At 42.8% G+C, this 144,179-nt stretch overlaps 5 protein-coding genes across 6 annotated transcripts in view; 3 read left to right on the top strand and 2 right to left on the bottom strand.

Annotated features, from left to right (window-relative positions):
• Positions 1 to 2,296, top strand: part of UBR2 (ubiquitin protein ligase E3 component n-recognin 2) — a 105,036-nt gene extending 102,740 nt beyond the window's left edge. The window contains 1 exon segment of the mRNA XM_081042326.1: positions 3 to 2,296. Coding sequence (XP_080898452.1) covers positions 3 to 144 — 142 coding nt within the window. The 3' untranslated portion in view covers positions 145 to 2,296.
• A 3,966-nt stretch (positions 2,297 to 6,262) lies between these two features.
• On the bottom strand, positions 6,263 to 20,502 carry PRPH2 (peripherin 2; the record flags this gene model as incomplete). The annotated part of the gene is made up of 3 exons (XM_081044408.1): positions 6,263 to 6,475; positions 9,317 to 9,563; positions 19,922 to 20,502. The coding sequence occupies 3 exons, from the start codon at positions 20,500 to 20,502 to the stop codon at positions 6,263 to 6,265; spliced, it is 1,041 nt and encodes a 346-aa protein (XP_080900534.1).
• Positions 20,503 to 33,767: 13,265 nt separating this feature from the next.
• TBCC (tubulin folding cofactor C) lies at positions 33,768 to 36,565 on the bottom strand. Its single transcript, XM_081039141.1, has one exon. The coding sequence runs from the start codon at positions 36,524 to 36,526 to the stop codon at positions 35,489 to 35,491; it is 1,038 nt and encodes a 345-aa protein (XP_080895267.1). The 5' UTR covers positions 36,527 to 36,565; the 3' UTR covers positions 33,768 to 35,488.
• Positions 36,566 to 59,399: 22,834 nt separating this feature from the next.
• BICRAL (BICRA like chromatin remodeling complex associated protein) lies at positions 59,400 to 130,693 on the top strand. The gene is made up of 12 exons (XM_081045189.1): positions 59,400 to 59,542; positions 96,048 to 96,093; positions 96,548 to 96,596; positions 96,685 to 96,753; positions 98,636 to 100,315; positions 116,639 to 116,744; positions 117,445 to 117,545; positions 118,614 to 118,675; positions 119,282 to 119,427; positions 120,729 to 120,823; positions 122,877 to 122,979; positions 126,834 to 130,693. The coding sequence occupies exons 2-12, from the start codon at positions 96,053 to 96,055 to the stop codon at positions 127,619 to 127,621; spliced, it is 3,240 nt and encodes a 1,079-aa protein (XP_080901315.1). The 5' UTR covers positions 59,400 to 59,542; positions 96,048 to 96,052; the 3' UTR covers positions 127,622 to 130,693.
• Positions 130,694 to 136,336: 5,643 nt separating this feature from the next.
• RPL7L1 (ribosomal protein L7 like 1) lies at positions 136,337 to 141,419 on the top strand. Of its 2 annotated transcripts, none has more exons than XM_081036199.1 (7): positions 136,337 to 136,665; positions 137,301 to 137,409; positions 138,072 to 138,232; positions 139,241 to 139,378; positions 140,055 to 140,164; positions 140,346 to 140,560; positions 140,990 to 141,419. In XM_081036199.1, exons 1-6 carry the CDS (start codon positions 136,625 to 136,627, stop codon positions 140,552 to 140,554), a joined length of 768 nt encoding a protein of 255 aa, XP_080892325.1. In that variant the 5' UTR covers positions 136,337 to 136,624; the 3' UTR covers positions 140,555 to 140,560; positions 140,990 to 141,419. The 2 variants fall into 2 exon arrangements, with proteins under 2 accessions (XP_080892325.1, XP_080892326.1); XM_081036200.1 differs by having other exon boundaries at positions 140,938 to 141,419.
• The last annotated feature ends 2,760 nt before the right edge of the window (positions 141,420 to 144,179 follow it).

Here is a 144,179-nt window from a genome sequence, read left to right as displayed (position 1 = left end):
AGACGGGGAAATCCTTTACATTTGTGCAAAGAGCGATTTAAGAAGATTCAGAAGCTCTGGCACCAGCACAGTATCACGGAGGAAATTGGACACGCACAGGAAGCAAATCAGACACTGGTCGGCATTGACTGGCAGCATTTATAATCACTTCGCTACCAAAACCATAAACTTGGATTTTTGTAACCCAGTGGTTTTTCAAGAAAGAGACATAGGAAATAAGTTCTCCTGGATTTGGAAATAATTCTTCATTTAAGCTTTTCTTCCCAGTTTTATTTTTATAGTTTCTGGCTCTAGAGACTGATAAAATCATCCCCCATCAGCAGATTTTCGTGCACCATTGGCTGTGTCCTTCAAACATAACTTCTTACGAGGAGCTTCTCTTCCTTGACTGGACTCAGCCCATCTGTGGTCACCCGACTGGTTCGGCTGTTCCCAGTGGTCTGAGCCACGTGACATGACCAATCACAGGGCACTCCAGGCCTGAAGCCGCTTCAACAGCAACAGGAAACAGTCTCTGTGGTCTGTTGAGGTCCCACTTCTAGGTCCCTGTCAGGGACTCTCAACACTGGGATTGGGTCTGTGTCCCCTCTGCTGACGGGCCCCTACTTCTAAGAGCAAAGCAGTGGATTTAGAAAGTGGCGTTTCCTTGTCGCCATCAGCTGTGAGAGCGTGGGGGCATTCGTGCACAAGGAGCCCCTTGGACGGAGGGAGGGAGAAGATTGTGTCTTCATATGCTGGGTGGTTTCAGGGCTGTGGAAGGTTGGGTTATTTTCTTCTTCTTTTGGGCAAGACTTTCGACTTTGAGAGAAAAAAACTCATTTTAAAGGGCTTTTTAAAAAACTTACAGAGTATCCTAATTTTTCAGACGATATATTCTCTTATTTCTAAGATTAAATTGAGAACATGCATCTAGAATCAAACACTAGCAAAAAATATGAGAACTCAGTGTTTTTGAGGTTCTCCCACCCCGTCCCTACTAGCATTTCCTGGAATAGATGATTGCTGTTTACCTGCTGGCTCACTTAGTACAGTCCTGGGACGACCGGTGTGCCCAGGCTTTTTATGACTTGTAATTGTAAACATTGTTTTTACTGAGAGGTGCCTTCCTAGAATGATAGCCGCTTAGTAAAATGGCTTTATAACTATCACATACCACGCAGTCCCTCATTTGGTACACGTGCTGAGAGCTCGAATGCACTTGGGGAGTGATGGCACATCTAGTGGAGGGATAAATTCGGAGCCTCCCTAAGGTGGGGCTCAGGGACAAATGAATAATGAAAGGCTTTGGGGGTTTTTTAGCCAATGCAAGTAACCCTTTTATTCAGTTCTGTTTGAACTGCATCTGAAAGTCCTGGTCCACTCAGCTTGGCACACTTCCGTCTACCTAGAAGGAAGGTCAGAAATCTAGACTTCAGGCGAAACTGAGTGGGGACGCAGAAGCTGTATTCACTGCTTCCTCCAGGGTGGTCTTCTGAAAGGATGGCCTTGGCTCTTCTTGCTTGGGGCTGGCTCACCCAGCTAAGAGGAGGTGTTTCTCACCCAACAGGAAGAAAGTCCAAATTCAAACCCAGTGCTCTCCCCCTTTTGCTGGCCTTTCTTCCATTCCTGATATCTGCTGGTTTGAGTTGTTTGGGTGGCATCATGATTTTAATTTCAGCCTTGGTCACATCCCTTCCCCCCCTCCCCCATTCCTTTAGCTCTTAGATCCAGCTTCTTTTGACTTTTCTCAATAATGTTCACCAAGATTAGATTTTTAATGACAAAGATCAGGTTTCTCTCGTAAATGGATTCCAGACTTTTTCACCAAGTCTTAACAAGACTCCAGCTTTCAGGACTGACTTCCCAGAAGGCTGTTGTTCGCAGAGTGTCCCTGGATTCCACTCTCTGAGAATGGCAGGGAGTCTGAGAGGAGATGAATTTACATGGACGCTTTATCTTCTGGTATTTGCATCATTAGACTAATTGTCTTCCCTACCTAATGAATCATCTTAGTTTTATGATTTGTTCCACATGTATTATGTTTATTGTGGAAATTTTTATGTAACATGCTTTTCATATCAGGGAAAATTCTATCTGTAATAAATTGGCTATAACTTTAATATCTGTGGAAAACTTGTAAAATTTGGAATGTATCATATGTAAAAAGTTTAAAGATATCCAAATAAATGCTTTAGGTGTTAACATTACTTTGGGTATGCCTACATTTTCTTTCTATTTTGTTTCACACACTGACATGCTGTGGAAGTGTTCCCCGTGTCACCTTGCTATAAATAAATTGGGGCATCTGTGTTAGCTTGAAATTTAAGATGCTTATATTATTAGTGTCAATTATGGCCATGAGCCAAATGCTCTTGACCTTCCCAGAGAAAGCTTGATCATCATTTCAGCTGATTAAGTTTCACGTTCATTGGCTACAACCGCTTGTGACCTTTCTGAACCATTATGGCCCTCAAATCACTGGGAAAACAGGGCACTTGACGTCTCTCCAAGACCTGTCTCCAGATTTAAACTCTTCTTGCCCATCTTTACCTAGTGATCTTCAGGTCTGTGTTGTTACACACACCCCAGACACTTCCTGTTACACACACCCCAGACACTTCCTGTGTATGAGAGATACATGTAGGAAGGGAACTGCATTCTGTGTTTGCAGGGGAGGCATTACCTACGAGAGCTCTGCTGTGCTTTTCAAAGGGCTCTTAGAAGGAAAGCATCAAGCAAACGGCAAGGTTTCCATTGTGCTTTCCCTGTCCCCTGGCCGTTAATGCTGCTTCCAGCGTCCTCCTTTCCCTGTTCCTAATGTCATCAGTTCCGGGACTCATTAAGCCCTCTGATACACTCCTACCACTGTCTCTACTCTTAAATTTTTTTTTTTTTGTTTGTTTTTGTTGAGAGCCCACTGGCCCATGTGGGAATCGAACCCGCAGCCTCCGGAGTTAGGAGCATGGAGCTCTAACCGCCTGCGCCACCGGGCCGGCCAACTCTTAATTTTTTTAAGTTAGGTTTTCTGAGGTTTATTTTACAATAACCCCTTCCTCCTTGCACCCCAATTCCTGGATAAAATATTCCCTTTTTAGTGGACAGTTTCCTACATTTTGACAAATGCATAAGGTTGTTTAACAACCACCACAATCAAGAAACAGAATATTCCATCACCCCAAGAGGTTCTCTCACCCCTTTGTGTCACCTTCCCCATCCTGACCCCTAGCACCCACTAATCTTTTTTCTGTCCTTGTTTGCCTTTTCCAAAATGTTCCATAAATTACCAGATATGTAGCCTTTTGAGTCTGGCTTCTCTCACTGAGAAGCCATTTGAGAGTCATCCTTTTGGTTGCTGAGCCCTAGTCCATCGTGCACATACAGCAGATGAATTTATGTGAAATAGCCACACACGCTCATCTATGTTGTGTTTGCATCAGCAGGTAACACTTAGGCAGTCATCAGGTAAAGGACATTTGAGCAACTTTTGACGGTTATGAATAAAGCCACGATAAACATTCATGTGCAGGATTTTTTGTGTGGACCTGTGTTTTCATTTCCCTTGGGTAAATATGATAGCTAAGAGTTTTCCTGTGTATACTCGTCCTCTGGAGGTCAAGGTACAATGCCATCAGGAGTTAAGGACCAATGTATCCTCCCTTCAAGCCAATCTCAAGTCCCCTGAGGACTGGGAAGACGTCCTCTCTCTCCCTGGATTTCCATAGTATCCCCCACATTCCTGTTACTAACACGGCGCTGACTGGCTGCGGTGTTGTCAGGAGCCATCTTTATTCAGTAGCAGGTCAGAGGCTCTAATTATCTTGATCACACACCCCCATCCCAACCCCTCAATTCCTGGCTGAGCTGCAAACCTGCTGGCCTAGCATTACAGGTTCCCAGACAAGGAGGCACAGGGCCGTGTGCACAGCCAGCCCCTAATCTTACTGACCCGTATTGAAGTTACTTGGGGGTTTATTTGTCAGTGGCTCAGTCCCAGTCTTGAAAGTTGCAAGCTACAGCTATGGGTTCATGAGCTGACGCCACAAATTCTAGGACACCCGTCTCCCTTAATGTTCGGAATAAAACACTTCCTCCTCCACTGTGGAGTTTTAAAACTACAAGTCCTGAAGAACAGCCTTTACCTCTCACCCTAACGCAGGGCGAGGCTGGCAGGACTTTGGAAACTGGCTAAGTACCTTGAGTGAAGTGACATGCACTGGTCCAAGGAAAGACAGGTTAGACACAAGGAAGAGCCTGGCGCCAGCCTTACTGGGCACTGGCAGATGGCCAGGAGAGATGGGCCAGCTTTCTCTGATGACTGCCTGGCTCCCTGAGAAGACCTATTAAAATAGCAGCTCACCAAGGTGGCTCTGAACCAACTGGTGACATTTATCAGAGGGTCAGTTTGCCTTTGGTCCTCCCACCAACTCAGATTCTGAGGTTGCTTACATCTGCTCTATAAGCTGGCCCCATAGAGACTCGTTTTCCTCTTTAGGGAAATAATACATTTTGACCAGAGCAGAAAAAAAAAAATGGTTTGGAATTTTTGCTTAAATTACTAAATTAAGATTCCATGTATTAAAATGTTAGATAAATTCAGCCCTGGCCCAAACGGGAGCAAATGTTGAGATTACTTGGTCACTGATCTTAAAGATGAGAGAGCGAGAGTGGGAGAGGTGATTCCCATGCTGTTGAAACACAGCTACCCTGATCATTTACAGTGCTTCCTTTTACGGTCGGGTTTTGTTTTGTTAGAAACTATTAGCTAGAATTAGGGGTCCTATGATACATACTGTTGAATAGGCTAAGACAGCATTTTCATGCAATACACAAAAGTCATTTTCATACAATATAAATTTAATGTCTATTGTACAGCTGTTGACATCTGGGCCCAGAGCAGCCTTTTCACCATGGTTCTCGGCACTCCTGAGAGGGACAAAGGTTCTAGGACCCTCGGCAGAGACGGCAGACTCCTTCAATGTGGATCCTTCCTTGGTTTCAAGGAGACTCAGAAGTCAAATCTGGGACCAAAGTCTCTCAGTGTCCAAACATCTTTAATCTGGTCTTAAGCGTGAGAGAATTAGAGACCCAGAACATACCCCAGGCAGCACCAGAAGTATTTTCTCCACTGAAAACGCAGGACGACAATGAAATCATTCTCTCCTTCAACAGAAAAAGCTTCCTTTCTCTTTTTCCTGAAGGAACTGAAAACTTCTCTTGCAGTTGCTAGCTCAGGAAGATGGTCTGTCTCAAAGGATCTTCCTTAATGCAGAGGCATTCCAGAAATATTGCTTGGAAGGATGGATACCTGGGGAAAGAAACAGAAGGAAGCTCCCAGAGGCCCCCGCCCTCCACTGTAGACAATTGGTGCTGCCCATGGGGGCCATCACGGCCACCTGTGTGGTCACCCCACCAGCAGGTGAGGCCTGGTCTCCAAAGGGTGGACTCCTGTCTGATTGTTGCTGTCTTCCAAAGAAGGGCAGCCATCTAACGCAGTGCTTCCACAGACATGCCAAAGGAGGTCACCCAGCCCTTTCTGGGTGGGTGTTGCTGAAACATGCCAACAACTTGACGTCCTCGGTCCATGGCTCACTCCTGGCTAAGTGAGGACATGTGACACAAAAGCAGGCCTTTAACTGCATTTTTGCTGAGGGGAAATAATCCTCTGCCTGAGTTCTCTTGCCCCATAATTGAAGAACTTTTTTGAGCCCTCAGTGCTTTGGAGAGTTCATTACTCTGAGAAGAGTATAACTGTCCCCCACCTTCCGCCACTGAACAAATAAAATGGCTAACCTGTCCATCTTGGCATTTAAAAAAGAAAAGTAACAGCATGACCAGTACATTTTTTTTCAGATTCCCATGCTTTTTATGCATCTAGTGGCGCTGTAGATATAGGATGAAGCGACTTGGAGCTCATAACGGCAAACACATCAAAGGGGAGCAGCCCTCAGGCGTGGCCAGTAGCCTCAGGGTGGAACCGAATTCAGGTGCCCTGAAGAGACGGGTTGTGGGCAGAATCATCCCTGAGAGAACTCCTGAGTCCACCATGAGCGTATACCCTAGGACAATGGGTCTGTGGGGACTCCTTCCCTCACACTTTGAGTCAGTCATTCAAGAAATGTTTGCCAAATGCTTTTAGGGACCCGAAACTTGCAGTCCCACCATCAAGAAGAGTCTCTGTAGACGGCCACCCTCCTTGGGAGATTCGGATTGAATGAGGGGGTATCCACCTCTCTTAGAGTCCACTACTTCTCAGTGTTCATGAGGGGAGGGGACCCCGGGGCCATCAGCCAGCCTCTGGGGCCTGGCCGGCGTCTGCGCCCTCTGCTTCCACCTGGTTACTCTTGCCCAGCTTTTTCAAGCTCTCCAGAAAGGCCTTCCAGGTCTCCGGCACACTCTTTTCCAGCAGCCAGCCCTCACTTTCGCACTCAGGGTCTTCGGGGTTGGACACACCTTCCAGTGCCGTGTGCAGGTAGCGCAGCCCAGTCGTGATGGTCACCTGGCCAGTGGGCGAGAGGAGACTTAGAGGAGATCTGGGAGAAGTAGCTGGGGGGTGGGGCTGTGAGGAAACCATGGGAGCCACCGGCCTATTCATCGCGAGGGTCCTTCAAATGAAGTGGGCTCTGGTGAGTGTGGGTTGGTGAGAGCCTGCCCACCCCAGCCAGTGCTGGGCACTAAGGATACCTGCCTCCACTCAGCCTCATCTCCCACCCATTCTCCTCCCTTTCCAGCCTCCCTGGGCTGCTTTGGATCCCACCCGCACTCCAGCCTTTCTCTTCCGGTCTTTACCATTTGCTGTTTTCTCTGCCTAGAAAATTGTTCCCCTCCGCTTTTCACCTGTTAATTCAGCTTCAGCCCTCACTGAGCCTCTATTCCTCATTCTCCCTCCCCGTTTCCTCTCAGGTCTCTCCTATCCTGGGCTCCTTCTCCCTGTGCCCTCTCTCTCCCCTCACCCCCCCCAGTTCCTAGCATGTTGCTTGACACATATTGGGTGTTCAGTCACTATTTGCTGGACAGAATTTAAAAGTAACCTCCTTTTCTGCAAACTATGCTATGTGGTTTCCTCTCCTTTATCTTGAGTAGTGTGGGGATGAGTGGGTGACGCTTAGATGTGTGCATTAGCAGTCACTGGGGCAGACTCTGGTGCCAGACTGCCTGGGTTCCAATCCTAGCCCTGGCCCTCAGCGAGCCCCATGACAGGAAAACCTTAGTTTACTCATCTGGCTTGCAGATTTTCAGGTGAAGTGTCGCCTGCTTCATGTGCGTGCTGTGACACTTCAGTATGTGTAGAACGTGTCACCTGGTACACAGTAAGGATGAACAGAAGTGTCAGCTGGAATCAGTTATTAGCGTAGTAAGTATTGTTTTTGCTTTTCTAATACTGTATCGTGTTAGCCCCTTGTTTCTACACAAGGGCCTGGTTTGCCCTCTTATACTTTTCCTTTTGTGGTAGAGCAAATTCTGTGAGAGGACCAGGCCTGCTAATGGAGAACATCCGCCCCCTGAGGGCAGGGTTGACCCTGATCCATCTTGTTTACCCCATATCCCAGCCCCTAGAACAGCACTGGGTGGTTGTAGGGCCTCAGTAAACCTCTGTAGATTGGATGCTCTGGGGGCATTTTATAATTATGGTAGTAGATGATAGCAGTAACTACTAAGAGTTTTAGGTTTTTGTTATTATCAATTGAAAGTTTAAGACTTTTACAGTGGAAAAACTCACCTCCTCCTGGAAGTCCCCCTGATGTGCGCGCACACACTATGATCCGCTCCTGCTGCTCTATGAGTGTTGCACTTGGTCCTCCCTTAGGCTCATGAGTTAGGTGTCATCTCCTAAGTGCATTGTAAAGCCCAGGAGGGCAAGGTCCAGTGCTGAATCCTATCTCAGCCACCCTAATGTCCATCACAGAGCTCTGCCCACGAAGGGCCTCGAGTACAACTCAGAGGCATTCAAGCTCCCTGTTCACGGTGAGCTGGTTCTCGTCTTATGCGGTACCTACATTCCTAGAAAGATGGGTAAACTGAGAGGCAGCCAGTGGAACTCCATCTCCCCACGGACTTCTGTTCCCCTTCTGGGCACACACCCTTCTAGCCTCCTCGCAGTAACCTTGTTTCCTGATTCTACCCACTCATTCCCAAGATTGCCTCAAGGAGTCAGTGACAAATAAATGTCCATGAATGTGCTTGTGTTTGCCTCAACATTAAAAGAAGCCCTCCCACCCCGCCTCACCTCCAGGAAGTACAGTCCCTCTAGTGAGATGTGGTGAGTTAGAAGTGGTGTATCTCAGCTGAGGGCACAGCTGCGTGAGAATTTCTATGGCATTCACTTCAAGGAACCTTTCAGTCAATCTTTTCTGTTGGAAAAAGTTTCCCCACCTAACCTTTCTGATTTTGTACATCTGGATTTTAGAGTCTGGATCTTCCGCTGTCAGCTCAAAGCAGGAGCCAGAGTCACCCCCTGTGCGACCTTGGTCTACCACTCACTCACATGCTCTCCTGTTCAGCACCCAGGACAGCGCCCAGTACAAGGTAGGTTTGCCAGCTCTCTTCCATAAATGAATGAATTCAGCGCATTCACTGAGGGCTTGCTGCATCATCCAAGCTCTGTAGGTACAGAGAGGAATTCAGCCTTACAGCTGAGGTAAGATGAAGCCACAAATAACTGGAATAATGGGCAAATAAATGGTGACCGACCTCTTGAGAGAAGCACAGATCCTAACAGCTCACAGTTACTGAGCACCCATACCTATGATCTCCTCTTGCCTCCCAACGGTCCCAGAGTGAAGTGTTGTGAGCCCTACGTAACAGAGAGAGGTTAAATAATTTACTAAGCCCTCAGACTCAAAAAGGGGGGACACAGGATGAAACTCCAAAACATGAAAAGTGAAAGAAGCCAGACATAAAAGGTCACCTATGATACGATTCCATTTATAGGAAATTGGCAGAATAGATAAATCCACAAGGACAGACCTAGATTGGAGGCTGCCAGGGCCCGGGGGAGGAGAGGGGTGGGGAGTGACTGCTCAATGGGTAGGCGGTTTTCTTTGGGGGTGATGGAAGTGTTTGGGAACTAGACAGAGGGGCTGGTTGTACACTATTGTGAACGTAAAATGGTGAATTTTATGTTCTGTGAATTTCACCTCAATAAATGATTTTTTAAGTGCTAAAACAGAAACAAACAAACAAAAGTGGAGGTGCTGAGGTTCAAGTCCAGGCTCGCCTGACCCACAGCTAGGCAGAGGGCTGCGTCCGAGAAGGGAGCCATGTGCTCCGGGCTCGGCTCCACCCCATTCAATCCAAATGCAGCGCGTGGCTCCCCTCCATCCCAGGGCCTGGGGCCTACCTCACAGAGCCAGACGAGGAGCGTGGTGGCGCCCATGGAGTTCATGAGGCTGCTGTAATAGCTCAGCAGGGCCGCCCTGCAGCCGCGCAGCCACAGGTTGAGCTCCTCCGTCTGGTGGTCGTAGCTGTAGTGCGCAGAGTTGTTGGTGAGCTGGTGCTGGATGCAGGGCCGCGGCGAGCTGGGGTTGCAGCAGCTGAAGGGGACGCTGTCCACCAGGTACCGCCCGTCCACGTTGCTCTTGATGCGACTGGGGAGAAATGGACAGCTTGCGAGGGGCTTCGCGGCCTTCCCACCTGGCGCCAGTTCCCCCATCCCCCACCTTTGAAAAGCTAGAATATTCATCCATTCATTCGTTGGCCCGCTCAGTAGATCCTTGCTGTGCACTCACTATGTGCAGGCCCCTGTTCTGGGTGGGCGCTGAAGAAGCATCGCTGACCCTAGAGAGCCAGTGCCTCTACCTTCCTGGACTTACGTTCTAGAGAGTTGAGATAGATGATAAACCAAGAAGCAAGTAAATAGGGCATCTAGAGGTGATCCAACTTCTCCGTGTGCTGTGACGATTTCTCAGAACCATGGCAGGCTGGTAGGAAGAGCCACAGGACAGGCAGTGACCATGGACAACGCTCTGCCTTGCATTCACGACCAACAGCCTTTAGCCCCCAGGTCCCTCTCCATCCTCACCTCTCCCTTTCAGGTCACTGGGGACCAAGACCCCCTCTGGCCAAATCAGTTCTGCTCAATCCATGTTTCCAGAAGGCCTGCTGTGGCCCCGGGCCTGGGCAGGAGCAGGGCATGAGACAGGCACTTGGCTTGCTCACTATCCATCCTGAACTCTGCCCCCAGCCAGGTGGGAGCTCCTTACTCACCTGAAGGATGCAGCCCTCGGAACTTTTGCATCTTTCCGTTAATGTGTATGGTTGGTTAGAGCACACCATACGTTCGTGTGGGTTCAGAATTCAAAAGGGGCAGACATCTTCACGGCAAAAGTTCTCCCCTCCCCAGCAGGCAGGCTGAGGATGTTCTACCTGACCCGAGCTAGGTTACCCAGGGTCTTTATGTGTCAGAATCCATAGAGCAGCACGCTTACAACTTGCACACTTGACTGTAGGCATGTTATCTTGAGTAAAAAGGTGTTTTTTTTAAGTGGCTCACGAACAGTGCAATCCGTAAACTATCAGCAGACTTTTACAACACAAGAATAGAAAGCCTGTAATTGTTTAAAATACAAATTGTTTTCAACAATGTTGAAATGATAATTATACTCTTTAAAAAGTTGTCCATGTTTAGCGTCTAAATAAAACCCCCTTAAGACAAAAAAAGTCTCCCACTCATTCTTGTCCGTGGGCTGCCAAGTCCCCCACTGTGGCCGTGGGGGCCTTCCAGGGAGCCTTCGTGCCTGGACAAACGTGCACAAACTCTACAAATGTTCTTCTTCCTGGGTTTCTTTTGGCCTTTTTTTAGCCATTCTTTTTTTCCCTTAGCAATATCTTAGAGATTTGTTTTATATCTGTCAATGGGGAATGTTCTCAGGCTTTCAATGAGCTGCATGGTATCCCCACGTGGGGTGCAGATGGCCCGTGGGGTGCTATCCACTTCCGCATGATGGACCTTTGGGGTTTCCCAGGCTCCTGTTAATACAAACACGGATGCGGGTCATGTTGCATGTTGTGGATCTATCTAGAAGGGTACATTCCTAGGAGAATGTACAAGCACACCCCACGAGCCACATGTGAGAGAGCCTGGCCCCCACAGCTACACCCACACAGGTTTGATAGATGATAGACAGATGAAACCTGGTAGATGAAAAACAGTATCTCGGGGTTGTTTGAATTTCCATTTTTCTCATTATGAGTGATGTTGAACATCTTTCAATATGTTTAAGAGCCATCTGTGGTGCTCGCTTCAGCAGCACATATACTAAAATTGGAATAATGCAGAGAAGATCGGCATGGCCCCTGCGCAAGGATAACATGCAAATTCATGAAACATTCCATTTTTTTTACTTAATAAAATTTGAGACTATAAAAAAAAAAGAAACAGATCCATTTTGGTTCCTTTTCAGTGAACTGTCCTTTGCTGTCCAGTGTGATTAAAACTTCCGCAAGGCTCTGCACAATGCAGCCTCCTTGGTTCCCGAACTATCCTTGCCTGGGTTGTGGTGACCATATTTCCATATGCACTGCAGTTCCTGAGTGCTACTTCATGGACAAGACCCACTGCTCAAGGAACAGGTGGCCCTGGGTGCACAGCAGTCCAGGTGTAAGAGCAGGACTGCCAGGGTTTACTCCCAGCTCACCCCTCTGGACAAGTTCCCTAACCTCTGTGGGCCTCAGCTTCCTCATCTGTAAAGTGGAGCTGACATGAGGAGCAGATGAAGGAGGACATTTGAAAAGGCTTAGAAGAGCACCTGGTGTCTGGTAAGCGCTCCATGGGCCAGCGCGGGGCGGGTGCCGAGCCAGAGGCTTCGTGCGCTCTGTGTGCTCTCAGGGAGCAGCTGTGACAGTAGGACACACCACACCACATTGCTGGGGAATAGTCACTTGCATGTGGCTGGCATGGGCTCTTCCAACTGTGGAGAAGAAGCTGTGAGCGCCTTGTGTGAGAAAAGGGCTCACCACAAGCCCTCAGTGGGGACAGTGAGACGTCTGCCCACGGACAGAATCGGCTGCTACTGAAGCTTTTGCTCAAGCCCTGCTGACTGCGCCGTAAGCGCAAACCACCCCCTTCTTGAGCGACCAGAGGCCCCAGCATGCCCGCGCAGGCAGCAGCCTCCCTCCCCAAGACCAACCCCAACATGTCCTCCTCAAGCCTGGGGGTTTCCCAACTCAAATGCTGTTTGTCCCTTTTCCTGACAGGCAGTGTCCCACCTGGGCCATCCCCAATCTCCCTGTGGAAAGAGAGTCCCAAATCTGCATTTGTGAGCAGATTCACATCTGTGATGTGCACTTGATGCAGCTCTCTGAACCCAGGTGAGGTGGGGTTAACCACATCCCCCTCGGGCAGGGGGGGGGGTTAAAGGAGACAATGCCAGGCATGCACTTGGCCCAGGCCCTCAGAGGAGGTTGGCTGCTCCCCTGAGGGCGATCTGGGTGGGACCTTGCAAACCACCAGATTGTTCTGCCGAGGAGGAAGTGGGGCCCAGAGCAGGGCAAGGCCTCTCCCAAAGCCACACAGGAAGTGGCTCATAGCAGTTGGCCTCTCCTCCTTTCAGAGTCTCCTCAGTGTCTCTCAGAACCTTTCTGCCTGCTGGCTCTTTCAGTTAAACTCTCTGGGAAAGTGTGAGTTCACTCCTTTTTCCTGTCCCAGCACCAGCTCTGTCCTATCCACCGTTGTCCCTCCTTACGCACTCTCCAGATGTCCCTAAGCTGGGCAAAGCCTGCAGACCTGCTCACACATACTACGTGTGTCTCTAAAGTGGAGGCCAGGCCTGCAGGTGTGTGAGCTGAAGCCAGCAGAGGCTCTGAGCTGCCTTTAATTTGCAGGCTGGCCTCTGGGCAGCCTCCATCTCCCCACCTCACCTCTGACACTTCCCCCCCACACACTGGGGGTCCCTGAGGGCAGGGCTGTGTCCCTCAGACTAGGAACTCCCTCAGGACAGGGCCCAGGTCAGCCTGCGGGTGGCAGGCCTGGAGGTTGTGGCTTTCCAGGGCCCCCAACCTGGGACCTCTTGGGGTCACACTTCTGGAACTCATCTTCTCCTCTGCCCCCAGAAGCATCATCTGGTTTACCCAGTGCTTGCCCTGATTCCAACCACAGATTAAGGCCCTACTCACCCTCTTAAGACAAAGCCAGGCAGAGGGGAGCTCCTTAGGTGGTGAGCTGCCTATTTATATCAGAGTATTTCCCAGGCTGCAAACCTCGCTCAGCTCAGGGCTCGCCAGGGCTTGTAAGGGCCTTCATTAACATAAGGCCTGTGCTCTAGCCCACTCTCCCATGGCCAAGCCACATATGACTCAGGAAGATCATCACATCAGAGTTTTCCTGGAAAAACCAACATAATTTAGTCAGTGAATCAATAAATTATTAAAGAAAGCCATATGAAAATGAGCTGGCCCGGGGAGGGAGGCAGGAGTATAACTGAGGAGTCAACCCTCAGCTGCGTGACCCCCGTGGAACCTTAGCAACTTGATTAACCTCTGTGAGCCTCAGTTTTCTTATCTGAGAAGTGACAGTATAAGTACCTGACAGGGCTATGGTGGACATTAAATGGGGTAAAACACACAGAGCGCCTGGTATACAGCAAGGGCAGTGCTGGTATTTCTTTCAAGATTTTTTTTTGAGTAGTCACTGGATATGAAGTTCTATAGATGGTGAGGGAGGACTTAAGAAGAGGGAGACACAGCCCTGCCTCAGAGAACTTTAGCCAATGTCTAGACTTCTTGAGATGTCTATAAATTGTTCAGGAAGAGTGAACAGGTGCCTATAGTCTATGGGTTCCCTGGAAGGATGGTAAAGTGAGACAGTTTGGTGCCAACTTCTCCCTCAGTCTGAAGGCCCCAGGCTAGGCCTTCCTGGCTGACAGTTCCTGGTGCTGAGGCATCTGAGCTCCTTCAGGTTCTGCCTGTTACCCCAAGACACTGAAGCTCTGCTTATCCTGAAACAGGAAAACATTGAAGGAGTTGTTATTGACAGGCTGAAGACCTCATGTCCCTCCTGGTGTGATGCCGTGAGATGCCCAGAGCAGCACACTTGGAGGTGTTCTTGCCAAAACCAAACCAGAATCCACTCACACCCTAGCCCTAACTATTGACTTGCAGGGAATACAAGGGACAGAAAAACAAGTTAGATAACACCACATGCCACAACTCCAGAATGAAGGGAATTCGGCAGGACAAAATGGCTCAGTTTCTCCAAGACACACATGGCATGAAAAAGGCAACTGTTACAGAGGAAGAGATTGAGGAGACCAAGCAAACAAGTGCAAAGCGTGGCCTCAGTTTGGATCCTGATTTGAACAAACCAACTAGGAAAGACATTTTGAGACAATTAGAGACAACTGAACATAGATGGGGTATTAGATGATAGATGGGGTATTAGATGATATTAATGTTAATTTTGCAGTATTCAATTCCTAGAATATTGTGCGCATATTAAAAACAAAACAGCAAAATAACAAACTGTCCTTATCTGTTAGAAATACCTCCTAAAGTATTTACAAGTCAAGGGATACAATACCCAAGATTTGCTTTGATGAAACAAGAGAAGCAAAATGTTTGTATTTGTTGAAGCTGGGTATATGAAGCTGAACATGGGAATCTCTTTACTTTGATGAACGCTTGAAATTTTCTGTAATCAAAGTTGAAAATGCAAAGAATAAAAGCACTGGTTGAGAACTACAAATCTATCTCCAGACACCTTGCTGTGAAGACTGAGTCACTGGGGATTCCTGGACTCGTCTCCTCCCACTGAAGGCCTCCACCAGTTATAACAGAATGACCTCCACTAACCTCGCCCCAGGACCATCAGGCTAGGGAGGGAGGGAGAAGGTAAACACAGATATGAAAGGTTGCCACAGGCCACAGGGGGCCTGCTCCTGGGTTTTGTGGGGCCCCCTCGTGAATATGTTGTGAATATATGAGACCCTGTCCCAGAAGTGCTGGAATCCAGTCAAAATCCACAGATGTTTTTTGAGCCTGCATCATCTCTGCCCACACCTACTGTCCCTCTGGAGGAGGAAGTGAAGAAGAGACAGAGAAGGACAGGAAGAGGGGGAAGGATGAGACACTGCCCTCACCCTGCCTCCCAGAGAGTCTGGAGAATTTCAGGTTTCAGTCTGTCAACAAAGATTTGTTTCCCGCCCCCCCACCCCCCCATGAATCGGTGCAGGGAGAAGGTAAACATCACTGTAAATAACATCACTGGGAAGCAGACGCAGCAGAGTGGAAGGAGCAGAATTAACACCTGGCACTCCATACATTAGGATGCTATTCAGACCTAAACAGGAACGAAGTTCTGACCCAGGCTGCAACTCGGATGAACTCTGAAAACATTATGCTGAGTGAAAGAAGCCAGACACGAAAGGACAAATATTCTGTGATTCCACTCAAGTGAGACATCCAGAACAGAGAAGGCTATAGAGACAGAAAGTAGACTGGTCATGGGAAGCTGGGGAGTGAGAGCTGAAGGCCGCAGGGTTTGTCTGCGAAGTGATGAAAATGTTCTAAGTCGACGGCGGTGTTGGTTGCACAGCTCTGCGAAGATAACCAGAAACTATTGAATCGCCCCCTTTAAATGGGTGAGTTGTATGGTATGTGAATTATATCTCAATAAAGCTGGTTTTTAAAAAATCTACCTCTTCTACCTGCTGTGAGGTCTTAAGCACGTCCCTTCACCTCGCTGAGGCTCAGATTTCTCATCTAAACCATAAAGATAATAGCACCTAAAAAACTACAACCCCTCCAGGAAGGGTTTTGTGCAGAATAAATGAGGGCTTTTTTCCCTCCAAAATCACCTGGCAACATAGTGATGTGCAGGCTGGAGGTGAAATGCTGCCACAAAGCTATTAGGTTGGTGGGTGCAAAAGTAATTGCGGTTTAAAAGGTTAAAAATAATTACAAAAACAACAATTACTTTTGCACCAACCTAATACTCATTTGGGACAGGGGGACCAAAAAGCTTGTAAATTCTTGTAAAAACCTTGAATTGTTCCCACCTGATCTCATTGTTTAGATCAGGAACCTTTAGGAAACAGTCCTTGATCTGAAAGAGTCCCCTGAGTAATGTCCCAAAACCAGCCACCCCGTCCCCTTCCTTCCCCTCACCCCCATGCTTGCTGAGGCCATGAACTTGGGATGGGGTCGGGGAGGGGTAGTACGGGCAGGGACGACCTCCTCTTCTCAGGAGCTGCACTGGAAATGCTGGCGGCTGATCACCTCAGCTGTCTCTAGCCCAGTCCAGCGAAGTGTACTTTGCCCAGAATGGAAAGAGGTGCTCTAGGGGAAGAGCCTACAGAAATGACCAGAAGTCATGGGCACCAGTACTGCTGACGCCCAGTACCAGCAACCATGGAGGATTCGGGTGCATTTCCTTCCAGATGTCCCACCCTCTGACCAGCTCACTGCTCCTGGGATTGCCTCCCAGAGGCCTCAGGGTCAAGGCTTTCTGCTGGCTCATCCAAATTTGTAGGGAGAGGAAAAAAGAGAATTCGTTTTAAAAACTTCTTGGTAAAAGATAACACTGCTCCCCGGCCCTGCCCTCCTGTTGGGCCGCACCCCTGCTTCTTTGCCTCTGTGGCTTCAGAATCCTAGCCCAGAGGGGGCTGCTGAGAAAAGACAGAAAAAGGTAAACACTTACCACTTCTCAGTGCTTTAGCATCTCAATACATACATACATACATACGTACATACATACATACATACATACATACATACATACATACACTTTCTATTTTTCAGGGGAGGATTTTGGGGAGCCAGTTCTGTCAGGTAAACTTAATAATCCTTCTAAGTGTAACAGACAGGTTGTGAACAGGAAAAATTTTAGCATCCTTGGAGAAAAGAGGGAAAATGCCGTTCCACTCCCTCTCATTCATTCCTTTGTTCCTTCTTTCCACCTACAGAGAAGCGCTGCCCCTCAGGCAAATCCAGCCCCAGGTAGCTTTCTGGACACAGCCCCAGGGAGCCTCCCTTCGCTGGCACGTATTATCCACTGATCATAATTTAAACGTTTGTGGGAAATGATGATGCGGTCCTCTCTCAGTGGGTGACCCTCTCAGACTGTGCCCATGGCCGCACAGGGTGTGACGTCACCGGAGGCTTCAGAAAGGAGAAAGGCACTTAAGTTCTACAATTCTCAATTCTAACATTCCAGTTCTGGAAATTCAGCCTAAGGGAAGTAGGAGAGAGAGACAGAGACATATAGAGCAGGAAAAGCCCCAAAGATGCCCACTCCAGTCTTACTTATAACAGAAGTAAATAAGAATAACCTAAATGCCTGCTTAAGTGTGGCCATTTGTTCTGTGGAATGTTATGCAACCGTTAAACATGATTGTTTTTAGCCAAATACTGCTTCACTTATATTTGGAATCTTAAAAAGCCAAATGCATAGAAACAGAGACTAGAATTGTGGTTGCCAGGGGCTGGGGGGAAAGGGAAAATGTAGATCGAAGGGTACAAACTTCCACTTATAAGACGAGTAAGTTCTGGGGATCTAAAAGTACAGCATGGTGACTGTAGTGAACAGTCCCGTCTCATATACTTCAAGTTGCTAAGAGACTAGATCTTAAATGTTCTCACTACAAAAAAGCCATGGTAATTATGTGCTATAATGCAGGTGTTTGCTAGTGCCGTGGTGGTAGTCATTTTGCAATATACAGAGGGTGCCAAAGAAATGTAGGCACATTTTAAGAGAGGAAAAAACTACTAAAATTGTAATACTCAATATATGCTGAAAACAAAAGATGAATACAAATTATAATATAATGTAATATAATAATATAATATATACCTGGTCTTATATTAATTTTTGCTCCAAAAGACGCATTAGAGCTGATGGTCTGGCTAGGTCTTATTTTCGGGGAAACACTGTACAAAGTGCTCAAAGTGGTTCCCATCAGCGTCCAGACACTTCTGATTAGTAAGAACTCCTGCTTCAGCAATGTTGAACAAAGTGTCCACTTGTATACATTTCTTTGGCACCCCCCGTGAATGTGTGAAACAAGCACAATGTAAACCTTAAACTTACACGATGTTATTTGTGAATGATATCTCAATAATGCTGGGGGTAAAAAATGATCCTTTAAAATGTTTCGTTTTGTTTTGAACATTTATGCCAGTGTTGTACTATTAAATTACAAAATGAGGCACTTGATTGCATTTATACCGTGGTTACACTATGTTATTATGTAAATGATCACAAGACTAGACTTTCACTGAAATGTGAAAAAAAAAGCCACTGATTAATTAGTTGTGGATGAGAATCTGACTTGAATTTCTTTTCCTGGTTTTGTTTCCCTTAATGTTGTCACCATATTTTTTGTGGGTAACTGAGACACTCTTTTCTAAGTCAGTGGAGTTAGGATAGTGTCATACCAACAAGTTGGTATGGAACATTGAGGCACTTTTGACCAAGCTTAATGTTTGCCTGATAATTTGGATACGCCAACCATTGGGAGTGGAGCAACCTGGAGAATTTCTCTGCTCTGGGACAAAAGGGTATTTAGGGATTACAGAGAGATTTTAAGGTCTCTCCAAGGGCTGAGCCTGGGCAGAAAACAACCAAGGAAAATGACAGGAAAAAATGAAAAGCCCCTCTCTTCTGCTCACAAAGGCTGGTTGGACCATCAGTATCCTTCCTCCCCGGCCCCCATGCCCAAGAACTCTGCTTGTCCCTCTGGCTTCACACCCTCCTGGGGTAGCGTGCGTAAACCAAGCCATCTTGTGCTGTCGCTGCACACCTGTCGCCTAGGAAGGGCAGAGCGGTTTACAAGCCTCTCCTTGACTAGCAGTAATCCCCACTCAGAGAGCAAATAAAATGCAGCAGTGACCTTCAATGACATCCCTTCCATCTGAGGTACAGCCTTCTGGGCTTCATTAGTGTTGTCTGGGCTTCAGCCATGCCCTACCACCGAGGTGCCCAATACCCTGTGTGCAAGTCCCCTTGGCCTCGCCAGCTTTCCTCAGAGGGAAACCCACCTGGATGAGCAGCTGAAGCCCTTGCTCAGCCAGGGAATGGGTTAGAGATGGACAGAAAGAAGAGGTGCAGGAGAGCCCTGGCTCAGGGCAGGCTGCCCTTTCCCAAACGACTCGAGACCCTTGATGGTGGGTCTTGGGAGAGCGGCGTGCTAGAGTCCGCACACGTGCGGTATCGCTGGCTCAAAGGGTGAGATTCTCTTTCTTACCAACACCTCCCTGCACCCCACTTCAGGTATATTTACACATACCAGGAGTACTTTAGAAACACTGTATCGTATTGCTCTATCAGGATTTAAGAAGTAAACACCAGTAGGCATTTAATGAGCACCTGCTGTATGCCAGAGCTCGGAAGTGACCTTCAAGATGATCTATTCGAGTGTCTTTATTTAAAAGATGGGCAAGCACGGCCCTGGAGTGCAAGTGACTTACCAAGGTCACCAGCTAATTAACAAGTCAAACCCATGGCCTGGCCTTTCTGCCCACCCTGTCCTCGGCTCCGTACACGAAGACAAACACCTTGACAGTAGCTGCTCAGGGTCCAAAGGTTGGAAAACAAAGGAACTAACAGGGAGATTTAAGCCTCTGGGACCCAATCCATGCATGTACTTTTGAGTGAATGAGACAAGTAGGCAAATAACATCTTACTATATGTCATCTACGAATGCCCCATTTCTACTGCTTGAAGCAGACCAAATGCCTGGCTGGCGCTTCCTCCCTGGGGACTTCCATCCAAACAGCTCATGTAACTTGAGACCTTCCTTCCGCCTTAGCCAAATATTAGGTTGAACCATACGAAGTTGCTCTATTTATAGGTCAAAAAACGTTAGAAAATTGGCAATTCCGTACGATCCAACCGAATACAGCCTCACATGCCCCCTAATAAGTTATGCACAGAGAGCACCCAGAGGGGAGGAAAAGGCCCCGGGCTTCCATGTCCCCATGAGCTCTGCCCCCGGGACTGGTGGCCACTCACTCTTTGACTTCTTTGGAGGAGAAGTCCAGGTAGCGATTGCTGATCCACTGGACCTCAAACCAGTCCCGGAAGCCGTTGTTGCCGCAGCATTTGAACTCGATCTGCAGCATGTCGATGGTCTTCTTCATGAAACACCTGCCAGGGGTATCTGTGTCCCGGTAGTACTTCATGCCATTCTTGAGCCCGTGGGCCAGGGTGCTCTCCAGCGAGCCCCGCAGGAGGAAGCAGCAGAGGGTCACCAGGAAGAGGACAGTGCTGAAGAGGACGCAGACGGCCAGGTATGGCTTCAGCCAGGGCTTCCACTTGGCGTACTTGGCAGGGTCCACGGCGTCATAGCAGATCTTGCCAGCCAGAAAGTGGAAGACACAGGCCAGCAACCCCATCCCTATCAGGGAGTTGGGCACCAAATGGCTCTCTGCATTGTTCATCACGTCGCTCCTCTTCCTGAGTTCAATCTTCAGGAAGAGCCCTAGGCTGAAGATGACGATGCCAGCCAACACGGAGAGCCAGTTCAGGAGCCAGAGCCCTTGGGCCAACTTGACCCGCTTCTTCTGGTCAAACTTGACTTGCAGCAGCGCCATGCTTGCAGGGTGCGGTCCAGGCAGCCCCCCACAGCACAGCTCCCACTCCTGACCGTAGTGAGCCCTCAGCCTGAAGACTCAGGGCCGTGGGAAGGGTGCGGACAGTCCAAGCTGCAGGGAGCTGCTCTGGGGGCTGCCCATGTTCAGCCCCCTAGCCTGGGACCCCCGTTAACTCAATAGTGGCAGCAGGGGTCTCAGTGTCGCAGCTCATGAAGGGGCCAGTTCCCCGCGTTGTTTCCGCAGCTCCCTTCCCAGCTGAGAAGGGACAGCCTAAAGGCTGCAGATTAAACGTGGGATCCACGAGACATCTTGCTAATCTCTTTAACCAGGTTCATCCCATTAGATAAAGCTGTGCCAGTTTCAAAACGTGCCCCAAAGGAGCCCCCGTGGACACACTGGCGCTGAGAGCTCTGGGTTCAGCTTGGAGAATCGGGAGCAGAAAGGATAAGGCTGGCCGGGGGAATGGGCTTTATCTGAGGTCTGGCTCAGCTCACGCGTTTCCCCAGAAGTAAGGTTCCAGGCCAAACTCTTTCAACATTTAAAACTTTCTATAAACAACAGATATTATTATCCAAGTTGAAAAACAAATGACAGATTGTGAGAAAACATTTGCGTGTAAAAAAAGAATTAATGTGCAAATAATTTTTAAACTCCCACTACTCCACGATCAAAAGATTAACAATCAACTGGAAAAACAGGCAAAGGACAAGAATAGATTATTTATAATAATAGAACTTGAAAAATCCAACAATCTGGAAACGGTGTTCAGTCGGAATAGAATGCAGGGAAATGCAAATTAAAACAATAATGAAAGACCAAACTTGCTCCATTAGATTGAACATCTGTCAAAATTCTGTCACCAGTTAGTGTAAACAAAAACAGCAGAAAGGGAGATATATACTCTTGATGAGTCTGTAATTTAAAAAAATTTTTTAATTAGTAAGCTTGATTTCTTAAAACAGTTTTAAGTTTACGATAAAACCGAACAGAAAGTACAGAGAATTCCCATATACTCCTTTCCCCCAACCAGGTTTTCCCTATAATTACCATCTTGCATTGGTGTGGTACATTGGTTAAACTGATGAACCAATATTGATGCATCATTATTAATATTAACTAAAGCCCACAGTTTATATTAGGACTAACACTTTGTGCGGTATGGTTCTGTGGGTTTTACTAAATGCCTAATGTCATGTATCCATCATTATGTCATACAGTATCGTGTGGAAAAGTTTCACTGATCCAATAATAATAATCCCTGTGTCCGACCTACTCATTCCTCCTCTTCTCCCTGCCTAACCCCAGGCACCCACTGGCTCTATAATTTTGCCTTTTCCAGAATGTCCGATAGTTGGAATCATACAATATGGACTTTCCAGTCTGGTTTCTTTCCTGTAGCAATATGCACTTCATGGTCCTCCGTGTCTTTTTTTGGCTTGATGGCTCATTTCTATTTATTGCTGAATAATATTCCATTATATGGATGTGCCACTGTTTGTTTGCCTATCACTTCACCTATTAAAAGGCATCTTGTTTGCTTCCAGTTTTTGGCAATTATAAATAAAGTTGCTATAAACATCATATGCAGGTTTTTGTGTGAACATAAGTTTTCAACTCATTTGGGTAAATACCCAAGAACAGAATTGCTGGATTTGTGGTAAGACTATGTTTAGCTTTGTAAGAAACTGTCACATTGTCTTCCAAAGTGGCTGCACCATTTTGCAGTCCTACCAGCAGGGTATGAGAGTTCCTGTTGCTCCACACCCTTTGTCAGCATTTGATGGTGTCAGTGTTCTAATAGCCATTCTAATAGGTGTGTAATGGAATCTCGTTTTAATTTGCATTTCTCTAATGACATACGATGTGGAGCATCTTTTCATATGCTTATTTGCCATCTGTACGTCTTCTTTGGTGAGGTGTCTGTCTAGCATTTTTGCCTACTTTTTAATTCTGTTGTTTATTTTCTTTAGACTAAATTTTTATAGCCTTTTGGGAGAATAATTTATCTATATTAAAATTTAAAATGTGCATTCCTAATGATTCAGCAATTCTGCTTTTTAGAACAGCCTATGCATAAGCCCAAGGAGTTTTCATAAAACACCAACCTTGTCCTCAAATTCTTGTCCATCTAATCCAAAGAATGCTTCATGATTAGAATAAGAATCCCATGAGCTCAAGGTAGTAAGTGGGTCAAATTTCCAACCTGGAATTTCCTTTCTTCCCTTATGTGCATTGGTTGCACTAGATTCAACACCTGCACAATCCTCTTTAAGACCTGCAAATTATTAAGTAAAATCAAAGGAGTATTTCTCCACAGATAGAGGTGTGAGAACAAAGCAATGAGACGTGAGTTTTTTCCCCTCCGGTGTAGTTACCTTAGAAAACAAAACACTTATTCCATTGCTCAATCCTAGTTTGGACTCCAATTTGGGAGTGATTTCCCAAGGTCGGGTTCTGAACCACATGGGGAAATCAGTCTTGTTATTTTATTGTCACACCACATTTTGGATCCAAAACAATATTATCCCAGGTAACCACTCTTCTTATAGACAAGACTTGGCTTCTTATAGACAAGCTTTGGATCTTCAAAGGATTTCTTCAACTCTTCACCATTGAAGACATTGAAAAGAATGTGCTACAGTTTCTGGAGCTTTTTTCCCCCAAGAGAAGATGTTCAGAAGTATAACCAGACTCCTGTCTCAAATGTACAAAATCTGAACTGCCCTGAACTTTTGAAAAGAGATATGAACGACTGAGAAGTTATCTCAGAGAACCTCTTAGGAACGTGCATTCGGACAAGAGAAAATCAGAGGGAAAAAGATGTGAAATAGAAACTAGAAACAAAAATGTAAAAATAACCCAATTAGCCAAGGACCTCATTGTTCTCAAATGGCCAGAAGGGGCCGCGCTGAGCCCTTGGGAGCCCTTGGATACCGCCTGGTGGCCAGAAATAGAATGGCTTCAGTGGAGGGAAAAGGGCACCTCTCAGGCTAGAATCCCTGAGGATGTTAAATTATCTAGAAAGGTAAAAGAGAAAGAAGAGACAGATCAGAAATGCCCCTGGCCAAACCTTTCATGTATGAAGCAAGGCAAGATAGGGCGAGAAAGAAGCAGAGAAAAGTGGACCGGTGGAGAATGGGGAAAACTGGCTCCCTCCCCCACTGGACCCATGGATGTGAGTCTAGATGCTATAAATCTATTATAAAGATAAAAGAATAGGTTAATGGAATGAGTGGTGATTCCTTGTTATTTAGCTATTCCTTTAATGCTAATATAATAATGGGATGAAAATAATGAAATTATACGATTTTAGAAAATAAAGGAACCCAAAAGATAATCCCTCTGGATCGACCACCCAAGGAAGAATGAGGCACGGGTTGGCTCTTTGAATAATTAACTGACTTTTATTTCCTTAACCTGTCTCCCTTAATTGTCATCCTGAATTCTCTTTACCCTTTACTCTTTTTCTTTCCTTCCTTCCTTCCTCCTGTCCTTCCTTTCCTCCCTTCCTCTTTCTTTTTCTTTCCTTGTTTCCTTTCCTTCCTCCCTTCTTTCCTTCCTCTCTTCTTTCCTTCCTCCCTTCTTTCCTTCCTTCCTTCCTTCCTTCCTTCCTTCCTTCCTTCCTTCCTTCCTTCCTTCCTTCCTTTCTTCTTTCTTTCTTTCTTTCTTTCATTTTCCTGATAAATACATCATACATAAAGAGAGTAAAGAATAATGCTCAAATGAAGATCTATATTTCCTCCCCTATCATAAGAAATAGAATATCACCAGTATCTGTGAAGCAACCTGGTGTCCCTCCAGGCGGGAAACGTGAATTTGGTATTTATTCTTCTCTTGAGTTTCTTTAGTGTTACCACCTATGTGTGTATGCTTAAATAACATATTGTTTAGTTTTGCATGATTTTGAACTTGTCATAAATACAATAATATAAGTATTCCTTTTGCTCTTGCTGTTTTCCCCAAAACATTACTTTTAAAACTTTCATACATATAGAAAAGCCCACAAATCATAAAGGTACACAAATGTACATAAATGATCATCAACGTATACAGCTATAGTTTATTAATTTTTTATTTTCAAATATAATTTTTATACAAAGAATACACATAACAAATATTTCTTTTTTAATTACATTTCTTTTTTATTTTTATTAGTTTCAGGTGTACAAAACAATGTAATAGACATTTATCATTTATATCCCTCACACAGTGATAACCCCCCTCCCTCCATCTCCTACCCGTCTGACATCACATTCCGCCATTACATTTCCACTGTGTCTATTCCTAATGCTGTACTCCGCTTCTTGTAACTATATATATGTAAACTTGTAGTCAACATTCATTATTGTTCAGCTTTAGGTGTATAGTGCACTGATCAGGCATCTACATCATCCCTGAGGTGGTCTCCCTAATGAGACAAGTGCCCATCGGATACCCTACAAAATCTTTACAACATTATTGATTACATTCCCCAAATTGTCATAACCCCGTGGCGATCTTGTGGTTACTAATCCCCTGTTTTCTAATCCCCTCACCTTCCCCCTTATCCCCACCACCCTCCCATCTAGCAACCCTCAGTTTTTCCTCTGTATCTCTGAGACTGTTTCTGATTAGTTCATTCATTTATTCTTTTCTTTAGATTCCACATATAAGTGAGATCATATGGTATTTGTCTGTCTCTGTCTGACTTATTTCACTTAGCATAATGTTCTCTAGGTCCATCCATATTGTTGCAAATGGTAAGATTTCATTCTTCTTTATGGCTGTATAATACTCCGTTGTATAAATGTACCACAGTTTCTTAATCTGGTCGTCTACCGATGGGCATTTTGGTTGTTTCTATGTCTTGACTATTGTGTATAGTGCTGCAATAAACATAGGAGTGCATAAAGATTTTTGAGTTAGAGTTTTGGATTTCTCTGGATAGATACCTAGGAGTAGAATTGCTGGATCATAAGGTAGTTCCATTTTCCGATTTTTGAGATACCTCCATACTGTTTTCCATCATGGCTGCACCAATCTGCAATCCCACCAACAGTGCACGAGGGTTCCCTTTTCTCCACGTCCTCTCCAGCACTTGTTTGTTGATTTATTGATGATGTCCATTCAGACTGGGGTGAGGTGGTATCTACTTGTGGTTTTTATTTGCATTTCTCTAATGATGAGTGAGGTTGAGCATTTTTTCATATGTCTGTTTGCCATCTGTACGTCCTCTTTAGAAAAATTTCTCTTCATGTCCTCTGCCCATTTTTTAATTGAGTTGTTTGTTTTTTGGAGTTGAGTGAGTTTTTTTATAAATTTTGGATATTAACCCCTTATCAGATATATCATTGGCAAATATGTTCTTCCATTCAGTAGGATCCCTTTTTGTTTTATTGATGGTTTCCTTTGCTGTGAAAAAAAAAAAACTTTTTAGTTTGATGTAATCCCACATGTTTATTTTTTCTCTTACTTCCCTTGCCCGAGGGGATATATCAGTAAAAATCTTACTCAGGGTAATGTCTGTAAAGTTTCTTCAAAGAATTCTTCTATACAAAGAATTCTTCTATACAAAGAATACACATATGTTATAAGTCATCATAATAAATCAAATACTCATCACCCAACTCGAATATCACAAGTAATTTGCATTTACATGTATGATTCTTCCCATCACATTCCTCTCAGCTACAGATTGTGTCCCTGTCCAATTTATATGTGGAAGCCCTAACCCCCAAAGTGACTGTATTTGTTACCTATACAGCGGTAATTAAGGTTAAATAAAGTCCTAGGGGTGGGTAGGGGTGGGGCTCTAATCTGAGAGGACTGGGCATCCTTATAAGAAGAGAAAAAGCAAAAAAAAAAAAAAAAAAAAGGAAAACAAAAAAGAAAAGACGAGGAAGAGACCAGGGGTTTCTCCCCTCAAGCACGCACTAAAGAAAGACCAGGTGAGGTCATAGCCGGAAGGCAGGAAGAGAGCTTTCATCAGGACCCAAATCAGCAGGCACCTTGCCCTTGGGCTTCCAGCTGCTAGAACTGTGCCACCCAGTCTGTTGTATTTTGTTATAAGATGTAGCCATTATTCTGAACCTTAGCTTTTCTTTTCATATGAAAAGCATGTAGTATTTCCCTACACATAGATCTGGGCTTGTTTCTGATATTTACAAAATGGTATTATACCATATATAATCTCCAAGGTCTTCTTTCTTTTCACTCAGCATTATGTTTTAAGATTGATACATGCTACTGCACACAGCTACAGTTCATTTTCATCCATACATCATACCACATGGGATGTATTCTCGTGTTGGTGGATATATGGGTGATTTCTAGTGTGTTTTCTAAATGATTTCTAGAGTTGCTTCTGTGAACACAGCTGTTCTCAACGTTTTGTACATGTCTCCTGTTGAGCAGCAGTTTCTCTGGGTTATAACCCTAAGAGGAGAACTGCTAAGAAGTAGGGTATGGAAAGCTTCTCCTTTATGGGGTAATGCCAAAAACTTTTCTCAAGTGTTCAGACCAATTTATACTCCCACCAGAAATAAATATATGATCCACAGCCTCTCCGACTCTTACTATTGAGCCAGATTTGTTAATATTTGTTTCCCTGGTTTTAATTGTGGCCTTAATTTGCATTCCCCTGGTTATTAATGAATCTGTGTACCTTTTCATAAATTTATTTGCCATTTGTGCTCTATAAAATGTACTTGTCTTTTGCCCATTTTTCCCTTGGGTTATTGGTGTTTTTCTGATTGATTTGTGGAACTGTCTTATATTTTCCATATAATATTTCCTTGGCATTATATGTGTTACAATTATTTTTTCCCAATTTGTGACTTGACTTTTCACTTTCTTTATGGCATCTCTTGAAGATCATACGTTCTTTAGAGTAGAACTTGATATAAGTTCCTAACTGTAGAACTTTCCAGTCTTTTCTTCGTGGTTAATGCTTGTTTAAGAAATTATTCCTTGCCCCATGGAAAGATATTGTCCTCCATTGCCTTCTAAAAGATTTATAGTTTTTCTCTCATTAAGGTTTTAATGTTTCCAGAATAGATTTTTGTGTGTGATATGATGAAGGGATATGATTTCATTTTGTTCCGTATGAAAAATGCCAGCATACCATTTATTGAATCATCTCTCCTTTTCCCCATAGTCTGCACTGCTCAGTCATAAATCAGTTTTCCAAACATGCTTGGATCTATTTGTGAGTTCTTTATTCTGTCCCATTAGTCATTTTATTTATTCCTATCATACTATGCTATCCACATACTGTGTTAATTAAATATCTTCATATCTGATAAAGGGCAACACACACACCTTTTTCTTTTTCATCAAGAATATCTTGGCTGTTTATAACTGATATATAAAAACATAATGCTCTTCTTACCACTAATGATTTCTTTCTAGATTATTTTGGAGGTTTTAGGCTATGATCATACAGTCCACAAATAGTAACTTTTGTTACATCACTTTAAAATTCTTATCACTTTAAAATTACTTTTAAGTCTTACTGTAAGTCAACAGCTAAGACCCTCCGAACAATTTGAATATAGATGATGATAACAGGGATCCTTGTTTTGATCTTGAGCTTCACTTCTAAATGATTCACCAGCAGCTTTCATGGTTGCTGTAGGTTTTAACGGATGCCCTTAACAAGAAAAAGAAGTTCCTTTCTATTTCTAATTTGCCAAAAGAGTGTTCTCATGAATAGAAGTTAATTTTATAGAAGGCTTATTCTACCTCTATGAAGATAATCATATGCATTTTTCCCTTAATCTCTTAATGTGATCAATTAAATCAGTCATTTTCCCTAAAGTCAGACTAGTTTGGTCTTTCTAGAATAAACTCTGGTATATTGTCTTTTTATATACTTTTGGACTTTGTCTATTAATGTAAGTTTAGGATCTTCACATATACATTTGTGTTCGATTGCCCTGTCATTTTCCTTTCTCAGAAGGTCCATGGGTATCAATGTTATGCTAACCGCATGCATGATTTGGTGTAAATTCCTTCTTTTTCTATATTCTGGATTTCTTCTGTACACATTTGATAGAATTTACTGTCAAAACCATTTGGGGCTGATGTTTTCTTTGTGGGAAAGTTTCAATTATTTAATAGTTATAGAATTTTCAGTTTTTCTATTGATTTTGTAGTAAATATCATGCTTCATTTTCAGAGACACTGAAGGAAATCCCAGAAGACTTCCCATAGGAGGTGACATGTGGCATGTGCAAAATTTTGAGTAGGGCACATGGACTCCAACTATGTGGGAACTGCTTGAAAAAAAGGCCAGGAAGTATGGCAGAAGGTGTTTGTACTGAATATCTTCTATGTGCTCCTCTAAAATCAGTCTTTATTTTTCTCCACCCTACTTTGTAGCCTGGGAGCTGACCCATAAAAACTGCACCAATAGACTTCCCTGCCCTAAAATTCCCAACTGGGTTCAGCCAATGAAAGTCACCATCAGAAGAGAGTGGTGTCTTTAAAATCCCATGGCTCTTCCCCTGCCAAGTCACAGGGGATTGCTTGCATCCTCTCAAGTACTGTCCTCTGTCTTTCTGAGTTCAGGTGACACTTTTGTCTCTTCTACCCCAGGAGTGATAACAGATATTGCTCCATCTCTGATTGCTGTCCCTAAACTCTGCCCACAGCTTTTTAAATAGCTCCTGTATTAAGCTCTTCTCAAATTATCCCCTTTGAGTGTGCCATCTGTTTCCTGCCAGCTCCCTGACTGATACAATGTGTTTGATTAATGGGTATTAGTTCAGACTAGTTGGAGCATGAAGTGTGTGTGATGAAACAGTAAAACGTGGTGTAGGGACAGTAGGCCGAAAGCAGATGGTGGAGGAGCTTGTCTTCCAGGCCAGGGAGTCCAGCAGGTTTTAGATCTCAGGTTTTAGACCAGGAGTGACATGCTTTAAGAAAACTAATTTGGCAGCTGCATGCAGAATGGTTTAGAAAGTGGAGATGGGGAGATGAGTTAGGAGATGATTGTAATTACTGTTATAGAAAGCTAACATTTTGTAACTATCAGATTGGCAAAGATCCAAAAATTTGGTAGCATAGTATGTCAAGAAGGATATGGAGAAATAGCACTCTCAGATATTGCTAAAGAGTGTGTGGTTTGGAAGGCAATTTGATAAGATCTATGAACATTAAAAATGTTCATCACCTATTGACCCAGCAATTCCACTTCTAGGTAAGGTACTTAGCCTACAGATAATATTGCACAATGCCAAATTATTATGTACAAGGATACTCATTGTAGCACTTTCCTAATGGTTAAAGATGGAGAGCAACCTACATGGTCACCACAGACTGGCTGAATAAGTGTGGCGCATTCCATGTAACAGAATACTCTGCAGCAGTTAAGAGAATGAGAGGATTCTAAGTACTATATGTGGGAAGGTCTCCAGTACACAGCAGGTCCTCGAATAACGCCATTTCGTTCAATGTCCTTTCATTGTAATGTTGATGAGATTCCATAGGAACTTAAACTCTTTTTTATATCAATTAGCCTATGGTAAAATAGGTTTTGTTAGATGTCATTTTTGTTTAAAGTCCCAGAACCTACGGATGACATTAAGTGAGGACTTACTGTAATGTGAATGACAAAGAAAAGGTGCCTAATAGTATATATAGTATGCTTCTATTTGACTGGAATGATAAAAAGATATATTGCATATAAGTTTGTAAATGCATAGACCAGAAGACTACAAAGGAAACAGGTAAAGGATGATTGTTCTCTGAAGAGAATTGAACAGCTGGGATCAAAGGAAGGAGGGAGATTTACCTTTTTTTTTTCTTTTTTTCTTTTTTAAGATTTTAATGGGGAAGGAGAACAGGACTTTATTGGGAAACAGTGTGTACTTCCAGGACTTTTTTCCAAGTCAAGTTGTTGTCCTTTCAATCTTAGTTGTGGAGGGTGCCGTTCAGCTTCAAATTGCTGTCCTTCCAGTCTTAGTTGTGGAGGGCGCAGCTCAGCTCCAGGTCCAGTTGCCTTTTCTAGTTGCAGGGGCCACAGCCCACCATCCCTTGCGGGAGTCGAACCAGCAACCTTGTGAATGAGAGCCCACTGGCCCATGTGGGAATCCAACCGGCAGCCTTCGGAGTTAGGAGCATGGAGCTCTAACCGCCTGAGCCACCTGGTCGGCCCTTTTTCCCCCTTTTTTTAATGTTATTGGGGAATATTGGGGAACAGTGTGTTTCTCCAGGACCCATCAGCTCCAAGTCATTGTCCTTCAATCTAGTATGGAGGGCGCAGCTCATCTCCTAGTCCAGTCGCCGTTTTCAATCTTTAGTTGCAGGGGGCGCAGCCCACTATCCCATGGGGGAACCAGCAACCTCTTGTTGAGAGCTCGCTCCTTAACCAACTGAGCCATCCAGCTGCCCCGAGATTTACTTTTTTTCTAATCTTTTTGTACTTGTGTGTGTTATCTATGTTTTTTTAAAAAGTCCATTGCAACTGTCTTCTTAGAATCAAACCTCTACGTTGATTATCAGTTATAAAAATTAGATTATGGATAGATTTCTTGGTGAAATAAACACAACTGAAAGATATTAAACTAAAAGAAAAAAATCTTTATAATCAAGTATTTGAATGGCTGAACACAATGTTGAGCTTTGTTACCAGGTGAGTAAATGGCCTTGAATTGTCTTGCTTGGTGGTGTCAGTTCTTAAAGTTCAGGGTAAATACAATATCGGAAAAGTTGGAATGCAGGCCTTTGAATAGTAACTACTTCCTTCTGTAATGCTGCTACTCTGAATAGATAGTGGGCAGGGATGTCATCCAAGGAATTCAGACGCTGGGTTGGTGGTTGATATAAATGCTTTTCTTAAGGTCCCTTCTAACCTGAAGAGGTTATAATAGAGCACTACCCTATCAGAGTTCTCAGAATTTCTCTATCGTGATTGTTTCTTTCATTCACCTGAACTTCAACCAAACGGTAACTTCCAGAAAGGAAGAGTACCAGCTTACTTTGTTTACCATTGTGTTCTTAGCAATCAGCATTAAAACAGGTGCATAATAAATGCTCAATTATTTGTCCAGGTGAATGGAGCGTGGCTTCCTGTGTCATATTGTTCTTGCCCTTTGTTTTTTTTAATTTTTATTGGGGAACAGTGTGTTTTTCCAGGACCCATCAGCTCCAAGTCAAGTCGTTTTCAATCTAGTTGGCGGGGGGAAGGGTGGGCGCAGCTCAGTGGCCCATGTGGGAATCGAACCGGCAACCTTGGTGTTATGAGCACTGTGTTCTAACCAACTGAGCCAACTGGCCGCCCTGTCCTTGCCCTTCTTGAAACTTAAAGCTGGGTAAATAAGCGACCCTCATCTTAATTGTAATGACCAACTTATTTTCTTTGTAAGAAAATAGTCAAATAGTGTGACTAAGTTTTTGAGTTGGTGATGAGACTTTTGAATGAAATGCAACTTAGTTGTCCAGTTTCTCTGGTACTAGGGTAATTGCCATGATGTTTATAAACCATTGTATTATCGTGTAACATTAGCCATAGAGTGTTGAATCTTTACATCTTGCTGTTTTTGTTCATTTCTGCTTAGTTAAGAAAATTAAAACTAATTTTTTTCCCCCAGTAATGACTCTTGCATTGTCATAAAAACTTCAGCACTGAGACTTATAAGGGAATTAGCCATTTCTCTTCTTATGGGATTGAGACTCTGGAGTGATACTTCATAATTATACAATACTTATATACTACTGTACACTACATTTAATATAGCTTTTCTTAAATGAAGTTTAATAAACTGTTTGACTGTTATTTTATTGCTTGAGTTAATTTTAATGAAAACTGTGGTCACTACACTTATTAGTACAATAAGCCCTCATTATAAAGACCGTTATTATTAGATTTGCATAATAAAAACTAAAATTACTTTAATTCATGATTTTAATTCAGGGGTGTGACTTTAACATAGGTTTAGTTTTGTTCTGGCATTTTTGGGGTTAAAACAACTCCACTGCAGTTTATGTTTAGGGCAAACATAATAAGGTCTACCTTTCTGAAGTGGCAGAAAGATTTGAAGGACAGGATGAGTGGGCAAGGCCCGCTGAGCAGAGATCCGACATGATTTGGACGTCTGATGTGACAAATTGGCCAGCTCAGGGACCAGATGTAGACTGCAGAAAAGTTTTGCTTGGCTTGTACAATGTTTTGAAAATGCTTGAATTTGTCTGCCAAGTCATCTGGTCCCCTACTTCCTACTGACTTATTTCCAGCAGCCTTACTCACTACCTGCTCAGCCCTGGTAAGCATTATGTGCCTAGAGAACAGATACATCATTAGATGAAACGTGGACCTTGGAAGGAAAAGAGGTGAAAATGGAGATTGTAAGGATATATGGAATTTGGAAGGCAGTGGAGCCCAGAGGGTAGAGGCTGGGATACACACAGGTCTGTGCAGACAGGTTGAAATTGGAGGTTCTGGAGAGACCAAACGCAGGAAGCTAAAGGCCAAACTTTGGGTATCACTTGTATTTAACGGTTATAAGTCATCGGAATCCCAATGAAAGGAAAGAAGCTGTCGTAAGAGAAACAGGGTAGAGAAAGGCTATGGATGGAGGTCAAGGAAAGAGAACGTCGAGGGTAAGGTAGTAAACTGCACCTGGAGTGAAAGGGTAAAGATGGTGGAGGGGAAGAAACTATTAGATTTGGTAATACCATTAAAGAGCTGGTTCAGCAGAGATAAAGAGGTGAAATTATAAAGACTTAAAGAGAGGGTTAGGTGTAGATGTAGGGGGACACAGCTACTCTAAGATGGCCGACAGCAGAGGGAAGGAGCTGGGGCGTCCTTCAGTGGTTTGTAGGGTAGTGGCTCTCAAGATCTGGTGTTTGGAGAGGAAGAAAAAGGCCATTGGCAGGGAGCAAGATCCATAGGAGGTAGGAAGGGATGGGCACAAGTGGAAGAGGTAGGTCCAGGCAGGAGTTATACCTCTAATACACCAGGGGTGGCGGGTTAGCTCAGTGGTTAGACTGTGGTGCTAATAACACCAAGGTTGCTGGTTCGATCCCTGCATGGGCCACTGTGAGCTGCGCCCTCTTTAAAAAAAAAACAAAACACCAGGGATGGCAAGTTTTTCAAATATTGAGGTATTGTCTTATAATGTGTTAGGTGAGGTCGGCAGTCAGTCATGAAATTGTGAGCTTTGGGAAAGTAGGAAAAGGTCTGGGATAGGTGGTATGTGTACCGTGGAGTGGGCCTTTCAGGAATGCAGGACAGGCCAGCTCAGTGGAAATTTGCAAGTAAACGTTATGTTTCAAATTGTCATGATTTTGTGATTTTATTATCTATTACAAAATGCAGGTTTGCAAAAGATTCAAGGGCTTTTTTTTTTCAGATGTAGTTACCTTTCCAGTAAAACTTGTCATTCTACACATATGGATTGCAAGTTCATTAGTGCCACAACCATGGTTTTTCCTGGGGTGTACTTAAACTATCAGTCATCGGGGGCATAGCCTTAGGACACTGGTCATAGTTTCTAATTTGAAGATATGGTTGAGAATTTCATTATGTTTTTTCTTTTTATTATCAGGATTATTTATCCCAAGCGATTTTCTCCCCTCTTCTTTGTGAATGTTGCAAATTGTGAAACTGATTAGGATCCTTTTTCAAGTCAGCTAATAGTTGAGGGGGGAAAAATTCTGGATTCACCTCCTGGTAAGGAAGAACTCTCAGTGAGTTACACTTTTTATTGGCAATATTTTTGCCTCCAATTTGTGACTCCTTGTTCCTCCTTCTCATTTGTTTTTGTTATCTTGTTACATTTCACATATCTTAGGAACCATTTTAAATCCTTTTTTGGGGAACAAGATAGAATATATAAGTATTAAACATAAATATTTAAAGTACTTCAAGCATGTTAATATTTATGGCAATTATTAAATAAAAAGCGTATCTGTAGTTACAAGGCCAATAGACCTAACTTTTTCAAATTCTTACAACTCTCCATTTAAGAATATTGGATGATAGTGTACAAAGCAGAAAGCCAAATTTGTAACTGGAGAGAATCATAGCAAAATGAGTGGAAAAATTAAGACTCAGCTAAATGTTTGCCTCAATTTTTCTTGTATGAGGACATGTAGCATAATTATGCCTGAGAATTTAGAAAGGCAATTTGCACTCTTTATTTTGGATGCTTTCTTTTCAACTCAATTAATGCTATTCAAAATCACCCTCTTGTAGTGGTTAAGAAGGTAGGCTCTGGAACCAGCTTACGTGGTTTCAAATCCCAGTCCACCTGTGTGTGTGACCTTGGGCAACATAATTATGTTTCCTCACTTGAAAAATAGAGCTAACAGAACCTACCTCGTATGATTTTGAGGACTTAGTAAGTGTATGTAACGTGCTTAGAACAGTGTGTATACATAGTTTAAGTGCAGAAAAAATTGGCAGCTATAATTATTTTAGCTTTACAGTTGGGAAAACTCAGGAAACTCTTGGGGTCTAAGCCAAAATGTTGAACCCCAACAAGTTGATGACTAGCTTGATTCCAGAAGCCCAAGCTAAGGTGTAGCTGAAGACGAAGGAGAAGCCATTCCAGCACCCTGCTGAGAAATACCTGAAGAAGTTAAACCTTCAATTCAAGAAAGCTCAGTTAATGGTACTTTGCACAGGTTTGATACCGTAATTCCACATTAATTGGCTCCTACCAGAGCCCTGCTGAATTCGTTTATTCAACAAATATTTATTGAAGGCCTGCTTTATCATGCAATACATTGTAAATGTCACAAATCAAAAAAACCCACACCGTTTCCCTCCATGGCTTCAAACAATCAAATACTACTTTCCAGGCATTACCAAAATAGCAAAAATGCTTTCAAGTGTTAGACCTGTCATGAATTTAATGGAAATCCCAAACAGGAGCCTATCACAATTTCAAGTCTTACACTGAAAACATACAGTGTGACAATAAATTTTGGGGTCCCATTAGTTGAAGTCAGTCTCACATGGGAAGAATTTGGTAGAAGTGAAGAAAAGAGAAATAACTGCTTAGTCCCACTGAATCATTCGCTCTCCTTCAGGAAGAATACTCCAGTTTGGGGAGGCCACACCCCGGGCCAGCCAGTTGAAATCGTCAACGTCGTTCCAGTTATTTTTGCTCCTATCTAAACCAGAGCCTTCGAAGTCTTTGTCGATCCCCGGGTAGCTCCAGGTGTAAGGGGCGAACTGGATCCCGTTGCAGTCCTCCACGATGGCCCTGCTGGTCACCTGCAGGAAGATGCGGGTGTCTCTCGTACTGTGTACGCGGAGCTGTTGGCAGACCACGGCCAGCACGCACTCACTGCAGTCCTCCAGGAACACAGAGGTGGACACCGGGCCGCAGAGTACCGTGCAGCTGCGGGCCTTGGTCAGCCGCAGGGTGTTCGGATTGCCATACAATCTGATCTTGCAGTTGCTCAGTTCGGTCAAAAGGACGTCTTGCTGGTGCAGCTCCTCCGCTCTTTTCTCCAAGACTTGGGACTTGAGGTTGGAGAAACCGCAGACCCAGCTGGAGCCGAAGCCTCCCTCCTCCTTCACGAGCGGCGAGGCCTGGACGCCTTCCGCCGCAGGGGCGCCAGGAGCCGCACAATCTACTTTGGTGGCCGAAGCTGCGTCTTTCCTTCGGGTCTTGAAAGCGAAACGCTTCTTGGGCTGCAGTTGCTGGCGCCGGTCCGCCAGGGCCGCCTGTAGCCGCGCCATCGTCTCCTGTCCCTGCCGCAGCTCGTAGGAGGCCAGGAACAAAACTGAGTCGTTGAGAAGTTTCTGCAGCCCCTGGAGCCGAGCGGCCGCCTCCTCCAGCTGCTCGGCGGACTCCCCGCCCTCCAGAAGCTCTTCCACGGCTGCTCGCTCCCGAGCAAAGGCAGCGGCGAAAAAGTCGCTCTTCTCCTCCTCTACCTCCTGGTTCTGCCGCTTTTGCTTCCGCCTTTCCACCTCCAGTTGCCTCTCTTGTTCTCGTCTCTGAAGCCGCTCAGGCACCAGGCTCCGGTCCCTCTGGGACCCCACGTTCCCGTTCCCCGCCGCAGCAGCGGAGCAACTAGCAGTCTCCATCTTAACTGCAAGCTTCCTTTCTCCTGCCTTCCTTCCTTCGGGCGCGCCCTCCGTGAGGCCTCCCACCAACGCGTCCTGTGATTGGTCGGCCACGTTGACGTCAAAACCCCGGCCCATTTTCTTCGCCCATTGGTTCCTCCTCTTCGGAGGGGCGGGAATATGGGGCGGGGCCAACTGACAAAGGGGGTGGAGAGACAAAGGTCCTTGTGGATGGGTGGGGTGGGAGGCAGGCGGGGGAAATTTTTTTTCCTCTTAAAGGGGCAGGATTTATATCCGGGATTGTGGGGTGAGTTGCAGCAGCGGCAGCTGCACATGTGGGTTTGTTTATAAGAACAAGGTTAGAAACTCGCAGGCCTCCCCCTCCCCCCCAGCTCCTCCCTACTACCCCCTTACAGGCCAGAGATCTGCTGCTGGTGGGGGGAATGTGTGCGTGTGGTGGGTGGGGGGACAGGTAGTGGTGCGAAAGATGGAGGGGGGGGAATATTGCACCGCCCGGCCCGCGCCGGAGGAAGCGGCAGCTGGAACAGCTGGCTAGGGAGCCGCTTGCATGCCTCTGGTTTTTTCTTTTCTCTTCCACCACCCCTTCCCCCAACCTATTCCTGCCGCCCCTAAACCCTTATCCTGCCCGCCCCCTCCCCCTCTGCCGCTGCAGTTCGGCGTGGCCTGGGGCGCCTAGATCCCCGCAGGCAGTTACGAGGGCGGGAGGAGGCACGGGGCCCTGGGATGGAAGAGATTGGGTTCCTCGCTGCAACGGGGTACGGGGGGCTCTGGGGGAGCCTAAAACCGGATTACTATTTTTTTGGCCAATTGCTGCAGTCGGCGGGGTGGGGGTGGGGGTGAGATTCCACACCCCCTTCCTCTTCCTCCCACGCCCTGCCCCCCTTCGCTGTCACTCCCTTCGCAGCTGGGCGCCGCTGGCCGCGCCGCGGTGCGACCCCAGCCCCGGGCTCTGGCTCTCCGTGGGGCCACGGGTCTTTAGGACAGCGACGGGGGAAATGCCACATTATTTCTAGAGGTGGTGGGAGGGATTTGTCCCCGGAAGTAAATGAGCCTTGCTTCAAGTCGGGACCAGCCCGAAGTGTGAGTGGGCAGCCGAGACGGCGCAGTCCTTAGCAAAACCCGGGGCAGTGCGGACGGCCGAGGACCCAGACGCGCCGGCGCGCGGCGACCTCGTGTGCTCGCTGCAGCCCGCGGAGCGTCGGGGCCTCGCTGACCCGCCCGCCCTTCCAGTCCCGTGTTTCATCCTATCTCCACCCCCGTTCCCGGCCTCCATCGTTTTTAATTGGGATATTTAACTGTCCAAGAAATTGTCACTTGACATTTCACGGATATGCGTGCATTTCATGCAGAGAAAGATGGGAGGAAAGGAAAGAATTAAGACTCATCTCCCAATTCTTCACGCCCCACCTCCTCCTTTCCTTCCCATTTAAAACAAAACAAAACAAAAAGATATAAATCCCCGTATTTCTCCATATTTCTCCACTGAAAAGTCAGCACAGGTCACACCGTTGGGCAAATTCCGCGCGGGGTTTGGGGCAGGGGGTCTTGTGTGTTTGTATGTGTTCGTGCGCCCGATGGAAATGGGGGGTGCTGGAAAATTCCTGTGCTGACGATTGTGGTATATACTTAGTTTTCGTTTGCTTTGTTTCATGGACAAGCTAGATGAGGCTTTTTGTTTTTTTGTGAGGTATAGTTCTGATGCTGGTGAATGAAATTTATAGCTGGTTATCTTGTCTAAGTCATACGGAGGAATGCAATAGCTGCTTTATTTTATGAAGAATTGATTTAACCAAGGAAGGTCTAAAGATTTATTTTGCTGGGGGGGGGGGGACTCTTGACCTGCCTCCCTTAAGTTTTCTAGTAATTGAATCTGTCTCGCAAAAATTAAGAAAGTTTGTAGGCAGACAAGGTTTATTGGACTTGGGAGTTACAGCTGAGGTCAGGCAACATTTTTGTATTAGCCACAGTGAATCTCTGAGTGGTTGTTAAGTGTTGTCTGTATCAGAAATGCCATAGAATTCGTTAAACCTTTTCAAGAATTTCATTTCTGCCTAACAATAAGTTTGGAAGTTTCTGAATATTTTAGGTTGGCCAGTTCAAATTTTTTATGAGAAGAAGTCGTAAAGGGCAAAAGTGAACAGGCCACCTGGTTGACCCAGTGCTTTGGAGGCAGTTTCAAAAACCGATGTGAAGCCTGAGTGGGAATGGGTGTGGTCAGTGGTGTGGTCATCATGAAGCATCAGTTTGATGGTTTCTTATGCCCCCAGGACAACTGCTAAGTGAGGTGGGTGGTTAAGACATAAATATAAAGCTATATTTCTGAGTTCGAAAGCAGTAGGTAGGCTGGGAAACCTCTGGCATTCCCAGACTGCATTTCCATCTTTCTGACATTTGAGGGCAATTGATTCAGTGTGCATCTTTGAAATGGATCCCAGCTCCTCAGAGGTAAGTGCCTGTTGTGATGGAAGTAAAGGGGTGATGTGTTACAACAGAAATGGGACAAAAGGCAAGCAGCCATGAGTTCAGAATCCTACTTTCAGATACCTTAAAAGGCTTGTAAATCAAAGTATTGCTCTCTTTTAGACATCTTAAAAAGTGAAGGAATTCTAAGGTTTTACAGATTTTAAAAATTACCAAAAATTTAGATACTTTGTGGTTCTATTAGTTAGACTTACTTTTTTTCACTTTTTGAAAATTTCAAACATACTGGAAAGAAGCGGGTTACCTGTACCCATCACCCAGCTTCAGCAATTACCAACTGACAGTCTTGTTTCTTCTAAAAGGCTAGTCACTTTTCACCCCACCTCATTCGGATTATTTTCCAGCAAATCCCAGGCACTATATTATTTTATATTTTATAATCTAGAAATATTTCAATATCTATCTCAAAAAGATTAGGACTAACCTTTTATAACATACCCACAATATTATCACCACACTCCAAAAAATGTGGTGATATTTCCTTAATATCATCAGAGTTCCAGTCTATATTCATATTTCTCTAATTATCCTATAATTTCCTTTTTAAAGTTATTTTATTTGAATAAGGATCAAAACAAGTTCCATACAATTGTCTACTTAATGTCCCTTTAAAAATCAGTCTTAAAACCTCTCTCTTTTTCTCTCTCAAATGTTTTCTCGAAGAAACCTGATCATTTGTTCAGTAGAGTTTCAGACAGTCTGGATTTTGCTGGTTGTATCTCCATGCAGTGTTTGTTAGATTTGAAATATTTGTCATATGTATTTGATCTTCTAATGTTATAAAGTGAATGTTTATGTATTGGTATGCCACATGAAATCAATAACCATATAGTGAAAGTGTTTAAGCACAAATAAAACAGTCTTTGGGTACGGTTAGACAGCAGCAAGCGAGTAAGTTCTTTGGGTGGGGTACGGATTTTGCCAGAGACCCTGTACGGTGGGAGATGCCAACCACATGTAGGTAAATAAAACAGATCCAGGCTCTGTATTCTTGTAGCTCGATACCAGAAGGTGTCACCTATTCATTTTTCAGCAAACATTGAATGTATAGTAGATATAAAGCATTTATTTATTAAAGAGCTCTATATGTCAAGTATCAAATGGTAGGCAAACACTCCTACCTTGATCCCTGACTTTTCTGACACAAAGATGAGAAAGATGACAGCCATGGGGGTACCTGCTGTTCTTGAAAAGGCTCTAGAGGGCGGCCAGTTAGCTCAGTTGGTTAGAGCCGGATGCTCTTAACAACAAGGTTGCCGCATCGTAACAACAAGGTTGCCGCATCGTAACAACAAGGTTGCCGCATCGTAACAACAAAGTTGCTGGTTCAATCCCCACAAGGGCCACTGTGAGCTGCGCCCTCCACAACTAGATTGAAACACTTGACTTGGAGCTGATGGGTCCTGGAGAAACACACTTAAATAAATAAAAGTTTAAAAAAGAAAGAAGAGGCTCCACATTGGTGTGGGAAGCAGGACAGGAGCAGCCCTTTCCTTCCACCTTTGCCCCCGGGCTCTCCTCCCCCCAACACCTTTCACTTTCTGGAACTTTTCTCATCATTGTACATCTAATGCCTACCATAGAGACTTGTACTGGTTTTTTTTAATCTAACATCAGTTTATTAAGCACTTATTGTGCCCAGCACTGAGCCAGGGAGACCCTCAGGCTGCCAACGTGACTGAAAACAGACATAGTCCCTGTTCTCCTTCAAGAGGCGTAATTTGGGCAAGTAATCACAGGAACATGTAAAATTGTAATAGTGAGAACTGTTGCAAAGGAAAGAGGAACAGAGAGTGCTACTAGTGGGAGGTTTGACCTCGTTGGGGAGGTCAGTGAAAGCTTCCCCGAGGGGTTGAGCTGGGGCTGGAAGGATGAGAAGGAATTCACAGGGAGGAGTGAGTGAACACTGAAAAGTGTCTTATAGATGTACAGGCCCCTGGGGTCACTGGTGACTTGATGGAGAGCTGTGTCGGGAGTGCAGTTGGCAGTTGGCAGGCTGCAGGGGTAAGAGGAGGGGTGGGAGTGGGGGGGGGAGCTAATGACACACGTAACTCTTTGGAGAAGTTTGACTGAAGGAGAAGGGGGAGTAAAACGGGGATGGACAGAGGCCAGTGAGGTGTTTTTGGTTTTTTAGAGACGGAGAAGACTTACGATACATTATATAAGGTTCCTGAAAAGGCTTGCGGGGGAGGGTAACCCAAAGCACAGGTGCAAGGGTTAGTTGTCCATAGGAGAATGGACACCTTCTCTATTGCAGTGTTGTTTTAACTTTTTATTATGAGTTTTCTAACACAAAAAAAAACTTTTTGACCTCAGCCCATAGTAACAGATGCATCATAATTGAAATAGAAATGAAATCTATCATTAAGAAGTGGTAGATACTCATAACTATGTGCAATAGATACCATTTTCTATTCTATTGATTGCATTTAAAAATACTGATCAAGACCCCTTAAATTAATCCGTAGTTTAAAAAATGCTGTATCAGCCAGAGAGGGTGCAGCTCTAGGTAAATGTGAATGTTTCGTCATTGGCAGATGAGTCTGAATTGATGGCTTTTGTGTTCTCTATAAAAGAGGCAGTGAGATCCTCTACTGGGTATCAGAGGAAGGGATTGAGGATGTCTGAAAAGTACTGGGAAGGTGTGAAAGCCCTGTGGGACAAGGGGGAAACTATGTTGCCCTAAGAAATGGGGCTGGGTGGTGTGGATGTTCAGCAAACACTTGGAGAATGAATGAGGGAACAAAGGAGAACCTCCCAGGACTGCAGTCTAGGTTGGAGACCAGCTCCGGGGAAGGAGATGGGATATGGGGCAGGCCAGAGGACAGAAGCTGGTGCGGAGGGCCTGACCTTCAGAAGCAGGGAATCCCTATAAGGCAGCTTCTCTAGAAGAGTCTGGAGGCTTGACTCCTGGAGCTCCTCATACATTCCTACAAAGCTCTTCAGAAACTTCTGTCACTCTTCTCAAGACCCGTCACTCTTCCCAAGACCCACACTGCCTGTCAACAGATGACGTTACCTACTCTTCACAGAGAAAAAAGGCCACCAGATGTGAAGCTCACCTTGCCTCCCATCTCACTTATAACTTATCCATGAAGTTCCACCTTCTTGTTTCTTTCCCTCTCATCCATCCAAAGCATCCATCCATGTCCCTTCCCTCCCATTTCGGAGGACCTCCAGGCCTCCTCTGTTTCTTCGGGATTTTTAATCTCTGTCTTCGTTGGCATTTTCTTTGGCACCTCTCCGCAAGCAAGTTGCCTGAACTTGAAACAATTTTCCTTTTGTCCTATCATCCACCCAAATGAATGCTCTATGTTTTTTCCTTAACAATAGACTTTTTATTCTTTTTTTTTTAATCTTGGGGGGAGGTAATTAGTTTATTTCCCCCTTTCTTTATTGAGATATATTTGATATAAGTCACTGTGTGAGTTTAAAATGTACAATGTGATGATTTGATACTTGTATAGATTGAGAAATGATTACCACAATCAGGTTCGTAAACATAGCCATCACCTCACAACGTTACTTTGTTTTTCATTTATGTGGCGAGATCTTTTCAGACCTACTCTCTTTGCAACTTTCAAGTGTGCAATATAGTATCCTTAACTACCGGTCACCATGCTGTACATTACATCCCCAGAACTTAATCCTTTTATAACTGAAAGTTGGTACCCTTTGACCCACTTCATCACGTCCCACACCTCCTAGCTCCCGGCAACCACTATTCTACTCTCTGTTTCTATGAGTTCCATTTTCACAAGAGACTTAAAAACAGTAATGTACATTTGCTGTGTCCAATTTCTCAATTTCATTCCCTCCTTAGGCCCTGGTCATCCAACTTCCGCCTCGGCCACTTTATTTGAAACTGAAATCCTTGCTATTCCCTCCTAACGTTCAAATCCATTGCTCTTTGTAGCTGTAAGCTGTCAAGTACCCCTTCTCAAAGCACAGCTCCCTGGTTCTGTCTTAGTTCTCTGTCCGTCCTTGATCACTGCTTCTTGTCTCCTCCTTCACAGACTTCTTTCTATTCATCCTTTAAATGGCTATGTGGCCAGAATTCTATCTCGGAACCTCTTGTTCCTCCCACCTCCTTTGGCAAGCTTACCTTCTCCCAGGGCACCAAGTCCTGTCCATATATTGACTAACTCTTGATCCCTGTCTCCTCCCTCCACCTCTCTCCTGAGCCCAAACCTGAACTTCCCACACCAACACCTTTCTAGATATTTCCATGTAATTATCTACTATCCAAAATTCCTCATATTTAAGATGGCCTAAAATGAAGTCCTTATTGCCCGAATGATGTCCTTGTATACAACGGTTATGGTTATTTATTGCCGTGTAACAAACCAACGCTAACTTATCGGCTTAAAACAGCAATAATTTGTTATTTCTCATAATTCTGTGGACTCAGCTGAGATCATAGCCTCCAAGAGAGACTCACTGGCGTGTCTGGGGCCTTGGTACGGGCTGTCAGCTGGCGTCCCTCGCTCCCCCCCAGTGTAGCCTCTCTCGCACTCTTGGTCTCTTAGTATTTAGTAGTCAAGCTCAAGCGTCTCCACCTGATGGCTTGCTTCCACAAGGGCAAAAGCGGACCCCCCCCACCCCCAGGCCTCTTAAGGCTTTGGCTGGAATTGGGACAATGTCACAGTGTCACCTTTAGTGCATTCATTCTGTCAAAGCAGATCACAAAGCCAGCCCAGGTTGACGAGGGAGAGAAGCAAACTCCACCTCTTGATGGGTGGTGCAGCAGGCATTTAAAGGGGTGGAAGGAATGGCAGCCATCTTTGCAGAGAATCCACCATGCTATGTGCTGGCAACGCCTGAGCATATACGTGTATTACCTCACTCAGTCTTCACAGCATCCCTGTGAGGTAGGTACTGCTTGTGTCCCCATTTACCACATGAAGAACTGAGGAGGTGAAGGCGACTTCCTTAGGACTGAGAGCTCGTAAGTGAAGGAGCTAAGATTTGAATGAGGCGACCTGGTTCCAGAGTCCAAGCTTTTGACACCACCGTGTGATCATGATACCACATCTGATCATGCTGCCGATAACCACATCCGTAGTTTTCCAAGCAGGAAATCAGAGTCATCCACAGAGCCTCATTCCCTCACTGGTCCACCCAGGCTGCACGTGCTTTCTCTCTCTGGCTCAGGCCCAGTCCCTCTCTTCATGCTTTGTTCCTCTCGTCATCTCTGCATACCCATCTGGTCCCCTACCTCTGTGCTTCCCGAATTCCCCCAGTAAGTGGCTGGGGCCACTTATTCAAGCCGATCGTGTCACTTTACTTAAAACTTCTGTTGGCTCCCTCTTGTCTAATACTGTTCAGACTCCTTAGTGTGGATGCCAGACCCATCACAGCCTGTCCCCAGATGCCTCTCCGGCCACATCTCCCATCATTGCCTTTACTCCGGCCACACCAGACTCATGCACTTCCTTCCACTGGTTAAGCTGTTACTTAATCAGCATCGACTGTATGCCTGGCACTTTTCTGGGTGATGGAGGTACATTGATCCACACACAGACAGGGCTCCCTCACAGCTGACAGGCTAAATGAGGGCTGCAATTACAGGGTGCTGTGAGATACACTATTCGGTTGGTGCAAAAGTAAATGCAGACTTTGCAATTTTTAATCTTTTAAACCGTAATTACTTTTGCGCCAACCTAATAAAATTGGAGAGATCTTCGGTGCTGTGATCACAAGGTTACTTAACCCAGACCGGGGAAATCAGGGGTGAGGTCAGAGGTGGTGGGGTGGTGGGTGTCTTTTAGGAAATCTAAGCTGGATCCTAAAGAATGAGTGAGATCTAACTTGATGAGGGGAGAAAGCAGAGTCATTCATTTCTTTTATACAAATATTCATAGAACACCAACTACATTCCAGGCACTGTTCTAGGTCTAGGTGCTGGAAATACAGCAGTGAACAAGACAGACAAAAAGTCCCTGGCTTCATGGCCAGGAAGCTGGGACAGCTCCAGTGACTGTAGCAGTAGAGACAGGACATGTGCAGCAAACGTGGACATGAGAAAAAGACGTGTTAGACTAGAGCAATGGCCTCACCTCTGGCTGCACGAGTATCGCGTGGGGGGCTATTGAAGCACCCTGATGGCTGGGCCTTGCCTAGTAGTTCAGTCAGACTCTCTGGGAGTGGGACTTTGGCATTGGTATTTTTTATTCATTATCCAATGACAGGATCAAATTATCTCCCCCGCCCTTTTTTTTTTCCTTTAACAAAGGATCAACCTGGATGCTGTGTGTGGAATGGATTCACATGGTGCAAAAGTAACCTGATGGCAGTTTGGAGGCTGTTGCAGGAGCCAAGGAAACAGCGGTGTTGGGCTATGGCAATGAGAGTGAGGATAGAGAAGGAAGGGGGAATGTCTGAGAAATTAAGGAGACTAGACAAGACACAGTGATTAATCAGAAGTCAAGGATCCAGGAGGGCCAAACGTTGTAGGAGTTTCTGGCTTGAGGAGCTGGTGCCCTGTGATCACGGTGCCTGAGAGAGTGAGCGAGGTGAAGCAAGTTTGGAGAGAGAGCTAGTGGGACCATCTGGGCCCTGCTGCTTGCTCCCTTGTTTTCCTGCCTGTCATCCTGTGCTTTATCTTCTCTACATCACTCACCTCCTACAAGACCTGTTTTACATGTCTCCTCTTCCGGGAAGCCTATCTGGATTCTTCCCTCTGTTGGCTCTGGGTGAGTGTTTATCAGCCTGTGAGGTCAGGATCCATTTACAGATCTGCTCTGCAGCTTGGGCTCCTCCAAGGAAGGATGTTTTACTACAAGCTGTATGCTTGGCACGGTACCCAGTACACTGGAGGTGCATAGTAAATGCTCGTGAAATAGATGTGTTAATGGACAAAGACTTGGGCCAGACCTCTCCTAGGACTGTGATTGTTCTTGTCACAGGGGCTTGTTCTTGTTTCCAGAGTACGGGACAGGAGTCCAGGGGCGAAGATGAGGGTATTTGCTGAGCTGATCAGGAAAGGTGCCTCGTAGTTAGAGGTGCCTAAGCTGTTGACTCCAAGATAGAGATACATAGTCAGCCATCTACCTTGTCTTGAATTTTGTTTCAAATTCCTTTCATGTCAAAAGGCATATAAATCTCTTAAAACTGTTCTGCATCTGTTCTTTCTCTTGTGTCTCTTGCGGTCAGCTGGTAATAAGTGGACAGATAGGAGTTTAAATTTTGATTGCTAGCTGTGTGACATTGGGTCTGATATTTAACCTCTCTGTCAAGTAGGGAGAAAGAAAGATATACCAGGGGTGCCAAAAACATGTCTACAAGTGGACACTTTGGTCAGCGTTGCTCAAGCAGTCATTCGCCATCATCGAAAGTGTCTGGACGCTGATAGTAACCACTTTGAGCACCTCTTGTAATTGCAGAAGTCAAACTTCTTGTAATTGCAGAAGTCAAATATGACTTGTAGTCATCTTTTGTTATCCGTATATATCGAGCATTACAATTTTAATATAGTTTTTCCTTTCTTAAAATGTGTATGCTTTTTTTTTTTTTTTGGCACCCTCTGTATTTCTCCTGGGATTGTTGTGATTTTAAGTAATGCGTGGAAAAGTACCAAATATTGGGCCAGACCTGTAGTAGACCCTCAAGAGTTGCCAGGTTTTTCTGCCTTCCTATCACTGGACTTTTGTTCCTTGGCACTTCCCAGCCCTCAAATTTACTGGCGGAGCCAGAATTTGCTGTGTGCACTCTGACCTCCAAAAGGGCGATTCTTCTATGAACAGTTCTCCGGCCTTTCTGCAATTCTGGGGATAATTGGGCAGAACTGACATGTAAATCGTGCTGCAAAAGAAAACCAGAGAATCCTGGAAAGACTGAGCTGGACAATTCCTGAAGGATCCTTTAATATCAGGACAAAAACAGGCTTATACTAAAAGGGAAAATAAGGATATGTAATGAATGTTTTTTCATGACACTTGATTCATTCAATTTAAAGAACTGTATTGTGAGATCGTATCCTTTTACTTTTTCTTTCTTTTTTTTAAAGTATTTCTTTTAGCAAAGCATTTATTGTCTAAAAAAAAAAAAAAAAGCATTCACATGTCTATCTGTGAAATCTTCCATTTTGGGAACCATGAATCTAATCATACATCACTTTACAGTAAGGGAGGATAAAGTAGTCATATGTAATAGTCATGGAATGTGCAGTATTTTTACATACTCTGAGCTCTTATTTGACTGTAGGCTCCGTGAGTGCTGTGGTTGTTTCTGCTATTTTTTATACCCCATAATCCCAGCATACAGCATCATGCCTGGCAGGGAAGGCTCACTGTCATTATCTGTTGGAGGAATAAATAAAATATTGTAGAATCCTAGTTTGTAACGATATTTATTGTGTATCGATGGAGCCAGGAAACTGGTTGAAGGACCCTCTGTTCTCTGTTGCCCAGCAGGGCAGGTATTAGTGAGGGAACGCGCCCTCAGGTCACACGGAGATAAGGCTTGTCCAGGAGAAGATAATCCAAGAACCTGAATGATAATAGCATGAGCTACGGGGCACCTGCCAGGCACTTAAATTATCTCATTCAATCTTCACGGCAACCAGCTTGCCGGGAGGGTTATAGTTTGAAGCAACAGCAATTTTAAGAATCTTTAAAAGACACAGCCAAATTTTAATCCCAAACAGATGTGTTTTTAACATATATGGGGGTAACTTTTCTGCCTCAGTTTCCTTGTTCTTCAGTGTAAGGGAAATAATGATGCACAAGGTTCTGAGATAATTTAAAGGCTTTTGTAGACATGCTCATTCGTTGAGATCAGTGCTTTTAAAGCATCCTGGCAGTTGAAAGTTAAATAAGCAAAGATAATTATCCTTTTCAACTCTTTTGCCTAGTTTTAAGATTTCTTCTTTAGATAGGATTTTGTTATTTGCTATGAGTTGCCACTTTTCTGTGAAATACTGTCCATCACAGGTTTTCAAAACTCAGATTCCAACCCATAAGGTCATGAAATCCATTTAGTGGGTGGTAGTCTGCATTTAAGAAAAAACGATTAAAGAAATAGAATATGTCAGAGTGCATTGTATTGCATAAATAAGTTTATATTATACGTGTATGTTTCAAATATACACATACCTGACCTATGAGATAAAATGTATTTCTTTTTATAGGTTATGGTCAAAACAGTTTGAAGAAAAGGGTTTTGTGAGTGATCCTTGCCCATTATGGTACACAAGTGTTCATGGACGTGGGTCATGGCATGACAACAAGGAAATACAGATGCTGAGCCAATTCTTGCCCAATGTCAAGTGGGAACCTATTTGTGCTACAGATACTTCCTCCTTCTTTTGTTTGTTAGAATAATGAAAGTTTGCTTATAAAATGTGAAAGGTGCCAGCTTGGACGAGAGAACAATGGCACATACCGTTTAGAAATGGGGATGTATATAGGCCTACACTCTAAGGCATTGGTGGTTCTCGTAGTTGTGAGTTCTCCTTTCCAGGAGGGATCCAGTGGTCCGTGACATGTAGTAATTTGAAATTTGCTGAGGCACAAGTCTGAGTCAGTGCATCCTAGGAGGCCAGCCGGGCCTGTGGGTGCGGACAGATCGTCATTTAGCTCCTGAGTGAGCTACACCCTCTGCCTTCCATCTGCATTACAACACGGCATGCCATGTTTTCCATTCTTTGTCTTAGGAGGCATAACTCCCTTACAGTGATCCAAAGCTTGTTTCTGTCTGAAGGATGACCCTGAAATGAAAGGTGAAGCTTCAGTGAACCTTGTGGTGTGAGGATATACCAGGGAGGGTAGGCTCTTGACAAAGGTGTGATTCTCCAGGAAGCTGAAGTCTCTGGATGTGCCTGTGTTCTACAAGTTGGCGATTCCTGGAGCTCTCTGCAGGTGGCTTTAGAGGCTGTCAGGGGTCTGTGTGATACACTTTGCTGCGTTTTTACAACCTGGGGGTGAGCGTTGGCTTGAGGCAGTATTCACCTATTGTAAACCTCTGGAAGATAGAAATTTAGTGGGGAAATCTTCGCATTTGTTTAAAAAGAGGAGACAATGTGTGTATGTGTTTTGCATGTTCATTCCAATACTTCTTGGTCGATGGCTTTACGAATGACTGTGTCAAGTCCTGGTATTACCCGCGGGGTTACGCTTTTTAGGGTTCCGTATTGTCGGTCTTGGGTTTGTCTCGAGCCGAAGTCTTCCCACAACCCTGGAAGGGAGAGGAGTTGGGGACATGACAGGGACAGTGGACAGATCAGAGTTTGTCTCGAGCCGAAGCCTTCCCACAACCCTGGAAGGGAGAGGAGTTGGGGACAGGACAGGGACAGTGGACAAATCAGGATCAGATTCTGCTTCTGCCTTTACATAATGGATACTAACTCTTTTGAAAGAGCTACAGTAAAGTCACTTGTGGGTTGACCCACGTGCCCTCCTTCTGAAACATATACATTAGGTAACTGAGTGGCGTGGGTTTCACCCCCATCCCATTCTCCAATTGCTTTTGACCCAAAGCTGGCATTCTGCAATGTGAGTCACAATTACAACTATAGAAAGCGGGAGAAAGAGAAGAAAAGGGGAGAGGCATGTTAGTTTATCAGGATATGAGAAAGTATGCCTCACTTTTTATTTAAAAAGAAAAAAAGAGACTGAGAGTCCTTCATTCATCGCTACACCATGATGTCACCAAGAGTCTGACTCTGCTCTCTCAGCTCTGTATCTGGAGACATTGGGTCTAGGGAAAACGTGTCCTTGCCACCCCAGCTGACTGTCATCGGTTCAGTGGCCATTTGAGTGTCTACTACCTCAAACACAAGCCAGGTGTCCTGATACAGTAAATGCTCAATAAATGTTCGTTTAACTTATCCAAGCAAGATGCTGTAGCAGCCTTGGGGAGAGGGGAAGTATAAAATTGAACAAAGCATAGTCCTGTCTCCTTGAGGTTCATGATCCAGAGATAGACATGGAGACAACTAACTGTAAGTCAAGCCGACTGCAGTGTGTTGCAGAGAAGGGAGGGAATTCTGTGGAAGTACGAAGGACACAGGGAAGTGGGGCAGGCAAGGGAGATACCAGAGGAAAGCAATGCCACGCAATGGGAAGAACAGGAGCGGAGCTGGGAAGGCACCAATTAGTTATATTTGAGGACCTTGGAGTAACGCTGGGTGGCAAGAGTGGAGAGTAGTCAGAAGGAGCTGTTGGGTGGGTGGAAGATGGGGCTGGAGCCTCCAGTTATTGCGAAGGCACTGGGGACCCATCCAAGGGTTTCAAGCAGGAAACGGGGCACTGAATTTGTGTTTTAGGAGGAGAAGTTGAACTGAATGGATTGGAGCAGGGGAAGTGCTGTCAGAAGACTATTGCAATGGTTCGTTGGATAAATGACAGGGCTTCACCGAGGGCAGGGGAAATGAAATGGAGGTTATGCGAGAATGATTTGTACTCGAAAGTCAATCTGTGAATTTATAATGGGCATGAACCTACCCAAACACTGGGATGATTAGGTCCGCTGGCCAGAACACACTTTTTAAATTGAAGTACATTAATAATCAAAGGATTAGTCAGTGAGAATGGAGTTAAGGCAAAAGGAGCTGGATGGTCTGCAAGGACCTTTTACTCAATCCTAGCAGTTTTTGCATAGCAGTAATAAGAAAGCTTAGTCTCTGGTAGGTTGTTATTCTTCTCTGGAGAGATAGTTGGCCTGCCACAGCAGGGGGAACTGCTTCCTTGGCCGGGAACCGAGCTAGCTGGCATATTAGTGTATTCGAGGATCTTTTGGTTGCAAGAAAGGGAACTCACTCATAGAAGAGCAAGTAAAATGGGGAATAATTATAAGGAAGAGGAGCCTTCCAAACCGAGCACTAGAAAGGCAGCCATGCCTCATGGGGCTTAGAATATCAGGTATTTTCTCCTCCCGTCCTCTCCCTCTACACCCAGTGAGCTCTTCTTCTCTCTGACATGCTGGCCTGTTTGTTCCCATCCATTTGCATGGTCCCGTTATAACTGCTCCAAAATGGTGGCTTTGACCCCTAGTCTATCCAGCCTTATAGTCTGCTCCCCACAGCTGACCCGTTTTCCCAAGTACTAATATAATACCAGCAGGGAGAATCTGACAGGTCTAGGCTGGGTCTTTCTTTAATCTAGTCAGGCTGAAGATGTAATATGACGGACTCTTCAAGAAAACAACATGGTAGTAACTCTAGCACATTGGTATGATTGTTCAACTCTTCTAGACTTCATAGATAGCTCAGTGTATTAGTTATGTATAACGAAGTACCCCAAAAGTTAGCAGCTTTAAAACAACAAATATCTATTACATTCTGTGAGTCAGGAACCCAGGAATAGTTTAGCTGGGTGTTTCTGCGTCAGGGTCTCTCATGAGGTAATCAGGCCTGTCCCCTGGGGCTGCAGTCATCTGAAGGGTGGGCTGGGGGACAATCTGATTCCAGGACCGGCAGAGAGCATTGGTTCTTTACTGACTATTGGCTGGAGACCTGTTTGTCACGTGGGTCTCTCCATAGACTGAGTATTCTTAGGACATGGCAGCAGGATTTCCCCAGAGTGAATGTTTCAGAGAAAGCTCCTAAGACAGAAGCCGCAGTCTTTTATAAGCTAACCTCAGAAGTGGCAGTCATTTCTGCCTTATTCCATTGGTCACACAAACCAACCCTGGTGCAATGTGGGAGGGGACATACAAAGGTGAGAATACCAAGAGGTGAGGCCCATTGGGAGTCATCTTGAAGATTAGTTACCATAATGAGTCAACAAACATTTATTTAGTGTCTACTCTGTGCCAGGTGCCAGAAATTGAGAGCAATGTGACACAGGGTTTCTGTCCCTGAGGAGCTCACTGTCTAGTGTGGGGAAGCCTCACAACGCGTACCCTAAGTCCCCTGAGCCCGCACCTCTGTCCACTCCTCTTTCACACGGCCACCACCTTTCCCCTCATGAAATTCAAATCTGCTCATGGTATTCTCATGTTTAACTGTCCTCATTTGGGTCCCCTTGGCCTAGATGGTATTTTAATGTTTTTAAATCATCCTCACAGTAAGAAATACATTTTATATCACAAGCCAGTATGTACATACATACACACATTTATAACAGAAACAAATTTCAGAAGAATTTACACTGTCACTATCATGCAGCCTGATGTTTTCTATGCTGGGCTATTTCATTTTTTTATGAAAGCTGGTCACAGTCGCATGAATTTCACAACCTATTGCATTGTGATCTGCAGTGTGGAAAGCAGCCCCAAGAATCATCCAGACTCCCTGCCATGAGCTACAAAGCCCCTCACCACCTATCTGTCTGTAGTTCCCCCTCATTTTTATTTAATGATTCCCCACACACACCCAGAAAGTTCCTCTATTTGGATAACTCTCCTCTCTTTCTCCACACGATTTGGAGAACTCTTACCCATCCTTTAAAACCTAGCTTTAAAGTGTTTCCTCTTCCCCTCTCTCCTTGGACAAAAATGCCTGCTTCCGTCAGTGTCACACTCGGTGACTGTCTGGCCTCCACTTCCAGCCTGCCCTGGGGCCAGCTCCCCCAAGCCCACAGTGTATTTTCATTGAATCTCTGCAAGTACGTTAATGAGGACATTGAGCAAATTAGCATCCCACAAATGACGATGTTGCAAATGAGCGGTGTGCAGAGTTGGGGGTGTCGCTGGCAGGTTTCCTGTCAAGGGAGCCACGTGCTGCAGAAAAAGGCTCCCTCCTCCCCCTGCGGGCCCGCTGTGTCGCCCCCGCATCCATCACAGGTACCATTCGCACCGGAACTCGCCGCCCCGGTTCATTACCGCGGTTCATGTTAGCTGCTGTGGCTGCTTTTCGTTTTTTTTTCCTACTTTTTTTCATTTGTGTTGATGGGGACAGCCTAGTGAGAAATGGTGCATAAGGCTACGCAGATAGAGAGGCCTCTAGAGCTGTACCCGCCCTGCGGGAGGGGGTTTCCTTTCTGAAGTGGTACGGAAGGGGGGTTTTGAGGTTTTTGAATATTCGCTTCTAAGGAAGAGATTTGTTTGCCCACGTTTGCTCTCTCTCGGCAAGCGAGCAACCCGACAGATATTTTCTGGTTGGTTTTTGCCTGTAGGTGGTTTTTATTTTTGAGGGGAAGAAGAATTGACACCTTGGTTTTGAATTGTACGGAAATACATGGGTGTTTCTAAAAATTGCTGGTAAGGGTTGAAGCTAGTATGATTCCCAGGCCCAGCCTCTTGGGAGTAGTTGATAGATTTACGCTGTGGACCATAACCGGAAAAGAAAAGAAAAAAATTAGAACACGAGCAAAAAAGCACTTAAATGATTCCTTCTCCAGTATTCTCATTTCTGCATTTGTCAATGGCTGTGTAGCTGCCCCAAAATAGGCTGACTTGGTTGTGGCGGGTGCATATTTGAGGGAGGGAGGTGAAGACAGACTGTAAATAATTACCGTAGAGTGTGTAAGAGGTGTGTGTCATGTGACTAGAGAGGGGAGTCATTCGCCTGATGCCGTATTTTTCAAATGAGGGTCGCCCCCATTAGTGGATCATGAAATCCGTTTACAAGGCCACCAACAGCATTTTGGAAAATGAGATAGAACAGAATGAAATATATCAGGTTGCATCCTCGATAGTAAGTTTAGATAGTGTTTTCCCAAACTGTTGTGTGTTATCTATTTATCGTATTGTAATGTGAAATCTATTTCTTGGGAGTGAGTCTCAGGCAACGATGTTTGAAAGCCACAGCTATAGGGGATGGGAGAAGGCTTCCCAGAGGAAGTGGCATTTGAGCTGGGCTTTGGAGAATGGTGGATCTGCCCCCGAGAAAAAGGGCATTCCAGGCAGAGGGCAAAGGATATGCCCAAACCCGCAGGAGTTTGTTCCGAGGCGGGATGTCCTCCGTGATTGGACCTCAGGTACCATTGGACCTCAGGTACCAGGAGAAGAGCGGCTGCAGATGTGCTTAGGGAGGCAGGCGGAGCTAATTAATGAACCACTTGAAAGTACTTATGTGGGGGCCTCAGCTCTCCCCAGAAATTCCATTTCTCTGGTGATGGTTTGGCCTTGGGAATCCGTATTTCTAATAAGCTTCCCTGGCAGTGAGGCGCTGACGGAGGTGTGACACAACCAGCTCTTGGTTTTAAAAAGGTACTTTAGACAGAAGATCGGTTGGAGGAAAGTAAAATTAGGAGGCCAGCAAGAGATGAGGACCTGAATTTAAGTGAAGGCCATTGGTGGAGAAGAGGGGCTTGATTTGAGGGAGGTTTTGGAAGTGGTTTGCATGGTTTAAGGAGGATGAGAGAATGAGAAGGAAGCATAGACAATCCTAAACTGTCTAGGAGGTGGGTCTATGAACAGAGACCAGAGAGATCAGATTTAGAAGGGGAGACGACTACTGGAGTTTTGGTGTGTGCCCCTGGTGGGGCAGGAAGAATTCATGGAGTTTTCATTATGCCCCATGTGAACTGTACCTCAAGATTGCCCATTTCTCAACAACCTCCTGATTATCTTAGACCTGACTCATGTTAACCTAACTCACAAGGGACTGATAAATACACCCAACTGCTAGTTGACTGGTATGAGTTACAGTGAGGGAGATGTATAAACCCTTTTGGGTATAAGAGTAAAGAGTCCTTGTACTTTTGCTCAGGGTGTCACCTTTAACTAACTGTAAAGGTATCGGAGTACCTGGGAAATGGAACAAGTAAATAGAAGATTTAGGAAAGAGAATTATATGGTCTGAGGGCTATTTCGTGCGGACTCTTAAAATGCCTGGCTAACTTTCCTGTGCTCAAATAAGAATGTGGCTCTTTAGTGATCAAAATACTTGTGGAGGTTATATTCCCTCAGTTGTTTTTCTTCAGTGTTAAAGGTATATCTTCGTGCCTGCTTAGTACCTACATATGTCTTTGTCATCAACTTGTATTTACAAGTCATTTTTTAGGGGTGGTTCCTTCTTCAGATGTCTTACTCTTGGTAGTTTCATTCTCAGAAAGGACACTGACATTTATTGAGCAAACCCCTTTACATGGGTACCCCTTAGAGGCTGACTTTCTCACCAAATTCTGAGGGTGCTTTATAATAGCAGACGACAGCCTACAAGACCTCTCTTCTACTGCCTCTGCAATCCACCATGCTCTGGCCATGGTGGAGTGGAAAGGAATGCTCTGTTTTGGAGCAGTTAGGAGTTCTGGCAGAGCACCACCGAGGCCTGGGAGCTGATGTGTGACGCCTCCCAGCCAGCCTCCCAGCGGCATGTGGTACCCTCCTAACCTGGAGGCTGTCCTCCCCCACACATACTCTGTGGGGAAACAGGCTAGATGTGTAAGACAGCAAGGCCGGTGGGAGTGCTGAATGCCTTTAAAAAAGAGCCAAAAACAGTTCTTCGTGTACTCCTTATCCTTGTACTAAAAGCCTGTAGGAGTTCAGATTTTTTTTTCTTAAGTCTGTCAAGGAAAATAACCAGCTTGAAATATGTCATGACTAGAATAGCCTTAGTCTCTACAAAGATGATTTGAAGTGTTTATGTTCATGTATCAAATAAAATAATAACGTAGGCAGGGTATTGAAAACATTTGTAATTGCTCCAGATAAATTTCCTGTTTACCATTGCTTTGAAAACGATTCCACATTACTTCTAATAATAGTATTAACCACAATAATGACAACTATATTGAATATTTACTATATACCAGGCATTAAAGCCAGGGGTTTGTGTACCTAATATCATTTCTCTCTCCCCCTCCCAACCTGAGATATACCAATAGGTATAGTTACTTTTATTTTACAGAGGAGGAAACTGATGTAAGCAAATTTTAAAAAAGTAGCCTAAGATCACATGGCTAAAAAGTGACAATGAGAAAGCTCTAACAGATATGGGGGAGTAGGGAACCTTAAACCATAAGGCTATGTACTGCCTGTGATCAATTGGGCAATGTTTTATGTGGTTCAGGGAAGACTTACTGTACTCCTTTAATATATAGGTCTCTAGGTTGAGATACACTCATTTCTCTTATTCTTACACATCTCGTGGACAGGGCTATTTCCTTTTATCATGCAAGTATTGATTGTGAGCTAATTGTGTCCAAAGTACTCTGCTAGGCCCTTGGAGAATGGAAATCCCTTGAGGAGCTCCCTATCCAGGAGGAGACATGAGAGAGATATGTGAGGTTGAATTATATGAGATTGCCCCCTGGGGAGTGTCCACGGGAAGATTTTACATGGTTCAACCTGACACACAACCAAAACAAGGCGCCACGCTAAACATTTTACATGCGTTAGTTCCTGAATCCTTAAAATAACTTTCAGACACGAGTACTATAATTATCCCCATTTTATAGATGCGGAAGTTGAGGCACTGAGGGGTGAAGAGACTTGCCCATAGCCACATACCTCGTGCCTGAGAAAGGTGGAATTGGAGCCCAGGTCAGTCTGAATACAGAGCCAGTGCACTTAAGCCCCAGAATGTAAGTTCCTCTAAAGGTACACATAAAGGTATGCACCTTATTTATACACATTGAGAATTCTTACATTTTCATTTCACAAACACTACATAGAGGGCTTACTAATTCATCTGGTGTATTTTGGTATTTCTGTGACCTGGACACATCTGGTCATGCAAATCACCACCTCAGCTCCGGCATTTGCATATTCCCCTCTGAGAGTGGCTAACATTTGGAAGAATACAAAAAACAGAAGCATTTTCACTTTTAATTGTTATGTGGACGTTGGGCCTGTTAATTGGAAGGCCCAAACACATGCTAGAACATTTCAACTATAATTACATCCTCTTTTTTTTTTCCTGTGTCCAGTTGCCCTTCTTTCTAGGTCACCTACACAGAGGGGAATCATAGGAATGACCATTTAAGTGTACATAATTAAATTATAGGTAATACAATTCAAGTTATTTGCATATAGTCAAGCCATTTTAAGAACCTTTCTCTTAAAAAGTTTCCCAATCTTACATTCAGATACCAAAATTCTGTCTCTATATACCATAATTTAAATTTGACATACCCAGGCATATCCCTTATTTAAAATGTTTTTTAATCACGTGGGGAAAATTAAGAAGTTGTTTTTGTTTTGTTCTCGTAAATGATTTCAATTTTGGGGGTGCCTCGTAAATCTGAAATTCTCCCCTATTTTGCTGTCCCAATATTTTGTAACTCTCCCAAATTTAAAATTACACAACTGACATTCTCCAAGTAGGTCTTTATTAAGCAGAGGGTCGTCCCCTCTGCCTATGACAGCACTGAATCCTGTTTGTATTGAAACAGCAAGATCCTTTTCAGGCCTTGAAGAGAGGGTAAGTTTTAGAATCTATCTGACCTGAGTTTCTCCCACCAGTCCTTATTAGGCTGATGACTTCAGGCAAATTACTGAAATTGTTGGGAACCTCATCTGCAAAATCAATATAACTAAGCCTTATTGTACAGGTTTTCATGAAGGTTCATCCAATAACGTATATAAGTATCTAGGTGGCATTTAATGGGGATTCAATAGATGTCAGTGCCCCCTACATTTGGGTATTCTTTCAAAATCCTGCAGTAGCTATACTCTTTATGGGAATATGAATTCAGTTTTGTTTGGCGATCTTTTAAAGTCAGATTTGTGTTTTTGGGGGGTTTTGACCAACTTGGGAGAATAGCTTTCTGAAAACCATTAATATTTCATTGGAGCTGTGGAGCAACAGTTGTAAAACTTGCTTGGTGGGTCCTAATTGCAATCATCCATGGACTCTTTTGAAATGTAATTCTTCAAAATGGGTATTATATAATTAAATTCCAACCAATCCAAAGGCACTTTAAAACATGTTTAAAAATTTCCCAAGCCAATTAGAAAACTGGTTGGTCCAACTGTCAGTGTAGAAAACTATGCTAATTTATGCAAAGACTACTGTTCCAGGAAGGCCTTGGCTGAACGTGAAGCATGTGTGAGGAAACACCTCCATGATACTTTGTGATACAAAATCACTAAGTGTATTTTTAAGGAATATCTAAATACAAAGCATGTATTGAACAGAGTGGCAGTTACTTGAACAAATATGGTTTGTTTTGTTTACAAGATCTTCTATCTTGAATATGACAACATTTGTAACTACCTTGAAACATTTATTTTGTGTGTGATATAGTAGTTACAGTATCCTTCTATAAGCAAGTAAGGTGCACTACCATTACCTTTAATGAAGCTAACGGGATACAGAAACCAAATAATAATTTCATGTAAATAATTTAAATCCAGGGATCATTTTACTTAGAATTTGCCAAATATCTGGGGGACATGGTTTTGAGCATTCTGTTTATCAGCAGAACTCCATTGCTATATGCGTTACAAATTAATTTAAAATAATTTTAGAACATTTCTGGGGCTTGCCCATGTATTTTTAAAATCGGAATCACATTCTTGTACAATTCATCTTTAACCTATCCTTGTTTAATTAAACTAAAAGCCAACAACAAAACCCCCACTGTATTGTCATGGGCATTTACGGGACAAATCAATGTAGTTAATCTAGATTACAAAGGCACCCTCTCCCAATCCACATTATCATAGTTAACGTTTACTTAAACGCTCTGTGTGCTAGATGGTTTATGGAGATGTCTCCACAGTGAGATTTGAGATTTAAAATGGGTGGTAATTACACTTAAAAGGTTGGGTAACTCTACCCTTTTTAAAACGAGGGATTATGTAACGAAAGTTCCACAAATGTGGCGTTAAAGGATATCTACATGTAAAGAGAAGGCAGTGGGAACTGGATGTGTTGAGAGTGACTTACTCAGTTCCTCACCTTCATCTTGGCCGCTAAAGTTGTTTTGTTTTTTTCTGTTTAATGTTGACATACAGGCTTCACAGATGAGGTTTCACACTATTTTGGAATGGAAAGAGAGGGTGTTGCAAAGGAAAGCTTAGTATTTTAAAGTTAGAATGAATCAGTTATTTGCGAAATACTAACTAAATTAAAAGTGACGCTTTAGTTTTTCTTTTCAAAAAAAGCATATGCAAAAAGTATTTACTGGGGCTTGTTCTAATTAGAGTTCTAAACAAATATTTTTGTTTTTAACACCCTCCCCCGACTTCGAGCTAAAACTGGTGTGTGTGTGTGTGTGTGTGTGTGTGTGTGTGTGTGCAGGGCGCCTGCGGAGAATAGCACGCATCTTGTAGTAGATCTTAATTTTTTTAAAAAGCCAAATAAACCTGTTTCTTGAATAAACCAGTACATTTCTAAAGTTAAAAAGAATCCCAAAGGAAACAGGAATTAACAGCTTTGGAGCTTGATTTAAAAAAAAATTTTTTTTTTAAATTAAAATCCTAATCTCCACATTTTTTGTTAGGCGAGAACCGAAGTTTGGAGGTAGACGAGCAGGAGAGCGGTTTGCCCGGGCGCAGAGCATGAAGGCCGGGCGGGCGCGGGGAGCGGGCGCCCGCCGCCCGGCGCGGGGGTGAGCAAGAGAGAGAGCGGAGCGCGTGTGGCCGGCGCCGCTCGGCCGGGAGCTCCCGCGCCCGCGCCCCGCGCCCCGCGCCCGCCGCCGCCGCCGCCCCTGGTGCGATGGCGCAGAAACCCCGTTGACAAGGCACTGCTTTTTCATGACGGTGAGTTTCCCTTTGAGTGTATTATAATTTTGTGATAAAAATTTCAAGGAGAAAAAAAAAACACACAACCTCCTTCCTCTGCCTTTTTCCTTCGGGGAGGGGACAAGCGAGAAAGGGGGGGGCTGGAGATCTATCTCCAGACAGACAGAAAAGAAAGAGGAGCAAATTAAACACCGAGTTGCCAAAACCAGGATATTAGGTTTCAGCACAGAGAGCTATTGGCTAAGGCTGTGTTTTTTTTGGGGGGGGGGTGGGTTTGTGGGTGGGTGATGGTGGTGGTGGGTGGATGTTTAATGGACACAGAGAAAAGGGGAATCGAGTGTTTATACCTTTCCCAGCGCCGCCCGGGCCCGGGAAGACCAAGTTCACTGTCTCGGGCGGGGGCGGGGGCGCGGGCGGGCAGGGGCTGGCGGGGCCGGGCCGGGGGCGCCTCGGCGGGGTGGGGGCCCCGGCGCCTTTTTTTTTTTCTTTTCCGCGGATGCAAATTTCTGGAGCGGGGAGAGGGAGAGCCTGGGAAGGGGGGTGGCGTGGCGGTTGGTGGTGGGGAGGAGAGGGGAGGGAAGCCTTTTAATGACTCATTGATTGAGCCGATTTAAAATTAGTTGTGTGCGCGAGTGTGTGTTTTCCGCCCCCCGGAGCCGCCGGGAGCCGGGAAGGAGGGAGCGGGGCTTGGCGAGGGGAGGACGGCGCGGCGGGGCCGCGAGCAGGGGGCAGGGAGGGCCAGGAGTGACGGCAGGCGAGGAAGAAAAATCAGCTTTTCCAATCTCCTCCCCTCTGTTTCCCCCTCCCCCACGATTCTTTTCTCTCTTGGAAGCTCTTGGGTGTGAATCGCATTTTCTTTCTTCTCGGCAAAATGGACCCCGCGTCTCGGGAGGGGGAGGGGTCAGGCTGGGGAAGGAGGCGGCGGCGGGGACCGGGTTTGTGTTTCCTCCCGGTTCCCTCCTTCCCGCCGCTTCTGCGGGCGGCCGCGGCGCGGAGAGCGGGGTCGGGCCGCGGCGGGGAGCGCTCGGGGCCGGCTGCCCGCCCTCCCGGCCCGGTTCTCGGCGCGGGCCTGCCGGCGGGCCTGCCCCCTCCCCGCCGCCTCGCCGCCTGACTCGGAAGCACCGCCGGGGAGCCGCGGCCGGGCCGGGACGAGTCCTCCCGGCGTGCGGACGACCCGCCGCCCAGCCAGACGTCTCCTGCGGGGCCCGTGCGGCCGGCCGGGCCGAAGAGGAGACAGACTCGGGTGGCGCTTATTTTGGCCGACAGTGCGCGGGCCCAATGCCGTTCGCGCCCCCCGAGTCGCCCCGAATGCGGGATCTTGCGGTGGGGGGGTGGGGAGCGGCTGCAAGGCGCTAAGATGGCGCTGGGCCTGGCTCGTCGCCAGTGCTGGTGGCGCAGTTGCTCCATGGGCGCCATCTTCCCTGGCGGCGCGGGCGGCGCCCTTCGTGGGCGCCGCGCGGGCCCGGGCGCCGTGAGATCGAGGCCGCGGGGAGCCACGCTCTGGGTGCGGAAAGCTGCGCATGGGGCCCGGGGCCGCACTGCCGAGCTCCGGGCCTGCGTAGCTTTGTCCTTCCCCAGACCCAAGACCGCCGGCTCGGAGCGGACGGGCTGGGCCCGCGGCACCTTGCTCCTTACCACTCAAGTGTTGAGAAAGGGGGCTGGGGGTCGGGCCTTGCAGCCGATGGGTTCCCGCCCTGAGCCTGCGTCCCTGCGGCCAACGTTGGGGTGAGGGGGTTCCCGTCTTCTCTCCTACGGCCCGAAACCGGACGGCTTTGTTTCCCTGGTCTGGCCGCGGGCAGGGCATTGAGGCTTTCCCTTCATCCTCTTCCAATGAATTTTGCGAGTGGAGTCAAAGCAGGTTACAAAATTGCAAAAAGTCCAGGACAGTGTGTGCCTGCCTTCCAATAACTTGGTTCTCTGTAGGTACCCAACATAGGTTTGTTTTACTTGGTTATAGTTTAAAACAACTCTGGAGAGACATTTATCTAGTCAAATTGTGGAAAGGTAATGGGTTCCAGTGATTTGAAACTTCTTGTTGGTTTTCATACTACTTTTCCAATGGTAGTATGTTAACAGTTTCATAGAACTCGGATCTGAAAAATTAAACTCGCTTTGAAACACTCACTTTGACTTCCCTTTCTCTTTCTAAAAAAGAAAACCTGCTCTGTTTTGGGTCTTTCTCAATATAAGGCTTCTAAGTTTCTCAACTCACTAGTTAGTGTCTCCTAACAAACAAAAACTCAGACACAGACAACAGTTTACTGGTTACAAGAGGGAAAGAGGGGAGGGGGAAGTTAGGAAAGGTTAACCGAGGTCAAATACATGGTGATGGAAGTAGATTTGTAGTATAGAATTGTACATCCCAATAAATTTTTAAAAAGCAGAGGGCAAATGAATATTAGTCACTTCTGCTTTTGCTGGGGGCCCATCCTGGCGTGAGTGGCTGTTGTCACACCAAAGCTGGACAGGTACACCAAAGGTGTCTGCTAGCAGTCATCAAGGTATGTGGTTTGAATCGAGGACATGGGGTAACTCATTAGGTAATCAGTCACACTTTATTAGGGCAACAATGAAATTAATATGTAAATTTTTTAAGTCAAAATAATAGTTTTATCCACAGGCATGGCATATCTTAAAAAGACCAGAAAATAAACATCTCTAAGTAGAACAGCCCTGCTTCCTGAGATGAACTATCTTTCAGTGGTATTGAATGGACATTTTAATCTTATAAAAAGTGGTGTTTCCTACCAAAATATTGTTCCAACATACTGCCATTTCCTCTGTACTGAAGACAAGATTAAAGGGCAAGCAGGGAGTTGGCAGTAATGCTTTCAAGTTGTATTCTAATCACTGTTTTTAAATAATCAACTTGATCAATATATAAGTTACATATTATAAAATGTATTCATTTCTAGTGTTGAAGGTTTTCTTCAAAGCGTCTGTATAAGCATCTGTCCTGTAGTAGCTCCATATTAAGAAAAGTTTGGGTTTTAACTTTGTCACTGAAAAGATCATTGGGAGAACGACAAAAATCTAAAGCTCTGATGTCTGAGTCAACAGAAATGGAAAATAGTTAATTTCTAGTAGTGAATAAAAGTAACAGTGGCACCAGTAAGTGTGCCCTTGTGTTTAAAACACATACACACACAATAGGGGATGTTTTAGACCCTTAAATTAGTACCATACATTGAACACTGCTGTATGCCAAGAACTGTTTTTGGTGCTTTAATTCCTATTTGTATCGGTCCTGCAATCTTGATTTTATTATCTCTTTACCAGGGAAGGAACTAATGTTCACAGATAGATGAACTGTTCAGAGTCTTGCAGTTTTAAGTCGTAGAATTGACATTGTATCCCAAAAGCCATGTTCTCGGCTCTGCACCTGTGGTTTCTAAACTGGAGCCTTAGAATCTGCTGGGAAGAGGTTTTTAAATAGCTATTTGCAACATCACCTCTCCATTTTTTGTGAGGGCCCCTAGGATGTTTCCAAATGTCTAATGTGTTAGGCGATCTCAGTTTTAAGCTGACTCTTAATGTCTTGATGCCCCTCAATCCCTCCCATTTTGAAATTCTGGCTGACCCAGGACCCCCTAAACCTGAATATGTAGGAGTCAGTGTTATTCCAAAGATTTCCAGGTGATTCCAATGTGACACAAACACGTATTCGGAGTATTACTCTACAGCACTGTGCCCTGGGATGCTGGTTCTCTTTTGAATGGGAACACGATACTTACTCCATGTCATTCTGAGTTTCAGCACTTCATTGCTCACATCATTCTTTTTTATTTTTCTCCCGTAGCCTGTCATTTATCAAAATGTTGGAACTACTTTCTTACAGAAAGAAGGCTTAGATATCCTAAGACTTTACAATCTCAGTACATTTTTAAAAGTATATCCTCTCATTCTCCTGAGAAGTGAAATAATATACAGACTTCTAGATCTAGTTTAGTCAAGACAGCTATGTAACAAATACAGAATCGAATCCAGGATTGATCAAGAAATTAGGAATAGGATAGAAAAGATCCTGAAATAAAAGCCTAGAGGTAAATCCTTGGAAGAAAGGGTTCTTTTCTGAATTTTTGAATTATATCTTTTGGGTTTTAGGAAGTAGCAGGGGAAGTTATTCTAAACATGAGACCTGATAAGAAGAGAGTTTGCGTAAAGAGAGTTTTCGTAAAGACACTGAAGGTCAGGAAGAAACACTCAGAGCAGTGAATAGCCTACCTGACCAAACGGAGAATCAAGTTAATGAGGAATCATTCAGTTCTCTGGAGCAAAGATCACATACTTGATTTATTTTGTGCCTTCTATCCTTTATTCTCAAATCCCTGTGGTATTTAGTAATTGCTAGGGGGGATGGTTGAAAACTGATTTTTGATGCACGTGCCAAAATTTGATTATCTGCATATGTCCACATTTCTTTTTCCACTTTGAAAGTTTTTCTAAGGACTGACTTGAATACCTGTGTGTATTCCATGTGCAGTCTGGACCAGTGGGCGGGTAAGAGTTCTAGTCTTTGCCTGCCTGTGTGCTTTTTCTCCCCTTGTATTTGATGGCAAATGCCAAAGTAACTATATTTTTTGACTGAAATCCAACAGAGCTTGAAAGGAAGGGAAATCTAAAATAAACCTGCTTAGAGGGAAAGAGTAGCTTCTATATTTTGAAAGTAGTCTTTAGTGGAATTCACATCAGACAAGATCTCAGCCCTCATGGAATTTACAGTATAGTGGGGAAACAGGAAATAAGTAAACAGTAATTACAGATTAAGAAAAATTATTAGACGTTAATAAGCTGGTGGATCTGAAAGAGTGTATTGTGGGAAATGGTGGTTTGGGCTAGCCAGAGTCAAGGAGCGTCCTTTTGAAGAGGTGACATTTGAGCTGAGACTTGAAACATGAACTTGTGCCAGCCATGTGAAAAACTGGGGAGACATCTCTGGCCTGGGAACAAGTACAAAGACCTGAAAGGCTCTGGAGGGGCATGAATGTTAGAACAGAAAAGCAAGAGAAGAATGGAATGAGGTGGAGTTGGAGAGATCCTACAGGTTGGGGGATTTTATTTTAATGAGAAGCTTTGGAAGGGCTTTAATTAGGGCAGTGATATGTGTTTGTTTTTAAAGATCACTAGCTGCTGCTGTGTGAAGCAAGAGAAGCAGCAGAGAGGGCAGTCAGGAGGCCATTGCAATAGCTCACGGTTGATGGTATCTTAGGCAAGTACAGTGGCAGTGGAGATGGAGCAGTGTACATGGTGGATTTCAGATAGATTTTGGAGGTGGAATCAGAAGTATTTGCTTAACCGGGTGGCGGTGGGGGGAAGGAGGAGCCAAGGATGCCTGCAGGCTTCTGGCCTAAGCCTTGATGGCTGATGGCTCCCTTTGCTGGTTGGAGAAGACTGGAAGGAACAGGTGGAGCAGGGCGGGTAAGGAGTTCTGTACGGAACCTGTTATGTTTTCGAAATACTTGCGAGACATCCAAGTGGAAAGTCAAATAGGCATGTGAATATTCAAGTTGAGCAGAGAGGAGTGGATGTAAATTTGGGGAGTCACTAGCCCACAGATGGTGTGGCCATGGGGCTGGTTGGGATTATTTGTGATCATAGAGGCCTGAAGATCCAGCCCTAAAACACTTGGAGTGACTCGAGGAGACGGACAAGGTTCGGCTATTAAAATGGGAGCGTGAATGAGCCTTTTCAAGGAAGGGATGTTCCTTCTGCCAAGTGCTGCTGAGAAGTGAAACAGTGAGGAGAGAGAAATGTCCATTTGGATTTGGCGACATGGAGGTGGCTGTTTTGACAAGTAGTTTCAGTGACATACAGGGATGGAAGCCTCATTAAAATGCATCACGAGAATGAGAAATGAAGTGAATGTAGACCGCTTGTGAGGGAAGTTTTGTTTTAAAGTGAGGAGCGAAACAGCACAGTGATTGGAGAGAGAGTTGGGATCAAAGAAGAGCCTTAAAAATATATATATAGGAAGTAGAAGAGCATTTCCAAATAGGCTAATAAGAATAGCTAATAAAGACGGAGAGACTAATGCAGAAGAGAGATACGTAAGACTACCAAAAGAGCAGAATTCTTGAGAAGAGAAGAAGGAATTCAGAACACAAGAAGAGGGTTTGCTTTTGGTGGGAACAGAAAGGCTTGCAATGGCAGGAGGAAAAGCAGAGAATATGGGCACATGTGCAAGGAGGTTTATGAATTGGAGGGAATGTGGGGGCTCTATGTTCTGATGGTTTCTGTTTTCTCAGTGAAGTCTGAGGCAAGGCCAGCATCTTAAAGTAAAGGAAGAGGGGTGTGGATGGTTTGAGCTGAGAATGTCACCTCACTTTTGACAGCAAGACAGTGCACTCACTGGGAACTGAGGTAGTAGGATAGCTGTGCGTTATTGAATGCCTGGCTGTGGCCTGGAGTCTGCATTTAAGGTGAAGCCAATGGACCAGGTTAGGTGAGTGGTGTTCTGCCAGCCATATTCAGCGTTAACAAAGGAAGCAAAGAGCAGGCAAGTGATCAGTTCAGCCAAGATTGGAGTTTTGCCTCCCAGGTATGACAGACAGACGGACGAAGAAGAGCTCGAGAATGGAGGGTGATGGCAATGGCAATGGTGAACCTTGGAAGGTTAGCTGGGTGGGAAAGCTGGAGAGCTGATGGGGGTGGGGCCCTGAATTTAATCATGAAAATCATCCTGGGTTAAAAATGAGTTAATGGGCACAGAATTTCACTTTGGGATGATGAAAATGCTTTGGAGCCAGGTCTTGGTAACAGTTGCACAACAAAGTGATTGTACTTTAATCCCACAGAACTGTACACTTAAAAATGGTAAATCCGATACATATGTTTGTACCACAATAGAAGAAAAGAGCCTGGAAACATTGTGGCAGGTACAGATGTTATTTGTTACACTGCCTTGGACTATTTGCAAATTACTATATTTTCTATGGAAGAACGTAGCTTTAGAAATCAAGTCTCAAATTATTGAGAGAGAGTATTCTCTCTTATGGTCCCATACTTGAGTGTGTACAACAGTCACCTATAGACAGAGATTCTGGTGTGGGAACCTTATGTTATTGGATTCCCTGTTCACTGGTTTATTTTAAGCCTTCAGCATTGCCTTTAAAACAAGCTGGGTACTCACTAAAAATTGGCTACTATTTCAAGAACCCAGGTGGAGTAGACTAATGGGAACCAAAGAGAAACAGGTTTTAGAGATAGGTGGAGATCAGTAATGCCTTATAGGGATATGTGAGAAAAAGAATAAGAAAGACCATTGGCCGTGGCTGTTGTTAGCAGCTGACATTTTGATCTCTGCAGGTGATGAGAAAAATCAGATGACAGGTGGAGAGGGAGAGAAATAAGTACTGGAAAATTTTGTTTTTTTTAAAACAAACTTTTTAAAAAAATTATTGGGGGACACTGTGTTTCTCCAGGGCCCATCAGCTCCAAGTTGTTGTCCTTCAACTTAGTTGTGGAGGGCGCAGCTCAGCTCCAAGTCCAATCATCGTTTTCAATCTAGTTGCAGGGGGTGCAGCCCACCATCCCATGCGGGAATTGAACCGGCAACCCTGTTGTTCAGAGCTCATGCTCTAACCAACTGAGCCATCCAGCCACCCCAAAAATCATTTTTAAAGATTCAAACAATAGCAAGCGGAAGTGTGTCGCACTCTTAACCTCCCTTCTTTATTCTTTCCTCTGAATCTGCTGTCATTCACCTTTTCCTGAGGTTTCTTTATTTCCCAAATTGTCTACCGAAAAAGTAACAGTAAAGTGAAATTAGAGAAAAGGAGAGTAGGGTGGATGATAGGATTCAAAATCTATGCCTACTGTCTTCACTGAGAAGATAGCAAGGTCATTTGTCAGGGGCAAAGGAATAAGGCTTTGAGTTTAAGGAAAGAGGAGTAAATGTGTGGAATGTATCAGATGTGGGGAGGGAAATGGATGAAAGAAATGGTGTGGTGAGGCAACACCAGATCCATCTGCATAATAAGGTTCTCTCAGGATGAATAACGTTCTATAGCAGAAGTGGAAAATACAGTGGTGAGGGGGCTGGTAGAAAGGGGGGTACTTAGAGTGCTGAGAAGTGGGAGAGCTGAAAATAGAAAAAGAAGGGTGGGGTGTGGACTTGAAAGGAAAGCCCTAAACTGGAAACCTTGCAAGTGGTCCCTGGCTGAATGGAGGTGGAGCCCAGGATGTGTCTGCTGGGGCTGGTGCAGCTCAAGAGAGCTCAGGAGCTGTCAGCACATGTTGCGAGGGAAGGTGAAAGAAAGAGGTCTTGGGGAGAAGCAGCTGGGGGCTTTGACCTATTTTTTTTCCCTTACCGCATGTGCTTCCATTCAGAAAAAGATCCTGAGATCTCATTGTACCAGATCTTCTTCAACCTAGGTTCCTTTTAATCCCAATCAACTTTAATTTATATAGTTGTGATTCATTTAAATGATAAATTGTTCTTAAATAAAGTTGTAAAATTGAACATTTTCTGTTTTTGTGGGTTCTTTGGCTATCTTGCAAACACGTGAGACACTTCTATTACCTGAGATAAAAAACCCTGAATGGGAGGGAATGAGGCATGAAAGGTATTGCCTTTCTAGAAAAGCTTATTTCAGTTCAATCAAAATCCAGGATGCTTCATGGTGTCATCGGGATCGGGAATTAAACTTTGTATTCCCTCCTGTAATTGAAACATTTTCACAAGGAAGAAAATAGGGGAAAACAAAACAAAAAAATTTGTTAAACCTTAGCATTATTTTAAGCCCTGGTAGGTTTAATATTAATAAATTCTCACAACCTTGTAGGTAGGGTTTGTCTCCATTTTCTAGATAATGAAACTGAGGTTTAGAAAGGATAAATAACTTGCCCAAGGTTACACACATTACTAAGGTGCAGAGCTTAGCTTTGAATATGTACTGCAGCTCATCGTGCGTCATACATTTTGCCACTGGTATAAATTTCATAGACATATGACTGCCTACTGGTTAAACATTTTGAGGTCTGAAAATTGGACAACCTTTGTTTCAGTAGGAGGAATAGGGAAAAGTCGTGTTTTAATGGATGAATAAAAACTGGGACCTAAAACCCAGAATCACTTATGTTGATAGTTAAAATTTAGGTCCAAATCCCTTCTGCAGATAATTCAATTTTTATTTGCATAATACGGTGAGCCAAACATGGGGACCATTTTAGTTCTATATTTGGTAGTGATAAGTGATTACGAATCATATCTCTTACTTTAAAAAAGTCCTAAGTGGAAGAGAACACTTAGGATCTTAATTAAAACTGATATTGTGTAGCTCGTGGTGTTCCCTTGAGTGAAATATTGTCAGCGGAAGCACAATAATTACAGTGCAGATTTGGGGGGAAGTATTTTAAAGGTTGACTATAAGGCCTGTTTGCTCAGTTGTGACCAATAAGGTAACATGACAACATGAATCATTTTTTTCTTTTTACTCTACAAGAAAGCTTAGGCCTGAAAGGCAACAGTAGTAAAAGATCTTGAAACAGTAGTACATTCTCACTGTCAATTCTTGAGTTCACCCGGCTGACCTACTACAGCTCTTGAGCGTTATATGTTGCTCACTGAACAGCTCGAGGTAGTTCTTCATGCAAGGCTGCGAGAACGAACTTGAATTTTCCTCCTGGCCCAATAAGAACCAGCCCTCTCACTGCTCATTAGTGGGAAGCCTCATTTAGGGAGATGAAGAATTTCAAAATCTTGTGGTAAGTGTAATGTGGGAGAGAATTTCCAAATTTGTTGTGGAGACGGTAAATACTTTAAACATTACTAAGGAGTATTGAGACTGCTATTGTATGTATTAAAATCAGCCATCTTTAAAAGTTGCTTGCAGTATGTTTCATATATGGCTCCTTTTATTGTAATTTTTTTAAAAAAGATTAATCAGTTTATCTGGTTTCTTGGTAAAGTTTTTATTTTAGAGTTGGTATTCAGCACTCCCTAGACAGTGTTTCAGTGTGTTAGGGTCAGCCCCACCAGTGAATTTTTAGCAATAATTTTTGAAACCCTAAGCATTTCCCCTGAATTAAAAAAAAAAAAGCTATAGTTATTGAATAAGCTTAGTTTTTAGTGCAATATACATGAAAGTTTTACAAAATAAAATAGTTTATAATGTATTCTTTTCAGAAAGCATGCCTCAAATAGTAGAAGTGGAGAAATCTGGATGCTATTTTGAGATTAAATTTAAAATCTTTGTGTTTGGCAAACAAAGGTATTACATACGAATTTGGAATTAATGTCAAAGAAAAATTTCTAGAACAAATTTTTGTTTTCTTAATTGGACTTAACCTGGGAGATAGAATAGTAGATTTTTTTTTAATATGGAGAAATGTTTTCAAATTTAGAAGTAACTCTTGCCATATAGACTGTTTTACAGACACACACAGACACACACACACACCAGATTTTTTTCTCCTGATTACTGAGAGTAAAAGTTATTTTTGATTGTGGTTTTGATTTGGAAGTATTTCTTCTAAGATTTAGAATAAATGAATGCTGCTATATTTAGATTTCTTTTAACTCTGATATTTCCTAGAAGTGCAAAGAAATATATTCAGAAATAGGTCGGTTTACTTTTACTTCCCATTTGTATTCTGACTCTCCTGATCTGTGAGAATCTTAGGACTGGGGAGATTCATAAAAGTTCACCCCACTTTCTCTAGGTGTGATCATACTTAAATGATGAAGATTTACAACTGGATGTGTTTGGAGCTGCTTCTATTTATAGGCCTCAAGCTGGCTTTTCTTTTTCGAAGTTTTAAAACTATTTTACTTGTTTCTTTTTATTAGTCTGACTTCATATGTCACATGACATATACTTAGAATTATTTTTTTTGTTATGGCGTATATTATGTAGGTAAAACAACCTGAAAGTAAATGTCCAAAGAGAATGATGCAAAGAGAAATGAAATTTGGGTAACTATGTTGTTTGAAAAATGGGTGCGAGGGACCCTAACTTACTTAGAAATGTAAAATGGACATTGTGCCACAGAAAATACCTAATGCATACCAGAGAAAATTGGCTTATCTTTTTCATATGATACTATATATATATATATATATATATATATATATATGTATATATATTTTATTTATTTTTATTTTTTTTTAAGATTTCATTGGGGAAGGGGATCAGGACTTTATTGGGGAACAGTGTGTACTTCCAGGGCTTTTTTTCCAAGTCAAGTTGTTGTCCTTTCAATCTTAGTTGTGGAGGGCGCAGCTCAGCTCCAAGTCCAGTTGCCGATGCTAGTTGTAGGGGGCGCTGCCCACCATCCCTTGCGGGACTCGAGGAATTGAACTGGCAACCTTGTGGTTGAGAGCCCATTGGCCCATGTGGGAATCGAACCGGCAGCCTTCGGAGTTAGGAGCATGGAGCTCTAACTGCCTGAGCCACCAGGCCAGCCTTTATTAGATATTTAATATAATATTTTTATAACATATTACTATACATTCTTTTTACATTTGCACTGTCATGTTTTAAAGGTTAAATTAGACATAGAATCGATTAAAGAATTAGCTGAACTCGTGCAGGGGTCTGTTACCGATCTTCCTCTCCAGTACTCACAGAGAATTGTGCACGTGCTACAGTCAGGTGACTGAAAAGATCTTCATCTAATGTTAGAAAGTTGTCTAAACTGTTTTTCAAGAATACGCACGTGGGATATGCAGTACAAAATGAACAATTCAGAAAGATATGCTAAAGTCTTCATGTAAACGAAACTTTAGTTCTATAAATACATGTATAATATCAATTTAGATAAATTGTTTTATAGAACACATTTTCTGCGTTATAGTTTGATGCTCCACAGCTAGAACTTTCTGCTATCATTAGATCAAAAAATGTGACACAAAACCTATCTGATACTAGCTTTTTATTTTTGTCACATATTACACAAATTCCCAACTGATAATTATTATTTAAAATATGTTCTGTATTTCACATCACCTTACTATCAAAATGTTACCTTGAGCTTGACTCTCAAGAATGTCTTTAGGATATAAAATGCTATGAAAGTCACATGACATAGAGCATGACATAGATTTGGTGTAATGTATATGCATTATATATACCTATGCACCTTTAAAATATTTTCCATCCTTTTAAGATTAATTTAAATCTAAATATTCTAATTTTTCTTACACTCCTTTCCAGAACGTTTCTTTTCTAAAGGGACTGTCACTTTGAAAAATTATTACTGTAATTATTTCTGCTGAAAGAAAAACCCATTGCACTGATATTTCATCATCAAATATTCATTAAGTGCTCATTTTGTACATGGCACTTGAGGGTACAGGAACACATAATAGCTCGATGGGTAATATGTGACACACAGAAAAATACACGGCAGTACATGGTCAGTGCCAAATGGGTGGTACAAGTGAGAGCAAAGAAGAGAGAGCCTTTGATGGAGGTGTGTGAGAGCGTCCATCTATCCATCATTCATTCAGCAAATAGTGTTGAGCACCTAATGTGTGCTGGGTGCCATTCTAGGCTCCATGACGCCTCACTGAACAAACCAAAGCCCTGTTCTCACAGTAAACCTAGGTAAACTTTGAAGTAAGTTATAGGGGGAAATAAAGCAAGATAATGTAGAGTGCTGGGAGGTGGGAAGGTGGTTGTGATTAGGTCATGATCATGGGAGCAGAGACTTGAAGAAAGTGTAGGGTGATCCTGAGGATACCTGAAGGAGCAGCGTTCCAGGCAGAGAGCCAGGGCAAAGGGCCTGAGACGTGAGCATGCCTGGTGAGGTCAGCGCCTGGCAGGCAAGTCAGCCAGGGCTATAAACAGAGAGGTCAGAGAGGTGGGGGGGTAGGGGGCAGCTGTTTGGGGCATTCCGGGGATTCACATAGGAAAGGGTTCCGAGCATCGAAAAGGATTTTGGTTTTTAATGAGTGGGAAATGAGGATTCACTGGAAGGTTTTTGTTTGTTTTGTTTGTTTTTGTTTTTAATTTTTATTGGGAAACAGTGTGTTTTTCCATGACCTATCAGCTTCATGTCAAGTCGTTGTTTTCAATCTAGTTGTGGGGCACACAGCTCACTGGCCCATGTGGGGATCAAACCGGCGACCTGGGTGTTAGGAGCACCGCACTCGAACTGAATAGATTGTAGGGAGTAAAAGAGCGAATGCAGAGACCAGATGGGAGATGATGATAGCTTGGCCTAAGGAGATGGCAGTGGGGGTCATGCGCGGGTTGAGATTTGCCCTTTAGATGGGGTTTGTAAGGATTAGGTGAGATCGTGCATATGACGCATTAACACGGCGCTTGACCCATGTGGGTCTTAGTTATCACTGCTTTTAAAAATTACTGGTATAGGGGTCGGCCCAGTGGCTCAGGCGGTTGGAGCTTCGTGCTCCTAATGCCAAAGGCTGCCGGTTCGATTCCCACATGGGCCAGTGGGCTCTCAACCACTAGGTTGCCAGTTTGATTTCCTGCAAGGGATGGTGGGCAGGGCCCCCTGCAACTAATGATTGAACATGGCACCTTGAGCTGAGCTCCCGGATGGCTCAGTTGGTTGGAGCGTGTCGTCTCAACCACAAGGTTGCTTGTTCGACTCCCTCAGGGATGGTGGGCTGTGCCCCCTGCAACTAGCAATGGCAACTGGACCTGGAGCTGAGCTGTGCCCTCCACAACTAAGACTGAAAGAACAACAACTTGAAGCTGAACGGCACCCTCCACAACTAAGATTGAAAGGACAACAACTTGGAAACAATCCTGGAAAAATACACACTGTTCCCCAATAAAGTCCTGTTCCCCTTCCCCAATAAAATCTTTTAAAAAAAAATTACTGTTATAAAAAAGTAATATTAAAGCAGCGTTTAATTAGATTAGTCTGCTATTAGTGAATGAATGAATGGCCCCTTTAGAAAATGAAATAGACTTTTTGCCTAAAGTGAACTATTCCAGTCAGCAGTATTTCCTTCTAAGACTGGCCATTACTGCTTGAAATTCCTGTTAGTTGTCCAGTCATATACGTTTATCAGAGCTGCAGGGAATGTAACACAGAGTTTTCCCCCAACAACACTTAGAGATCAAATCAAACAAGCTCCCCTCTTGATATTCCCTGTTTAGTATACAAAAGGCTCTGAGAAGTTTAGTGGTAGAAACCTGATGTCACTTTAAAACCCAGTTTCCAAAAAGTAATGTCCTGCTAAACACTGTTCAGTAGAACACAGGTTAGAAAATGCTGGGAAAGGGAAGAATAGAGTATGGGCTTTGATTTCATTTAAATATAAAAAGATACCTTAACAAATAAAAATATACTCAAGAAAAATACTCAAAATGTTCCAAAGTAGTAGTCTCCTCAGGCCGCCATAACAAAATACCATAGACTGGGTGGCTTAAAAAACAGAAATTTATTTTCTCACAGTTCTGGAGAATTTTCACCCAGATCTGGGTGCTAGCTAACTCGGTTGCTAGGACGGCCCTCTTTCTGCTTTGCCCACAGCAGCCTTCTCTCTGTGTCCTCACGTGAGCTCTTGTGTCTCTTCCTTTACTTTCAAGAGCACCAGCCTTATTGAATTAGGGCCATACCTTTGTGACATTTAACCTTAAATACCTCCTAAAGACTCTGTCTCCAAATTCAGTCACAGAAGAATTTGGAGGGACACAGCAGTCATCTCTAGGCGGTGGAATCATAAGTTATCTTCATTTGCTTCTCTACACATCTACTTTCCAAGCTTCCTGTATTTGAGGGTGTTGGGTGAAAAACACTTCTCCATTCCACTTGTATGAGGTACCAAGAATAGTCAAATTCATAGCAACAGACAGTAGAATGCCCAAGGTTAGCGGGAGGGAAAAGGGGGAGTTATTGTTTAATACCGGTAGGTGTAGAGTTTCAGTTTTGCAAGATGAAAAGACTTCTGGAGCTGGATGGTGGTGATGGTTACACAACAATGTGAATTATTTAATGCCACTGAAACATGCCCTTATAAATGGTTTAAGATGGTGAATTTTATGTTGTGTTTTTTTTTCATATCCCACACACAAATTCCCATCACCCCCCATCCAAAAAACAAAACAAAAAAACTCCTAAAAAATACACAGCTTTTAGAGTTAAACTGGGTTTAAATACCAGTTCTGTGTTGATCTAATGGTTCTCAAACTTAAGCATGCGTCAGAATTACCTACATGGCTTGTGTAACACCCCCTGAGTTCCTGATCCAGGAGCTGTGGAATAGGCCTGAGAATTTGCACTTGGAACAGGCTCCCAGGGGATTGAGAACCACTGGCCTAGAGCAAGTCTTGGTTTCCTTGTTTATAAAAATGGGTCTGTGAGCCAGTTGTGAGGCTTGTGGGAGCGTATTTCTGATCCAGAAGCTCTTAGCATCAGCTTTAGTTTCCTTTTAGCAAATAGTTTGCTTGCTTTTATTTTCTGATAATTTACTTTTGGATCCCCCCCCCCATGTAATTATGGTCATTTTATACAAACATGAAGAAACAACTTATTTTTAAAAACATATATTAAAGTCTTTAAATATGTAAGAGACATGTAACGTTAGCTTCGTTTCTTAGACGATTAGGATTATTTCCGTCCAGTGGCTAGACGAGGGTTATCTTTGGAACTGATTTTTAATATTCAAGGTTTTTCCTTTTCCAAACTAAATCTGTGGGGGGGGAGGGGGTATATTCTGGTGAAAATAAGAGTTATGGTAACTCCCTTTCTTCTACCTCTCTTCCATAAAAAAGTCCCACACACAGAACATCTGGGAAATCGTATTAAATAATTAGGGTAAATATTATTCATACCTCTTCAACTATTCTTAGATCTTCTTAACGATTTCCCCCTGTGGCTATCCATAAGGGCTAACAAGGGGGAAATGGACCTCTAGGCCAGTGTTTTTCCTAAATTAAGTTTTATAAAAGTCTACCCAGCAGCCACCAGCCACGTAGGACTGTTAGCACTTGAAGTGTGGCTGGCACCAGTTGTGATGTACCTTAAGTTTCAAGTCCGCAAGAAATTTTGAAGACTGTATGGAAAAAAGGGATGTAAATATCTTACTAATCTTGTATTACTTAAATGTTGAAATTATTATCTAAATAAATACTAAATAAAAAATATTTTTTATTTAGTTCCAAAATACTTTTTTAAAACTAATTACACTTTTAAAAATTTGGCTACTGGAAAGTTTTAAACCACCTGTGCCACTCTCACTTGTGTTTCTGTAGGACAGCTGTGCTGTACCCTAGACCTTCTGAGAGTTGATAGGTGGTGGGAGTGGAGTTGTGGGGGAGAAAGAGGTTTCTGGGGCAAAGTCAGTGTGGGAAACAAATGAGTTTTAAAAAGCAAAAGGGTGCATTGTGAATGACCAAGAAGGGTATGTAATATGTAGCATTTCCCAAAGCTATTTCATTATGGAACCTCTGCCATCCTTTTTTTTGTTTAAAGGACTCCTTTCCCCAAAGTCTTAGGTGGAAAAGACTATAAAATGCTGCTATCAGCTATGGTGTTCCCAAAATTCAAAATTTTCTACAGGCCAGTGCCAATATATTCCTCTCTCCTTTGCATACATTTTTATAGTGATAGATTTAAAATAATACGCTCCACGTTTCTCAGCAAAAATACCTTATAATGATCAAAATTTTAGAATTTAAATTGATGGAGGAGTGAGTTTTTTTGTTGTGGGTACAAATGTTTTAAGATTCCCGAGTGCCATCTTTTGACATGGGAAACATTTACAGAAACCAAACCTTCCAAAACTCCTGAGGGATTTTACCCACAGGATGAGAAGCAGCAGGGGCTTGGGAATTAGAGATTTGAGTTCACACCTCCTCTGTCTCCCTACTTAGAAACTCTGCAGTGTTGAGCAAGTGTCTTATAATCTCTATAAAAATAGGGGTAATAATACATACCTGGCCAGAGTGTGTTAGAAGGATTAGAACTGTCCTGGCACAGGGAAGACACTTAGTAAATGGTAGCTGCTGTTAGCTTTTATCACCTCCTGTGCCTTGGTATATCAATCAATAGTAAGGGGATTAATATGACTGTGAATATCCATACTCGCCTATGTTTATTTTCATGCATGTTAATAATGCTTTCTGCAGTTTGGAAAATTATTTCAGACATAAGTGTCTTGCCTTTCCAATAACATAATCAGCTACTTGAGAGCTGGGACCTATTATATACTTGTGTGGCTTTTTGTGTGTTTCTTTAATCCTTTACACAGTTCCTCCAGCACAAGCTTATTTGAATAAATAAATAATCATTGAATTATTTGAATTGAGTCTTCGTTATCATTATGATAAATTGTAATGGTACTGCTTAACATATTACACTATTTTAATGTGCTTTCTTAAAGACAAATTGTGACGTTGATGTTAAGAGAAGCATTAACAAAAGTTACGAGCTATCAGAAGTTTCAGAAAAAGTTAAATAAATAATGACAAACCTTCATAGAAAAATAATTTTCACTAAGTGAAGCAAAATCTTAGAACCTAAATATTTAGAGAGGGAAATAGGTGTTCTTAAGGAAAGGTTATGAAGACACAACAAAGCAAGAAAATGTTATTCTAATTTGTCCAAAAGGATGATACTGAATAATGGCAATAATAGAACTATGGGTCCTATTTTAAATGACCCAGAATGATACAAGATAGGGTCAACCTAAATCAAAGTCTTCAGCTCTTAACTAAGGAAAAGGGCACAAATCTCTTAGAAGATGGGACTGTGTTCTAAATCAATTATACAGTTTTCCCGAACACCGTTCAGTTCTGGCACATGTGACTGCCATCTTCGGAATGATGTGGTATTAAGTAAAAAAAAGAAAAAAAGTTTTTTAAATCACACTGTGTTGGCCCTAAAAAAGAAATGTAGTGTTTTATTCTTCTACCACTGGAGGCTGTTTTTAAGTTTCTTGCCCCTCAGGGTTCAATAATCTGTAGCAGGATATCCCAGAAGTGACCATAGAAAAAGGTGTTAATGTAGATGTCTGTTCAACTCCAAGCATGCATATAAAAACTAGAAAAGCACGTGATTTATGTGACTGTTTTCCACTTTGGATGTTTGAGAGAATGAAGATGTGAATATTGACTAAGTTTTCCAGAAAAGACTATTGCATGCTTATCAGATGAAATTTGCCTTTGGCTGAGGTTGAGGATTTTGATGGGCCTTTCCACTGCAGTCTCAGGCTTTTTAAATTATAAAATGCTTTTCTTTTGCTCTCTGCTAAGCTTGCAGAAAATTAGCATACAGGACCTTCCTTACTCAGGGAATTCTGTGATAACTTCGGTGATTCCAAAGCAAGTCATTTCTGCCCTGTTGAAATCAACAGCTTGCTGCTACCATCCTACGTATCTGGCAGTACTTTCAGTTTCTTTGCACTGCAAAAAAGTGCTTCAAAATGGTGTGTAGAAATGACCATTGTGTGCTTAGCAAGTATAAAATTATCTTGTGGATTTTACTCAGATGTTTACAATTCTGTTGTTTGTTACTGGATTGAGTTTATTCATTTCATGTGTTGAACAAACTGCCCTGGACCCCAACAGTGCAAGGGTTCCATGGACTGACCCCTCCCCCTCGTCTTCCCCTTTCCCCAACCCCCACAAAGGATCTGTGGATAGTATTGGGGGGAAGAGGGACCCATGAACTTGGCTATGAAAAAAATTGCATGTTATTTTCACCACACTCCAGTTGAAAGTTATCATTTCCTAAATCTATAAATGAAGACTGCAAACCACAGTTGTAGTAACAGTGCCGGGGAGTTTGTTCCCAGTAGAAATGTTTTTTTATCACATTGCATTTGCAGATATCTTAAGAGATTACCATCTTCCAAATGATAGTAGTTATTAGACTCACCACTAACTCTTGTATATTAATGCATTGATGAAGAATCACATATATAACTATATTATAATTAAATATTTTATAACTATTTCAAAAACCCTACATATATTAGGTTGGTGCAAAAGTAATTGTGGTTTTTGCAATTATTTTTAACCTTTTAAACCACCATTACTTTTGCACCAAGCTAATATTACACATCTTGAAATATTACTCTGAGACGGGATCCATTGGCCTCACCAGACAACCAAAAGGCACACAAAGGGTTAAGAACCCTCCTCCTTCCTTTGGGGGCTTTCTTCCTAGAGCCTTATCTGGTGCCTGTCAGTTGTGAGGTGATCTGCCTCACTTCTTTCACCCTTTTTTTTCCGATACATACCTGTAACTGCTTTCTGTCTGAGGCTGGGAGACTGCAGGTGCAGAGCGCCAACTGTGTGCACTGATCTACAGCATTTCACATAGGAAACTCGAGCATGTGTGGATTTGGATATCAGTGTTGGGGTACTTTGGATACCGGGGAACAACTCAAGTTTCTGCGGAGTCAGAAGTTATACGTGGATTTTTGACTGTGCAGGAAGATGGTGCCCCGACCTCTGCATTGTTCAAGGGTCACTAAGGGTTATATTCAAACAAGCCCTTATGGTCTTATTTTTTTTAGCAAGAATATTCACAGATGCTTTATTCTCCTTTTATTGTGTTAAAATATGCATAACATAAAATTTACCATTCTTAACATTTTAAGTACAGTTTGTAGCATGAAGTACATTCACATTGTTGTGCAACCGTCACCATCATTCTTTTCCTGAGTTTTTTCATCTTCCTCAACCGAAACTCAGTATCGTATGGTTTTTTGATAGAAATAACTATAAATGTAAATTTCAGTTCACATGGTATTTCTTAGGGTTTGTAAAAGACTTCACACTAGATAGAAGCCTGTATCTCTTAAATGGAGTTCAGAAAGGTGAGATTAATTCAGCTTTAAAATTTTTGTAGAGGGGCGTCTGGTTCGCTCAGTTGGTTAGAGCACTTAGTTGGTTAGAGCGCGGTGCTCCTAACAACAAAGTTGCTGGTTCGATCCCCACATGGGCCACTGTGAGCTGCACCCTCCACAACTAGATTGAAATAATTTGGAGCTGATGGGTCCTGGAAAAACACACTTAAATAAATAAAAGTTTTAAAAAAATGTTTCTTTGTAGAAACTGCGAAATCTTGCTTGGAGTAATATGCCGTATATGTATTTTTGTCCATATTCTTTCTTAAATCATTTTTAAGCTTAAAAAAGGGTTTTCATTTTCTGCTTAAAAAGATTGATTTTGTCCACACATCTTCCTTTTGCATCTGCTTTTATAAAATGGAACTTTCGGCATCTTTTCCTTGGTAACATTAACTTTGTAAAATGGAATTTTGTTTGTTAATATTGTTAGTTGTTTTTACAGGCCTGTTTTTCTTGGAACGTACCATAAAACCAAAATATTTTGAATGTTACTCATTGACAGAGAACAGTGAGAGTCAAGAGTTTGCATAATAACTTTAACCAGATGCTAATACTAACTTAATAAAAGACAAAAGTATTTTGTTTGTAATTACTACAATTCCAAAGTAGTTTTTAAAGCCGTTCCACATATAGGGACAACATATGTAAACGACACCAACACAGAGCAATTTGAGGAAACAGAGAAAAATTTTAAGCAGTTTTTATTTAATAGCTTAACTATTACCATTCTGTATTTTAATGAATTTGTGACTGTGGGATGAGAATGCAAACAGCAGGGTTTTTTTAACTTTTTATGACTGATACATCCATTGTTTATAAAAGTAGAAAAAAGGAACATTTGGTAGGACTTTTGCTTTTACTTAATTTAAAATGTTCTCTAAAAGTAATCCCCTTTCTATTAGGAAAAACACAACTGACTTAGATAACTCTCCATTTCATTTAACGAAAGATTTCTTTTTCTAAATGAAATGAAATCAAAAGTGCTAGAGCAGTTTCTGTTTAATATTCAGGTAGTTTGTTTTTATGGAGAGGATGCAAGTAAGACGTTCTTTGGGCTTTTTTTTAGTTTTTAATCCTGTTCCTAAAATTTTTGCTATTGTGTTTTTGGTTGATACATGACCAGGTTTATCTTGGTGGGTGGTTAGTTTCAATGTCAGCATTGCTTCCTTTTGCCAAATCATTTTGTCATAGGCAGTGATTCTCTAAATGACTGATTATTTTTAGTGGAAGAAAGTAATAAATGTGGCAATCAATGATTAAAACAGAAGTCACCTTTTATTTTGAAGTATAATACAAGAATTCTTTAATAGAAATTTAGTATAACTGAAGAAAACTGACTCATCTCTTTAACACATATTATTCTATGTACCGAAGTATTATGAGTTATCACAATTTCAATTTAATTTTCCTGAATATTTAATAGCAATCAGGATAGCAGCACTTTGTATCATTTCTCAGTCATATCCTGTGTATTCTTTTCCATAGTCATTAAAATGTTCAGTCTTTTATAAAACACAATAAAAGAAATTATAAAAACATTTGATAGGGCATCTGTTTTTTCCTCTTCTATCGAGTTGTTTTTTTCTTTTCTGTAAGGTCTGGTGTTGGTGCCCTCAAAACACCATACATGGCTATGCCAGAGAGTCTTCAACTTAGATTTTTATTTCTAAGTGTTTTAATGAACACAACTATTATTAATATAATAAATAACTATGCTAAAGATTTCGGGACTCCGAGGAATTATTTTATATTTATATTCAGTACATAAAAATCTTTGTTTTAAGAGGGTTTATTAAATGGCTTATCATGGAAGAATACACAATCTTTTGTTTTTGGATCTTGAAAAATGCCATTTTCCTAGGCGTCAAAGAGTTGAGCTGTCTGATCTGGAGCAGAGACGGGGAATTAGTTGATTTCTCAGAGCTTTTTCTACACAGCCAGCATTCCTGGCTAGATACATAGGGCCCAGCATAAGCCAGCAGACCCTGGATGATGGACAACCAGCCTGCGTCCCACATCCTCTGCTTTATGATTGTGAAAAAGTGCTCAAGTGTAGCCTCGCTGCGTATTCATGGAAAGTAAATGATAAGGAACCAACATCACCCCTGGAAAAGTTATTCTTTTAGACCGAAATCTTACTAAAGTAATTCATTTGAGTAAAACACATTTATTGGGCACGTTTGTATCATGCATTGCACTAAACTGTGGTAACACAAAGATGGAAAGAAACTGATTCAGATTTCATGGAATTTGTAAGCTAACAAGGGAATCAGAAAAACAAAATTTTATCATAAATATCATGCTAGTAACATGTCAGACATGCTCCAGGGGTACAAATAAGCTTGGGGATTTAAGAAAAATAAAGGCACTATGTATCATTTTACTCAAAGCTTTAAAAGATAAGTTAGGTACTGTCATTGGCCACGTGGAAGTGGGTGGAAGGTCTTTTGTCTTCTAAGGACGAGGGCAAAGCCAAAGAATTGAAAAAGTGGTTTTGGGGACATCAAATGGTCTAGATGGCAGAGAGCCAAGGGCTCCTTACAGGAGAGGGTGGGGTGGGTAGAGGTACAAAATGAGACCAGGGCCTATTGTAATGGACCAGTACTTTCAGTTTGCTGATGCCAAAAAAGCCACACTGTCTAAAAGGGGTTTGGCTTTGGGATGGGAGAATGAATTGCTCTCTCATCAGGACTCATAGCACTTTATACTGTTTTTGTTTAAATGTGGGCTCTGCTTTAGTTGGGAACAAAAGATAGTCATAATGAAGATGTTCACACAGAGCAGTGTCTGATTAGTGTCAAAAGACATGGTTGTTGCTTTTAGAAACAGGGTAAGGGAATCCTAAAGACAGCCCAAGGTTGTCAGAGAAGGATTCACAGAGGTAGGTTCAAGCTAAGCTTTGAATAATGGATGGAAATTCAGGTAAGGAAATTGTCACCTGGACAAGGGCAGGTGCTGGGAAAGTGTGCACTGTGTTTAGGGGCTAGAAGAGTGGCAGTTTGGCTAGAATAGAATGTAGGGGAATAGTGAGAAATAACTTTAGACCATCGTACATTTTAGGTTTAAATATAATTCTTCATTTTCCACTTTAGATTGCTCTCCCATAGGAATGACCTGGTCTCCAAAATAGGCATGTTTAATGGGAAACGGAAGTAGGTTTCAAGAAAAGAGAAATAAGCACCGTTTCCTGGTGTGCCTGATCCTGTTGCAGGTTTTTGCCATCTTGTGGCCAAACATACTGAAAAGGGCAGTAGGTTCATTTAGAGACCAGAATGACCTGGTCTCCAAAATAGGCATGTTTCATGGGAAACGGAAGTAGGTTTCAAGAAAAGAGAAATAAGCACCCTTTCCTGGTGTGCCTGATCCTGTTGCAGGTTTTTGCCATCTTGTGGCCAAACATACTGAAAAGGGCAGTAGGTTCATTTTAAAAAATGTTCATTGACTGCAATGAGATATCACCTCATACCTATCACAATGGCTGTTACCGAAAAGACGTACAATAACAAGTGTTGGTGATGATAAGGACAAAAGAGAACCCAAGTGCACTGTTGGTGAGAGTGTAAATTGTTACAGCCATTATGGAAAATGGTCTGGAAGTTCCCCTCCCCAAAATTAAGAATACAGCTACCATATGATCCCGCAATCCCACTTCTACATATATATCTGGAGGAAATGAAATCACTATCTCAGAGAGATTATCCACACCACCCTGTTCATAGCAGCCTTATTCACAATAACCAAGATACAAAAACAACTAAGTGTCTATGAATGGATGAATGGATAAAGAAATTGTCACTTACACACACACACAGCAATATTATTCAACCCTAAAGAAGGAAATTCCGCCATTTGTGACAACATGGATGAAACTTGAGGTCATAAGCATAAGTTAAGTGAAAGAAGTCAAAGATAGACAAATACTGTACGATCTCACTTATATGTGGAATCTCACTTATATGTGGAATCTACTCTCTTTCTACTCTCTGTAGAAAGAGAGTAGATTGGTGGTTGCCAGGGGCTGTGGGGTAGGCAGGGAAAATGGGGAGATGTTGGACAAAGGGTACAAACTTTCAGTTATAAGATGAATAAGTTCTGGAAATCTAATGTGTGACACGGTGACTAGTTAACAATACTGCATTATATACTTGAAATTTGTTAAGAGAATAGATTTAAAATGTTCTTACCACATACACAAAAAGTTACTTTGTGAGGTGATGGATGTGTTAGCTAACCTTATTGTGGTAATCATTTCACAAGATATACCTGTATCAAATCATCACATTGTATACCTTAAACCCTATATTATTTGTCCATTATATCTCAGTAAAGCGGGGGGCAGGAATGTTCGCTGAACCAGGTACTATTCTGAGGTTCATTGGTGAACAGACACAAAGCTCTGCCCTGGTGGAGCTGACATTCTAATGTAAGTATGAGTAAATATAATAAAGAGGGGGAAGAAGAAAAAAGGAATTATTTGATGGGTAAGAGCGGAAAGAGACTGATCCTGAAGGTGGTCCAGAGTGATGCATTCCTAAGATTTCACCGGCAGCATTTTCCTTCTGTCAGATTACCAAGAAACTAGACCCTTCTCCTGAGTTTGGAGAGTTGGCAGCCTCAATTTGTGTTTCTGAGCCGACCACCTGATTGGGGTTGGGGACAGATTCCCCAGTTTGCCTGAATTTTGCCCTAGTGTGTGCTATAACGTGGGGGGAAAGAGTGACCAACCTCAGGGGGAAACCCCCATAGTAGCCCCACAGCCCTGGTGAGTCAGAATCTCTCGAGTGGGTGTGGCAGATAGGATTCCATGTTTTTAATAAACAACTCCAGTCCGTATTATTTTGAAGCAAATCCCAGACGTCGTATTAGTTCATTTATACCTACTTCAGTATGGATCTCTAAAAGATACAGGTTCCTTTTAAAAATATAACCCCAGTTTTATTATTACATCTAAAAAAATTTTAACAGAATATAATATATTTATAAGTCATCAGGAGTTGCAAAATTTCAATGTGGACTCTAGGAAATGGTAACTTTCTTTGTCAGGGTTAATCTAGAATTATGTGAGTTTTTAGTTATACAAGGTCTTTGGAAACACCATCTTTGCAAACAACGCAGCTGCCCTGTATTTAAATCCTGGATGTTCATTCAGAATTTATTATACCTGCTCTCGTATGTGCGATTCGCTGGGGATATGAAGATGGACATGATAAGATTCCTGCTTTTGAGGGTAGCACTATAATATTGTCTTATACTGTTAATTTCTAGGTGATGGTTTATTAGTACCGTTTATATTTGAAATCGGTCTTTTCGTTCGCTGTAACGGAGCCGTAAATAATACCCATAGCCTTTTCCCACTACTAGGTGGGCAGCGAGTGGGCAGTGCAGAATATCCACAGATGCCTCAAGGCTCTGTTAATTTCAGAGTTTATTATCTTGAACCACCTCAGGTCAGAATCTAGATTCAGCAAAGACGACCCTAGCCAACAGCCTTTTGATGCCCTCCTTTGTGTAGACCTGGGACCCACCCCTCCACCCAGCCTGGCACAAAATTGGCAGTTGAGATTGAAGGAGGATAAAGAAGAGAGGCCTGGAGATGTTTTCCCCAGGACCATCTTTACATCAGTCAGACAACATATGCACAGGCCTCTGTGAGTCAATTCTCATGGGCTCTCAAGATTTTGAGAGGCCTGTGACAGCTGCGTTATGCACATTTTTTATGTGAGTCCTGAAATTTTTCAGTGTGTGTATTTCTGGATGATTTGCGAAATACTGATCTGTATGGTTCTACAGTCAGTAAACTTACGATCTTTAACGCTATGCTGGAATTTACCTTAAAGAAGTTTGCTATATTTATCCAATTATGTTTATCACTACAGTAATCCCCCCTTTTCCGAGGGGGATATGTTCCAACCCAAGCAGATGTCTGAAACCGTAGATAGTACCGAACTCTATATGTACTCTGTGTTTTCCTATACATATATATACTTTACAGCTTCTCTTTTGCATATCTGAATTTCCAGCATCACTACTCTTGTGTTAAGTAAAATAAGGGTTACTGAACACAAACACTGCGATACCGAGACAGTCAGCCTGATAACCAAGACAGCTACTAAATGACTGATGGGGGAGCAGGGCATCCAGCGTAAAGACGCTGGACAAAGGGATGATTCGCGTCATGGGTCAGAAGGAGCAGGATATCATGAGATTACATAATGATACTCAGAACTGCACACAGTTTAAAACTTAAGAATTGTTTATTTCTAGAATTTTCCATGTAATATTTTCAGGCCGAGGTTGACCGTGGGTAATTGAAACTTTAGAAAATGGAACCATGGATGGGGGGGGGGGCTACTGTATTCTTTTGCTTGCTAAAATAATCATGAATGTCTTGAGTTCTATGGATCTTTGTGTTTCTATTTTCAGATTGGCCACCAATGATGGTCATTCCTTCACAGCGCGTAACAAACCATTGAGTTCTGGGAGTTGGGTAAATTAAATGGTTTTCAGACTTTTTTCTCCCAGTTCAGTAAGAAGTGAGTCACTCCGTTGAAGGGGAGACGTGAAAGTGTCAGAGCGCCTCCACCAACAACTTTTAGGCCTTCAACATCTCTTGTACATCTTGGAAAATCTTAGGTCCCCAGAAAACAAAGTTTAAAAATCATGGATGTGGCTGTTAACTTCATATAGGGATAGGAAAAGGAGCCCTGAGAGATTGGAGCTTGTCGTTAGTCACGCAGTTAGTTAATGTCAGTATCCAAAATAAGCCCTTGGACTTCCCGCGTCAGTTCTCCCCGTGTGTCCCCAGCCTTCTCCCTGGGTCCCTTAGCTTGGCCCCCTCCCCATGTTACAGCACATTGTTTAGCCAGCTGGATTGCTGAATAAGTTAGGTTTCTTTCTACCCTACCTCATTCCTAGGAGGAATTAAAGCAGCATAAAGGCCTTCAAATTCTGTGTTTCATGAGTTGAGCCAAGGTCTGATACTGCCTCCATTCATGGTTGTCTTTTCTGACTCGGAGGAATTTTTCAATTCCTGAATTTTTCTCCTAGTAGTGTTTCTTCGTCTTTTCCACCTTCTCTTCCTTGCTGGCAGAAAGCTCTAGTTGGTGACAAAATGAATGAAGAAGTTCTTGGTCAAATAATACATAAAACACAGAGTCCATCATGTTGAGTTCGAAAGCTTTTTTTTGTTGCAAATGGGGATGATTGTGAAAATACAGTCATGTTTGCTTCTAGTAAACTCATTATTTCACAACAAAGCCCAGAGACTTCACCTGAGGCAGCTCGGGAACCCTTGCCAACAACTCGAGCACTTCTCACGTTGTATTGTAAAGAATCGTGGTCTGTCTTGCTTCCAAAAGGAAGTGAGTTCCTTAAAATCGGGAACCATGCCAGAAGGTTTCACACAGTCTTGTAATTACAAAATTTAGCAGCCAATAACAATTACTATAATGTTAAAGGAATAAATGAGATGATTTCATGTCCTAAGTGAGAAACAGTTACTTGCCCTGGGTAAGAGGCTATTATATGGCATAACTTTTTGATCATGACACTCATTGGAAATTTTTTTGCTTAAACAAATAATTCACTTTTCAGACTTGCTTTTATAGTCCTGCAAAAATGTTGATGGTATTTACATTTTATGTCGTACTCATTTGATATTTCCAGCCCTTCACATCATGCCTTGCACATAGTATGTGCCAAATGTTTATTAAATGAATAATGAATATTCTTTTCACCCACTGAACAATTTTATTAAAGATACGAATTAAAGAAGCAGCTTTCCCCATTCCCTAAGCTATTCTTCAGGGTAAAAAATAAAAGGAGGCACGGGATAAAACTATACAAAGAGTTGACTGTCCTTCCTTTCTTTTTTCCTCCCTCTTTCAGGATACTTGATCCTATAATCTGTGCTAATGAACTCATATAAACTATTCTTACCTCCTAAAGTGATTTAAAAAAAACAAAAAACTTTACAAATGGCTTTAGGGCCAAGGTAGAGTAATAGGGCAGGGACTGGATTTACCTTCATACATAAAATGTTCAAAATCAGATAAAATATATTAAACAATGATTTTTTTAGACATTGCATTCAGGCAGCACTGGACAGTGACTCCTGAGAAACGGAAAAACATTGAGGTGTGCCCTATGATTGCCCAGCGTGTTGTCTAGAGAAAGTTTCCAGCCATAGCACAGAAAAGGAATCCAGATGGAGGCTGGCAATCCTCCTGAGTCGAGCTGATGTACCTGGCAGGTGAAAGTGGCTAGAACTCCTAGGGCAGAGTACCTGAGAGGAGAAAGCTGCACAGAGAGAAAACCCTGGATGTCTGCAGAGTGACTCCCTTGAGTCTTCAACTGATAACTGATCAGTATGTATGTGGGGAACTACCCAAGTCATGGGAAAGAATCTCCTGAAAGGATCAGAGTAAACAAAACTTGTAGCCCACCTGCAAGAGTGCAAAAATCATTATAATTCATGAGACTTCAAGTGAAGTACTCAAGTGAAGAAAGGTATTGCCGCAATATAGAGCAAAATTAGCCCTAGGCTAAAGATTGACAAAGCTTAAAAGCAAGCCTCAAGATAATAAAATTGTTTAGAAGAAACTTAATTGTGTCCTAGAAAAAGTTCAAAAATATCTATTAGGATACAAAAATACCCGGTACTCAGTCATGTAAATTAACAATGTCTGGTATCCAATCAAAAATTACCAAGCCTGCAGAGAAGCAGGAAAATACCACCCATAATTAGGAGGGGAAAAAACTCAATCAATAAAAACAGACCCAGAAATGATAACAAATGATAGAATTAGAGAAGGACATTAAAATATCATCACTATTTTGCATACATTCAAGAAGATATAGGAAAGATTTCATATATTAAATAAAGACATGGAAGATATAAAAAAAGACCCAACTTCTAGAGATGAAAACTATAGTGTTTGAAAATAAAAATACATTGGTGGGTATTAATGGCACATTAGACACTGTGTAAGAAAAGATTAGTGTACTCGAAGACAAAAAGTGAAAAAAAAGATGATCAGTGAGGGATGGGAACACCAAATATACGAAGTAATGGCTGAAATTGTTCTAAATTGGAGGAAAACTATAAGCCTACAGACCCTAGAAGTTTAATGAACCCCAGGTACGAGAAGCATGAAGAAAACTATACCAAGGCATATCATAATCAAAACGCTTAAAACAAGTGACACAGAGAAAACTCTTTAAGGCATCTGTGTGGGGGAAGACCTATTATGTATAAATAGACAAAAATAAGAACAGCAGCATACTTCTCTTTGGAAATAATGCAAGCAAGAAACAAAGTAGCAATATCTTTAAAGACCTGAAAGAAAAAACTCAACTAGAACCATATGCCCAGGGAAAATACATTTCAAAAATGAAGGCAAAATAAACACTTTTAAAACACATACAAAAGCAGAAGAATTCATCATCACCAGCACATCTGCACTACAAAAATATTAAAGGAAATCCTTCAGGAGAAGGAAAATGATAACCAGATGAAAATCTGGAGTTGCTCATAGGAATAAACAGCACTAGAAATGGTAACTATGCAGATAAAAATAAAAGTGACTAGCAGTCATTATACCTTCAGTAACTCAGACAGAGGATACATGATCCTGGAAACTGCAACAATTCCATAGTTCATGACTGCTTAAATAAAGTTTTTCAGTGATCCCTCTGCTAATCTCAACATTAAAATTTTGTTTTTCAATTGCCATTGACATACAGTATTATATTAGTTTCAGGGGTCCAACATAGTGATCAGACATTTATATAACTTACTCTAAGTGGTCACCCTGATAAGCCTAGTACCCATCTGACATAATCTTAGCATCTTAGCAAATAATCTTACAGTTGGCATTCAGTATTATTTTATATTAGTTTCAGGTGTGCAGTACAGTGGTGAAACATTTATATAACTTATGAAGTGATTCCCCCTGATTAGTCTAGTACCCACCTGGCCCTGTTCATAGTTGTTACAATATTTTTGACAGCAGCTTTCAATTTGTTCAATTTGTTCGTAGTGATTTGGAAATTGTGGCATGTACTGCTGCTATACTAAATTAATGCAAATAAAGCAAATGTCAGTGGTTTTCTCTATGTTGATAAGATAGCCTGTTGATTCTTGGTGGTCTTTTCAAGTTTTAGTTTATTAGTCAACATTTTCAGTAGATTGTATTTTTGGAAGAAGAAAAAGAACAGAGAAGCATATAAAAGAACAAAAACAGTCACGTACCAAATTTCAGTTTGTGAAGGATTTGAAATCCTGTGTTATAACTTTTAAAGTTTTCTTCTGCCACTAGCTTATAACATCTTGAGTGGGTAGAATTAATTTGCTTAGCTAACTTTCCTAAAATATCTGTTCTTGAAGCCAGTACATTTCTTTATATGAAAGCTCAGCTCATTTACTCTTGCGTGAAAAAAACAAATTTAAATAGCCTGTCATTTTATAACTCTGCATTGGAAGTCTGTGAGATCTTTCTGTGATTTTATTGAAAATCAAACTATCTTTAAGATACTCCTTTCAAAATAGCTGATGTACATTATTCTTGAGGCCACTAAACTGCTTTAAATTTTTTGAATCTAGTTGACCCTTGAACAACATGTGTTTGAAATGCACGGGTCCACTTATACTCAGATTTTTTTCAATAAATATACGGTTGGCCCTCCATGTCCCTGGAGTTCACATTCACAGATTCAACCAACCACAGAGTAAAACAATGTTTTCAATTTGCTGTTGGGAATCCCTAGTTGCGGGTGGCTGACTGTATGCATTATTCTACTCCATTTTTTATAAGGGATTTGAGCATCCTATTATTTTGGTATCCATGGGTGTCCTGGAACCAATCCCCCGTGGATACTGAGGGATGACAGTAGTTAAGTTTTGAGGGAGTCAAAAGGGACCTATAGATTTTCGACTGCTGGGAGGGTTGGTACCCATAACCCCCATGTTTTTTAAGGGTCCGCTGCTGTATTTGATGTTTGGTATGCTTACCTAAAGTGAGCCTGAACTGTGGTTCTTGTGTTTCAAGGGTGTCCCCTCAGTCGTTTGTTTTATTAATCGTATTTATTTTTTAAGTAGGCCTTATATGCATGTTTTCCAACATTCAAAAGGTGCCAAAGGATGTATATAAGTAAAGAGTATACCTTCTTCTGTTCCTAGCCTCCCAGTTTCCCTCCCAGAAGCTGCTAATGTTACCGGTTATTTGTGCTTCATTTCAGGACCTGAACATTTATAGGTACATGTATGTATTCTATGCTCCCTCTAACATGGGTGTATAATGTACACAGTGTTCTTCACCTTTCTTTTTCCGTTGATCGTGTATCTTTCCGGGTCAGTTTGTATAAAGCTGCCTCATTTTTAATGGCCGTGTATTATTCCACTGCGTGAGTGACCCATAATTCATTTAACAGGTCTCTCATTATGGGCATCTAGGGTTTTAAAAAAATATTTAAAATTGAGATATAATTTACATCCCATAACATTTCCCCCTTTAAAGTGTACAATTTAGTGGTTTAATTCCAGAATACTTTAATCAACCTGAAAAGAAACCCTCTAGCCATGACATCTAGGTTTTTACGTTCTGGCTAAAACGAATAATGCTGAACTGGATATTCTTACACACATATATTTCACACACGTGCAAGGATATCTGTCGGACAAATACCCAGAGAGAGATTTGCCAGGTAAAATCATTTGTGCACTTAAGCATTTGAAAGATATTGCTAAATTGCCCTTTCTAGAGATTATATAAGTTTATACACTCACTACTGTGGTATAAAATTTCCTGTTTCCCCACTTCTTGACCAGCATAGTTCCTAACACACTTTATCTTGGCCTTGTGACAGGAAATAGTATCTCATGATACATTTTAATTTACAGCAGTCCCTCCCATAGCCATAGGGCATGTGTTCCAAGACCCCCAGTGGATGCCTGGAACCATGGATAGTACCGAACCCTGTATATACTGGTTTTATATACTGGTTTTTTTCCTATACATACTGACACTTTATGGCTTCTCTTCGGCGTATCCAAATTTCCAGCATCACTACTCTAGTGCTTTGGGGCCACTATTAAGTGAAACAACGGTTATTTGAACACAAGCACTGCAATTATTGTGCCAGTCCACCTGATACCTGAGATGTCTAACTAACTGCCTGACAGGCAGGTAGCATATACAGGGTGGAACTGCTGGACGAAGGGGTGACGTTCGTCCCTGGTGGGATGGAATGGACCACTAGAGATTCCATCACACGACTCAGAACAGTATGCAGCTTAAAACTAATGAATTGTTTATTTCTGGAATTTTTCCATTTAATATTTTCAGACCAAAGTTGACCTCGGGTAACTGAAACCGGGGAAAGTGAAACCGTCAATAAGAGGGAACTACTGTGTATTTCTCTTATTCTAAGTGAAGTTGATTACATGTTTAGCGGCTACTTGTCTTTCTTTTCTTTATGAATCAATTATTCATATCCTTTGATTTTCTGCATGGTAGCTGATTTTTTTCTTTATTATTTAAAGCAGTTCTTTATGTATTAGGGAGAAGAGCCCTTCGTGATATAAGTTGGAAGTATTTCTCCTACTTATGTCTTTTTGGGTTTTTTAATCTTTGACTTTGTTTATGGACTTTTCTTCTATCATGCAGAATTTTTCAATTTTATGTCATCAAATTTGTCAGTTTTTTATGACCTCTGGTCTTGTGACTTCCCCCAGTTCAAGATTATAAAAAACATTTTCTCCCATGTGTTATTCTAGTCCTGTAAGGTTCTCCTTTCCCACGGCCACCCCCATTTAACTCTTAGATTCATCTAGAATTTATTATTTTTTAAATTTTTTTTTAAAGATTTTATTGGGGAAAGGGAACAGGACTTTATTGGGGAACAGTGTGTACTTCCAGGCCTTTTTCTTTTTTTCCAAGTCAAGTTGTCCTTTGATTCATCTAGAATTTATTATTTTTTAAATTTTTTTTAAAAGATTTTATTGGGGAAGGGGAACAGGACTTTATTGGGGAACAGTGTGTACTTCCAGGCCTTTTTCTTTTTTTCCAAGTCAAGTTGTTCTTTCAATCTTAATTGTGGAGGGTGCCCTTCAGCTTCAAGTTGTTGTCCTTTCAGTCTTAGTTGTGGAGGGCGCAGCTCAGCTCCAGGTCCAGTTGCCGTTGCTAGTTGCAGGGGCCGCAGCCCACCATCCCTTGTGAGAGTTGAACCGGCAACCTTGTGGTTGAGAGGATGTGCTCCAACCAACTGAGCCATCCGGGAGCTCAGCAGCAGCTCAGCTCAAGGTGCTGTGTTCAATTTTAGTTGCAGGGGGCGCTGCCCACTATGCCTTGCGGGAGTCAAGGAATCGAACTGGCAAACTTGTGGTTGAGAGCCCAACTGGCCCATAAGGGAATCGAACCGGCAGCCTTCGGAGTTAGGAGCATGGAGCTCTAACCGACTGAGCCACCGGGCCAGCCCTAATTCTTTTTTTTTTAATTGGCCTTTTTAATTTTATTTTATTTTGGGAGGGGGAATATTGGGGAACAGTGTGTTTCTTCAGGGCCCATCAGTTCCAATTCGTTGTCCTTCAATCTAGTTGTGGAGGGCGCAGCTCAGCTCCAAGTCCAGTCGCCGTTTTCAATCTTTAGTTTCAGGGGGCATAGCCCACCATCTCATGTGGGAATTGAACCGTCAACCTTGTTGAGAGCTTGCACTCTAACCAACTGAGCCATCCAGCCACCCCTGGAATTTATTTTTGTGTACAACATGAGGTATGGGCCCCCCATCTTTTCTCCATATGGCTAACATCTTTCCCTCACTTATTTGAAATGTTACTTTTCCACTGTGTTTTCTTGATTAAAAGTATTATTCAAAGTGTTTGTTGACTCAGTTAAGAACAACTTGAAATATTAGTTTTAATTTTCTAAGAGTGGTAGTCAGGTGTTTGGAGCAGTGATTTCTGAACTCTTGGGGTGCTTGCCTCTCAGGATTCCGTAAGAGCTACAGCCCCCCTTTCTCCATGACAGATCCCACAGTTGTGAGCTGCTGTTACTGAGGGGAATGTGTCTTTCTCAAGTGTGTTGGGCCAAGAAATCGTTTTTAACCACTGATCTAGGGATTTCCCTCATTTCATACAGCCTTCTAAAAATTCACCTGTTTCCAGAGGCCCATCTAATTTCAGGGTTGTTACAGTAACAAGAGTCCAGAAGTAAAGGGAGAACCTTTCCAGAGAAAACAGCACTCTTCCCTTTTGAGTCATTCATTTCTGATCCTCAGATTGTCTTCCCACGTTAGAATCTTAGTCAATTTGTACAACTGTATCTTGGTCAATTTATTTTGGCGAACCATGTGTCTTCCTGGTGAAAAGAACTACTGAATCAGGCTATATTTTGTCACTATGTACAGCGGGGGATGGAGAAGTGAGAGTCACCTCTTTTCATGTGAAACTCTTTAAAGTCAGAAAAGAATGTGGCCCTTTAAAAAGTAGAATTCTCAGGGTATCCCTGACTATGAAGGCTCATAGAGTTCTACCCAATGTGGGGGAGGGGAGGGGAGAGGGGTAGGCCTGTCCGGTAGGACCGATGCCACTGACCCGGGAGGATATTCCCAAGGAGCTTTCTGTCAGGTCAAGTTGTTCGAGCAGCCCCTTTGGTTCGGTAGGGGAAGATACACATGGCTTTTCATTTCATCCATTGTTGTAAAATTGTTCTTTTATTTGAGCTTCTCAAGGAATTGCCTGTCACTTTGAACTTTGGGGTAGCAGATGTTCCTGTGCTTGAAAGTCCCAGTGGCAGTGACACCTGGGTGGAATGACTGGTGCTGACTTCCTTTCTCAGTTTGTTAATCCTTGGGCATCTCGACCTCTAGAGGAGCTAGGTACGGGTATAAAGTAGTGAGGGAACCTGGGATAGTTGTGAAAGTGTTGTGAAGTTTGGGGGTTTTGTTTTGTTTTGTTTTGGTACAGGCTATTTTTCACTTCCATTTTTATTAATTAACATTCCAGAGACTGTTAGACACTTTAAAAAAATAAATTTAGAAAGGATGCAGTGAAACTCCATTGAAATGGTCATGTTGAAGTAAATAATATCCCCTTTACAGGCTTAATTATACATCGTAATTGCCCAGTTTCATCCAGGTGATTGTGATGTCTGGGAGACCAGTCTGTGATACAATAATGAGCTATGGCTAATACAGTTCTGCCATATTAAATATCAGGACTTAAGGAAAGCCTTTCACACAGGTTTCTTTATATCTATTTAATGACAGTTTTCCTGTCTTTCCTTCCTGAGCCATTTTCACTCCTCAAAAGTCACTCTATGTTAGTACAGTCATGCTAGCATGTCCTTGAGTAACTCCACATCTGAGTCCTAAAAACAAATTTCACGTAGCCAAGCTGCCCCGTTCACAGTTTCAGCCATGGAGGTTACCTTTTAATAAAGCTTTTCCCACCCACTCTTTCTCCCTCCTGTCTCACCCATCATCTCTCCTCTCCCTTGTGGTTCCACTCAAATGGATTGTAATCACTCAGATCATTAAGCAACTGAACAAATTCACCCACCAATAGGAAGGTCCCACATTGGGTGGTACTTACCCCTTCCAGACCCTTCCTGAGAAAAGCAAGGTTCCTTCCCTGTGGCAGGAGTCGACTTTGTATTTGTTTGGTCTTCTGACTGATAGGCTGGGCAGTTTGGGGGAACTGGAGAGGAGATGGCAGTTTTAACCGAGAAAAAACATTTAGTCGAAGTGATCCCTTCTGCATTTGCCTTCGTCGGGCGTGTCCTTCTTCTGGGCATCTCTTCAGGATTTCATTCCTCCGTCCAACTGCCGTTCACAACTGCCCTTTCCAACTGCTCCAGAACTCTTGGCCCTGGCATTCCGTGATGTAAATTATTCCATGCATGGCTTGAAATGGGTGTGAAGCAGTGTTGCCAGGTGTCAGATCACTAGTGTAAGTTTACTGGATCTCGGGGGAGGGTGGAGAAAGGGGAGAACTGCTGTTGGAATTTGTCCAGCTGTTATTGTTTCAGCCAGAGTACAGTAATTTTGCTGCTGCGCTTGATACTGCCGATGGCGGGAGAGAGACGGAGCTTTGGGCCTGGAGCCGCAGTGCATTTGTGGTTGACATTTTCTACTTTAAAGATTCTAGCGTTGGGAGATAGATTGCTTGGAATTGAACAGTTGGCAGTGTCGCTGCTGAGGGAGGAAGCTGAGACCTTTGGGGCAAAGCCTGCAGTCGTACTGATGGTGCTGCTTCTGCCTCAAAAAGTAGGGAGAACCGGCTTTTCTGTTTTCCTGAAGATAGCTCAAAATATGGCAAGAAATCCGTGTTTGGAAACATCCAGTCACAAAATTCAAAGACTTCTGTATCCATGAGACTTTTTTCTAAAACAAAAATCTTCTTTCTCTCCTAGTCCATGATGCATTTTGAGGAAGTTTGTTCATGGTTTATAGTCCTTTCAGGGAATCTGCGTAGGAGGGGTTGCAGCCAGCTATCTTTGATTTGTCTAGATTCCCTTTTGATTTGTATGCTAAAGATTTGTGTTCCATAAACACTGTTTAAATTGAGTACTTAATCGCTTGAAGGACCAGAAAAAAATTTAAATTCTATTAAATTCTAGTAAGAGGAAAAACTCACATGGAGCACACATTTATCTAGGAAAAGTATATAGTATGTTTTTATGGTGCGTGGATGCTACTGGCTTTAGTCTGCTTTGCTGAAACACTGTTTTCTTATTCCTTTTCTTGTAGTTGTCATGGATGATGATGACGACTCGTGTCTCCTTGATCTTATTGGGTAAGATGCTCATTACAACATCAGGGGAAATCAAATGTGTGAGGTTTGTTGTACTAAAACAACCTAATAAGCATATTAAAACTGGATGGGTTTTTAAATAAAAATCAATCATCATAGATATAGTGTGGATTAACCAAGACGGAGACTTGGATATGATACGGGTCATAATTAAATAATGCTTTAGTTAGCCCTTACTAAATTTGTTTTTTTAACAAATCTCAGGAGGCAGAAATCAGTGCTAATAGGAAATAGAACAACAGCAAATAAATAAGTCTATAAATAAATACATAAATGAATAAATAAGACAAAACACTACTAATAAACTTGTTTTAAAGAAGGGAGAGAATTTTACTCAGACTAACATGTCATTTTCTTTTTACCCAAGTAAAAATGAATCTTAGAAATAGGTAATGTATTTATTTGTTGTTTCCCCCCTTTTTTTGTTGTTTTCTAGAGACCCACAAGCATTGAACTATTTTCTACATGGACCTAGTAATAAATCTGTAAGTAATACTTAGAACATCCCAGATATACATTTTGTTTCTTCTTTACAGTTAAAATAATCACGGTGTTGAATTTGTACCTTTGCAGAGCAATGACGACTTGACTAATGCAGGATATTCTGCAGCCAATTCAAATTCAATTTTCGCCAACTCTAGTGTGAGTATTAGAAACTGATGCAATGATTAAGTGTTTCTGTCTCATTGATGCCTTGTGGACTGAGGCTTTACTTGCCTTTGTATCTTGATAAGAGTCATTACCTTGTCTTTTGTAATTGACACCGAAGAAAAACCTATTGAGTTATGTTGACATTTTCTATTTTTAACTGAGTCAATTAAGATGAGCTATATGAGATGTACTTTGCCATGTTCCTAAGCTTCTGATTTGCTTCTTAACGTGACTCAGAAATATTATAATCTAAGAAAGGCATATTAGAATGTTTTGAACCCTGTTACATGGCTTTAAAGAAATTACTTGCTAAACATTTTCATTTGAAACGAGAAAAAAGATAATGATACCTGAAACTTACTGAGATTCAGTGTGTTCACAGTAACAGTTTAACATAATTAACCTCATTAATCCTCACAATAACTTCATGAAGTAGATTCTATCATTATCCATATTTTATAGATGAGGAAACTTAAAACGCAGGTTAGTTTTCGTTAGTACTAAAGAGGTTAGTGCTCCCCAAAATTACATTGCCAGGAGTTGCAGAACTAGGATTCTAACCCAGGCCACCAAGTTCTGGAGCCCATATTCTTAAGCTCTAGGAGCATCTAGACAAGAAACCTGATGTGGAGGGTAGGGGATTCTGCCTGGAGACTCTGTCCGGATTATTATGTTTAAGCCTGTGATTGATTCTTCAAGTCCTAAGGTGGTGTCTACCTGAGAGCTCATTAGTCCCATTTCAACTATTGATTGATTGGGGGTCAAATGAACTAGTCTTGGCTTTTCTACCGAGTTCTTCCCATCATCTAGCATCTTATTAGCCGAGGGCTGAAAATCTTTACAGTTTTGCAACTTGGACCCCTCGTTTTTAATTGATCTACATTTAATTTTTTTGTTTGACCTCTTTTTAAAATTTTGAATTGTGTTAAAATACAGATAAAATAAAATTTGCCATCTTAACCATTTGAAGTGTACAGTTCATTCGTGTTAAGTGCATTCACACTGTCTTCACCTTATTTTAAATCGCTGTTGACTCCATAACTTTTATAATTGTGACCGTTGGCCAGTGGAGTGTATCTTATTTATGAGTGACTGTGTTCAGATCTCTTCATATGCCCGTGTTGTTGTCTCTAGTTGGAATGTCTAATCCTTAAGGACACCAGTAGGACAAATACTAACACAGAAGTGGATGCTTGATAAATAAATGTTGATGGACTTTTACTTTTGAATAGGATATTGAAATAGTTTCTAAAGCATCATAATAAGCTGATTACTGCTGAAATCAAATGACCACTCACTCATTTCATTTGGGAAGCTTGTTTTTTCTGGACTGGTCTTACCTGGGGTGGTGGGGGTTAGAACTCAGGGAATTCTGAAAAATCTTGAAAGACAGGGCTAACTCTGGGATACCTTCTAGACCTCTAGTAGAATAACGCCCTGAACTCCCCAAACTCACTTAGACCCTGTGGTACAAAGGAGTAGACATGGCCATCTCCTTGATACGCGAAACCCCTAGGCTGAGTCCCACTCGAGACTTGCACTGAAAGCAATCCTGAAAATTACAGTCTGTGCCAGTATCGCAAAAACTGAAGCTAAACTCCAGGTAGTCATCAGTATGTTCCTTTTATTTATCTATTTTCTATAAAATAATTTACCTGTACAATGAATGCATATACTTACAAAAATAACGTTCAACATCATTACTGTGGAAATAAAGTATCAGAATAAGGTGAGCCGTTTGGAAAGTTGTACCTGAAAAGCAGACTATCATGCTTTGTTCATAATCAAAAGTGAGATTACATTTTTTCGTTAGTTTTTTAAGAATCTCTTTCAAAGGTTGGCTATGTCAGTAACGTACTGCTTGTTTTTTTAGAATGCTGATCCTAAGTCATCCCTCAAAGCTGTGAGCAACCAGCTTGGAGAAGGGCCCAGTGATGGACTGCCGCTTTCAAGTAGCCTTCAGTTTCTTGAAGATGAACTGGAGTCTTCTCCTCTTCCTGATCTCAGTGAGGACCAACCTTTCGACATTCTTCAGAAATCCTTGCAGGAGGCCAATATCACTGAACAGACATTGGCAGAAGAGGCATATTTGGATGCCAGTATAGGTTCAAGCCAACAGTTTGCACAAGCTCAGCTTCATCCTTCTTCATCAGCGTCCTTTACTCAGGCTTCTAATGTTTCTAATTACTCAGGTCAGACGCTGCAGCCTATCGGAGTGACTCACGTGCCTGTGGGAGCATCGTTTGCAAGCAATACGGTGGGTGTGCAACATGGCTTTATGCAACACGTGGGGATCAGCGTGCCCAGCCAGCATTTGTCTAATAGCAGTCAGCTCAGTGGTTCTGGTCAAATACAATTAATTGGGTCATTTGGTAATCAACCTTCCATGATGACCATTAATAACCTAGATGGATCTCAAATCATATTAAAGGGCAGCGGGCAGCAAGCCCCATCAAATGTGAGTGGAGGGCTTCTGGTTCATAGGCAGACTCCTAATGGCAACTCCTTGTTTGGGAACTCCAGTTCCAGTCCAGTAGCACAGCCTGTTACCGTTCCGTTTAACAGCACAAATTTCCAAACATCTTTACCTGTGCATAACATCATCATACAAAGAGGTCTTGCACCAAATTCAAATAAAGTTCCGATTAACATCCAGCCAAAGCCTATCCAGATGGGTCAGCAGAACACATACAATGTGAACAATTTGGGACTGCAGCAGCACCACGTGCAGCAAGGGATCTCTTTTGCCTCTGCAAGCTCTCCCCAGGGCTCCATAGTGGGTCCACACATGTCTGTGAACATCGTAAACCAACAGAACACAAGAAAACCAGTCACCTCACAGGCAGTGAGCAGCGCCGCGGGTAGTATCGTCATTCATTCTCCGATGGGCCAGCCTCACGCACCCCAAAGTCAGTTCCTCATACCCACAAGCCTTTCCGTCAGTTCCAACTCGGTACACCACGTCCAAACCATCAACGGGCAACTTCTTCAGACTCAGCCTTCTCCGCTCATTTCTGGCCAGGTGGCCGCAGAGCATGTCATGTTGAACAGAAACTCTTCCAACATGCTCAGGACCAACCAACCATACTCCGGACAGATGCTTAACAACCAGAATGCCGCCGTCCAGTTAGTGCCTGGGCAGACGTTTGCCACCTCCGGAAGCCCCGTGATAGTCAATCATGCCTCTCCTCAGATTGTTGGTGGACAGATGCCCTTGCAGCAGGCATCACCAACCGTGTTACACCTGTCACCAGGGCAGAGCAGCGTCTCCCAAGGAAGACCTGGCTTCAGCACTATGCCCTCGGTGACAAGCATGTCAGGACCCAGTCGGTTCCCTGTCGTCAGCTCATCCAGCTCTGCCCATCCTAGTCTTGGGTCTGCGGTTCAGTCGGGTGCGTCAGGATCCAACTTCGCAGGAGATCAGCTGACCCAGCCAAACAGGACTCCAGTACCGGTCAGCGTGTCTCATCGTCTTCCAGTTTCTTCTTCCAAGTCTACCAGCACCTTCAGTAACACACCTGGAGCAGGAACCCAGCAGCAGTTCTTCTGTCAGGTATGTTCCCGTCATCAAACAAATGCTTGGGTGATTACAGAATGGGAAAATGGAATGTGGATTTGATAGAATATAATGTTCATCCTGGGCTCCTGATTTATTCACTTAAAGTTTTCAACTTAATGATTGATTGCCTTTTTTTCTTCTTAATTAAAACTTTTTATCCTGCATAGCATTGTGGTTTAGCGTGAAGACTCTAAAGTCAGACTCGTGGATTTGAATCTAAGCTTTGCAACATGGAGAAACTCTTATCTTAACGTAGCTCTCTAGACTTAATTTTCCTCATCAGAAATGGACATAATAACACTACCACCCTATGGAGTTATTTGGAGGATTAAATGAGATAATCCACGTAAAGCACATAGCATGTTCCTGGCAAGTAATAAATACTAATAAGAGCCAATATTAGTAGCATGTTTCCCTGAAAATAAGACCGGGTCTTATATTATTTTTGCTCCAAAAGATGCATTAAGGTTTACGTTCAGGGGATGTCCTCCTAAAAAATCGTGCTAGGGCTTATTCTCTGGTTAGGTCTTATTTTCAGGAAACACGGCGTATAGCAGGTCCTTGAATAACATTGTTTCATTCAACATTGTTTTGTAATAACGATGAGATGCCACAGGAACTTAAGTCTTGTTTACATCAATTAGCCTGTGGTAAAATTGGTTTCATTATACTTGTTTTGCTTCAAGTCACAGAAGCCATTGACAACTTTAAGTGAGGACTTAATTGTGTATACTTTTTTTTTTAACATTTATGGAAAATAGTTTATCCCTTTTTTATTATTATTAGTCTCAGGTGCACAAAACAACATAATGATTAGACATTTACACCCCTCACAAAGCGATAACCCCCGCAAATCAACTGCCCGACTGACGTCATATATAGCTGTTACAATACCATTGACTCTATTCCCTATGCTGTGCTTTACATCCTGTGACTATATATATATATATTTTTTTTTTTTTAATTATAGTTGATATTCAGTATTATTTTATATTAGCTTCAGGTGTACAGCGTAATGTTTAGACATTTATGTAATTTATGAAGTGATCCCCCGCTGCACACATCTGACACCCTACAACACCCTAGTTTTTACATTTTTTTTTTTTTTTTAGTTTTTACAACATTGACTGTAGTCTTCATTCTGTATTTCACATCCCTGTGACTATTTTGTGACTACAAATTTGTACTTCCTAATCCCATCCGTTTCTCACCCATGTATATACTTGATGGAGTACACTGTGGGCATTTAAAATGAAAGCTTATTTTAGATTATGTACTTACATTATCTATTAAGCCATTAGATCACGTAACTGTGGACTGGGTGGAGAAGCTGTGGCTGCTTCTTGGGTGCCAACTGGAAAGGCTCAGGGACTCAGTGTGACTCATCAGCAGGTAACTGGCCTTCACCAGAGGGATACGTATAGAGGGAGGGATCAGGGCACCGTCATTGGACCAAGTACCTGAGCCTGCTCTTACCATGGCATTGTGCAGTGAGCAATGAGTAAAACCACATAAGGATTCTGCTTGTGAAGAGTCTCGAACGTCATCAGCTTTGGTCCCTCACCCCCACCTGCTCGGATGCCCTTGAACTTTTCTAGCTTTGGGTTCCCACTCATCCTTAGTTCAGCTGCACATCTGGCCTTCACCCCATGGTCTACCCTCCTCAGGCCTCCGTTTACATTGTCTTGCCCCTCCATGCGTAGAGATACTCAAAAACTTCCCCATACTTTATACATCAATAGTTTTTAAACTGTATGCCTTCGACTTAGTAATTCCACTCAGAATCCTAAGGAAGCAAGGATTATTTATAATCAAGGATATTCAGTATAGTACTTTTGGTATCAAAGGGGTATTTGTGTGGTGTGTGTGTGTGTGTGTGCACGCGCATATTGAAATAATGTCAGACTTATGGAAAAGTTAAAGTTGCAAGAATAGTATAAAGAATTCTCATATCCCCTTCACCAGGATTTGCCCATATATTAACTTTTTACCACATTTGTTTTATTCTTCTCTCTCTCTCTCTCTTCTCTCTCTCTCTCTCTCTCTCTCTCACAGACACACACACACACACACACACACACACAATTTTGGAAACTGCAGTCATGATGCCTCTTGACTTATAAATACTTTTGACTTCAGTGTTCGTTTTCTAAAAACAGGGATATTTCCTACATGACTGTAGTACAGTTATCAAAATCAATAAACCAGCTTTATTACAATATTACTATCTAATCTTCAGACTTATTCAGATATAGTCAATTTTCCCAGTTATGTCCCTTATAGCAAAAAAGAAAAAAAATTGTTCTGTGTTGTTTTTATGGTCCAGGATCCAATCCAAGATCACTATCTAATTTTGTCGTCATGTCTTTAAATCTGGAACAGTTTCTCTTTCTTCGTCTTTCATAACCTTGATATTCTTTGAAGAGTACAAACCAATTTTGTAGGATGTCCCAGAATTGGGGTATCTCTGCTGTTTCCTCCTGACTAGATTAAGGTCATACATTTTCGGTAAGATTGCCACAGAAATGGTGTGTCCCCGCAATGAGGACTTGTCCCACTATTGGTGCTGTTATCTTTGAACACGTGCTTAAGATCTTCCTAAGTCTCTGCTGGGAGATACTTTGAAACTACATAGATATCCAGTTGCTCATCAAACTTGCACCCACTAGTTTAAGCTTCCATTGATAATTACTGACCGAATCAATTGTTACTGAGCCAGCTATTATTATGAGGGTCATCAAATAGAGATTTTCGAATTCCATCATTTGTTCTACCTTAATTGTTGGCATTCTAATTGAAGGATAAGCTTTTCCTTCTCCTTCTTTTACTTATATGTTTATTTAGATCAGTACGGACTCATAGATTCTTATTTTATTCAATAGGTTATAAATCGGTAGTCGTTTATTTTGATGCTCAAATTAACTTGATGGCCAGTGGGCATCCCTCCAAATTGGCTGCTGGTCCTTCTGACAAGTTTCCATCATGCTTTGAGCACGTTCTTTAATTTCTGGCAGAACAAGATGTTCCATGTTTATCTTTTACTTTCCCTGCCCCGGCCTTAGAATCAACCGTTTCTTAAAGGAACCTGTATCTCCTAGTGGAGAACAGTATTTAGAAAACACGATCTCACGTATCTATTGATCTATATTACATAGTTCCTATTGATACTTCCAATTCTATTCCAAGACCACAGGGTTCATTATTCAAGTCTCCCTCTTTTCGCTATTTGTAACTTCCTTTTCTAATAGTGAAAAGGCTAGCTCCAAAGTATGTTTACTTATTTGCTCAATCCTAGCACATGGAGAAACTAATTCCAGAATTGCTCATCCATACCACTCTGAAAAACAAACCTGGTAACTAGGCTTCTATATTGGTTTACGGTGCTGTCTTTAGCCTAAAGATATATAGTGAAAATATTGCATTCAAAAATTACTTGAGTTACTCCTTTTTCTTTTCCTCTGTTGGTATGCTATTCGTTTTTGAAATATATTTTTGTTTATATTTCATTTTAGGATTCTTTCTCTACTATCCTAGTTGAATTTCTTTTGAACACACGAACCATTAGCATGGACCCAAAAGTCAGGGCTATGCAGAAAATGTACTTGGAGCAGTTTTACTCCTCCCCCCCTTCTCCCTGCCCCCACCCTCCATCCTTTCCTGCCAGTTCTCACCATCCCCTGTATTCACCAATCTCATTAGTTTCTAGTTTATTTATCCTAATGTTATTTTCACACAACTAAGCAGACACTGTATATTTTCCTATTCCCCCTCCTTTCTTACTCAAAATATAGCATACTATAGATAGTCTTTGCAACCAAAGTGTTGCAAAAAATTTTCTAAAAATCCAATTGTCCAATAATAGGAGGATGATTGGATGTGATGAAGTACTATATAGCCATTTAAAATGTTTTCAGAAAATAATGAAAGAGTTGGGGAAAGGCTTACAGAATAATTTTAAGTATACATTTAAATATAAAATATTTAAAATGCACATTAAAATGTAAACAATTTGTTTAATAAACAGTTTGTTTTCAGTTTTAGGAAAATGATGGGGAGAGACAATATGGAGAATTAGAAAACAGAAAACCCTCTTGCTGACAAAACACCCAGAAGCTTGATTAGAAGGAAATGCACTATAACATTAGCAGCAGTTCTCTGGATGGTAGAATTACAGATTATTCTCGTTTTCTTCTACTTTTAAAAACTTACCCCTCATAGGGAAGGTCATACCTGAACAGCATTCATCAAACTGTTGTGTGCATTTTCAAAAAATAAGTAAAACATTCAATTGGTAAAAATTAAAAACAGTTCCAAAATAGTTTAGAATGGAAACTCAGTCTTCTTTCCCCAAGTTTCCTTCCCAGAGGCCACCACTGTTTCTAGGTTTTTTATATTCTCCCAGAGCTATCCTCTGCAAATACAAGCACCGATAGCATATATATGTGCTATATATATATCTGCAACACACCATAGACGTTTTTTACTTTTATTACATGACCTGAGGATCATTTTATATTAGTATGTATTGATCTGTTTTATTTTATTAATTATAATTAGCCACAGCATTATCATTTTTCTTTCTTTTTTTTTCTAAATATTGTTTCATTTGAGGGGGCGGGGAATCTCTCACTGACTCCCAAAAGTTGCAATTATCCAAAGGTAACAAGAAGCCTACATTGGCAGCTGCAAAGTATTGTAATTTTTTGTGTTTTTAATGCCAAAAAGTATTGGGAAGTAGGTCAGTTGCATTATGTCAAGTGTGTTCCTGCTGTAGATTTTCCAGAACAATCGAAGCATCAAGGGTATTGGAGTAAGGAGGACACAGCCTTGGATGTAGATGAATTGGGAAAGTAGTGCTGAGGTGCTATGTGACACTTAGACCCCAGGACATCCAGAAACACTTATAGCAGCTCTTTTACTTTATAATTTCTGTGTAAGATTTCTGTATGAATTGCTTTATAGAACATTGTAGTGAACAAAAATACCATGATCAGGGGCCCTCAGTGTTTGCCTATTTGGAGAAAATTAGTTCAGTTAAGCTTTGATACTGTGAAGGGCTCATATTAGGGAAGGGTAAGTTTTTAAATATATACTTTATTTTGGTATAGATAACACATTTATTTGGCTCAAAATTCAAAAGGTACAGAAAGATGTATACACTACAGTGAAAAATTCCCTTCCTTCGCCTGTCCTCCAGCCACCCAGTGGCCTGCAGGCAGTCAGTGTAACCAACTTTTGGTTATAACCGCCCCTCCTGCATTATTAAAACTTTCAAACCCACAGAACAGCTGGAAGAGTACCATAACCCAATCGCCTAGATGCTCCAGGTGTTTATGTTTTGCAACATTTGCTTTATCTGTACATCTTTCTCGACACACACCTTTTTCTCTGAACCACTTGAAAGTAAGTTGCAAACATCATGCCTCCTTCCCCCTAAATACTTAAGCAGGGATCGCCTAAGAACAAGGACCTTTGTCAACACAACCACAGTCACACCCAAGAAATTTAACATTAATGTAATAAAATTATATCCATTGTCTTCCGGTTGATCCGATAATGTCCCTTATGACAGAAACTAGTCAGAGAGCACTGATTTCATTTACTGTCACGTCTCTTTAGTGTGCAGCAGCCCAGACCAACGATCTTGTAAAGTGGCCCCCAGTATGGAATTGTCTGATTGTTTCCTGATGATTAGGTTCAGGCTGGATGGTTTGGCAAGACACATAATGTTAGTTTGTGCCGTTATTGGTGATTCTGAGTGTGATCACTCGGAACAGGTGGTCTCTGCCAGGTTTCTCCTCAAGGTACTCAAAGTTGCTTTGTTCCCTTTGTAAAGAAGAAATGATCGCTAGGATGGTCCTTCGGGACTACGTGACTATCCTGTCTGTTCCCCAACCTCTCACGCAGTGATTTGAGACTCCATTGGTAATCCTGCCCTGTGCAACCACCAGTGTAATTGAATATTATACTGGTGGTTGAAAAATGATTTTCTAATTGTTATCCTATCTAGTTATTGGTGGGGATTTTTCCATCAAGCACATGCTGCTTTTTCCTCTCCCTCACGCTTTTTTTTTTTTTTTTTTTTTGAGTAACACTATGAACTTGTAGGGGTTATTTTCTGCATTCATTTTTAAACTTTTTATTATGGGGAATTTTAAACATGAACAAAAGTAGACAAAATAGTATAATAAGCCCCCAGGCTCAATCAGCTTCAGTGTTTACCAACTCATGGCTAGTCTTGTTTCATCCATATTCTACTCACTCTCCCCCGCTCAGTGTTATTTTTAAACTAATCCAGACATATAAGTTTATCTGTAATATTTTAGTGTTTATCCCTAAAAGATCATGTGTTCTCTTTTTGTATTTAATGTGTTGCAATCTATTCCTTTCATTATTGTTCTGACATTTATGTTGTCCCACATTTGGCCAGTGGAGACTTGCTTAAGCAGGCCTCTATACTTTTGACATGTTCCCATCTCTTTGAGCATCTCTTTGAGACAAGCTATTGTAGGCTTGTCTTGGGATTACCTTGCCTCAGCCATTTCTCCAGGGAGCCCTGTGAACTTAGATCTCTTAATGCAGAGCATAATTTACAGGATTTAAACTTTCTTGTAAATGGATTAATATTCAAAAGTCAGTGATTAAAGGAGGAGATTTGCAAGAGTTTAGCCTATGAAGCGAAAGTAAACAAATTATTTTAAGTCCAAATCTCCTTAGATCACAAAAAGATTTAGTAGATTGTAAATTCCTTGAGAGCAGCACCTACCACACTTTGGGTACAGTGATCACAACTGAAGTCTCCAGTCTCACCGCTTCCCCCCCCCCCAATTCCCTTTACCCCTCTAGCTCAGCCTGCCTACTTATTGTGGAACTACTGGGTGTCTTCAGACACCCAGACTTCAAAATCTAGATGTTCTTATTTATTCCCCTCTCCTCTAAACCTTTATTTTAATAAGTTATCAAATCCTACAAGTTTTTCTTTGAATGTCCATATCCATTCTTTCCAATAATAATGAAAATCATGATCATATTAACAACACGTACGTGCCAGGGTCTGTATGTATTGTTTCTAATCCTGACCTTGGGGCTACAAATAGCATTACTGTTCCCATTTCTAGGAGATGGCGGTTCAGAGCATGGGCAAATGGCTCGTAAAGGCAGACTTTACCTGCTAGCTACCTGTACCCTCCTGCTTTCCATTTCTCTCCTTTTCTACATCCATAAGGTGAGCTAGACTTTAAGAGGGACTGCAATATACTGGGGAAAACAAGAGTTGGATTAGGAGTCAGAGTTCACTTGTAGGTCCTGCCTTGCCACTGACTGGTTTTGTGGTCTAAGTTCGCACAATTCACTGAGCCCTAGTTTTCTCTTCTCGAAAATGAGGGATCCTAACTGTGCCGTAGAATCATTTGGGAGCTTTTTAAAAATATGAACACCTGGGCCTCACCTCCATAAATTCTGATTTAAATGGTCTGGAGAAAGGGCTCTAGGCATCAGAGTTTTTCTTTTTTAGTAATTTTTTTTTTTTACTTTTCTTTAAAAGAATTGTATTAAAATATAGCTAACATACAATATTATATTTGTTTCGGGTGTACACAACAGTTATTCAACATTTATGTACCTAAAGAAGTGATCACTGTGGTAAGTCCGGCAACCATCTGACACTGTACCACGCTATCACAATGTTATTGACTATATTTCCTATGCTGTACATGACATCCCCGTGACTTACTTGCTTTACACCTGGAAATTTGGACCTCTTATTCCCCTTCACTTTTCTCCCCCTTTTTAAAATTTTTCAGTTATAGTTGACGTTTAATATTATTTTATATTAATTTCAGGTGTACAGCGTAGTGGGTTAGACATTTATATAATTTAAGAAGTGATCCCCCTGACTAGTCTAGTCTCCACCTGGCACTATACATAGTTATTACCATATTATTGACTATATTCCCTATGCTGTACTTTATATCCCCATGACTATTTTGTAACGACCAATTTGTACTTCTTAATTTCTTCCCCTTTTTCACCCTGCCACCCACCCCCCTCCCATCTGGCAACCTTCAAAATGTTCTCTAAGAGTTTGTTGCTGTTTCATTTGTTTATTTTGTTCTTTAGATTCCACATATAAGTGAAATCACATTGCATCTGTCTTTCTCTGACTGACACACTCCACTCAGCACAATACCCTCCAAGTCCATCCATGCTGCCACAGATGGCAAGAACCCATTCCCTTCCCTGGCCGAGCAATGTTCCATTGTAGATATGTATCACCTCCTCTTTATCCATTCTTCAGTAGACGGACACCCGGGCTGCCTCCACATCTGGCCATTGTAAACAGTGCTGCAATGAACATATGGATGCTCACGTTCCTTCATAGTACCGTTTTAGGTTTCTTCAGATAAATACCCAGAAGTGGATTACTGGGTCCTTCTTTGTCTCTTGTTATAGCCTTTGTTTAAAAGTTTATTTTGTCTGGTATAAGTCTTGCTCTCCAGATTTTTTTGTTGTTACTGTTTCCATTTTCATGAAGTATCTTTTTCCATTTCTTTACTTTCTGTATGTGTCTGTCTTTCGATCTGAAGTGAGTCAGTCTCTTGTAGGCAGCATATGTAAGGGTTTTGTTTTCTTATTCATTCAGCCACCCTATGTCTTTTGATTGGAACATTTAATGCATTTACATTGAAAGTAATTGTTCATAGATATGTATGCTACATACATATTGACATTGTATTATTCATATTTTTGATCTTTATTTCTCCTTCTTCTTAAGTCCCTCTAAGATTCTTTGTAATACTGGTTTGGTGGTGATGAACTCCTTTAGCTTTTTTTTGTCTGGGAAGCTCTTTATCTGTCCTTCGATTTTAAATGGTAGCCTTGCTGGGTGGAGTAATTTGGGTTGTAGAACCTTGCTTTTCATCACTTTGAATATTTCCTGCCAATCCTTTCTGGCCTGCAAAGTTTCTGTTGAGAAATAAAGAGACAGTCTTATGGGAGCTCCCTTGTAGGTAACTAACTGCTTTTCTCTTGCTGCTTTTAAGATTCTCTCTTTGTCTTTAACATTTGCCATTTTAATTATGATGTGTCTTCATGTGGGCCTGTTTGGATTCATCCTGTTTGGGACTCCTTTGCTTTTTGGACTTGTATGTATCTTTCCTTAGCCAGGTTAGGGAAGTTTCTATCATTATTTCTTCAAATAGGTTTTCAATCCCTTGCTTTCTCTCTTCTCCTTCTTGTACCCCAGTGATGCAGATACTGTAACACTTGATGTTGTCTGGCATCAGCATTTTTCAGATGCTCCCCAAGTGATTGTAAAGTACCACCAGGATAGAGAACCCCAGGGTAGATGTTTTCCAGACCTATCATATCATAATTAGACAACTGTAACAGTTGTCTGGGTCATTAATCTGCCTTCAGCCTCTTCCAAAAACCTGATTTCCACCACATTAATCTTCCTAAAACATTTGCTTGGTGACTTGAGTCGAATCATTGCCACAGGAGAGAGCCCAAACCTCTACACCTGGACAGTAAGGTTCACCAGTGGGAAACCCACCAGGTAGCCAGGCAAACTAACCCCCATTTATTCTCTGAATAGGCCAGATTCTTTGTGAGCATCCAGCCTTTGCTGATGGACCTTCTTGAGGGTGCTTTCCTATCAGGTTTAAATGTTTCCCCACCCAAAACCCTCCAAAGAATAAAGCCTTTTTCCCTCTGTCCCCTGATATCTTCTCTGCACTTTTTGTTTGTACTGTCCACTAGGTGTATAATCACTTATTGTGCTAAATGTTTCCTTCATTGATTCAGTCATTCAGCAGTATTTCAGTACCTACCATGACCAGCCCTGGGCCAAGTCCCAGGAACACAATGATCTATTGCAAGGTGGGAGGCAGGTAGATAAGATGACAGCCACACGCAGTATTTAAGTGCTCTGGTAGAAATAGTCCAGAGCTCCAGGCTCTGCAAAGGTGCCTCTAACTCAGATGGGCTAGTTGGGGAAGGTTTCCTTGAGACAGTGGTTTTTGACTTAGACCTTTTAAGGGAGAAGGAAGAGTTATCCAGCATGAGAGGGCCTGAGTGAAGACCGTTCAGGGAATGGAAACAGCAAGTGAAAGGCCTGGAAAGAGACGAGACCATGGTACTGAGGGTGCAGGGAAAAATGTTCACGTGAGGTGTGGAAGTGTTAGGTGGGAAAGGTGAGCAAGGACTGGATCAGCCAGGACCTGGTAAGTCACGTGAAGGAGCCGGTGACATAGGCTAAGCATGACATAGTAAAGACCTAGACTAGCGTGGTGGCAGTAGAGCTGGTGAGAAGTGAATGGGTTTGAGACAATTAGATTAGATAGAACTTTCGATTGATTGGCCATAGCAGAGGAATAAGGATGACGGTGTCTTGACAGTGACACTCAGAGTCCCTGAGATAGAGCACATAGGGAGAAATTATGATTTGCATGCTGGGCGAGGGGAATCCCCCAGAGTGGGGACTCAAACCCTTGGTTAAGAAGGTTCTTTGCTTCACATAGGAGGGAATGCAAATGTGAACAAATTTAGAGTTTAAAGTGAAAGTCAGTTTATTAAGCAAAGAGTAAGTAAGAAAAGGCCACCCCACAGACAGCAACGGTCTCTAAGCACTAGTAGAAGACAGACCCTCACCATCTCCTGGGCTAGGGTTTATATGTGTTTTCTGTTCCCATGGAAATTTTATTGGTATGGAGGGAAAAGGAGAAAAGAGAAACAATAAATTTATCTTTAACTTCTGTAAGATGCAAGAATAGGGGCAGGTCTGTCTTTAACTTTTGTAAGGTACAACCTGTGCCTTATTTGCAGTGGGCCTTGCTACGGGGATGGTCATAATGGGATCTCTTTGCTTTATAGCCTTTGGATGGTCTGTTCTGTGATTCATTAATGTCTGCCTGAGCTCCGTCTGGCAGCACGCAGGCAGCAGGCTTGGAATCCAACCTCCTTGTTTCTTCTGCAAAAGTAGTCCTCATGCCCCTTCCCTATATTAACTTGAAGGGAAGTTACGAATTTAATTTAGGATGTGTTTGACAAGTCTGAGGTACGTGTAGGACAACTAAGTTGTATGATAAACTGCTACATATACGAAAGCATAGGACTGAAATATGGGCTGAAATGGGATTGATCCGCATATAAATTGTAATCCAAACAGTGGAAGTGAAATGAAATGGATCCAGGGATGTTATGTAAGTAGACAAGAAAGAGCAGCTGGAAAAGAACCCCAAAGCACCTCAACATTTAGGGGATGGACACAGAAAGAGGAGTCCACAAGAGAGACTCAGAAGTTTCCAGAAAGGAGGAGTCAAACCAATAGGGTTTAGCATTTTGGAAGCTAAGAAAAGAGAGTGTTTCAGGCAAGAGGGAAGAGGTCCACAGAGTGAAGTGTCACTGAGAAGTCAGTGGAGGTAAGAACTGGGATGCTGCTGACAGATTTGGCAACGAGGAGGCAGCAGTTGCCCTTGGTAAGACTTGTTTCCATGAAATGATAGGTGCAGAAGCCCATTGCAAGACTAAGGAGAGAGTGAAAGGTGTGGTAATGAGTACAGACAACCTTCAGAAAAAATGAAGGTAACCGAGATGGCAGGAGCTACAATGATCTGGAGGGCCAAGGGAATTATTCTTTTTAAGATACGGGGAAGGCTTGAGCCCTTTTAGAAGATGACAGGAAGGAGAAGGACATGAATTCTTGAGCCCTGGTGGGATTCTTTGTAGAAAAAAGGAGGATGCCTCTTGCATTAGCAAGAGAAAGGGGGAAATGAGAGGGGTACAAGGTAAAGTTGTAGCTTTGAAAGTTGAATGAGTTCTCACCTAGCTTCCGGGTTTGAAAATAATGAAACAGTGTACAGTGGGCAATGAGCAGAGGAGCTGGCGATGGGAGAGAAAGGATCGCTGGACAAGCATGAGAAAGTAGAGGATGGACATCATAATTACAGTGACTGATCCAATAGGGGGCCTGGCTATTTTCTGGGTGGTAAGCGTTCAGAGGGCAAAGACTGTTTGGCATCTTCCAGCTGCCTTCTCTGTGACCACCACAGTGCCGTGTATACAGTTGACACCCAAATATCTTAGTCAAGGTACCTTGGGTTGCAACTATCAGAAAGTCATCCTAACACATTTAGCCAAAAATAAAAAAAGGAATATAGTGCAGCTCCTTCCAAGGCCCAGAAATCAGCTCTCTGCTCTTCGCTCGACCTCCTCAATATAGCCTGTCGTCTTATCTCTCCTTCATTGTTCTCTCTCAATCTTTTCTTGGACCAGAACGGCCACCCCAGGCCAGCTTCACATGATTAGTGAAGCTTTTAACAGAAACTACAAATGCAGTGGTTTCCAAAACTTAGCAATGGATCCAAATCACCTGGAGAGTTCTTTAAAATTATAAGTTCCTAACCCCCACATTGGATTTCCAAATGGATCTTTGTGGACGGAACCCAGAAACATCTTTCAGAAATTCCCCAGGTGATCTTGATACAACCAGTGTATAAATCTGCACTGCCTGTCACCCCCACCCCCATCTGAAATTCCCAGGAGAAAGTCTGATTGGCCCATGTGGTTCAGTAATCCGTGGCCAGAGGAACAGGGTCATGGGTGACATGAGGAAGTGGCCACACAGGGCTTCTGCTGTTCTATACCAGGCCTTTGTTCAAAATAGGAAGAAGTACCCTTTGAGCCAAAATAGAAAAAGGTACCTTCTAGGTAGATAAACTGCCCCACTGGCAGGCATGGCACTTTTAGATGGGAAAAAGGTGTTCCTTCCCTGGATTTTAGCTCTTAACACCTTCCAGCAGGCGACACACCTTTGTATGTTTTCTAACCTTGCTGGCTCTGACCCATTTCTGTGGCATTTCTCAGATGAGAGTGTGGCTGGGCAGATCCCAAATGGTCTTCCTCATTCAGCAAATGCCTGTCTTTGGATGAATTTCATCTTGTTAATTTGTAAGTGGCTTCTTTCAAAGTGGACCACACGGCGAAATCGATATACTAAGTATTCTGATTCATTGGGGTTATTCTATGTTTTCATATAGTATCAAGATAATTCATGGGGTCTAAAGAGTTACAATTGTACATCGATATTAGCAGAGGTCTTAGAGCCAAGTGCTCAACAAAATATCCTTAAATATTCTCTATTTGTGAAGAAAATACATTTCAAGAGCAAGTCTTCTCTAAGAGTTTCGTAAAAACCATAGAATGATAAATATTTCTGGAAAAGATTGTCAACTGGGGACAACCTAATTTTGGGGGGAATAAAGCAAGTTAATGCCTCCTTGGGGGTGGGGAGCTGGACTGAGAGCAGGAACAGGCCCCCTATGACTTATGCTGCAGTGGAATTCATTTCCTCGTTTTTATTTAACAACTATTTACTGTGTGATCACTGTGGCGCCAGGCCCTGTTCTGGTGCTGGGGATACAGCGGTGAACGAGGCGAACAAAAGTCCTGCCCTGAAAATAAGTGGACTGGGAGCCACCAGTGGGCTTCTGGAGGCGGAGCATAGCAAACCTGGTGAATCCAGGCGATTCCAGAGTGGGGGCCACACCGAGTTCCCCAGTGGATTCCGATTCTGCCACCATCCTGGCCCTATCTGCGCCACCCTCAAACCCAGTGTTATCCCAGAAGTGTAACAATGGGATTGATTGTTCTAATCCCCAGGGAAGGGGTACCTGAGCAGCACAGGCAGTAGTTAGAGAACAAAAATGCACAAAGATGCCAGAGCTCAACACACTCAGGCCTGCAAGAGGAGGCAACACACATACCCAAAATGGTGCTGAAAGGAGACATGCCCTCAATAAATAGAAACTTTACTGGGGGCAGCCGGTTGGCTCAGCTGGTTAGAACACAGTGCTCTTAACAACAAGGTTGCCAGTTGGATCCCCACGAGAGCCACTGTGAGCTGCACCCCTCTGCATGGATTGAAATGAAACAACGACTAGACTTGGAGCGGATGGGTCCTGGAAAAACAGACTTAAATAAATAAAGTGTTAAAAAAAATAGTAATTTTGCTTTTAGACACCGCAGCCCTCTCTACCCTCAAATTATGGCAAATTTTCAAGCCTTGACGTTAGATTAGATTTCTGTGGGGCTTTTTTTCTTTTACCCTTCTGTATTGTGAAATAGAACACATTCAGGAAAAAATAGATTAAAAGCAAATGGACAGTTAACAAATAATTATACAGCGAATAGCCATCTATGTAACCACTCAAGAAATAAAATATTACCAGAACGCCTAGAAAGCACCCCTGTCCATGTAACTTCCAAATTTCAACCCCTGTCCTGACTTTTATGGTGATTTCTTCTTTGCTTTTCTTTATAGTTTTACTACTTATGTATACATGGCTTTTTGTTGTTGTTGTTGTTGTTTGTCTGGTTAATAGCTAGGAATCATCCAGGTTATGTCTGATAAATAAGGTGGGAGGTCATTTTTATAAAAAAAAACCACACACACCAAAAAACAGGTGTGTGCTCAAAAGCTATAAGGATGATGTCCTTCTGTTTCCTGTGAACGAGGCATGTGGAAAGATTCCAAAATGTTGTTACTGGCAGCACTGCTATGAGGACGTTAGTCATTTCAACATGTTAATTCTGGTTCCTCTGTTCATCTGTTGTATCAGAGTCCCACCTACTATACAGCCTTGCCCTATTAAACTACGTTTTCCCAGTTTTTATCTGCTTTGCTTTTTCTTCAGGGTGGCCCTTAGTGTTCATCGCTGGAAATATTTGTGAGGAAGGCCTGTACTCACTGTTTGCCCCAGGCCTCCTCCCAGCATGTGGGTCCTCCACGGAGACCATGGGAGAGTATGGAGTTACGTTCGAGGGGGAATGCTGTTAAAGCTGGAAGATTCCCCCCCCCCCATGGTTTTCTCACTAAGAATTTATTGCCTGTCCACCCAGAATTTTTCCAACTTTATAATAACCCTCTCCAGCCTTTCTTGGGTAATGTCCAATCCCTCTCTATTTTTTTAAATTTTTTTATTGGGGAATTTTGGGTGACATTGTGTTTCTCCAGGGCCCATCAGCTCCAAGTCGTTGTCCTTCAATCTAGTTGTGGAGGGCGCAGCTCAGCTCCAAGTCCAGTCGCTGTTTTCAATCTTAGTTGCCGGGGGCGCAGCCCACCATCCCATGTGGGAATTGAATCGGCAACCTTGTTGTTGAGAGCTCAAGCTCTAACCAACTGAGCCATCCAGCCGCCCCTCTGGAAGCTCAGTGGCAGCTCACTGTCTTCTATCTAACTGTGGAGGGCGCAGCTCACTGGCCCATGTGGGAATCGAACCGGCCACCTGTTGTTCAGAGCTCGTGCTCCAACCAGCTGAGCCATCCGGCAGCCCCCCTCTCCATTTTTATATTGGAAAAGAGAACTAAATAGATAACTAATTGTTTAGAATAATTAATTGTTTAGAACAGAAATATTAACATGAGCTTAGTTGGCCAGTGCTCAGGCAAGTTCTCCGTGGAGATGACTAGACTAAATTCCAAATCCACTGTTGGTGTACAAAAATATAAAAATTGAAGAACAAACTATAGCATTATGAAGTAGTAATGACATAGAGGATTAAAAAATGAGAGTAATTCAAAAGCACTTTATTGTCTTAACTTAAATGCATCATAGAGATAACAGATTTTTTTTAGCAACAAGGAGCTTGTTAGTCCTTAAACATCATCTAGTTCATCTTCCTCATATGTAGAAAAGAAGTACCTAACAGTTTCAATATGAGGTTGATTCTTCTAATAATATTTGCTCACACTAATACTCAGTTGAATTTATATTTCCGATTACATGCCACCTGTTGTTGACCTGATACAAACGAGAGACATTCCAGACTGCAGGGGGGAAATGTGCTTTGTTAGATCATCTACACAAAAAACCGTGAGTGCTGACAGTAGGTTAGGGGTTGGCGCTGCCGTCCCCGAGCAGGTCCGTGCAGACCCAACATAGAGACCGAGAGTCGGGGTCATAGTCCTTGCAGGCGTGATATAAAATGACCAGGGACGGAAACTGCGTTCCTGTCTCAGCCTTTGTGTCTGAGCACCACGAGCCCAGTTCTGTGAGCAAGAAAGCAGCCTGATATCAACTCAGCCTCCCTGCTGAACGGTGTCTAAAAAATTCAGTGTGCTTGCCCAGACTTTCAAGGGTACTCTTTGCAATCCTGCCGATGTGATAGAAGGATCACGTTTGAAAACTTTTGTTTTGTAATCTAACCTGAAGGTGATGCCGGGTAGGCATTAACGGGCTTGGTTGGCATTTTAAGGAGTGTATTAAAGCTTTTTTGGTCCTGAAATTAATTTTTCCATCTTTGTCATCTTTTTCCACAGGCTCAGAAAAAAAGTTTGAATCAGACTTCCCCCATTTCCGCTTCCAAGACCCCGGATGGCCTGAGGCAAGCACAGATTCCTGGCCTCTTGAGCACCGTACTGCCAGGTCAGGGGCGTTTAGTGAGCTCTCCTCAGGTGTCCCTGTTGTCCCAACACCCAGGGACACTGTTCCCACATCCCTCATTCTGCATGCAACCTTTCTGACTCAGTCTCATCTCGACTCTCTTCATTCCTTTTTTCTGAATCCACATTGCATCTGTACCATCATTTTATATACCACTAAGCAAGGAAAAAGCACTTCTAATTAAACTATGACACATTCAATTATGTGACAAAATGTGCTGCTTAGAAACAATGAAATCTAGCGTTCTGTGGCCCAGGTGATTTTGTCACTGTCCTCATGTTGCTTTCTATACGAGCATGTACGAGTATACTTAGAATCCCCCGAGACCAAAACTGTTATGGGCTGGGTCTTACATTTCTTCTAAAGCTGACAGATTACTGGCTTGAGGCCTATTCCTCAGACCTTAGATAATTTGAAACTGTAGCATTGACAGCTTTTGTTTATTTATGTATTTATTTCTATTTATTACCTAACCAGGCTTTAATAATCCTTACTTCTGCCTCCAGAGCTTTTGTAGATAAATGTACTATACTTCCTGCTGTCTTTCCTCACAGTGAGGATCCATGATATAGAAATCCCTTTCAGAATATTCCATAATCTGTACACATTAGATTCTAGGGTTACGCGATGGGCCTGATTTACTGTTTCTGTTGAACATTGTCTTATGTGTTCGTTCTAATAGGGCAGGATTCTGGAAGCAAAGTAATACCAGCGTCCTTAGGAACCGCACAACCACAGCAGGAAAAAGGAGTTGGATCATCGCCTGGCCAACCAGCTGTGCAGGTAGAACACAGTTTGCATCGCTTCTTCTTGATGTTTAGCGTAATTAAAAGAAAACGTAGTTGTCGTCTTCTGCGTAGTAGTTGCTGCCTGGCGTAATGTACACAGGCAGCCCAGACTCCCTGTGTGCCTGTAAAAGTGTGCTCGCCAAAGGCCTTCCCCGTGGGCCAGGCCCTGTTACATGGGTGTTTATAGGATGAATGTGTCTATGCTATTTCTCACATACCTACAAAGGTATTATTTCCTCATGAATTAGTAATATACAAGCAGCCAACACATAGTAGGCACTCAAAAAACGTAGTTGCTGTTGAGTATTATCACTCATTATCTATCAAAAGTAGATCTGTTCCTCAGTTATACTGAGAGATTTTTTTTTTCCTGCAGTAGCATCGAGGAATGTATGAAGTAGTCAGTCCTTACGGTCTTTTAACCCAACCTCTGATCTTAAAAGAAAGGAAAAAAAGTTTTGTTTTCAGTTTACTAAGGCCTTAATTTCTTCTTCATCAAACGTAGCAAGTAATAGTTTAATGAAACTTGTTATAGTCTGGGCCTGGAATACTCAGTGAAGGATTTGTTTCAGTTCTCAGGTTCTGATGTAGGCATATTTATTTCCTTAACATGATACAGAAATGCCCTACTCGATCACACACCCAAACTGTATGTAATAGGAGCTCAGAAATGTTTGCTCCCTTATTTACCACTGAGAAGATGAATTAAGTAATATCTACTGAAGTTTCAGATGTTCATGGAGTTGGTACCCACAAATATATTTCTTCAAAAATATAATGACGCATTTGTAGAGGAGGTTTGGAATTCCAACTTTGCGATATAAGCTGAGTCATTCCAAGGAACTGATAGGACAGCTTTCTATAATCTTGACACAGTGTGACTTTGCTCCATGGGTCTGTGGAGTTGCTTCTTGTACATATTTTTTTTCAGTAGATCATATTCTGTATTCAACGGTCTTGATAGACCGTTGAAAATATTCACCTAGTGACCTGTATGTGTAACTGTATTCTGCTTCTTTTTTCAACAAAAGGGAATAATCAGAGGTATGTTTTTTGTCTTCAGGTGGATGGTCATTCAGGAGGACAAAAGAGGCCTGCTACAAAACAACTAACTAAAGGAGCTTTGTGAGTAACCTTGGAAATGACTCATTTTGAACATTTCTCTAGGTTCCTAACCTTCAATATATATACAGCAGAAGTCAGGTTATAATAATATATAGAATATTTTTAAAATATACTTTGAAAATCTTTTCCTGTAGTTTCTTTCCATTAGAACCTACTATCAATAGATCAAATGTGGTTTGAGCCTACAGTTTGCTCTTCTGTTCTTAAAGAGAAGAGCTCTTTGCCTTTTTAACATACCACGTACCCCTTGGTTGGCCTGAGTGTGTCCGAGGAGAAGCATGGTTTGATAAAGTCTTATGCTCAGAACAGAAATGTCAGCAGAAGCTTAGCTGGCCAATGCTGAGGCATTGCCAAGGTCTGTGAGCCCCCACCCGTGAATGGTTGGTGGGGACACTGCTTTTGAGACCAGAGCCATGGTTTGAGTCCTCTGTGGAGACAGTTAGACCAAACTCTAAACCCACCATAGTACAAAAGTATAAAACTGAAGAAAAAAACAGAGCCGCTCAGCTATGAATAACATTCCTATATGTCGTATTTTCTTTGCACGCAGAAGATTAGATTCCCTAACATGACCCTCCATTGGCATTGGCACTTTCTCTTTTACAGCATTCTCCAGCAGTTACAGAGGGACCAAGCCCATGCTGTGACACCTGACAAAAGCCAGTTCCGGTCACTCAGCGACGCGGTGCAGAGGCTGCTGTCCTACCATGTGTGCCAGGGCTCCATGCCCACCGAGGAAGACTTGAAAAAAGGTATACAGGCTGTGACCCCAGAGTGCCACTCTGACCCCGGGTGCCCTCCATGGATGTCCCACAGAAGAGTGAGAGCCACGTGGCCCCCGGATCGGAGCCCGGTTATTGTTTTCAGTCACCGACCTAACTTGTTCCTAGTTGACTCAATGTCACAGACCATGTGGGGCTGTCACTTACTCTGCATATTCTGTGAAGGGATTCCCAAATGGCAGGGTGTTTTATGGACAAATTTGGGGGGCAACAAATCCAAAGCATTGTTTGGATAGCTGGCTACAGATGGGATGGCTCTGACCTAGGTACTCTACATAGTGATTCAGCCACAGTCCTTGGGTTTGGGGAGAATGCATACCCTTAGCTCTTACTACCAGTTTTATGAGTTAGACAGAGCCTTTAGCAGCTCCCAAAAGCATACTTTGACATTATAAAGTGAGTCCAGGGCATTGCAGTATGTCAAGAAACTGCCCCCCGCCCCTCCGAAAGAAGAGTTAAGGACAAGGGCCCTGGCTCCCAACCTAGAACTCGGCCCGTCTGGCCCTGTTCCCTCTCCCAGCTGTGTGCTTTAGTTCTCCCCTACTTCCCACCACCATTCCCCACGCCTTGACTCCATTCCTTCCCCTCCACTGCTTTCATACCTCCCACAGCTGCCACCAGGCTTGCTTCGCTGGCTGGGGTCTTTTCTCTGAGTATTGTGGTCTCCATCGGTCCACTGTGAGCTTTCCAGGGAACAGGGTCCAGATCCGGCCTTAAACGGAAATGAAGGCTCTGAGAAGAGTGAAGTAGCAAATGTTACACCTTTGGAGACCAACAGACAAGGGCAGAGCCACATCTCTGTCCTTGACCTACAAGATATGAAGTAGTTTGTGTCTTCACATAAGACGGGTCTGCCCAGCTCAACAGCAGGACTTCATTGTCTCAGTTGTTTTAGTTTTTCATAGTATTGGAAGGGAATGGAGGCTGAGACCATCTAAACTAGCAGATCGTTCTCTATTTGTTGATATTTGTTGCTGGTCTGTGTTATATGGTTTCCTTTTATAGGTGATGTTAAACATACTATGTTTTGGGCTTCTTCATTAAAGTTAAAATAAGCTAGTATTGAAATGAGTTTCATGATCACATACCTGTGGACAGTGAGGGAAAGCAGTGCAGAAACATCGTGTAACCAAGGAAAAGCTCATCTGAGAAAATTGCCACGGACAAGACATGTTTGAATAATGGAAGAGTAATGCATTTCAGTCCTAAGAAATAAAAGACCTAGTGGGTGATTTGCACTCTCTTACTATTTTCTTTCTCTCTTTTTAAAGTCGACAATGAATTTGAAACAGTTGCCACTCAGCTCCTAAAAAGGACCCAAGCAATGCTTAACAAATACCGATGCCTGCTCCTAGAAGACGCCATGGTAAAATTCTGCTACCAAGCATATTTGCTTTTTAACACTCCACAGGCCACAGCTACTAATTCAGAGAGAAAAACTTGACGGAATCACATTCTCCCAACGTAGTTTAAAAGGCACTGATATTTAAGACTGTAGGAAAACCTACACTTGACTGGTCCTACTACTAACAGCAGCTAATATATCTACTGCGCTTTACATGGTCCGTCACAGTCAGTGCATTGTGGGTGTTCCAAATAAGGAAACTAGGGCTTTGGTTAAGGTATTCGCCCAAGATCATGTAGCTGGTAAGTTTGTAGGGTAATTAGCAGGGCTGGAATACAAACCAGGACCCCCTGACCCTGTGGTCCCCACTCTGATGCTATCTGCTGCCTCTCTCCAACCCAGAGATGTGGCAGAGGACGAGTGGCCCTCCCAATGGAGACTGTTCAGAGAAATATCTGGAAAGACTAGGTGATGACAAATGTTAAAATTAATTTTGTCTTATTCTTAATTGAGAGATTACTAACATGCCGTAAAAATTCACACTTAATTTTAAAATGTACAATTTGATGGTTTTTAGTATATTCACAAGCTTGTGCAGCCATCACCACTGTCTAATTCCAGAACATTTTCATCACCCCAAACAGGAACTAAAATTGATTTTTAAAGCATCCTTTAATTAGAGAAAGGAGTAAGATATCTCAGGAAATGACGAGAAGACCAAACCTGTTCTGAGATTTTAGAAGCAGTCCTAAAATTATATAGGCTTTTACCTATAAATTGGTCTCTTACAAGTAGTTTTCAGTTTGAGATGAACTTTGAAAATGAAACAATTGTCACCCCAATAAACTTTAATTAAAACAAAAAAAACTTTGAAAATGTACCTTTGGGGATTAGTTAAACTACATTATACACATATACAATATAGTGTAAATATGTATGTATGTGTATTTGTGTTTAGCTAAATATATGTACATATAATATATATTTACTAATATATTTTTACATAAAATTGTGCCTCCATAGTCTGAAATAGTTGTTTTCATATTGACAACCATTTCTAAAACTCTGAGACATCAAAAAGACTGTGTCATTTTTGAGGAAAGGACCACTCATTTGGTCAAATGACATCTGTCAGGAATTTTCATGTTAAATAAGACCCAGAAATATAATTTAAGATTTAATTCTGTATAGTAAAAACTAATTTCTTAAAGGAAAGCCTTAAAAAAAAAAAAATTAAAGCATAACAGTGTATAAAGTAGAAGATCATCCTAATGGAAAAATTCCCAACATATTATTAGCAGAGGAGAAAATAAGAAAGGTGTAGACAGTGTGTATAGTTGCTACCATTTGTGCACCAAAAAAACCACAGAAGAAAATAAATGTGTGTGTGTGCATAATATGTCTGTGGAAGAGTTTATTAAACTATTAGGAAGGGGGAGAGGCACTGGGGGTGGGGAATGCACAGGGGAGGTGAAGAGGAAAGGCTTACTTTTCACATCCCCTTTGGTATGTTTTGAATTTCCGTGTTTCCCCGAAAATAAGACCTAGCCGTACAATCAGCTTTAATGCGTCTTTTGGAGCAAAAATTAATATAAGACCTGGTCTTATTTTACTTATTTACTATATTTACTTATTTTACTTATTTTACTTATAATATAAGACCAAGTCTTATAATGTAATATAATATAATATAATACTGGGTATAACATAATATAATTTAATGTAATATAATATAATACAGGGTATAATATAATATAATGTAATATAATATCAGGTCTTATATAATATAAGACTGGATCTTATATTAATTTTTGCTCCAAAAGATGCATTAGAGCTGATTGCCTGGCTAGGTCTTATTTTCGGGAAAACAGGATTTGTGCCAATGTGTAAATTACAGTGTTTTTTTTAAATGCATCCTACCTATGTGGCAAGAAAAAAATGTGACTAAATGGGACATGAGTGAAACATCATTAGATATTAAATTCTCATTTCTGATTGCTTCATTTGTTCCAAAGACACAGTGAGTGTTTGCACTTAAAAGGCACCTGAAATGACTGGACTCTCTCATTTTCAGCGGATCAATCCCTCCGCTGAGATGGTGATGATTGATAGAATGTTCAACCAGGAGGAAAGAGCGTCTCTGTCGCGGGACAAGCGTCTGGCCCTTGTGGACCCTGGTAAGTAAGACACCAGAGTGAAAGTGGAGTGTTCCTGCCCCGGCTCAGGCCGTGGGGCTTTGGGGAGTCTGTCTGAACCCACCTTTGGTATGAAACCTGAAGGTAGAGCATGACTTCTGGGAAGGAAAAACCCAGAGTTCAGAACAGGACGTGAATATTCTGAGAAGGTCTGTGTTCTACAAAATCCAAACTGGAATTTTACGTTCAGTTGGTTAATTTTCCCTATTGAAAACTTCAACTTCCCAATCTTTCTCTAGTTTTTGAAAACTAAATTACGTCAGAAGGCTTTCCAGAAGCAGCTATTCCTCAGCAAATTCCTGAGTTGTCTTAATATGTGCAAGGCATTGGAGGTGGGAAAAAATCAGTAAAACAAGGTCACTGCCCTCAGCCAGGAACTTGTAATGCTCCATTTAGGTACCTTTCTCTCACCCATCAGTTTCCTGCTGATTGCATACGTTAGATGTGACCCACATTCTGCCTTTTAAAAATGAATTCTCTACTTTTTCTACCCTCTAAAATTGTTTAAATCAAATAACATTATAACAATTCATGGAATATAGATTTTACCACATGCTTTCATCATCCTATGAAATGTTTTGTTTTGTTTTGTTTTTTTAATGAATTTTGAGGCAGGCAGGTGGCTCAGTTTGTTAGAACGCAAGCTCTGGGCAACAGAGCTGCCGGTTGGTTTGATTCCCACGGAGCCAGCGAGCTGCTGCTGAGCTCCCTGGCGGCCCATGGCTCACTTGGTTGGAGCACAAGCTTTCAACCACAAGGTTGCTGGTTCGACTCCCGCAAGGGACGGTGGGCTGCACCGCTAGCAACTAAGATTGAACACGGCACCTTGAGCTGAGCTGCCGCTGAGCTCCCGGGTGGCCGGATGGCTCAGTTGGTTAGAGTGCATGCTATTAAGGTTGGCGGTTCGGCTCCCACAAAGGATGGTGGGCTGCACCCCCTGCAACTAAGATTGAACAACAGCGACTGGACTTGGAGCTGAGCTGCTCCCTCTACAACTAAGACTGAAAGGACAACAACTTGACTTGGAGCTGATGGGTCCTGGGAAAAACACACTGATCCCCAATAAAGTCCTGTTGCCCTCCCCCAATTAAAAAAAATTTTATTGGGGAATATTGGGGAACAGTGTGTTTCTCCAGGGCCCATCAGCTCCAAGTCATTATCCTTCAATCTGGTTGTGGAGGATATAGCTCAGCTCTAAGTCCAGTTGCCGTTTTCAATCTTAGTTGCAGGGGGCGCAGCCCACCATCCCATGCAGGAATTGAACCGGCAACCCTGTTGTTCAGAGCTCATGCTCTAACCAACTGAGCCATCCAGCTGCCCCTCCAGAAGCTTAGCAGCATCTCGTTGTCTTCAATATAGTTGTGGAGGGTGCAGCTCACTGGTCCATGTGGGAATTGAACCGGGCACCCTGTTGTTCAGAGCTTGCGCTCTAACCAACTTAGCCATCTGGCCGCTCCTGAAAGAAATGTTTTTATTTCTCCAAGTTTTCTTCCAGTTCTGATTCCCATTTACGTACATCATTTATATATAATTACATGTCATATGCTAACCATAATTTTGTTATTCTAATTTCTCCTATTTAACACATCTGAAGCTTTTATCATGTTGCTTTAATTTTTTTTCTATTTTTATTTATTTATTGGGGTGACATTTGTTAGTAAAATTACATAGATTTCAGGTGTACAGTTCTGTATTATATCATCTATAAATCCCATTGTGTGTTCACCACCCAGAATCAGTTCTCCTTCCATCACCATATATTTGATCCTCCTTACCCTCATCTTCTACCTCCCAATCCCCCATGTTACTTTAATCTTCAAAATACTATTTAATAAAATTTTAATACATTAGATAATTTAGCTGATCCATTCCCCAGGACTATTATAGTAAGTCCTCACTTAATGTCATCTATGGGTTCTTGGAAACTGCAATTTTAAGCAAAACAACAATAAACAAACCAATTTTACCATAGGCTGATTGATATACACAAGAGTTAAGTTCCCACAGCATATTTCTAATCACAAAAACACCACCAAACTTCTAATAAAGACCCAAAACTCTTCTAATATGAAACATTGAAATAAATGTGAGCTATACACACATTCAAGAAAGACTAATAAAAACAAGTAAGAGAATTATTTTCCAGCATTGGACAGGATGCCCTTCCATCACAACACATTCTCCTGTGTTGTGCCTGCACAGCCAGTGTTTTAAGTATGGAATCAGCTTTTTGTTTTTATTTTATTTATTTTTTAAAAAAGATTTTATTGGGGAAGGGGAACAGGACTTTATTGGGGAACACTGTGTACTTCCAGGACTTTTCCAAGTCAAGTTGTTGTCCTTTTCAATCTTAGTTGTGGAGGGCGCAGCTCAGCTCCAGGTCCAGTTGCCGTTGATAGTTGCAGGGGGCGCAGCCCACCATCCCTTGCGGGAGTCGAACCCGCAACCTTGTGGTTGAGAGGACACGCTCCAACCAACTGAGCCATCCGGGAGCTCAGCGGCAGCTCAGCTCAAGGTGCCATGTTCAATCTTAGTTGCAGGGGACGCAGCCTATCATCCCTTACGGGAGTCAAGGAGTCCAACCGGCAGCCTTGTGGTTGAGAGCCAACTGAGCCATCAGGGAACTGGAATCAGCTTTTTAGATTTCAGAGCTCTATTCCCTAGATCTCACATTTTGGGATTTGGTGAACAAATGCATGTTTATGGCTTTCTACCGTGTTTCCCCGAAAATAAGACCTAGCCAGACAATCAGCTCTAATGCATCTTTTGGAGCAAAAATTAATATAAGACCTGGTCTTATTTTGCTATAATTTAAGTCCGGGTCTTATATAAAATAACATAACATAACATAGCATAGCATAGCATAGCATAGCATAGCATAGCACAGCATAGCATAGCATAACATAACACCAGGTATGATATAATATAGTATAATATAATGTAATGTAATATAATATAATATAATATTAGTATAACATAATATAATATACCGAGTCTTATATTAATTTTTGCTCCAAAAGATGCATTACAGCTGATGGTCTGGCTAGGTCTTATTTTCGGGGAAACAGGGTAGTCCTATTTCACTTTCATTACTTTCAGAGTGAACACTTTCTCTGCCCTTGCATATAACAGCAGTCTGCCTCCCTCCATCTGTACCCTCCACCCCCTAAATTCTAACATGCTCTTGCCATCCTTGGCTCTTCAAGCCGGACCCAGTTCAGAGCTCACTCACAGACACAGTTCCTCCACGCCCCACTGTCCTTCCAAGCAGATAGCATTCTGGACACGTGTTGTGCTCCTGGCAAAGAGCAGCTGGTAATGCCAGGTCCCCTCACATGTGTCTGGAGGGACTGAAGTGCCATCACCCAAAGACAAATAGTCGTGTCCGTCACACCCCACCCTACCCCACCCCCACCAAAGCCTCATTCTAGGGCCCTCTGCACCAAGGAAGAACCCAGGCTGATACTGGCATCTAATTTCTGTTTTCAAACCGTTGCAAAGCCGTTAATTTTAAAAGTCGTTAATTTTAAAAACAGCAGTTAAGAGATCTAGACAAAGTGGAGCTTTTTGCCCATCTGGTTTTCCCATTTGTTATCAAGCAGCTGCCTTTTCGAAGAGGTTTAAGCTTCTCGTCTGGAGGCTGTGGCCCCATAGCCTTGCTTCCTTTCATAGGATGCCCCCTCAAGTATTGTGCTTCTGCATGTTCTTGGCATAAATGATGGGTTGGGCTGGGCTGGGCTGGGTAGGGCAGGATGGCTTTGCCCCTGACCCACTAAAGGTCTGTTGTCCCTACTCTCTCATTCATTCCTTAATGTTCTTTTTGTCCCCACTTTCAGAGGGATTTCAGGCTGATTTCTGTTGTTCCTTGAAACTTGATAAAGCTGCTCATGAGACGCAGTTTAGCAGGAGTGACCAGCATGGCAGTAAAACAACCAGCTCTCTCCATCTGACGGCTAAGGCCCAAAGCAGAGACCGAGCCAAACCAGGCATGACAGAACCAACGAATCATGACCAATTTCATCTAGTGCCTAATCACATTGTGGTCTCCGCGGAAGGAAACATTTCTAAGAAAACTGAATGCCTTGGCAGAGCACTGAAATATGACAAAGGGGGCTTAGTTCAGTACCGGAGTGCGTCTGAGGAGAAAACCAGCCGGAGAGACTCCATGAAAAGCAGCGAGTGCTCTCCTGGCCCTGATGGGCACCGGAAAACCTCATCCAGACCAGATCATGGTACTGAGAGCAAACTCTCAAGTATCCTAGTAGATTCACACTTGGAGATGACGTGTAACAATTCCTTCCAGGACAAAACTCTGAGGAATTCTCCAAAGAATGAAGTTTTACACACAGACGTCATGAAAGGATCAGGCGAGCCCCAGCCAGATCTCCAGCTCACTAAGAGTTTGGAAACAACATTTAAGAACATCTTGGAACTCAAAAAGGCTGGGCGGCAGCCCCAGAGTGACCCCACGGTTAGCGGCTCCGTTGAGTTAGATTTCCCCAACTTTTCTCCAATGGCTTCGCAGGAAAACTGCCTGGAAAAGTTCATCCCGGACCACAGTGAAGGTGTTGTAGAAACTGACTCCATTTTAGAAGCAGCTGTAAATAGTATCCTAGAGTGTTAATAGAAGCAGCCCTTCCCCCATCCCACCCCCGGACCCTGCCCCGGACAAGTTACAGTCTTTCCTGGCTAAAGCAAACGGAAATGGTCTCCTGTCTCCAGCCTGCGTGATCTTTCATCACAGGTTATTCTTTCTAATCTCAACCCCGTTCTTTGTTTAAGAGCAATACTTGTGGTGGTTACAGGGAGATCCTTTAGTAAAATGAATCCTTGTTAGAAAGCAGTCTGATAGTCCCTACACATTTCAAATCTTCTGAAAGTCCTTAGAGTCATTTTGTTTTGTTTTATTTTTTAAAAAAACACTGTAACTCAATGAGATCGCAGTACACTTGGCCGTGGGTAAAATTCTGACAATCATAAGTCATTTGCAAAGAACAGACTTATTAAAGGAAATCAAACAGGACTGATAGAAGCTACTTTTTAAAGAATATCCCCCTGCATCTCCAAATTTTGGCTTTTTGGGTTTTTTTATTGTTGTTGGAGGGGAGACCATATGGTTCCCCCTCAGCCGTCCTGAGCAATATGTTCCTGGTTGCTCTGCACAGGACCCCACAGCCCTGGTGTAAGCAGCCAGTAGTGTCCAAGAGGGCATTTGCAGGGCTTCCTTGTTCATCGTTCACGTGCTTTTCCGATGCTCCTGGAACAAAACCTCATGGTTTTTCAGCATCTCCGTGTTGAACTTCACCTAGGGAATGCTCTGTTCTTAGTAGCAACAGCATGACTTGAGATCATTTCACCAGGCTAAATAAAGGAAACTGGAACCCAGCTAAGTGGCCCCAGTGTACAGGGGAGGCCGGGATAGAGCGGTGAGGAATATAATATGTATATATGTAAAAGCATATATATGTTAACTATTGAGAAAACAAAACAAGCGTTTTGCATTTTATAATTGGATATAGTCAACATAGGATGGACGTTTTTATTTGTTGCTGGGTTTTGTTTCATTTAACCTCTCTTTTGCACCCTCTCCCACAACAAATAGCCAAGCGTCAAAAGCACTTTCATTTGAGAACTGTGTTGTAATTTTTCAGTTTAAACCTTAAAGGGACTTTGGCATTGTTTATGCTTCTTGTTGTCTGAGAACAGTAGTCACCCCCCCCCCCCCCGGCAGCAATCATTACCAAAACACAGATAAACCAAAGGTAACCAGCCAGCCCACCACAGAAAGGAGAGATCTGAGACACGGGATTCCCACTGGAGAGCCAAAGGACATGCCCTGTCATGGTTTGTGTTTGGCCCGTGTTCATATGAGTGAACATGACTTCTTGCTTTATTTATTTATATTTCTTTTCAGGGAGCTTTCCCCGTTTTCCTTTCTTGTGGACTTGCCCCAGGTCATCCCATCTGTGTTGTGACTTTCATACTCATTGTCACTGTACCTATCAGTTGTGTCCTGTCCTTGGGAAAGCTACAGGATGGTATTTGATACGTACTGTCACACATGCATGTGTGCACGGAGCTGAGCGGCTCAAAGCCAGAGGTCATTTTGATTCCAGTGTGTACACACTCTCCCTCTTATGTGTACGCACACTCTCATTGATTCTGTTTATCTCTGGCTGTAGAGGTACACCCACTGCTCCCCACTCAAACACATTGCCAGGATCTGCTGCTGGCTGTACCCAGAATGGGGATGACCCCCATTGTCATCATGTTGGGCATTTCTTTTCCTGATTGGCCTGTGATGGAAAGGAAGGCTTCTCATTACTAGAAAACACAGCAACAGAAGACCTGTACTCTCCCTGCCCCTTTTCCCACCACACAAAGAAATGCTGTGAGACAGCCAGTCTTCATAAAAGCAAAGTACCTTCTCCCCACTCCCATCCCCCCCAGCCAATAGAAATTGGAAAATCTGGGCCATCTTAGGGTTACCATTTTTTCCTTATTTGTGCCAATGTCCAAGTTGCAGATTTCCCCTTTTTCCTGTATTGTAACATATTAGAAAGATAAGTTGGTGTTGCCAGTTGGAACTTTCTGTTTGGGCAGCCCTGGGATAACACCCTGCCCTGAACCCCATGATTTTATAGGCTCTTCTTCCCTTAGGGTTCATGCTCCCCTAGTTCCTAGCAAGACTTAAAGATGGTCCCTCCTGATCAAATTCTTCTCATTGTGGAACTTGATACCTGGAAGCCTTCACGAAGGCTACTAACGAGTTATATTAATTATGCGAATCAGTGGAATTCTTAGACAAGCTTCGGGTACATTTTCCACCTCTTTCTTCCCTATCCTGCCCTGCTTCCCCAACCCTAGCTTTTCTCTATACCATCTTAAAGGGTTTTTAAGCCCGAACACTTGTCTAGCAAATGGAGAGCCTAATTTACCAAAATGAAACTTGTAAATTTTTGTGTCTTTGTATGTAAGTTTACTTTTTATGGGGGAAAGATTCTAGATAATGACAAATGAAGATTATGAAATGTATTTTACTCCTGTGATTAGGTTACGCGCACACGGGTCATTTCTCGCATGTTGAGCCCCCTCTGGTGAAGGGTGAGAGAGCTCAGCCTCGATGGCCAACACTCAGTTGTTCAGGTTCATAGTCAGAGTTGAGTTTTAGAACTACTTGTACTCAGTAACAAAAATCATTTTCTTTCTTTCTTTTTTTTTTCTTTCTGTTGTTGTTGTGGAAAAGTGTGAATTTGTTATTAAGCATTTGATTTTCTGTGTCCTTAAGTACTGCCTAAAGATAAAGCAAATTTTAAACTGGCAATTACGAAAAAGAACTATTTTAGCTCTGAAGAATTTATTAGACTTTGTTAGATTAGGGAGGCCTTACAGACTGACTTGACTTAAAAGAGGACGCGTCACTCACTGTCAGCGTGGTGTGGGCTTTATTTGCTTAAATACCTTCATTTGTATAGTATGTCTCACTTGAAATTGCTTTGTATACATTTTGTAAAAATATTTATAAAATGTTTTGTAAAAAAAAGTATAACAAATTGCAGTTTATTTTGTTATGTTGGATAAATACTGTTAAAAGAAACCAGTCAGTAACTATATTGTTAATCCATGGTTAGGAAATGTTTAGTTGGAGATTACAAAATGAAACAACCATTGCAATACAGCCAAAGATTTGGGAAAATGTGCAACTGTGATTGTCTTGATTTTGCAAACAGGAATGGCTGCTGTTCCCAGAAGAAAAGGGTAAGTGTTCAGTGGGAATTCTACTTAAGTATATATACCACTGCCAAAAAGTGGCCTAACCAGTGAGGGGGTAGGATTTTCATTGATCGACCTTTCCAAACAGTTACAAATGAAACAAATCTGGTCAGTGAGAATGTTTAGTCACTGTGCATCTCTGGTCTCCATCCCTACTTCTGTCATATGGGCCCTTAACTAAGGAAAGGAAAATGGGGTCATTTGAAAACTTAGATAAGTGAGCTCAATCTACAGGAAGTTTTCTTCCATACGTTCTTATATTTTGTTTCTGCAAGAACAAGAAAGCTAAGGGAAAAAAGGGGGGGGGAGGTGGCTAAAGGATAGATAATGAAAACTATTTTATGTTAATCCTCGTTCCAGAATTAACATGTTTCTCTTTGGAACCACACGTTTGACCAAACTGTGTTGAGATAAACCTCTGTCACCTTATCTGTAAAATCAGCCCCAAGAGGCCCTTCTGAGTTTTTGTCCTCACAGTGTGACTCTATCTAAATTGTTAGAGAAACTACCAGAGGGTGAAGTGTATTTCTGGGGGTGAGGGTGCAGGACTCCTTAAAGTTTTCTTTGGGGCCTAGAATTTATACTTATACACCCCTTACTTTATGGTTTAATTGCTTCCCCCGGCCCTTAAAGCAGCAGCAGTTGGGAAATCAAGATTCTTCAGGTATTGATATATAAGTAGTAAGTTGTTCTCATATGAGTTAGAACAATTACTGCTAGAATGATTCCATCAGTGGATGGATCCCCTAACATCTTTTGCAGTGTTGCCCAGATGTCAGTCTTCTTTCTTGCTAGAGGTAAATGTGTGTGCATTATGACATTCTTGTCCTTCAGGCCCTTTGCAGTGGGGGCGCCCCATGAAGGAGGAGTTAGAAGGGTCACCTGGCTGCTTTGTTAGGCTCGTTGTCTCTGTGTTCCCCAGGGGCAGGCCAGGTATCTGTGCATCTGTTCTTCGATGGTTAACGCTTTGTTTGTGGGAGACTCTGTTCCAGGAAAGGGGCCCTAGGACTCCGTGGTGTAGAGAAAGGAGCCAGTGGATTACTGGGGGGAAAGGGAAGGGAAAAGAAGGAAAGCCCACCATCTGGGGGCACTGAAACAGCATCACTCTGGCAGGACTAGCTATGCTGTCCTCAGGGCCAGGCCCTGGGGCCAGGCTCTGGCTGTGCCTCAGCCCTGTGTGCTCTCCCCTGCAGGACTCCTGGGAACCCAGCGGAAGGCGGAGGGCATTCAGCACCAAACATTTACTGAACAGTTCACGGGCGCTGTGCTAGGACACTGGGCATATCAGTATAATTCAGGGATTGTTTCCACTCTCAAGAAGCTCACCATCTAGAGACGTAACAATCAAATAACTACATTACATTTGGGAACTGACTTCAGTTCAGGAGAGAGGAAATGGCTAAAATTCGCCCAGTCTACCACTTAGCAGAGAGTTGCCATCTATATTTCCATGCCCTACTTAGAACAGTTTCCTGAGTTATGTTTGAGAAAAAACTGTGACACTTCCTGCAGGAAGGAAGATAAAGGAATTTTGCAATTACAGTGTAAATATGTGGAGAAATCTGGTTCAATATATGCACAAATGGTAGGAGCACATTTGTAGTGTAAAGTGAATTCTGTAATATGAACAGCCATGTCTAAAGTGCCTTTATTAGAAACCTAATCTGTATCCCTAATAGGCCTGTGCTGTAGCCTGGCCTTTGAAACCCCTGCAAAGGCAAGAAGAAAATCCTTAGGGGAAAACAATCACTTCTGTGAAGGTCAAGAAAAGCAGTGCGATGGGGTGGGCTGAAAATGCCTTTAGCAGCAGAATCTGGAAACAGGTCCCAGTACTTCATCTAACACGTAATCAGGTATCTTCGTGCAAGTTACTCTCAGCCTCAGTTTCCTGGCCTATAAACTATGAAGACTTGCCCTGACCCTCCACTTCTTAGGGTATAAAATGAGATGTTATTGAAGAAGTGTGGAGGGTAGAAAAAACTAATGTTCCATTATCTCTGAAATAATTCAGAAGAGGTTTGGGTTTTTCTCTCTTGCTTTTGGTCTTCCCTTCTGCACACTGACTGTCTCCTTACCCTAGTTTTCCTGTGTCTCTCCTTGACCCTCCAAAGGCTGCTGACCTTTACCTGCTGTCTCTTTTTTCCTTCCCACTTTTCTCCCTTATGCTTGTTTTTCATCAGGATCAAAAGCTGTCGTCCATGTTGTTTTCCCCAACTCCAGGCTCAGCCGGCTACTCTCGCATTATAGTAAGTCCTCACTTAATGTCATCAATAGGTTCTTGGAACTGCAGCTAAGCGATGAATAACAAAACCAGTTTTATCATAAGCTAACTGATAATTTTTTTTTAAAAGTTAAGTTGCTAAGGCATCTCATCAATGTTATTTAAAAAATGAGGTTATTCGAAGATCTGCTGTAATCTCTTTCCCACCTGCTTCCTGATAACCCATGTCACCCTCAGAGGAAGCAACAAGGAAAGCATGAAACAAAATGAAGTCGGCTGCAAGAAGGGTCATAATCCAAGAAAGGTTTGGGGCAGATGGGAAATTGCAGATGGAGCCCCCTTTCAGGTGTGTTGGGTGTGGTTTTACCTGACCCGAAAGGCCCTGCTCAGTTATCTCTTAAGTGAAAAAGAATAGGATTCCAAATAATTCCAAAGTGCAGATAACACTGACATAACTTATTATGGGATGTGTGAACAAAAGGATCCTGGAGTCAATTCAAAGAACCATAAAATTTGGTCCTAAAAGGAGTCTTTAAAAACATATAGTCAAGTAGTTTCTAAAACAGGCAAATCATAAGAACCTACCGTGTTTCCCCGAAAATAAGACCAGGTCTTATATTTTTGCTCCAAAAGATGCATTAGGACTTATTTTCAGGGGATGTCATCCTGAAAAATCATGCTAGGGCTTATTTTCCAGTTAGGTCTTATTTTCAGGGAAACACAGTAACTACCTAGAGAGCTTTTTCTTAGACAAATATGTGATAAAGGGCATACCACAAAAATGTGAGTCTTCTTCCCACTCCAGGCCCCACTCCCATTTCCCAAAAATAACACCCACCCATCAACACTTTGTATAACCTTCCAAAATTGGTACATATAAATACATCTATAGCCCAAAACCAAAAACTCGGACAGTTCTCGTACACCCTCTTCTGTATCTTTCAAACGCAAAATGACACAGACATTTTCCAAATATCTGGGAATATTATAAGTCAGATTCTTTGGTTGCAAGCAACAAAAACCAGTCTGGTTAACCAGCATAAAGGAGTTTTATAGAAAGGATAGGATTTAAGTGAAGATTGAAAAATCGCCAGGCTTGAGAAAGACAAGAACAAGGAAACTCCAGGTCTCACAAGGTGGAAATCCTTAAAAGTCTTGCCCCAAACCTCCTACATTTTTTCCACCATTACTGCTCAAGATTCAAACCCAAAGAAGAGAAGTTTAGGGCCGCATGCCCCTCCCACTGGGACTCCCACTGAGAGGACTGGAACAGGTCTCCCAGAAATCCTTCCAACTTCTGTATTGGGAGGACAAGCATTTGGATTTGGTACTCCACTCCCACAAAAATGTGCACGATGAGGGAGAGACCAGTCCATGAGAGAAATGGGATACTGTTAGGAAATGGGAGTGGGTATCAGCAGGCCAAACAATGAAAAACACCACTGAGATTTCAGGACTTGAAGACCTGCCTCATTGCATATAATTGCATAGTCTTCTATAATTTATTTAACTATTCCCTAGTGATGGACAACTGGAGTGGTCAAAAAAAAAAAAAGGCCTATGAGGACAAACTAAAAAGAGTAAGATTGTTGAGGCTATAAATGTCCATGCCACGTTTTCATTCAGTAACCTCATGAAAAAAAAAATCTTCTTGCCTAGTGTTAGTGTACATGGTTAATGCTCAGTAAACAAGTGTTCAGTTAAATGATTTTTGGTTGAAGAGGATGCTATCCCTTTTTCTCTGCATCAGTCTTGAGGTAAGGACGGCTTTGGCACTGAGAATAAGTGCTCTCCTAGCACCATCTGCTGGCATTGGAAAACCTTTTCAAATTCTGGTCTCCAAAGTCTTTTCCACCAGTATTGTTGGTATCCCTGAAATTCCTCCACTCCCCAGTACGGTCAGTACCACAGAACCTATCTTTTATCCGTAGACAGGGGAAATTAGAAAATACTGACTTATTTTTGTTCCTTGTTTACCTCTAATGGATGCCTTACACTGGTGACCCTCCTGTTTTTGGCTGTTTACAAAGTAAGACCATGGTGAGGTGCTGAAAGGACGAGAAAGCTTCACACCAGTCTGTGACCTCGAAGATTGTGTTGTCCTTTGCTATTTGTTCATCAGGTAGTAAGCTCTGTGCATGGCACTGTCTTTCTGATTGGACCAATTACATGACACATACCAATATGACGCCTTGAACTTAATTAACAAGCCCCTGCAGGTGTCCCTTGTGATAGGTGCTGTAGGAGATACAGAGAAGTCAGAGTCAAGTTCCCTGCCTTCAGAGCGGCCAACCCATTAGGGAAACCACACAGTACAGGATAGGCTGTGGTGATGCCTGTAATTGCTGTCAAATAGTGACACTGCCCTGGACTCAGGATAACTAAATATACTGTGCTAGACATTTGACAAATGCCTGGAGACATTTTTGTCACAACTTGGGGTGGGGGTGTTACTGGCACGTAGCCCACAGAAGTCTTGGATGATGCTCAACTTTCTACAACGCACAGGACAGCCCCCCATGACAAAGCATTGTCTGGCCCCAAATCCCAATAGTGCCAAGACTGAGAAACGTGCTAGACCCTTAGGATCAGCGATGAGCAAGGCTGCACCGTCCCTGCCCTCCTAGTATCAAGGGGGGAAATGCTGAAAAACACGTGTTGAAGGAATTCACAGAAAGGAAGGAGACTCCTCTAGCGCCTTGCCAGCCCACAGACCTAAAGCGTGGGCGTCGCTCTGAAGCATGTTTAAAACGCAGCCTATCGACCCACCCCTTCCGGAATAAAAATCTGCATTTTTAACAAGATCCTCAGGTAACTCCTATGCAGATTAACACTTGAGACGCGACGCTCTCGAGGTTTCCAGAAGACCAGGACTTGAGTTGTTTTTCATTGTTTTATGAAGACCAGGAGAAAAGGAGGCATGTTCCAGGTGGTAAGAGCTGTACGAGAGGAGACGGCAAAGAGAAATTTCTAGTTTTCGGTCCAGCACTAATAATTAACATAGTGTTCACTTACTGTCAGACTTTGTGTTGAGCCCTTTTATAGGGAGTAGCTCATATAACCCTCGTAAGGCTATTTGATAAAGTCCATTATTATACACTTCTATGGGTAAAGGTACACAGATCAAGGGCCCAGTGACGAAGCTGGGCAGATAGAACTGGAGCTGCATTTTTTACCACCCTAAATCGTCCATAAACACCTCCACCCACACGTGACAGCCACAGCTATAGCGCCTGGGCACCCAGCTATAGTTCTGGGCACCCAGCGAAAAGGGTGCGGAGATCGCCTGTGTTCCTTCCTGGAGCAGCGCAGCGAGCGGAAGCCGGGGAGCGGCGCCCGCCCTCCACCGGAAGTCAGGTGCATTGTGGGAAGCGTGTGTTTGGAACCTAGCCACCGGCCTTATGAGAGTGTAGTTTAAGTGAAAAGGGCTGGGGTTTGAAGATGACACAGGCTCTAAATCTCCTGGAACTGTAGCTTTATACAACTTTTGGCAGGAACCGAGGTTAGCAAGACCCCAGCGGTACACTACTTCCTAGTAAGGGCGCTGGCTGTCTGGGTCGTAAGCCAGGAGACGTCTCTATGGTCAGATAAACATAGAGCGGTTCGGCTCTGCCTCACGTGGTGGGACTACGCATGAGCAGCAGCCGCAGCATTGTAAAGATGGCGGAGGAAGAGTGAGTATTTGGGGCTTTGAATCTCTGAAGTGGGGAGATGAGCATCCAGTGCCATCTCCGGTGTTTATTTCTCGGTGGCGGAAAATAGGGTTACTTGTGGGCTGAAGGAAGAGCATAGAAAAGGCTCCAGATAACAGCGGATGGGGGTGAAGAGGGTTCCAGCCGTAGGGTTCCAGCGGGCAGGCGGAGTGGAGCTGTAGTGAAATTCGGTTTACCTCGAGGGGCGAAAATTGATTTTCAGGCAGCGAGCTGAACAGTGCCAAGTTTGGGTTCTCCCAGCCTGACTTTGGTGTTTCCCCTGCAATTGGGTCTGCACCCACTCTAGCCCCACAGGGTTTTACTAGAATCTCATCGCTGCTAGTGTTCGAAAGGCTGTGTCAACCCAGTAAAAGCTGCATTGACACATACGAGGACCAGTGGCTCGAGGGTTCTTAATTTTTTTTTAAGGCTTTGGGGCCGAGGGAATGTTAGGAGTCCGTTTTGAGGACTGCAGCCAGAAATCACGGGTTCCAGGAGAGCCTCAGTCCTCAGGAATTAGAAGGCAGGAGTGTTTCCTGAAGCCTGGGAAATAGTTTGGTAATTCATTGAACATTCGTTTCCTAAATACTGTCGCTGATCTCAATTTTCTGTATTAGGCAAAGAAAAAAGATCCCTTTGGTTCCAGAAAATCTCCTGAAAAAGAGGAAGGCTTATCAGGCCCTCAAAGCTACCCAGGCAAAGCAGGCGCTTTTGGAAAAGAAGCAGGTAATAGTGGGCAAGCAGGAGGAAGGAATTTGTATTTGGTGAGTTTTATCCTGCACGGGTTGAACTAGATTTGACAGTACCTTCTGCCATCCGAGTATATGGCTCATGTGTTCATTTAGCAAATATTTACCAAACACTTTCTACGGGCCAGATAGTGGAGCAGCTTGTAAAGGAAAAAGTGGGGTGGAGATTGTACCTGCCATGTTCATACCAAGTGATTTGAGAGGCCGAATGTCCTTGTGTATCTGGAAGAAAACATACATATTTTTTAAATGTGCCAAACAATTTGGCTATTTGCTAAATGTTTTTGGATAAATACGTATTTTGGAGGCAGGAAATAAAAAGCTCATGGCTTATTTTATACTTTGTGATGCTTAACTGTTCAGTTCCTTAAGTGCTTGTTGGTAAACACGAACAGCATGTGAACTAATTTTTTTATTTAGCAAGGACTTTTCCCAGAAGCTCCCCCATTTTTCTCAACTACACCTTTACTTGGGTATCTCATTTATTTTCCTTGTATAAGAGTGGAGGAGTTTGTTTGCTCCCCTTTGTGGAACATAGGGGGAAATAATCTCTATCGATAGTGAGTAATGAATTACCGTTGTGAAAGTAAAGATGACTAGAGACAAAACGGTGATAATGACCTGCCTTCTCTGTAACAGAGGAAAGGAAAAGAGTTCAGGTTTAAGCGACTGGAATGGTTCCTACACGATGCCTGGCGGCAACAACGTGACAAAGTGCGCCTCAGACGACTAGAAGTGAAACCTCATGGTTTGGAAGTGCCAGATGAACATTCCTTGGCCTTTGTTGTACGCATCCAAAGGTAGGTAACTTGCCAGATACGTGAGACTGGGGCAAACGAGTCAGCTTTAGACCCCTTTCTAGAGGGATGGGATAATAGGCTGTGAACCACTAAGGCAAGTTGTGCTGGGAATTCAGGGTTGAGTACAACAGTTTTTGTCTTCAAGGTTGAGGAGACTGACTTGGGGTAAATAGACATGAAAACACACTTAAGTGCTGGATTGGGGGTAGAGGTGGGGGAGCTGTGTGTTCTGGTTGAGGACACTTCTAAAGCAGGAATTTGAAACCGAGGCCTGCAAACGTAAGGATTTCCCTGTTAAAGGAAGGCTCTCCAGCATAGATGCACAAAGTCCTGAAGTGGTGTAATCAAGGCATCATTCTAGGAACTGAACCAAGGTCAAGTATTAATAGATGGTGCATATTCAGTGCTAGGGAGAGTGTATAAAGCTTTTTATACATTTGGTGGAATCTTCCCTGCGCATACCTACGTGCACATGCAACTCTGCCTCTTCCTATTTCCCCTACCCAGTCACCCAAACCAGAAACTTGTGGGTTTTAAGTATTTGTGAGCTCTTTATTAGCCTCCGACCACTGTCCATAGTCTCTCTCCTGTACTGTCACATTAGCTTTCTAACTAGGTTTCCCTGCCTCTGGTGTCATACTCTCAGATCTGTCCTCTCCTTAGTGATTGTCAAAAAGAAATCTGATCATGTCTCCTTAAAGACTTCCTGCCCACAGAAGCAAGTCCAGCTTCCTTGGCTTAACATACATAGCTCGCGTGCTCGCGCACATGCGTGCGCTCTCTCTCTCTCTCTCACCCTCACCGTCTCTCTTACCATAACATCTCAGGCATTGCTCCATATCCCATGGAAATGACCTGCTTATGTAGCTGCCTCCTGGTCAGCTGAACTCAGTAAGGCACAGTCTGTGTCTTACTCTCTGGATGTCCAGTAGTAACGCGCATTTTATAGGGGCTTGCTGGATTGACATAAACTGAATAGAGCCTGACTTCCTCTGCTGTTCATTTCAGGATTAATGGGGTGAGTTTAACGGTGCAGAGGACCATTGCAAGGCTTCGCCTGAAGAAGATTTTCAGTGGAGTTTTTTTCAAAGTGACCCCCAAAACCATAAAAACACTGCGTGTAGTGGAACCTTATGTGACGTGGGGGTGAGTAAGGTTTTTGTGTGTGTGTGTATTCACATAAGATTGTGTTTGAGCATGTTGAGAATTTTAAGATCCACAGGGTACTTAACTGTTCTCCGAAGCTTTTGTTGAAAGAACATTTTGCTGTGAACAAAGTCACCAGAAATCAACCTTGGAATATGGGGCAGATAGAGGAGACGTCAGCGCTGCTGCTGTACTGTGAACTGTACCTTGCGGGGCTTGTTCATTTATAGGCTAAGGCTGAGTAAGATAAGCAAAAACAGAAACTAAGTCTTGGAGTCTTGAAGTAGAGCTAGGAGTCTTGAAACAGAGCTGGGTGTATTCCTTCAACTATTAAAACCCAACAAAGGTTTGGATTTAATTTCAGACTCTTCCATCATCTTGTAGATGGTCACCTACATGATGAGTAGAGTGTCACCTAAGGCCTTTTTTTTTTCTTTCATGGTGAACATATATCCATAAATTTTAATTTCTAATTACATTGGTCGGGGCCACTCTGGTTTTTTACCACCTTCTTCACTGTAATGTTGTCAGCCATCCCGGCGGTGCTGTGAGTACAGGACCCTTCCTGGTGAGGAGAAGGGGTAGTTGGGAGAATCTGTCCTCAGCCAGGCTGCAGGACTAAATGGCCCGTGTGCCAGCGGATGGCTCAGGCTGCACTTGATTCTGCATCTCATAGATTTCCAAATCTGAAGTCTGTCCGGGAACTCATCTTGAAACGTGGACAAGCCAAGGTCAAGAATAAAATCATCCCTTTGACAGACAACACAGTGATTGAGGAGCACCTGGGTGAGTGTATCTTAGGGGTCAGTTTTAGCAGAGAGTAAGGATCTTTGGTGGTCTTGAGGTGGGATCCAGATCGTATTCTTGGAGTCCCAGGAACCTGCCAGAGGGCCCCGCTCTGGCGTATGACAGCCTTGCAGTATATGCTGGGGAAACTTTAAGTAAACTGTGCCCTTATGTTTCTTAGGGAAGTTTGGTGTCATTTGCTTGGAAGACCTCATTCATGAAATTGCCTTCCCGGGGAAGAATTTCCAGGTGATCTCAGGGTTCTTGTGCCCTTTCCATCTCTCAGTGGCCCGTCATGCTACCAAGAATAGAGTGGGCTTCCTCAAGGAAGTAGGCTCACCTGGCTATCGAGGTGAACGCATCAATCAGCTCATCCGACAGCTGAACTAAACCCAGGTGAGGCGGGGCTGCAAACTGCCCTTGGGCTGGCTTTTGATGGGCTATGCCTTGCCACTTAGAAATTCTTTTTGCATTTACCAGTGTTTGAGAGTAACTTTGGCATTGGGGTGTGGGGGAGGCTGGTATTTACATGTCTAATGGATGGAGACGTGCTCAGAAGAGTGATTGCCTGGTTAGGACATGGGACTCTATCCCAGGAGTTACAGGCTAGAAAATGTTGAGTAACAAAATGTCTGCCTTCCTGTGGTTATTTAGCTGGAAATGGAGAGAAAGTAATACCAAAAACTAATTTCAAAAGAATTTGAAGATTTAAGTCATCTATTTTGTGGGAGGAATCTTAACTTTTTGAAATTGCTCTTTGTTATTACTTTTAGGTGCCAAGTGACAGTGAATTTGTATTGATGAAATTCTTTTTCTGCCTCCCAGAATATCTGAAAGCACAATGCATTGGAAGCACGTCTTTGTTTTTTGGAATTATCCAGTATCTTCAAAGGAGATTATTTTCTGCGATATCTTCAGAAACTGGAGGGGAAGAGTCAGGGCAAAGATGGCAATATTCCTGGCAGGCCCATCTCATCACAACCCAATTCCAAAGGAAAAATCCCTGTTTTCCACATTGGCGGCTGCTGCTGCCTCCTCTGAAATCAGCAAGGGACTCGTGCCATGGAGGAGGGGTCCTGTTCCATCACATCTTCTATCCAGGGGTTTAATGTTGGTGGATGAATACCCAGGCATGAATACAAGATGGCAGTGAGCCAAGCCCAGGGGCACACTTGACCCTGGCGTTTCCTAAGGCCTTGTTTTGGAAAGAACTTGTAATACAGTTCAAAGAGCACAAAAACAGTGCTTAGTTGTCTCTGCCATGAGTCTGTGTTCTAACTTTCCAGTGACAGCTTTGCAAGCTCTCAGGCTGGGCTGGCTCTCAGACTGTCTGGTGGCTTCCTTAACCTAGCCTGCGCTGGGCTTAGTCCTTTTCTCGAGCTCAGGATTTTAACCCATTGGATCTATGAGAAGGGAAGGACCCTTTCCCCAGGAAAACATGCACATACTCAGGTTTTTGCTTGGAAGTTCCGCGTGTTCAGACTCTTCTCAGGGACCCGTGCACCTTCTGCGAGAAAGTCCTGCACTGTCAGGGTGGGTTCCCAGCCCTGCCTTGCTAGTCGGGTTCCGTGTGCTGTGGAAGACCACGGCACCACAAGCTTTTTACCTTCAAACCAGTGGGTGTCTCCTATGCAAGAACACAGTGGTCGAGTGTGAGCCCCTGTGCGTCTTTAATTCAGGGAAATGCCCGCCATTTGTTTCTGCTGGGCTTCAGGGCGGCATTTTCCGGTTTCCCCGATGACGAGTCCTTTGTAAAACACCCAAATTAGGCAAAAATAGACTGTTCTCTTACACTGGCAGGGATGAAATTAGCACTGTTTAGAGCCTTTCTTGCATATTCTAGATGCAGCTCCTCCAGAAGGGTTGCGCTCTGTCTTGCTGGTAATGATGTCATAGACCAACACTCGGGCTCCTGGGGACGTTAGACCCGGAGAGTCCAGTCCGGCTTGTGTCTATCACCCCTGTCCTCCCCTAGGTTCCTCCCTCTGTTCCTATCAGTTGCCTCAACCTGCAGTGGGGGAGGGTGTGGCAGGCCCAGCTTAAGACTTCAAAACATGTTTAGCCATTGTGTCCCCTGGTCCCTGAAGATCATCTTTGCTGCGCATTTGGCTCATGGGGCCCTCAGACATAGCTGTGAGATTGAGTTAGTGGTATGACAGTTCCTTAAAATGTGCCAGGTTATGAGGTAACTAATTAGGTTGGTTGGCTCAAGAGTTAACCTGTCAGGAATACGTGTTACTCGAAAGCGTGAAATCAGATTCAAGGGATGTGACCATTCCCTGGACAAGTGGCAGTCGCCTTATTTCTGGGAAAAGCTAGACCTATTATATAATCTGAGGATTCGTGTATCCCTGCCCTAGGTGTAGGAAACATTAGTTTTAGGAAGCAAGAGTAAGTGTACCGCGTGGCCTGTTGAGAGAACTTGACTTCAGGAGGTGGTTGTAAGAACATTTCCTCAGCTCGAAGCTTCTGGCCCTTTGCCAGCCCATCTAGTTCCCAGAGCCGAGGATTCTAGGGCTTTTTAAAAGTTTTTAATGTTTTGGGATTTCATTTAATGTATTTTTTAAATCATTCTGGGGCCAAATTTTATCAAACCTTTTATTCTCTTCCTATCTGGAGAGTGGCTGCCTAACATCAAAATGCCACCTGAATCCCCAGTTCACTTCCACGACCACCAGAATAAGCTGAAGGGGGAGCTAAACACCGACGTTCTGAACATTCCTAAGAAACTGTTCCCAGTGGGTCAGACCCCGTTAGGGGGTCCTGAGTCCCATTTTAAAAATGAAAACATCTATGCATCGTAGATAAGCATGAGATTTGTTTCAATTACATGTAAAGACAATTTTTTAAAAGTATCATGATACGGAAATACGGGGACAAAACCACCCCGACGCTGCTCCCCGGAGGCTTAAGTCCAGCTGAGACCGGTCAGGGCGAAAGCACAAGAGGAACACCTGGTCGGTACCGATGTCAGGCCCAGCAGGTCTCCGCGGCCAGGACGTCGAGCGCCCGGCACCCACAGGTGTCCTCGCTCGGGGCTGCTTCAGGCGCTTCCTCTCGCCGCTCTCCCGGGTCGGCGAGGCCCGTGGCCCAGGCCTAGAGCGGCGGCGCGGGGGCCTCCGCCGGGCCCGCTGCCTCCCAGGGCTTGGGCCTCCGTGGGAGCTGGGACGCCGTGGGCTCGCCATGGGTCGCCGCGATGTTGCGCCTTTCCAGGCCCGGGAGCTCCCGGCCCTGCTGGACCAGCTGCAGGAGCTGCGACAGGGGCGCCGAGGCCTGGGCTGACTCCGCAGTCGCGCGAGCTGGGTCCGACCGGCTCCCATCGCCGGGCGCATGGCCGGTCGGGTCCATGTCCGTGCGGTGTCTGACCCGCCAGCCCGGCGGAGAAGCCAACACTTCCGGTGGGATGGGCGCAACCACTGTCGAAGGGGATGCAGAACATACCAAGGCGGCCCAGGAAGGGGGGAGCGCTTGAGAACCCTAACCGGCTCTGCGCAGAAATGCTTCACACACACGCACACGCACAATTTAGCCCGCCCCAGAACCTCCAACGTGGAAGGCTTTAGAAGAAACTGGAAGGCCTGCACAGAACGGACCGTGCATGTGGAGACGCTGGGGCAGGCCGACAGGTCCACGTTTGCACACGTGCACAGGCACCGCGCTTGTACTAACTTTCACGAGCATGCAGAAGTGCACACGTCCGGGGACACATACAGACACATGGCCGGGGATAATCTCCATCCCGGGCTCCACGGCAGCTGACAGAAAATAGCTGTGGAGCTCTCTCCCGTGGCCCCAGGAGAACTGGGAGTAAGGACCCATACTACAGAGCCTCGCCACACTCTTCCCATTTCCTGCCATCAAAACTTCTGGTGTTCCCAAAGGGGTTAAGAGAAGATGAAGCCAGGCCATTTGTGCTACAGTCCCTCTGGCTGCTTGGAAAGTCAGTGCCAGTAATTCCCAGGTTTCTAAATTTATCGACAGCTAGCCTGATCTGACAAACACCAGCTTAATCAGG

The sequence above is a fragment of the Rhinolophus hipposideros genome (assembly GCF_964194185.1).
Source record: "Rhinolophus hipposideros genome assembly, chromosome: 3".
Lineage (NCBI taxonomy): Eukaryota > Metazoa > Chordata > Mammalia > Chiroptera > Rhinolophidae > Rhinolophus > Rhinolophus hipposideros.
This window is presented reverse-complemented; position numbering and strand designations above follow the sequence as displayed.

Coding starts and splice junctions, on each gene's coding strand:
- TBCC (XM_081039141.1), bottom strand. CDS start 36,526: ATGGAGACTGCTAGTTGCTCCGCTGCTGCGGCGGGGAACGGGAACGTG.
- BICRAL (XM_081045189.1), top strand. CDS start 96,053: ATGGATGATGATGACGACTCGTGTCTCCTTGATCTTATTGG. Junction 96,597..96,684: donor ATGGACCTAGTAATAAATCT/GTAAGTAATACT, acceptor GTACCTTTGCAG/AGCAATGACGACTTGACTAA. Junction 119,428..120,728: donor CGAGGAAGACTTGAAAAAAG/GTATACAGGCTG, acceptor CTCTTTTTAAAG/TCGACAATGAATTTGAAACA.
- RPL7L1 (XM_081036199.1), top strand. CDS start 136,625: ATGAGCAGCAGCCGCAGCATTGTAAAGATGGCGGAGGAAGA. Junction 139,379..140,054: donor GAACCTTATGTGACGTGGGG/GTGAGTAAGGTT, acceptor TGCATCTCATAG/ATTTCCAAATCTGAAGTCTG. Junction 140,165..140,345: donor AGTGATTGAGGAGCACCTGG/GTGAGTGTATCT, acceptor TATGTTTCTTAG/GGAAGTTTGGTGTCATTTGC.